The 144179-nt window shown below is 36.5% G+C and overlaps 1 protein-coding gene across 1 annotated transcript; it reads right to left on the bottom strand.

The window, feature by feature from the left end:
• Positions 1-48388: 48388 nt before the first annotated feature.
• LOC149558286 (FHA domain-containing protein PS1-like) lies at positions 48389-122194 on the bottom strand. Its single transcript, XM_089786115.1, has 9 exons — positions 121974-122194; positions 120906-121017; positions 119391-119522; positions 119044-119091; positions 117210-117302; positions 116710-116841; positions 49313-49472; positions 48925-49199; positions 48389-48788 (listed from the first exon to the last, which is right to left on the bottom strand). Exons 2-9 carry the CDS (start codon positions 120942-120944, stop codon positions 48495-48497), a joined length of 1173 nt encoding a protein of 390 aa, XP_089642241.1. The 5' UTR covers positions 120945-121017; positions 121974-122194; the 3' UTR covers positions 48389-48494.
• Positions 122195-144179: the final 21985 nt, after the last annotated feature.

Below are 144179 nucleotides of genomic sequence, written 5' to 3'. Positions count from 1 at the left end.
GTTGACCCAACCGGTCCTCCTATTGCAGATGATTTGAAGAAAAAGTAAGAATACAATCAGGCAATGTTGGAGATTGCCTCTACACTCAATTATGCCAAATTTGATGACATCAAGGGATGTGACACTACATTCAAGATGTGGAAATCCCTGTCAAATATATATGGAGGAGATTAGAATGTACAAAGAGCCAAAAGAGAAATTCTTAGAGGAAAGTTTGATGATATGAGGATGGAAGAAGGTGAGAATGTTGCCAAATATGCTGCTAGAATAAAGGAAGTGGTAAGTTCTATAAGAAGTTTAGGTGGTCAATTGGATGAAGATACTGTTAAGAGAAAATATTTAACAACTCTTCTCCCTATCTATTCCATTAGAGTTTCAGCCATCTAGGAGTTGAGATGTGTACCAGGGAATGCACTAACTTTTGAAGGAATAGTAGGAAGACTCACTGCATTTGAATTGTCCAACTTTGATAACTACAAACCTAAGAATATTGAATCTACTTTCAAGGGCAAGCTGACTTTGAGAGACACTGAAGAGGCAACATCAAAGAAGAGTAGAAGATGAAAGCATGTATCAAGTGACAGCAACACAGATCAAGAAGATGTGGAACAATTGAAAGCATTATTGGGGTATGTGCAGGATCATGGTGTGCCAAAAAGTGGCAATGTGAAAAAAATAGAGTTTGAACACATCTAAAAGCCCTTCAAAATTCGCTCTGACTTTTTTTCACCTATCCAAGTACCAAACCTGGAAAGTAAGGCCCAAGCCTTATCGGATATCAGATCTCATATCAAATATTCAATATGAGATCTGATATCCGATATGAGATTGGATATCTGATATGAGATCTGATATCCGATATCGGCGGCATAAAAATTGGAGGGAAAAGACACAAAAATTAGAGGGAAAAACAAATTTGTAAGTGATATAACTAATTTGAGTTATGAAATATGTAAAGATATAATATATAATCTATAAATATATAATATAATAACATAACTATTATATATAAAATAATATATAATCTATATATTATATAATAATATAATATAATATTTTATATATATATATATAACATAATGTAAAGATATAATATATAATCTATTAATATATTATGTTATTATTATTATTATTATCTATAAATATAATATATATTATTATAATATATTATTATTATTATTATCATATGTAAATTATAATATATAATACATTATGTTATTATTATTATTATTATCTATAAATTATATATATATATATATGATTGTTATACTATATTATTATTATTTTTACTATATTATTTCTAGTGGAGTCATTTATATTGGTCAAAAGGGCTCACAGGATGGCCTATGACCACTTTCGACACATTCCATGACGACATATGTCCCTAAGGGATCCTAGGACCCCTAGGGACATATTAGAATAGTTTATATGGGTCGAAGGGGGTCACAGGATGACCTATGAACCCTTTTGACATATTACAAGATGACATTTGTCCCTAAGGGTCCTAAGACCCTTAGGGACATATTAGAATCATTCATATGGGTCGAAGGGGGTCATAGGGTGACCAATGACCACCTTAGACACATTCCACGATGATATATGTCCTTAGGGGTCCTAAGACCCAGGGATATATTAGAATTATTCATATGGGTCGAAGGGGATCATAGGGTGACATATGACCCCCTTTGACACATTCCACAATGACATATGTCCCTAAGGGTCCTAAGACCCCTAGGGACATATTAGAATCTTTCATATGGTTTGAAGGGGGTCATAGGGTGAACTATGACCCCTTTGACACATTACATGATGACATATGTCCCTATGGGTCCTAGGATACCTAGGGACATATTAGAATGCTTCATATGGGTCAAAGGGGGTCATAGGTTGACCTATGACCCCCTTTGACCCATTAAATGATGACATATGTCTATAGGGATCCTAGGACCTCTAGAGACATATTAGAATCATTCTTATGGGTCAAAGGGGCTCATAGGGTGACCTATGACCCCCTTCGACCAATTAGATGATGACATATGTCCTTAGGGATCCTAGGACCCCTAGGGACATATTAGAATCATTCTTATGAGTCAAAGGGGATCATAGGTTGACTTATGACCCTCTTTGACACATTACATGATGACATATGTCCTTAGGGGTCCTAGGACACCTAGGGACATATTAGAATGCTTCATATGGGTCAAACAGCATCATAGGTTGACCTATGACCCCCTTCGACCCATTAAATGATGACCTATAGAGCTAGGGGTCCTAGGACCCCTAGGGACATATTACAATCGTTCTTATGGGTCAAAGGGGGTCATAGGTTGACCTATAACCCCCTCTGACCCATTACATGATGACATATGTCCCTAGGGGTCCTAGGACCCCTAGGGACATATTAGAATGTTTCATATGGGTCAAAGGGGGTCATAGGTTGACCTATGACCCCCTTCAACCCATTAAATGACAACATATATCCCTAGTGGTCCTAGAACCCCTAGGGACATATTAGAATCTTTGACCCATTACATGATGACATATGTCTCCAAGGGTCCTACAATCCTTAAGGACATATTAGAATCATTCATATGGGTTAAAGGGGGTCATAGATTGACCTATGACCCCATTCGACTCATTACATGATGACATATGTCACTAGGGGTCTTAGGATCCCTCGGGACATATTAGAATCGTTCATATGGATCAAAGGGGGTCATAGGTTTACCAATAACCCCCTTTGACCCATTAAATGATGACATATGTCCCTACCGGTCCTAGAACCCCTAGGGACATATTAGAACTATTCTTATGGATCAACGGTGGTCATAGGTTGACCCCCTTCAACCTATGACCACCTTTGACCCATAAGAATGATTTTAATATTTCCCTAGGGGTCCCAAGACCCCTAGGAACATATGTCATCATGTAATGTGTCGAAGGGGGTCATAGGTCAACCTATGACCCCCTTTGTCCCATAAGAATGATTCTCATATGTCCCTAGGGGTCGTAGGACCCCTAGGGACAAATGTTGTCATTTAATCGGTCGAAGGAGATCACAGGTCAACCTATGACCTCTTTCAACCCATATGAATGATTCTAATATGTCCCTCGGGGTCTTAGGACCCATAGGGACATATGTCATTATGTAATCTGTCGAAGAGGGTTGTAGATAAACTTGTGAAACCCTTTGACCCATAAGAACGATTCTCATATGTCCCTAGGGGCTCTAAGGACATATGTCATCATGTAATGGGTCAAAGTGGCTCATAGGTCAACCTATGACCCCCTTTGACCCATATGAACAATTCTAATATGTCCCTAGGGGTCCTATGACCCCCAGGGACATATGTCATCATTTAATGGGTCGAAAGGGGTCATAGGTCAACCTATGACCTCCTTTGATCCAAATGAATAATTCTAATATGTCCCTAGAGGTCTTAAGAGCCCTAGTGACATATGTCATCATTTAATGGATCGAATGGAGTCATAAGTCAACCTATGACCCCCTTTTACCCATATGAACAATTCTAATATGTCTTTAGGTGTCCTATGACCCGTCGGGGCATATGTCATCATGTAATGGGTCAAAGAGGGTCATAGGTTGACCTATGACCCCATTTGACCCATAAAAATGATTCTAATATGTCTCTATGGGTCCTAGGACCCCTAAAGACATATGTCGTCATGTAATGGGTTGAAGGTTGTCATAGGTCACCCTATGACCCCCTTTGACCTATAAGAATGATTCTAATATGTCCCTAGGGGTCCTAGGGACATATGTCATCATGTAAAAGGTCAAAGGAGGTCATAGGTCAACCTGTGACTCCTTTTGACCCTTAAGAACAATTCTAATATGTCCCTAGGGTTCCTAAGACCCCTTTGGACATATGTCATTATGTAATTTGTCGAAGGGGGTCATAGGTCAACCTATGACCCCCTTTAACCCATAAGAAGCATTCTAATATGTCCCTAGGGGTCCTAGGACTCCTAGGGACATATGTCATCATGTAATGGGTCAAAGGGGTTCATAGGTCAACCTATGACCCCCTTTGACCCATATGAACAATTCTAATATGTCCCTAAGTGTCCTATGACCTGTAGGGACATATGTCATCATGTAATAGGTCGAAGGGGGTCATAGGTTGACCTATGACCCTGTTTGACCCATAAGAATGATTCTAATATGCCTCTAGTGGTCTTAGGACACCTAGGGACATATGTCATCATGTAATGGGTTGAAAGGTGTCATAGTCACCCTATGACCACCTTTGACCTATAAGAACGATTCTAATATTTCCCTAGAGGTCCTAGGACCCATAGGAACATATGTCATCATGTAATGCATTGAAAGGGGTCATAGATCAACCTATGATCCTTTTTGACCCATAAGAATGATTCTCATATGTCCTTCGGGGTCGTAGGGACATATGTCATCATGTAATGGGTCAAAGGGGACCTATGACCCCCTTTGACCCATATGAACAATTCTAATATGTCCCTAGTGGTCCTAGGACTTCTAGGGACATATGTCATCATTTAATGGGTCTAAGGAGATCATAGGTCAACTTATGACCCCGTTTGACCCATATGAATGATTCTAATATGTCCCTAGGGGACCTAGGACCCCTAGAGACATATGCCATCATGTAATGTGTCGAAGGGGGTCATCGGTCAACCTATGACCCTCTTTGACACATAAGAATGATTCTCATATGTCCCTAGGGGTCCTTAGGACATATGTTGTCATGTAATGGGTCAAAGGGGGTCATAGGTTGACCTATGACCCCCTTTGACCCATATGAACAATTCTAATATGTCTCTAGGCATCCTAGGACCCCTAGGGACATATGTCATTATTTAATGGGTCGAAAGGGGTCATAGGTAAACCTATGACCCCTTTTGATCCATATGAACAATTCTAATATGTCCTTAGGGGTCTTAGGACCCCTAGGGACATATGTCATCATTTAATGGGTCGAAGGGGTTCATAGGTCAACCTATGATCTCCTTTGATCCATATGAACAATTCTAATATGTCTCTATGGTTCCTAGGACCCCTAGGGACATATGTCACATTTTAATGGGTCGAACGGGGTTATAGGTCACCCTATGACCCCCTTAGACCCATATGAACGATTCTAATATGTCCCTAGGGGTCCTAGGACCCCTAGGGACAAATGTCTTCATGTAATGGGTCGAAAGGTGTCATAGGTCAACCTATGACCCCCTTTGACCCATATGAACGATTATAATATGTTCCTAGGGGTCCAAAGACCCCTAGGGACATATGTCGTCATGTAATGTGTTGAAGGGGGTCATAGGTCAACCTATGACCCCCTTCAACCCATAAGAATGATTATAATATGTCCCTAGGGGTCCTAGGACCTCTAGGGACATATGTCATTATGTAATGGGTCGAAAGGGATCATAAGTCAACGTATGAGCCCCTTCGACCCATATGAATGATTCTAATATGGCCCTAGGGGTGCTAGGACTCCTAGGGACATATGTCACTATGTAATGGGTCAAAGGGGGTCATAGGTCAACCTATGATGCCCTTTGACCCATATGGATGATTCTAATATGTCCCTAGGGGTCCTAGGACCCCTAGGGACATATGTCATCATTTAATGGGTCGAAGGGGGTCATAGGTTAACCTATGACCCCCTTTGACCCATAAGAATGATTCTAATATGTCCCTATGGGTCCTAGACCCCTAGGGACATATGTCATCATTTAATGGGTTGAATGGGATCATAGGTCAACCTATGATCCCCTTTGACCCATAAGAATGATTCTAATATGTCCTTAGGGGTCCTATGACCCCTAGGGACATATGTCATCATGTAATGCATCGAAAAAGGTCATAGGTTAACCTATGACCTCCTTCGACCCATAAGAACGATTCTAATATGTCACTAGGGGTCTTGAGACCCCTAGGGACATATGTTGTTATGTAATGAGTCGAAGGGGGTCATAGGTCAACCTATGACCCCCTTTGACTCATATATATTAATAATATGCATATATATTAATAACGTACATATTGATATAATAATATATATTAATAACATATATATAATATATATATATAACGTTATTATATTTAGTAAAAATAATAATAATATAAATTATATTTATAGATTATAATTAGAATAACATAATATATTATTATATATTAATATATTATATGTTATATCTTTACATTACGTTATTATATATATATATAATATATTATAATACATATTTACATAGTAATATAACAAAAATAATTTATAAATCATAAGCTATAAGTCTTATATCCGATTTTCCCTCCAAAATGGGTTAGGATTTCAAAATTTCCACAAAAATTCACCAAGCCATATCCGATATCTGATTTCAAATCGGATATCCAATTTGAAATCCAATATCCGATTTAAAATTCAATATCCGATTAGGCTTGGTATTTACCAAGCCTACTAGGTCAACCCAAAAGACGTGTTTGAAGAGGGTTTTAGTGATACTCAAACTTCAGGTAGTCGTCTGACAATGTTATTTTAATTGAAATTGAATGAAATGAAAAGGGTTTTTTAATATTGCTCTCAAGATTCCATCAATATAATTTATGTCAAATTCTAAGATCGATAAGTATTTATTAGTTAATTATCAATAAAGATTATTATAAAGTGTTGATTGACATACTGATTGAAAAATAGCTATAATTTTCAAACGGTATAAAAAATTTTAAATCTAAAAGTTGCGTCACATTCTATGCTTCGCCTAGTATAAGAAAAACAAATTAAATTAAATTTGGTAAAATTTTCTATTAGTTAAGGTGGTCAGACACAGGACTTTTTTTTTTTCAAAAAAGTTTTGGTAGAAAATTCATATTTAATTATTTATTCGGAATAAAAATACCAAAAAATATGCGTCACATCCAGGCATGAGTCTAGTTTTCATATCTATAATTATATTAAAAAAATATTATCATTTAATTTTTATTAAGGTGGTCATACATACACCTACTTTTTATTTTTGCCCTGAAATTTTTGTAGTACTGCATTAAAATTCAAACTTTTGACCAATCAATTATTTTTTTCTCCTGATAAGGCCTAGTAGTTTAGAAACTACATTCAATTTCTTAAAGATTATTTTCTTACAAATTTTTGATATAAAGTCCATAACCACTTTAAAATTATGTGTCAAGTTGACATAACCCTAATTTTTTGATTTTTCACTGCCACTTAAGGCCATAGTTTGGTACACCATGATCCTGCACATACCCATTGGCTAGAAGATTCTATAGAGGCAAAGGTAAATTCAAAGGTAAGCTACCTATCATTTTTTTTAACTATAGTGAAATAGGTCATATTGTTGCTAGGTGTACACACAAGAAGAACTACAAAGAAGGAAACAAGTACAGGAACAAGAGAGAAGATGATAGCAAAGACTACAAGGAGAAAGGCAAGAGATGCTACATTGTTGAAGAAGATTCTGATGAGAATGATGATGAAGTAGTCTATGTGGCCATGAAGGATGAATCAAACAAAGATGAAGATGAAACAACAGCATTGGTTACCTATGTGAACAAGAATGACAAGTGGATCATAGATAGTGGATGCTCACATCACATGACAGGAGATCAAAGTAAGTTCATTACCTTTACTCAGTATAATGGAAATAGCATTAGATTTGGTAAGGATGCTCCATGTCAAATAAAAGGGAAAGGTTCTATCAAAATCAAAGAGAAAATTTCATGTGATAATGCATACTATGTCGAAGGATTGAACTACAATTTGTTGAGTGTATCACAGTTAGGCAATGTAGGTTGCAAAGTTGAATTTGAAAATAAAACTGCTAAGATCTATGACACTGATGGAAATTTGATAGAAAAAGGTGAAAAAACTAGAAGTAATTTATTTTACCTAGATATGGAAGATGCAACATGTCTTTTTGTTAGACTTGATGATGTGTGGTTATGGCATAAAAGGTTGTGTCATGTTAACTTTGATAATCTAATTAGCATCAGTAAAAAGAAGAAAGTTAGAGGATTGCCAAATCTGAAGAAACCTAAAAACACAATGTGCAAACAATGTCAACTAGGGAAGATGACTAAGTCTAGTTTCAAAATAAAAATAGACACTTTCAATGAAGTACTAGAGTTAGTCCATACAGACTTATGTGGTCCAATAGAAGTGCAAAGCTACCTAGGAGATAGATACATAATGCTATTTGTAGATGACTATTCCAGGATGATGACTGTTATGTTTTTAAAAAAAAAATCTGATGTTTTTCAAATGTTTAAGTGGTATTTGGCCAAAGTTGAGAAGGAAATAGGAAAGAACCTAAAATGTTTAAGGTCAGACAGAGGAGGCGAGTTCACATCAAAGAAGTTTGAAATATTCTGCAATGACAAATGTATCAAAAGGAAAACATCAACACCAAGAACTCCACCATAGAATGGTATTGATGAAAGAAGAAACTGGCCAGTGATAGACTGTGCAAGAACTTTAATGATGGAGAAAAATGTTGCACTAAAGTACTGGAGAGAAGCTGTAAGCACTGTTGTTTACACCCTGAATAGAGTCCAGGTCAAGAAAGGTACAAATGCAACACCTTTTGAATTATGGTATGGTCACTCACCTAATGTCAAACATTTCAAAGTATTTGTTTGTAAATGCTATATTCTTAAAGATACTAGAAATGGAAAGTTTGAAGCAAAAAGTGATGAAGGTATATTCTTTGGATAATCCACTAGAAGCAAAGCATATAAGTGTTTGAAAACTAACACTAACAAGATTGCAAAGAGTTCAAATGCAAATTTTGATGAGCATGCAGAAGTTTAGGTTGATGAAACTAAAAATTAGAGGATTATAGATCCTTTGTATACTTCTATGAAGGAATGACTATTGAAGACAATGTTGCAAATCAAGTTGGGAATCGGTAAAAAATTTCAGTATATGTCGAGTCACAGCTAGTGAATGTCGAGTTGCATTCAGAAGTCGAGCTACAGAATGTAAAAAATGCATATTTTGATTTTGAAAATAGTATACAAGAGAGGAATGATGAAGTGATGGATGAAGAAGAACAAAATGACTCTGAAGGTGAAGGATCAAACATGGAAAGAAGGGCATAACCAAGATTAGCCAATTATGTGAGAAGACACCATCCTATAGATCAAATCATTGGTGAAAAGGATGTCAGACCAATGACAAGGAATAGACTTAGGAATGAATCATGTCTGCTAAGCAAGGTTGAACCTAAGACAGTGAATGATGTACAACAAGATGATGACTGGTATAAAGCCATGGAAGAGGAGATAGAGCAAATTGAGAAGAAAAAAATATGGACCCTAGTTCCTAGACCAGTTGATAAGAATGTGATTGGTACCAAATGGGTGTTTAGAAACAAACTTGATGAGAATGGTGAGATGACAAGAAACAAAGTTAGACTAGTTTGCAAAGGCTATTCACAAGAAGAAGGATTAGATTATGGAGAAATATTTGCCCCTATTGCAAGAATGGAAGGAGTAAAAACATTACTTGCATATGCTACATACAAAGGTTTTAAGTGTACCAAATGGATGTTAAGTCTTCTTTTCTAAATGGTATACTAGAAGAGGAAGTCTACATAAAACAACCAGAGGAATTTGTTGATGAGAAGAACAAGAACATGGTCTGCAAACTACACAAGGCAATTTATGAATTGAAGCAAGCACCTAAAGCATGGTATGAGAGACTGCACAAATATCTTGTGAAGCTACGATTTGAGAAAACGGATGACAACAACAACTTGTACATCAAAGGTAAAAAAGGTAAAGACATTTTGATATCAGAAATCTTTGTTGATGATATAATATTTGGAGGAAAAGATATTCTATGCAAATATTTTGCTGATCAAATGAAGCATGAATTTGAGATGTCAATATTTGGAGAAATCAAATTCTTTGTTGGATTGCAAGTACATCAATTAAAACATGGCATATTTGTTATCCAATCCAAATACATCAAGGAAATACTCAAGACATTTGGGTTAGAAGACTCAAAACCAGTCAACACACCAATGGCAACTGGACATAAGTTATCCAAAAATGATGAATCTGTTGAAGTGAACCAGACAATGTATAGATCCATGATTGGAAAGTTGCAATATGTTGTACATAGTAGACTAGACATTGCATTAGCTGTTGGAATTGTGGCAAGATTTTTTGTAAATCCAAGAGAAAATCATTTGATGGCAGTAAAAAGAATACTAAGGTACCTAAAAGGAACTGATCACTTTGATTTTTACTACAAGAGGAGTGAAAATTTTGAACTAAGAGCCTACACTAATGCAAATTGGGGAGGTAACATTGATGATAGAAAAAGAACCAATGGAGGAGCAATTTTCTTTGGAAAAAGGTTGATTACATGGACTAGCAAAAAGCAAATCTATACCTCTCAGTCCACTACTAAAGCTAAATATGTTGCAGCTGCTATAAATTGCACCAATATTGTATGGATCAAACATTTGTTGCAAGGTATGAAGGAAGAGGTAAATGATCTTGTGATACTTTATTGTGATAATACAAGTGCTATCAACATATCAAAGAACCCTATAATGCATGCTAAAACCAAGCATATTGCAATCAAGTATCACTATGTAAGAGAGTTGGTGGAAGACAAACAAGTGAAGATGGAATATGTTAGTTCAAAGGAATAGATTGCTGATATCTTCACAAAAGCACTACCTAAATATGCTTTTGAATATCTTAGATGTAAGTTAGGGGTGATACTCCTAGCCAAGGCTACTTGAAGTAAAAGCTAGTATGCCCTACATCAAATGAGTCGATTGTTGAAGATTTTACACATTGATGCAGAGGATGTTTACTTTAGGATTCATGCCTAAAGTAGTAGAAGTGTTGAAGTTCCAAATCAGTCACAAGCAAGGTGATAGAGGGAAAAATTGAATGAACTTGTAAAAGCTACACTTGCATATTAAAATTCTAATATGTCTTTGGCATTATTGTCAAAGAGGGAGAAGTCGTGAGAAATTGATCAACATCATGTGATCAAATGAAGATAGAGGGAGAAGTTGATAGAAATAATCAAAGGTTTATTAGAACAATAGAAGATGAGCAATATAGAGGGAAGAGAAACAAAGAAAAAGGCTAGAACAGCTAAGAGGGAGAAGCATAAATGAAGCAATCAAGATAAGTAGAAGGAGATGTGAAAACTGATGGTAATACAATTACTTTTTGGCATTTGACTTACTATTCTAACCTAGTTAGCCTATGGTTGAATAGTTTAGTCTAATGGTTGATCAGTTTGGTTTGCCATCAATGCCAAAGAGGGAGATTGTTGGAAATCTGATTGAATAGCTCATTGTTGAAGATCAAAGAGGGAGATTGTTGCAAAGAAGGAAGATTGTTGTTTTCAATCATTTTTTTGTCATTGATTTCAAACCTACTATTTGTAGGAATGACATTTGCTTATAAGATTCAAGTACTATCACTTAGTTGATTGATGAAGAGGATTTGATCACCAAGATGTAACAAGAGTACCTAAGGGAAAGGTTGAGTTATGATGTTGTAATGAAGTGCAAGGATCAGTTAAGACAATGGTTAAATGATGCATTGATAACTTACTCAAAGATACAAAGGTTGGTCACACTTAGAAACATTGGAGGAAGAAGTTGTAACAAGGTTGATTACAAAGCTTAAACTAAGATCATTAGTGGGTGCCGAGAAACTTAGTTGAAGCCAAGCAAATTCTTAGTTGGAGCCGAGTAACAAGAAATCCTAGTGTGTGTCGAGTAATATTCAGGTGTTGAGTGAAGTTCAAGTGTTGAGCATCAGAAAAACTTAGTTGGTGTTGAGTGATCTTCAGGTGTCAAGCATCAGGAAAAACACAGTTGATGCCGAGTAACACAGTATGTGTCGAGCACCAATATTTTAATAGTGTCGAGCTGCTGCATTAATTTAAATGATGAAGATTCACCAAACCTGAGTCAAAAAAGTTGTTACCTAGAATTTTGTGAATCACATGGAGGACAAGGATGATGAACTGGTGGCATAGAATTCTATGTAAACCATTTTTGGGCGAATTCCAAAGGATTATTCAAGAAGTTTCTAGAGGAAAGAAAATATTGGTTAGATGCAATGAATCCTACCTAATCCATAGGAATTTAAATTAGAGGATGGAAGAATTGAGCAAGAAAGAGGATTCCAGACTTCTATTTAAGGAAGCACAGACCAAGAAGTGAAGGTTGCTGGCTAGAGTTACTGAAGTAATTGAAGGATTTCAAGGAGAAGGAAGAATAAAGTATAGAGACTCTGCTTCGATTAGTGTTCAGAGGAGAGATGAATGCACTAACATATTGAGCATGGAGACTCAAGAGACAAAGCTTGAAGGGTGGACAAGCTGTCAGTATTGCAGAGATTGAAGGCCAAGCAAAGATATGAGCTGAGAAGTGATTTGAGATCTACGAGATAAGTTATGAATTTGTAATCAAGTCAAAACCTCTTATTGTTACTCTCTAGCAATTGTATTAGTTAGGGTAAATGGAAATCCTATGGACTTAGGTCTTTTTAATAGCCATTTGTAAATCCTTTAATAGGATGACATTTCAAGTGAATGTTTCAAAGTCCTCTAACTAGGCTTATTTCTAACAGGGTGGTTAAATCCTCTAACAAGGTCACATTTGATGGTGTGTTGTAAGCCTTTAATAGGGCAGGCCTTTCATAGGCCATCATTTTAGAAGAATGAGAATTGAGTAGCATGTTACTGGTGGTTTTTTCCAAATTGGGTTTCCACGTAAATCACTATGTTATGTGTTGATTTCTTATGTGTTATGCTTGCATGCTGATTTGTAGTAACTTGCTGATTAGAAAAGTTAAAGCTTGGATGAATGAATGAATGAATGGGCTCACTATACTTAGTGAAAAGTTTGAATAGGACATTTAGATCTTGAATAACTGATTCACCCCCCCTCTCAATTATTCTAAAGCATTTCTAATAGAAACTCCTAATGAAAATGAACCATTATTTAGGCTCATTAATTTCCATGGATAAGTTAGTTAGCTAAAAAATTATGAGAATCAACATATTTATCATCCAATTTGCAAAAATGTAATATCTACCTCATTTCAAATTAATTGAATATCTCTTTAAAAAAATTCAAATATTAAATAATGAAAATACCAAGTACCTTAGAGATTCCCTTAGCATAAATTTAGATGGCTCATTTTAGTCAAGCATTCATAACTAGAAATATTTTAATAATGAATTTTCCTATCTTAGCAATGAAAATATTGGTGCTCAAAGATTATTAGCCCTTCCAATGTTGAAGCTTAAAACAAAAGAATTGAAGGATAAAATAAAATATTGAAACACCTTCAACATGAAATGGTAGTAATAATGTGCTTCTATATTCCTCAAATGAAAAAATAATTGTATGAAAGATAAATTACAATGTTCATAGTGATCAATAACTTTTTTATACGAAATAGTCTTAAAAATATGAAAATCTAACTTCAGAAAAAAATGGTAAACTAGATATATGCAATGCCTATCGCTAGTTTACTTTTCATGTTGGATTGTCTGATTCTTTTAGGCCAGTTTTATTATTATTTTTTATGATTAACGGTACTTGGTTACCAGATTTGATTGAATGTTATTTCAGACTCAGTCTATATATATGTGATGAGATACTTAGTTATTTCATGTGTTCATGATTATTTCAATGATGATATATTTACGTCCATATCGTGTTTTTAGTTATTTCATGATGATAGATAGATATATGATTTATATGCAGTTTCTATGGATACTTACCCCATACTTGCATGTGTATGGTGTACTTGTATGTTTTACTTTATTTTTGACATTTCTAATGTGGTTGAGGGAGGGAGTCATAGTCACCTGCTAGTCAAGATCTACATAATGCACCACTCCCTATCATTGCCTTTTTAGTTTAGATTATATGTATATGTGCATGCTCAAATATTATGTAGTTTACAGTTACTAGGCATCGACTTCCAAAACTTGCAGGGATGACCATGCCTTATCATAGTATCTCAATGGTAAAAGAGGGGAGATAATTCTTGAGTCCAAATCCTAACCTTAAGCCAATTTTCCTAGAATGTAGGACAAGTATCTGAGTTGTTTACCTTTCCAAAATCAAAAGGTGGTGTAAATTCATGATTTTGACCCTAGTGTTTGTATATGTGCTTTGTCTTTCAGTTGAGTTTTTGTATTTGGATTGTGGGTCTATTGTGGCTTTCAGTTGTAATTAAATCAAATTAAAAGGGTATTAAATGATTTAATTTAATGAAATTTTTATAAAGAAAAATTAATATTTAATGAATTGTAAAATTAATTAAATAAAATAATTAAATTTAAAATATTTAATTAAATTTCTAATTTTGGCATAATTATATTTATGTGTTTATGTAATTTAATAATAATTTATTTAAGAGTTTCATTTTTATAATAAACTCTAACAAAAAAATTTATCAGTAAAAGGCATTTGCCCATTTCATTATATTAAAAAATATTTTGAAATTTACAGCTACCCCATTCAAGTGCAGGCATTGGGGGAAAAGAATGGGGTCAAGAAAAAACCCCAAAATGGCCTAGGACTGTAGTCCTATATGCTTACATTACCCATTTATGGGATTTTTAGAAGGGCATTCGCTCCTTTACAATATGCCTTTTGTGTCATTGATAGAATGCAATATGCCTTACATTATCATTTATGGGATTTTTAGAAGGGCATTCCCTTCTTTACACTAATAGTGAAGATACAAAGACTTATTCTTTTACAAAAGTTGTCCATATGTATTTTAGAGAGGAGTGTATAAACAATCTGAAACTGCTTGTCCAAAGAAGTCTGCTATCTTTGAGGTCCTGGCATTCCTACAATTAGTTTAGTTTAGAGTATAAAAGCTTTCTTTTTAACTTTTGTTCCCTGTTCTAGAGTGCGATGAACCTGCCCTATGGGTTAGAGAAAACCAAGGAAACAAAACTAACAGAAGTGTAAATTTTTAGAACAATCAAGCTATCTTAAGTGAAGGGTTACTCTTATTATTAGCTTCAAAAAAGTATATTTAAAAGTTTGTCAGGGACACCATGGTAGTAAGCTAGAAAGTGTAGATTCCTCTCAAAGATGGGGCAAGTAGCGTAGAAGCCTTCTTCATCCTCTGTGAAAATGATGGGGTAGGTCATGACCTCCTCACCTCTAACATAGATCATTTTGTAATTGGCGGCTAAGGGAATGGTTAGCGAAGTGGATGTATAGCTCTATAGACATGATTGGCAATCGTTGCAAACATGGCAACTATGTCATAGTTTGATATTGAATGGTTAGGGAAGTGGATGTATAGCTCTCCTAAAACCCTCATTACTGCTCGGATTACCACCTTTTTTCCTTTTTTCATCATTAACCTAATTCTCTTGACCTTGATGGGTTCATTGAAGGCCATGCACCTAGAGTTATTTCTTCTAAAGATAGTATGTCTATAATGATGGTGAGACTGAGGTATGGGATGGGGGTTAATTAACCTAGGTGATACTTTATCCAAGGAAGGCTCTAGATCAGATGTTGGATCACATAGATCTAGATATCTTTTCAGAGAGAGATCAAGAAAAAGGATTAGGGTAGATGTCAAGTTTGGGAAAAGGGTAAAAGACAAAAAAAAAAGGTTAGAGTGTAGAGAAAATGATGGTAGGAGATGGAATAGTAATGATGGAGTCAAACTCAGGAGAGGTATAATTGACACTATAATATCTTTGGAGTTTATTGATGCCATCAACTCCTTGGTTGGCCAAAGAATCTGTCAAGGTGTTACCTTCCTGAAAGATATGGTTAAAAGTCATTGATTCAAGTGGACTAATTTGATCGAGAGAAAGGTTGAGAAGGTTGGAAAATTTCCAATTGGGGATGGAGTGGTTATGTAATACATTAATGAAAATGGATGAGTCCCCTTCTATTGCAACCTTATGGAATTTAAAGTGGATACATAGCCATAGACCCTCTGTAAGGGCTTTGAATTTTGCAATATTATTTGTATTATTTTCTATATGTTGGGAGAAATCAACTAATATTTTACCAAATTCATCTTGAAGTAGCATCCTATCCCAACAATACCTGGGTTGCCCCTAGATGCTCCATCAAAATTGAGTTTTACCCATCCTTCTTCTGGGGGGGCAGATTTAGTTTCTCTTGAGAGATTTATTAGATTTTTCTCCTTTACTCATAAAGGGAGAAATTTTAAGTCCAATCCATTTGTTTCACATGGATCCATCCCAGAATGACATTTTAGTATTTTTTTGATGTAATTTTCTATTTAGGGTTTCAATAATTGATGCTTCAATTTTTTGAGTAAGTTGTTCAAATAGTATTTCTTTATCTTTGAATATATGTTTATTTCTCTCCTTCCATATTTCCCAAATAATGATGGATAAGGAGATAGTTCATAGGCCCTTGAAGATATTTTCAAAGTGAAAGTTAGGTCAGGCTAGGACGTATAGCAAGATAGTTTTATGAGGTACCATGGATAAGTTCATCTTCTTATAGAACCATGTTTGAATTCTATTAGAGAACTGGCAATGTAAAAAGATGTGGTCAGGGGATTCTTCATCTGCCTGACACAATGGGCATCTTGATGTGCCCATATAGCCAATTCTTTTAAATCTGTTAGCAGTAAGGACTTTGTTTTGGATTACTAACCATATGAAGATATGGCTTTAGGTAGGCATAGTTGGTTCCAACAAAGGTTAATAGGTAGTGATTGCAGAGTTTGTATTCTATTTTGGGAAAGGTGGTTATATCCATCTTTGGTATTATATTCTCCTACTTTAGAACCAATCCATATGAGTTTTTCCTTGGCCAAGGAAAGGGAGAAGGATTTGGTGTATAAGATGTTTCCAATGATAGATAAGTCTACTTGGGGGATGTTAAATTTTTTAAGGCTTTTCCATTTCCACCCTTTGGATGTAGTAGAGTAAATTTTCTAGTAATCTATTAAAAAGGTTCCAATTTCTTTGGTTAAAATAGACATTGCAAGGGAAATCTTAGGTTTTTTTGCTAAGTTGGGGAAATCCTTCCCAGGAATCTATCCAGAATATTACTTCCTTACCATTAGCAACCTGCTAGGTGACTTTGTTGAAAATTATATATCTACATCTAAGAATGAAATTCCACACACCTGAGCCTTGAGGAGGAGATTTGGTTCTAAGGATGCTAAGTGGATCCAAGGTGTTAAGATATATATTAGAGAAGGTCCTTACCCAAGACAACTTAGGGTTATAGATCATTCTCCATATTAGTTTTGCACCTAGTGCAAGAGCTTGGAGTTTAATACTATGAATTCCCAAGACTCCATCTTCCTTAGGTTGGTAAATTTTGTCCAAAGCCATTAAATTGAGTTTTTTTGGGGGTGTGTGATCCTTACCAAAAGAAATCTTTGAGGATTTTGTTCAAGGAGTTCTCAAAAATTATGGGGATATTATGTAGACATATTTGGTAGATGGGCATACTTGTAAGGATAGATTTAAACATCATACTTCTACCTACTCCAAAAATCCATTTACCTTCCAATGAGTGAATTTTTTTCTTAATTCTAATAATAAGGGGATCCTAGATTTTTTTGGTGTTGATTGATCATTAAGATGGAATCCTAAATATTTTCTTGGTAGGGAGTCTAGTTTAATATTAAGGGTTTCTTAATCATCTTTTGAATTTTTGGATCTATATTAAAAAGATGACCTCAGATTTTCCTTTGTTAATTTCTTGGCCTGATACCTTCATATAATCTATGAGTGAGGAGTTTAAATTTTTTCTTCCTGAATATTTTCTTCACCATATACTAAGCTATCATCAACAAATTGTTGATGGGTTTCAGAATGATTATTATTAGATATCTTTAGACCCTTGAGGGGGAATTTTGACTTGAGATGCTTAAGGTATCTCCCTAAAGCCTCTGAGAGTAGAATAAAGAGAAAAGGAGAAATGGGGTCTCCTTGTCTAATCCCTTGAGAAGGGGAGCAAAAACATTTTGGTGTTCCATTAATTAGCACCAAAACTCTAGGTGTAGAGATTCATTCATAAATTAGGTTGATCCAAGATTTGGCAAAACCAAATGTTTGTAGGCATTTACATAGGAATCTACAATTTACTTTGTCATAGGCTTTGCTAATATCAAGTTTAATTGGCATCCCTAGTTGCTTATTAAGTTTTAAAGTGTGAATGGTTTCTTGGACTCTTATCATGTAATCATACATAGATCTCCCCATAAAAAATCTTTATTGTTCTTCGCTAATCAGAAGGGGTAGGAATTGTTGTAAACATGATGCCAAAGTTTTAGTAAAGAGTTTATAAATAGTATTGAACAGAGCTATAGACCTGTGGTCTTGAAACCCAGTGTAGGCATTTAATTTAGGGATAAGTACTAGGAAAGTATGGTTAAGTTCTTTTAGGATGCCTATAGAGTTTCACATACTCTCAAGGGAATTTATAATTTCATCTCCCATGAAGTGCCAACACTTTTAAAAGAAGAAATTTGGGAAGCCATCTAGCCCTAGGGCTTTGTCTAGGTTCATTTTGAATAGGATCTTAGTTACTTCTCCCTTAGAGAACTTTTAAAGAAGAATCTTATTATCAAGCTTAGATATAATCTTAGGGATATTTTCTAGAAACTTGGATTGGAATAGGCTAGAAGATCCCTCATTTAGGATAGTCTTAAAATATTCCAGGGCTTCCTAGGTGATATCCTAGTTCATTTCCAGAAATTGCCCTTCCCTTGAGTTAATCTTAGTTATACTATTGATTGATCTTTTGACCTCAGTGTTGTTGTGAAAGAGCTTTGTGTTCTTGTCTCCTTTCCTTAGCCATGATTATCTAGATTTTTGTCTCTAGTATATGTCTTCCTTTGCTAGGATATATTCTAATTTTAATCTTAGACTTTTTTCCTAATTATATATTTTTGCATTCATCCCTTTTGCTAAGATAATCTAGTTTATATTTGATAGGACTTCCTCAGTATCTCTTTTAAGGACAAAAATGTTGCCAAAGTGGTGTTTATTCCATTGAATTAGGTTAATCTTGATAAGTTTGAGTTTCTTAACTATTTTGTACATTTGAGATCCTTCCACTGCAAAGGAAGTCCACTAGTGTTCAATTAGGTCTATTGGGTTTGGGTCTTTGAACCACATTCGTTCCACTTTGAAGGGATTTCTCTTGGGTGGATTGACCATAACCACTATAAGAAGAATGAGGAAATGATCAGAGCCTGAGAAAGGGAGGGTTTCAGAATTTATATGAGAAACTAAAGAAGGAAGATTGCCTTGGGTGAAAAATCTAACTAGTTTTTCTGCTATCTGGGCAACACCTTGCCTTCTATTAAACCAGGTATATGAATTATCCTTGGAAGGGACTTCTTTAATTTAGAAGATTGTATCTAGTTATTAAAATCTATTGACACTTGTGGTAGCTTGGAGGATCCTCCCATTTTTTCATTAAGGGTTGTGAAGGCATTGAAGTCACCTCCAATATAGGAAAAGAGTTTAACTTACAATAGGTGTATTCTTATCTCTTCCCATATTATTTTTTTGTCTGAATTACTAATTGGGCCATAGGTGTTAATCAAGTTAAAGGTTAGGGAGTTATCCCAATCATCTACCTTCACACTCATCCAATATCTTTCCATTCTCATATATTCAACTTGGTATATTTTTGGGTTCCAGATGATAGCCAAACCTCTTGATGCCCCTTCTGCAGGGGCTACCAAAATTTTCCTAATTCCAATTTTATTGCTTAATTTGTCAATATCTAATTGGCTTAATTTAGTTTCTTGAATTAGTAGAAGTTCATGTTTATGTTTATTAATGCAACTTTTAAGGAGTTTCCACTTGTTAGAGGTGTTAAGACCCCTAACATTCAATGATAAGATCTTCATCTTATCTTGGGAAGGCCCTTCCCCTTCGTTGTATCATAGATATAAGTTAACTTTGTTTGACCTTCTACTTCGACCACTCTACTTCTTAATTCTTAATGGGACTTCCTACCTCTTTTTTTAAGTTTCCTTATTATATTTGGGGTAATTATGGCTTGTTTTGATTGTTCAATTCCTTCTGTCTTTGTTTCCTAATCAAAGGCTTCCACATCTCTTCTAAGGTCATCAAAGGTGTATCCATTCCCCCCAAGTTCCACTAATTTTAGGATCAACTCAGATCTGTGTTCCTCTACACCTTCCTTTATCATCTCTTTATTGAATATTTCATTCATTTCCTCTATTAATTTTTCTAAGTATTCTATTTTTTCTGCTGCTTCCTCTGGAATACCAATTTCCTTTAACAATTCTTCTGAATGGTTTTCCATCTACCCAATTTCTTGTTGGATACTATATGTTTTGTTATTATCCATGACTGCCATTTTAATTTTGTTGGAGTTAGCCAAAAAATTATTTACTAATTTTTTCCAATGATTTCCCTATTGATGTTGTATTAGTAAGATCCTTGATATGCATTGAGTTAGTAAAATATTTTTCTGTTGTCTTAGATTTTATTGTTGAGAATAACCATTCATTTTCTTTTTCCTCTAGGTTTTTGGGGGTTGTTGAATGGTTAGGATGGTCTCCCTAAGTCATTGAATTTAGGAGAGTAGAAACTTTTGATGGTTTCTGATACTCCTGGCTTTCCTCAGATACCCAGTTACTATCTTCTTCATATGTTCTAGCTAGATCTTTCACAATTTTTGGATTTTTTTGAACTTTACGACATCTATTTTTTGTCCTTTTGTAAATAGTTACATTACTCCAATGAGCTGAAGAAGCTAGAGGAATTTGTTCTAGGTGCTAAATATTGTTTGGAGCCCTAATTACTCTATTTTTCTAATACTCTATCTTTTCTTGTTTGTTCTAATTGTATCTACTTGCTACTAATTGGAGTATTGCTTCCATTATTTTTATTTGTTTCCTCTACCTTCCCTTGCTCTAATCCCTCATTATAATCTTTTGTCTGTAATTGCTCAAAAATAGCTATATGTTCTTCATGTGTTTGTTCTCCAATTGTGAATTGATCTTCAATGTCATTTTGTAAAAGCATGATGTTGTAGGATAACTGATTGAGCTTCTTCAAACTTGTTTCAATGTCATCAATGACAACTTTTTCTTTTTGGCATAATTCACAATATTTAAATTTTGTTAGCTTAATCTGGTTCTCATGTTCCTTTGTGTTTACCTTTTCTAATTCTTCCCCTTTCTTTACACTATCCTAATGTTTCTTTGGAGTTTTTGGTTTACCTTCTTCTGATTCATTCCCTTAATTTCATTTCTCCTTTCCTATTCTCCTTTTTGGTTTCTTATCTTGTTCAGTCTTTCCTTTGACTCATAGATAAAATATAGCTTCTCTTAATATTAGTGGTTAGGTATTCCAAACTAAGATTTGGGTTGACCATACCTTATATCTCTCCTTCATATTTAGTAAATTTTAGATTGTAAATTGATCTATTCATTATTATCTTTTTATTTTTTAGATCTTCTTGACCTAGGTCTGATTTTATTAGGAATTTGATGTTGCTTGACGTTTTAGAGTTTGATTCTACCTGTACTTATTTTCCTAGAGATTCACAAAGTTTATTAACAATAGAAATATGATTTAGTTTAGGTGGGAAATTATCACCTTCATACCAATTGAATCTATTTTTTTTTATTGTTTAGGTCATTAAAGTTAGGTTCTGATGCAATGAATTCAATTATATATCCTTTATATATACATCTAGTTATTGTAATCAATTCATCTCTTAATCTAATGTTTGAACAATTTAAATATAATATTATTTTGGAGAAAATTGTGATACTTACCTATCTTCCAAGGATTTTCTTCAGACTTCTTACCAAAAATTTTATTTGGGCTTCCAAACCATTCTAATGAGTGAAAACTCCTTGATCCGAGCATTTTTGTCATATCTCTTTAGATTATTTGTTGCTAATAATTAATATGTCAACTTGATGATTTTGTTTCCTTTTCGGGGTTTCATTTGAATGAAATTTCAAAGAAGTTTCAGTTGGCTTAATATCAACTTTGTTTTCAAACCCTTTCTTATGGGGAGGAATATAGGCTTTAGGTTTTTTTGACAGGGTTTCGAACTTTTTGGTATTAATTGTTGGGTTTGATATAGTAGTATCTATGATTTGTTCCTAGAGGGATATTATTGGCCTTTGAAATTTTAAAGGGTTTGTAGATATTTCTACCATCTGTATCTCCTTGTATTTCTATCTTTGTCTTGCTTCCATTTGAAAGTTTGTATTTCTGCTTGGATACTTTTAGATTTTCTATTGATTTCCTTGCATACCTTGTTTTATTAAAAGACCCTCTTTATCACTCGGCTTGCATGGTTTTTGTATTGTTTTGTCATGCTTTACACATCTCTCTGGTTTTGTGATTTCTCACTTGTTGCCATTCATTCGTATCATTCTCTAGAATATGAGGGTTTTTTATTTGGTTGTACTGTTCACAACATAGTTCCTTATCCCTTTCATCATGGAGTTTCACCAGGGATAAAATGATTTGTTCCTTTGTCCCGCTCTTTCTTCCTTGTTTGTTGAGAGGATATCGAATCTATTGCTGATTTTGATGGATGGAGGCTTTGTGTTCCTGTTCATCCATGCCACGAAGGTATTCAAAGTTTTTTGAGGGCCAAGGCTAATTTTCCTTGGGTGAAATTCATCTAGTTGATTGATGTGTTCACATTTTTTAGGGCATGAATCCTTGAATTCTGCATTTTTTCATTGTGTCTTCCTTTCTCGCTATTTTCATTGTCTTCCTTTTTCGCTATTCTTGCCATTTTTTTAGTAATTTCATAAACTCTAAATATTATTATTAGTTAAGTTAGTAAATATTTTATTTAAAAATGTCTTGTGATCTAATAAAAGAGAGAAAGAATAAATTTAATAAAGTTTATTTTAATTAAAATGCAAAAGTTTGCATGTGAAATTAAAATATAATAAAATAATTAAGAAAAAGGTTTCGCGTGATTGCAAAACTAAAACCCTAAAGGGAGAAAGCTCTTTATTAGGAAATTAGAGCTCATTTCTCCACACACAGGTTAGGAGAAGCCAATTTTTGGGAAGAGGGTTTTCAAAAGAAAATGGAATTCACTTGCGAGATCTGAGCATCTGTTCATTTAGCATCAAATCTAGGTAGGATCTTGTGAGTTTTGCATAGTAGTTTCTTTCTTTGAAATCTTTGTCTTCTCCGTGTCTAAATGGAATTATTTTCAAAATATATTCAAGTTGAAACCCTTATTGATAAATTTGTTTTTCTTTGTTATGGAAAACCTTGTTTGATAAATTGTAGAGATTCATAATTGGACTAATTACAATTTGGGTAGGATTTGGAAAAAGGAATAAAAAATGTTATATACAAAATTTGATTGGTTGTTCGTGAGTTTCCTATCAAATCTATTATGTAAATTCATTAAAAAAATTATATTACCATATATAAAAAAGGGAATTTGTGAAAAAAAAGGATTATTTTTAGTTCTAAAAAAAACTATATATATATATATATATATATATATATATATATATATATATAATGTTTTAAAGGGGGGCGAGGCCACCAACCCCATGACCACATGTACCGCATAGCAACTGTTGTTTCCATGCTAGCAAGTACTATTGTAAGGTAGTAGGTTGTTGCTGTTCAGTAGCAACACTGTCGTGGCAGTGCTTTATCAGTCGCCGGGCCTTAAACGTTGTTCAAAATGTATTCAATATTTGTTTTTTTAACTTCATTTATTAATTTTTTTAATTTAATAAACTTTTTAAATATAGTTTTTTAATTTATTATTATTATTATTAGATAATTTTTATTATAATAGTAATTTTAGTAATTATAGATTATTAATAAATTACTTAATATTATTTGTTAATAATTAAATCGTTATTACTATTAGTATTTAATAGTTATTATTTGATACTAATAATATTTATTTAGATAATTGATTTTATAGTTATAGTAATTATGCTATATTAATCAATTTTAAGATTTGAAGAAATTATTGGATGTTATTTATGAAAATTCATTTAAAATTTATTATATATAAAATTGGGGGTTTAAATTTAAAAGATTTTTAACGATTTGTTAAGTGTTGAGAGTCTTGTGGACTCAAGAACTTTAGCAAATCTATGACTTAAAACAAAATGAAAAAGCTTGAACCCTATTGCTTAATAAAACCCTTTATCGATTTGGATTAACTTTTGAAAAATGAAAACCTGAACCCCAATAGTGAAAATTGAACTTTATGTTTTCAAACCTAATGAATTATGAAAGCTACATTTTTAAGGTGCTTTATGTGATGTGTGGTTTATGGGTGTTGGTTTTGGGTTTTGACTTAATACGTTGACCATTCAGGATGTTTACCAGAGGCTTGGCGATTTTTTTCTGTGATGATGTTATGGTTATATTTTTAGTCATGATCTTTTATACCCAACCATGGTGATGTATTCACATATTTTGTATGATGAGTTTTGATGATTTTCAGTTGCTTGTATAGAACTGAGGTGATTATTGTGACTTCTTGTTGTAACCTTTGAGTTTCAAGCAGTTATCTTTTGGTGCTTTCCAATTGCTTGTATAGGACTGAGGTGATTATTGTGATTGGTCTTTTGGTGTTTTCTAGTTGCTTGTAAAGGATTGAGGTGAATATTGTGTTTTATCTTTAAGTGCTTTTTAGTTGCTTGTAAAGGACTGAGGTGAATACTGTGATTCTATGATTTGTACTTTTCATAAGCTTAGGATAGGTAATCTATGTGTACGTTGGGAAGTGGCTTACAATGGAGGTCAAAGCCCTAAAGAGGCTACCGAGGTAACCCATTGTAAGTTGTTTTAATAAGTGATAACATTTCATTAAATGAGAGTAAAATGAATTAATAAGAGTTGGTGGTTTCCTCACCCATGCCTCAAGTGCTAGTATAGGTTAGAATGAGAGTATAGAGGATGCTTGGTTGCGACCTTGAATCGTTAGTATGCCTTATCTGTACGAAAGGATATTGATGCCTCATAGAGGCACTAGGGGGTTGGAGTCTAGAGAGGCTGCCAGGGTAACCTTAGAGTTGGCTCATGTGATGACACTTTCCCACTTAAATAGTAGATTTCCTACGTGTCTTTGTTGCCTCTAGGTTTAGATGTTACTTGTGTCTTGGTACCATTGAGATAGTTTATTTTCAGGTGTTTCCTTGACCTAGATGTTGGTTATGACTTGTGGTTTGATATCAATTTGGGACTTGAGACTATCTCCTCAACACAGTTGGAGTGGACCATTTAGGTTCCACGAGGTTAGTGGTAGTGCAATTTTCTTATTTCATTGAGATCTGACTATTGGGTGTTGTTGTTGGATGTACCTGTGCAGTTGTTCCTCTCTTTCTGATCTTGCATTTACTGATGGATGGTTATACTCTATTGTACTATATTTGATTTTAGAGATCTTACGAGATGTTGTATTTTGTCCATGATGTATATTATTTGAGCTTTTCATACCATGTGACTTGTACAGCGGATAATTACGCATTCTGGCTATGTCATGTGGCATCTTATATAATTTTATATTATTTAATTGGATTCGCACTTGTAGTTATTCTATGATGTGGAATTATTGTGTATCAGATTTAGTATTAATAAAACTTATATAAATGTGATTCAACATCACAAAACCCTTTTAAGAGATGTAATCTATTTTGATGGTTCTATGTACGTGAGTTATTGCTTTCGCTATATATCTATTGTCGTTTAATTACTATCTTAAAAAAAAAAAATGTTTGATAAACTTAGTGAAACTTTCGATTATTTTCTTTTGAGTTCCCTAGCGGGGCGTTACAATATAGATATGCAAAGCAGGAGTGTATGATATGCACAATATACAAACTATAACCCAAGTAGACTAGACTATCCTAAAACTAGAGTCTACTAAGTGAAATTAAGCTAAAACATAAATATGTATAAATGTGTTTAATCATGCATGAGACTATTCCCTAACATGCATGCAATTATTTAAATTAATATATGCATGCTCTAATACGCCCCCCTCCCCCCCAAAGTAAACCCAGGGAGAAAATAAACTCTAAGAATAAAATTCATCAATGGTTCCTGGAAACTAGGATTTTTGAGGCACCAATATATAATGAAATCCTCTTTAAGTGGAGGAAAAGGAGGAAAACCACATGAGAAAAACCCCTCTATAAAACTGAGAGATTCAACTATATGAAATGAAAAAATATCCTTCAAAGATACAAGAAAATTATGGATACCTATTGAATGATAACATTCACAGTGATAAATGATGAACCTCTTATGAAACCAATATGATGGTCAATATCAATTTGTGTGAGTGCCAATAATGACCCAACTTGAATAATCAATAGGTAAAAAGAAAGAAAGAAACATTGACTTATCAAAGATAAAGAAGATGACAATTTGCATGAGTACCCCCAATGACACTAGAATATTGAATAGATTGAAAACAAATACAACAAATATTTTATTCAAAGCTATAAATTAGACATGAATTTGTATAAGTGACTATAATGAACCTTCTCAATCATGAAAGGACAAAATTATAGTTGAAAATATGAGTGCCAATAGTCTAAAAGATTGATTAAAATATAATCTATTACGCTAATGTATTGGACTTATCTATCCATCTATTTGTATTTAGTTATTGTCTTCCTAGATATAACCATTTGTCTAATGAGACTTGAGTAAAAGTATAAAAATTTGTCACCCTTTTACAAAGGAAAAGGATAACAACATAAAAATTGTTAAACATCAACGACATAAAAGTGATATTTGTGTTTTGAATTTTAAAATGGTGTAAACTAATGACATGTGTATAAATCGATGAAGTTTATGTCTATTATTTTTTATTTTTTTGTTAATGGTATTTTTTTTAATATTCAAAGCCCATTTTTGAGTTGTTGAAATATTTTGCAAATCAAGGGTTCTAGTTCCCACCACAAAAATATATGTAAATAAATATTTTTTCATCTAATTTTAAAATATATCATAGTTGACACATGTAGTTAGTGCTATCAAAAAGAAATATTCAATTTTGATAGATATTTTGCATGTCATAGCTATTCAAAGTTAGTCTTTCTAGAAATTAACTTTTTTTTTGTTCCCACCACATTTTCCCTAACAAATCAATGCCAATCAATAAATAGCTTATATATTCTTGAATGTTATTCTATCCTCTAGTACAATTGATCAGTTTTAAACTTTTATGGTATCATCTATTTTTTTTCATTTTCCAAATGCACAGCTTCTTGAGTGTTGAAATACCTGTAGAATTTTTACTATAACACAAATAACAGATCTAGCTAGAAAAAGAAGAAATCCATCTTTACAAAAATTCAGAAATAAAAGAACTCAGAATAAATAAAATTATATTATTCACAAATACATAAATTTGTAGATTACAATGAATATATAAAGAAGAGAGGGGAAATCACACAATAGATACATGAAATTCAAGAAGAGAAAGGAGTTAAAAATAAGAATCCCTTAGTTAGCTTACCATGCAACCACACTTTCATAAGGTGATTGCAATCTTATTGTAAATAAACAATTAACTACAAGTTACAAGTTGCGCTAACACCTCCTCTTATGTCTAACTAAGGAGAGAAATAATTAGTGCATGAGAAAGATACCATTAGAGTTTTAGTTAACCAAGAAGTTGGAATTAACGTACACTAACCACCCCTCTTAATTTCAACTAAGAATAAATGAAAAAACTAATGAAAAGATAGAGGAAAGAGGGAAAACCTAGTGGGAATAAAGTACTCCCTCAAAATCTATAAGAGAAAATCTTTTGTGACAAGAAAAATTATGGATATTTGGCAAATGGTAACACCATCATAGTGTTGAATGAATAACCTCCTTTGGAACCAAGGTGAAGACTAGGATCAATTTGTATGAGTTCCCCCAAAAATGAATAGATGGAAAATAAAGGCAAAATGTATGTCAATCAAATCTAAGATACAATAGACAATAATTTGCATAGCTTCCTCAAACAAAGAATAAATGGAAAACAAAGTGAAAAAATATATCATTCAAGGATGTAGATGACATATGAATCTATATGAGTGACCCTAACAACACTACTCAAACATGAAAGAACAAATTATTGATTCAAAATACAAGTGCCAAATGTCAAAAAAAGAAAACTAATCAAATATGGAACTAAAGAATCATTAGCACAAAGAGGAATTACATCTCCACTGAAATAGGTGTCACTAAAGAGGAAATGAAGGTAAGGCCCTATTAGATAAGTGGGTGGGGTGAGGAGGGGAGGAGGGGTGCATCAATTATCCTCAAGCTCTTTAAACAAATCACAATACTTTTAACAACTCAAGCTTATCAAAAAATTCACTCGGTAAACATATCTAACTTATTCAATTGAATCACAATAGTAAATAACAATTTTCACATGTAGACAGGAAACAACATGTAAACATTAACACTAGTATTTTCATGTGGAAACCATATATAGGTAAAAACCACCGTGAACTTGTCACCCAAAAAAACTCACCCTTATGAAGTTAGCTTGATTAAGAACCAACCTTGTCTGTAATGACCCTCACTATAAAGGCCACTGAAACCCTCAAACTGAACTTAGGAATTTTGTCAAACACTTGGCATGTAATGAATAATAACAGTAACAATATTCAGAATATGGCAATTTCAGATTTGATACTTTCAGAATATAATCGCAGAATTACAATATATATAAAGCCTTTGAACGATATTTCAATTACAATGCAATAAATTCTGAAATTGTTTTATTACCAATTCTGGACTGATTATTACAATGACTGTATGACAGCAAATTTACCCAAAAATGGACATATATTTCAGAATGCAAGAACCTGGTTTGAAGAACTATGGAAGAACACCACGTTCTGATGCAAATAGTTGATGAAGACCTCCAACCACACCCCCAAGCTATCCTTAATTTGCAGCTGCTGCCCAAACTAGCAGGGTCGTACCAGGCCGTACCTGTACCGCTGCTAGATAAAAATAATACCAGGGTTTTGGGACCCCCAAATGCAAGGAAAATGGGCGCCTAGGGTTAGGTAGTAACCCTGTAAAACCATAAAAAATAACTCCAAGATGTTGTGGAGATATGAGCAATTATGTGGTTCCGAACCCTGCTTTGCCAATTCTGAAAATGTACCTATTCTGTCTCCAAACTCTTGTCAAATGCTTCTCCAATGATAGGGAAAATCTGAAATCCTTATTCCAACCAAAACAAACCCTAACAACGAACTCTCAATAAGCTCCAATGAGATGGCTGAATACCAACTCCAATTATGCAACAATTCAGGTGATATTTCACACCCTCAAAGTCGCCAATCCAAGGGAGTGATTCGTTCCCAAAGATCGAATAATAATTTGCAGATCCAAAGTCCACAAATGTCTTCACAATGAAGAAGTAGAAGAGTTCTCAAATCCAAGCATGTCCAAATGAGAGGCCCAGCCCTCTATTTATTCACTTTTCTAAGAAGTTGCTAGAACTTCTAGAAACATCCTTTATAAATTCTCATTATAATGCACTTTTTTATAATAAAGCAATTTTATAAAATAAAAAGTGCAACTCAAATTAAAATTATAACATGTGGGCCCCAATATCACATAATGATAAAATATAACCTCTTAACACTTCTTCAAGAGCAAGATATGACTATCTGATCCGCAGAATTGACTCTCTTTCCACACCATTTGCCTACGAGAGTCTGGAATAGGCAAATCCATGATCAATGCCATGTCGAACTAAAGAGGGGACATTACAGTCCGCCCCTCCTGAAATTGCTTGGCCTCAAGAAATCTCAACGCTGGGTGCTGCAAAATAGCCTCCCCCTCCCAAGTAGCATCCTCAACAGGTAAATCTTTCCACTTAACCAAGTATTCTCTGATCACCCTTCTACGAAGCTGCTTTTCTCTGCTCTCCAGGATGGATTCTGGTACTAAAATCAATTTTCCCTCATCGTCTAAAGGAGGTAATACTGCAGAAGGCACCACATTCTGACCCAACGCCTTCTTGAGGCGTGACACATGAAACACATTGTGCACTCTGCTGTCTACGGGAAGCTCCAACTCATAAGCCACTTCACCAACTCGCCTGATAATCCTGAATGGTCCATAATAGCGTGGCTTAAGTTTCTCTGCACCACTCTTCTTAAGAGTAGATTGCCTGTATGGCTGCAACATGAGGTAAACCATATCATCTACCTCAAAACTACGCTCAGTTCTCTTCTGGTCTGCATACTGCTTCTGCTAGTTCTGAAATCTTGCAATATTGTCTTTGAGGGTAGCAACTATATCCTTACTCTCCTGTAATAATTCACCTGCACTGGGTACCCGGCTGTCGCTCAACAACAAATCCAAGAAACTAGGTGTTGCATAACCGTAAAGTGCCATGAAGGGTGTCATCTGTATAGTCATATGATATGTAGTATTGTAAAAATACTCGTAGAGATATATCCATCTGACCCAAGCTCGCTGTTGAGCTGCCACATAATTCCTTAAATACCCTTCCACCCATTTGTTCACAATTTCTGTCTGACCATCGGTTTGTGGGTGATAGCTAGTGCTGGGTGTAAGCTCCGTGCCACATAACCGGAATACCTCCTGCCAAAAGTGACTCATGAAACGGCTATCCCTATCACTCACAATGTTCTGAGGCAAGCTGTGCAATCTGAAAACCTCCCGAAAGAAAACCTCTGCCACCTGAGCTGCTGAATGTGTAGTGGTGATAGGAAAGAAATGAGCATATTTCGTTAATCTATCTACCACCACATAAATACAATCTCGTCCTTGTACCTTGGGAAAACTTGTGATAAAGTCCATGGAGATGCATTCCCACTTCCTGTCGGGAATCGGAAGTGGCTGTAGGAGCCCTGCCGAATAGCTGTGTTCTTGTTTGTTTTGCTGGCAAACATGACACTCTCGAACATACTGCAAAACATCAGCTTTCAGCCCCTTCCAAGTGAACCGCTCTCGAACCCACTTGTAAGTCTTGAAGTACCCAGGATGGCCTGCTGTCGGTGAGTCGTGAAGTGCTCTCATAATCAGTTGCTTAACCTTCGATCCTGGGACTAGGTAAATCCTGTTCTTGTAAATAATCAAATCATCTACAAGTGTGTATCTGGTATCAATCACTGTTCCCTCTACTATATCGGAGGCCCATGTATCCCTGGCATACTCTGCTATAATCAAGTGTCGCCAATCCTCTGATATCTGAACCATAAGAGTGAGGTGTGGCCTTCGAGATAGAGCATCTGCAACAACATTCTGAGTTCCCTTGACATATGAGATGTCAAAATCATATGCCTACAACTTACTTACCCACTTTTGTTGGCTGCTGTCCCAAGAAATGCCTCAGACTGTTATGATCAGTTTTAATACAAAACTTGCTACCCACAAGATATTGTCTGAATTTGGCCAAAGCATGCATGATGGCCAACATCTCCTTATCATATATACTGAATGAATGCTCAGGGCCTCTGAGCTTCCTGCTCTCATAAGCTATGGGGTGCTTATTCTGCATAAGTACAGCACCTACTCCCTCTCCAGATGCATCACATTGAAGCTCAAATGGCTTCGTGAAATCAGGTAATGCTAGAACTGGGCACGTAGTCATTATCTCCTTAAATCTCATAAAACAGTCCTGTGCCTTCTGAGTCCACACAAATTCCCCTTTTTTCAGTAAATCTGTCATGGGAGCTGCATGTCGTGAGTAGCCACTGACAAACCTGTGATAAAAACCACATAAACCAAGGAACCCCCTCAACTGTGTAAGGTTCTCTGGTGGAGGCCAATCAACAATAGCGCGAATCTTTTCAGGATCTATCCGCACTCCCTCTGCACTAATGATGTGTCCTAAATATAACAGCTCGGTCATCCCTAAGTCACATTTGGACTCCTTTGCATACAAGGACTCCTTCTGTAGAATGCTCAACACCATCTCCAAATGCTCTAGATGCTCCTGCCATGATCGGCTATAGATCAAAATGTCATCAAAAAACACCAGCACGAATTTCCTCAACTGATGGTGGAAAACTCTGTTCATAGTGGACTGGAAAGTGGCAGGTGCATTGGTCAGGCTGAAAGGCATGACTACAAACTCAAAGTGCCCACAATGACATCTGAAAGCAGTTTTCTCAATATCCTGTTCACGGACTCTGATCTGGTGATATCCTGATCTCAAATCAATTTTCGTGAAATAACAGGCCCCATGCAATTCATCTATCAACTCATCAATGCGAGGAATAGGATACCTATTCTTAATGGTTCTCTTATTTAATGCCCTGTAATCAATACACATCCGAAGCGTTCCATCCTTCTTTTTTACCAAAACAACAGAAGATGCAAAAGGTGACTTACTGGGTCGGATGTGCCCCATCGCTAGCAACTCCTCAATGGTCCTTTCAATCTCATCATTGAGTCGCTTTGGATGTCGATATGGTGTGACCATGATAGGTTTAGCACCTTCCTCCAGCTCAATAATATGCTCAATGCCTCTGTCCGGTGGCCTACCTGGTGGAATCTCACTGAATACCTTTTCGTACTTAATCCTCAACTTCTGAATATCAGGATGATATTCCGCCTTATGTTGCTCCTCCAGTGTAGGTATCAAAGTACAAACTGTTGCCCACTCTATATCATTATGCCTAGTTAATCTCTCCAGCCACCTAAATGAGATAGTCCTGATGTCTCCATTACAGATAGCCTTTAGCACATGAGTCCTACCATTCATTTCGAATTGTATCTCCATATCCTCTAATCTTAGGGTAACCACCTTCAATGAATGTAGCCACTGCATCCCAAGTACTATGTCCATGTCACCCATGTTGACCACATGATAGTCCGCCTTAAACTCATAGTTGTTCAAGCGCAAAGGTAAGTCTCGTACCATCCTGTCACAATGAAGAGTGTATCCATCAGCTACCTTGACTCTTAGTCCCTCGAATTCCTCAGTAATGAGTCCACGCTTCTCTACGAATCGTGCATCAATGAAATTATGCGTGGCACCTGTGTCCAACAATGTAATAACCTTCTGCCCAGCCAAGACCCCCCGAAGTCTGAAAGATCCCTCTCTCTGGATACTAGACAGTCATGCTTCCTGTAAATGTAGCTTTGTTTCCTGCTTTTTCCCTGCACTGTCTATCTCTTGCTCTCCCTCTGCTTCATCAGGATCCTCATCATGATGTTCTGAACCATCTAAATCTAAACCTTCGTAATAAGCCCACATTGCCCGGTTGGCCTTCCCTTTTGGCCTCATAGGACAGTCATGGCCGTACTCATATGAGCCTTTGCAATAGAAGCATAGCTTCTTCCCACACAAGTCATTAAGTGTCTCCTTGTCTAGCCTCTTACTTTCTTCCTTAGGTAGTTGTGCCTCTCTATGAAAGGGTTTCCTGTCCTTATCTTTTCCTGAAGGGAAACTCTTTGCCTGAAATTTGTTTTTTGAAGCTGAAGAGGAATCCATGTCACGAGCTTTCTTAATGGCTTCCTGCAAAGTGGGAGGGTTGAGAGCTTTAATCCACCCTCTCAACGGATCAACTAACCCATCCATAAATAAAACCAATAGCCTTCGTTCAGATACATCTGTTACTAACACTGCAAGTTTTTGAAACTCTGACATGTATGTTTCCAATGATCCCCACTATTTAAGCTGGGCTAATTCCTTGAAATGGAGTTCTGGATCTTTCTTATCAAAACCTTCAATCAGTCTCTCCGTAAACTCCACATATGAGGTAATGTGTGCATGACCCATAGTGATCATACCATGATGCCACCATTCGTGTGCTAACCCATCCAGGTGAATTGCTGCATACTTAATAGCTTCTTCCTCAGACATAGGGTTCAATTGAAAGTATGTGTCAAGCTTTTGAACCCAAGCTCTTGCTGTAGACTTCCCCGAGCCATCATAATATGGTAATTGTAGTTTTCCTACTTTCTTTCGTAGCTCATAGTTCTGAGTCTTGTCTTGTCCATAGGGCATATGCTTCATCCGCACATCCATATACTCTCTAAAGGTGATTGCAGCTGTAAAATCTGGACCTCCTGCTTCCCAATCTCTCCTTAGCTGATCCTGTATGTCAGTGATCTGGGGTTCTGGTACCGGATACTCTGGAGCTCTAGGAAGGAATGTAGGAATCATAGGCCTCGAACTCACTGTCCTAGCTTGCTGGGGGGCATGACCGAAATTGTTCCCAATTTGTTCGCCTCCATTATGTATCTCATCCTGATTATTCCCATTCTGATTGTGACCATTCTGATTATTTCCTCCACCTATGTTAGCGTTCAACCCCATTTGTCGAGCCATCATCTGCATCATAAGCTCCATTCTCTGGTTCTGTTCCTGTGCTCTCTGTTCTGCTAATCGTTGTCCCTGTGCCAAAGTGTCTAATAATTGTAAAAATCTCTCCTCTCGCTGATCTGGACCAATATTCCCACCTCTATCCATATTGTAGTCGTAGTCTTGATCAAAGAATACCTCCCCTGTGTCAGTATGACTGGATTCTATGTCCACCTGGATAGATGAGCTAGACTGTTCGCTCTGCAGGTCTGAAATCCTATCTTGTCTTGCTTTGGTATTGCGGAAATTATAAGACCTCTGTCGCATGCTCTGATTTTAGTGTTTTGACATTTCGTCAAACACTTCCCCAGCTGTTCCAAATTCCCTATAGGATGGCAGGACTTTGCCTCTGATACCACTGTAATGACCCTCACTATAAAGGCCACTGAAACCCTCAAACTGAACTTAGGAATTTTGTCAAACACTTGGCATGTAATGAATAATAACAGTAACAATATTCAGAATATGGCAATTTCAGATTTGATACTTTTAGAATATAATCGCAGAATTACAATATATATAAAGCCTTTGAACGATATTTCAATTACAATGCAATAAATTCTGAAATTGTTTTATTACCAATTTTGGACTGATTATTACAATGACTGTATGACAGCAAATTTACCCAAAAATTGACATATATTTCAGAATGCAAGAACCTGGTTTGAAGAACTATGGAAGAACACCACGTTCTGATGCAAATAGTTGATGAAGACCTCCAACCGCACCCCCAAGCTATCCTTAATTTGTAGCTGCTGCCCAAACTAGCAGGGCCGTACCAGGCCATACCTGTACGGCTGCTAGATAAAAATAATACCAGGGTTTTGGACCCCCAAATGCAAGGAAAATGGGCTCCTAAGGTTAGGTAGTAACCCTGTAAAACCATAAAAAATAACTCCAAGATGTTGAGGAGATATGAGCAATTATGTGGTTCCGAACCCTGCTTTGCCAATTCTGAAAATGCACCTATTCTGTCTCCAAACTCTTGTCAAATGCTTCTCCAATGATAGGGCAAATCTGAAATCCTTATTCCAACCAAAACAAACCCTAACAACGAACTCTCAATAAGCTCCAATGAGATGGCTGAATACCAACTCCAATTATGCAACAATTCAGGTGATATTTCACACCCTCAAAGTCGCCAATCCAAGGGAGTGATTCGTTCCCAAAGATCGAATAATAATTTGCAGATCCAAAGTCCACAAATGTCTTCACAATGAAGAAGTAGAAGAGTTCTCAAATCCAAGCATGTCCAAATGAGAGGCCCAGCCCTCTATTTATTCACTTTTCTAAGAAGTTGCTAGAACTTCTAGAAACATCCTTTATAAATTCTCATTATAATGCACTTTTTTATAATAAAGTAATTTTATAAAATAAAAAGTGCAACTCAAATTAAAATTATAACATGTGGGCCCCAATATCACATAATGATAAAATATAACCTCTTAACACTTCTTCAAGAGCAAGATATGACTATCTGATCCGCAGAATTGACTCTCTTTCCACACCATTTGCCTACGAGAGTCTGGAATAGGCAAATCCATGATCAATGCCATGTCGAACTAAAGAGGGGACATTACATTGTCATAGGTTACACACACATTTTCTAGATGTGATCTTGTTAGGGGATTTTCAGCAAAGATAATCTAGACCTTGTTCTCCCTCAATGAGTGTCCTATTGACGTTTTCCCAATTATGTATGGATGCTTGATGAAGAGGTAGAAGAATGAAGGATGATGTAGATCTCTTGTTTTGATGACCAATTTCTTTTTCTCCTATGAAGAAAGAAGCTAGATATGTAAAAGGAAATGCTTGCAAGATGGATAACAGATTAATGGAATTCAAATCTCTTCAATAAATTCTTACTTGCTTGAACTCCTTGAATGCACAATATCTTACTTGAAAGTGCATAATTTGTATGTTGTGTGTGTGAAAATGAAGGGAGAAGGCCTCCTTTTATAATGATTTTCAAGTCAATTTCTGCAAGGGTCAACTCCACTCAACTAGAAAAGACACATACTTTGCATCGAGCCCCAGAAATTAACAAATTTAAAACCCTAATGTATAGGTCTCCTATATCGATATAGGTTGCCTCATGTATGAACAATACCCGAAAGGGTTAACTTTGAGTAATGATGAAAGATTTGAGGAACATTTAAAATTTTGGGGAAAGAATAAAGGGTACGCAGGAAAATCAAGTGTAAATGCTAGAATTGGGTGAGAAGGGAAAGTGAATTGGGTAAATGGGTAGATAAATGAGGAAATGTGCATAGAAACTAGAGCCAACATAGAGTTTGAAACAAGATTAAAGGAAAAGGGATGATTTTGATTAAATTAATATATCCAATTAATTATAATGTGATATCCAAATATAAGAAACCCACTAAGGGCTAAATGGGTCTAAAAAAGAACACAAAATAAGTGCTTACTTTTTAACACTGTACAACACCATCAACAAAGTTGTCACCCCTAGATGACGAGGAGAAATTGAAATTGTTTCTAGAGGTGATCATTGATCTCAAGGAGAGGTCACTTTGAAAAAGGACAATTAAGGAATATTTGGTTTAGAGGAACCTACAAATTAGGATGCTACATGGGAGAGTGATAAATCTTGCAACATCTAGAATTTTTTATTTTTAGGACAAACAATTTTAGAGAGGGCGTATTGTAATGGCCCCTTTCTAGCGTTGATTATATGATGTTGTCATTAACCTTTTTTTTTCATTAATATAATTTATTATTTGTGAAAAAATTTAAATTAAATGATCTCATTTATTGTATAATACATCATTGACATAAGTTGTAAAAAAATATTATGTTTATCGATCCTAAGTGTGGGTGAGCTTTATTGAAGAATTCTCTTCAGCGTGTTTTTAGTCATGCATATAATTTATGAGATTATTAAATTCTTGTTCTCTTGATTATTTATAGATAGATATATATTTGTAATGTCTTTAAGACTAAACATATCCTACATAACAGGGGGACAAATTAAGCTAACTTAGATTGTAAGAGAATAAAATTCTATTTATTGCTACATCTATTGAATGAGTTCATGAAGCTTCTTGGGAGCTAATTCTAAAAAATTGTGATAGAAGCTAAGGAGAACAAACCCAATAGATGCCCAGGCTAACGTTTTGCCAAATTTTTCAGTGAACTTCCATAGGTGAATAAAGAGCTTAAAACTAAGGTTTAGGCATTTCCACATTTACAAAACTCTCTGTAGAAGTCATAGAGTGCAAAGTGGTTGAAAAGAGCCATTTCAAAATGTTCACTTAATACCCCTTATGTTCACCTTTGAATAATCGTTCACCAAAAATAATATTACTCTTTGAAAAAATGGACCAATCATCAACCACAAAAGCTAAATAATGATCAACTATTAGTATATGGATGATCAACTTTTATAACTACTAAGGCAGGGGTCCCATGGGAGGGGCTTGGACTCTATTTTTGTGAAGCATGTGGCTCCACCATAATTTTTAGGGGGGCTAAAGGTTTAACTGGAATCTTTTCTTACAAAATAGGACCCCAAATTTTTATTCTTCTCAATTTGAGCAGGTGAAAAAGGGGTGGGGTTCAGCTTAGGGAAGAATTCTGTCATTTTTCAACGATCTACACCACCAAAAAAAATTATGAATAAATTTAATGTTTATTTTTAAAATTCATTACACAAACAACTTCCTTGAATTTAGGAGCTAATTTTTTTGAAGCGGATTCACATATAAATCAATAGGATGACTTCCCTTTTCAAATATCCCTAAAAAATCTTAGCCCCATGGGACCCCAGCCTAAGTCTCTTCCCCTAAGTATCGTTGATGTAGTTGATCTTTATCATCCTAGTTTCCCTTATCAAATAGACGATACTGAGATATTTGCATTGGCAAGCTCAACACCGACTATAGTGCAACATATTTACACCGACCTAGTGTCATGCCCCCATGCCCATTGGATGGCATGCGACCTTTTTCTGACATATACTCTGATGTTAGCATTTCTCTAATACATAATACTATGTCCACAAAATATATTTGTCACCTCTTGAGAATATATTTGTCATCTTGCCAGAGCGCCTTTTTACTTGGTTATAATTGTAATTATATTATTATTATTATTAGATTTATTAGAATGTTTATGTTGTTGTTAAGTCTAAAATATTTATTATATATTTGGGATAAGTAAAAGTATAATTTTATTACAAATACAAATTGTTAATATAAAGTAATAAAATTATTATTGTTTTATTTTGATTGTAATTTATTTGAATTATCATGATGTTTACTTTGTTGAAAATTTAAAATTTAGTATATTTATTATTTATTTTGGATAAATAAAAATATAATTTTATTAAGTTTTTGAATATATTATTATTATTATAAATTATTAATACATAGTTAAATTAAATTTTAATTATTAGTACATAGTATAACTTTATGATAGTCTTACAGTCTCATCTTCATGATGGATCAGAGTATGATTTGAATCTTCATAATGCATCAAAGTATGATCCAAAACGTTGATGGTTAAAATTTTATACACAATCTTGGCCCAGAAAGACAATTGCATACTTCATCGATTGTGAAAATCTCTAACTTTTATTAGTAAAAGTTAGTAGTAATTAATTTAATTGATATGATTATATTGTTACTAAAATTTTGCACGTGTAAAATTTAAGTATGCATATGAGAAAACTACATAAGTGCCATTCATTTCACATAAAACAATAGAAACGTGCTTGTACTATTCATTTTCAAATATACATTAATGTTTTCAAAACAATGGAATGAAATGATATGCTCAATAGAAAAGATCTCACACAAGCCGTGAGTATAGCTAGCAATTTTCTTTTATAAGGGAATACACAAACAGATACACATGAATGAAAGAAATAGGAGTAGAGATAACCAGTCATTTCCTGTTACTTTGACTAGTTATGGATTCCCTACCATACTTGTCCAGCTCTGAGTTCCACGTTCTTCGGCAACTACAAGAAAACATGAAGGAAACTGATGTTAGATCCTAAAGGGATCTAAGCAATGACTGCATATCTCTATTCCTACACATGCTCTATCTGTTGATGCATTTCATTACAAAAGAAAGTAAGCTGACAGAAATAAAAGTCATTTGTGAGTGTCACAAGCCCGTGCTCGAACCTCACAGAATAATATGCTACAGGATTATAGTAAATAATGATTAAGAATGCAGATTGCAAATGTGTACTTACTGCAGGAAAGCATGAAAGATAAACAACAGGAAATACTTCAAGTCATACTGAAAATTGAGGAAAATTTTCATTGCAAATGGAAAACATGTTATGGAAAAAAATTTCAAGAATCAAAACAATGTTGGTTATATAAATGTTTGATTTCCCATGGTTTGTTTTTAGAAGATATGATCTGCCGCCAGTGGCTCTTACAATAAAAGCATCAAAGGTGTTAAATGCTCTTGAAAACATTAAAACATGTCTTACAGAATGGAACTTTTTGATGTAAGCATTCCAATTTTTTAAGAGCATAAGTTAAGTCAATTCATCTCTGGAAGTCAATCTCAGTGTAAGCAAGAAACATTTCAGAGCCAATTTGAAAGATTGTAAAAACATAAAGATGCAGAAGTAAAATCTGGGAAAACAGAGTGCTAAAACTTTCCTTTAGATTATGACTACAAAATTATTGCAATAGGAGCCAAGTCAAACCAAATTTAATGCTCCAAGGGTACTTGAGTACTGCCACTTTTATAGGGAAGTGGGGAATGTTTAAAGAAAATGTGGAAGTATATTGGATTGTTTGAGAAGGCAAGCCTGCATGTGCCAGCAAAGAAGAAAAAGAAAGGGATATGATGATATATATGCACTTGGTGGCTGTGAATAGACCAGAGAAAAATAATGGAAGATCACAGTGAAAGAAAATGTCGATCATCATTTTAAGAAAATCATAGTGATATCACAGGAACTTCAAGTAAAAGAATTGCATAGCAACCAAAAAATGTTGATTGCAAATTATTCGTGCCAAACCATATTTGAGTGTTTACAAAAATAAAAAATTCAATACCTATTATAGCGGCTTCATCTTATAGTACACAGCAAAGACATTACACAGCAAGAAAAATATTTTTTGTATGCATATAAGAACCAAAAGTTCCAGAAAAGTACCCTGTAGAGTCGCCAAATAATAAACCCATCTAGGTTTTCTTGTAAATTCATTCAAAAATGTATCTGGAAAGTCTTATATAGCAGTATACGAATTAGAAAATCAGCAAGGAGGAAAAGTGAAATGCTATCTACAGTAAAACCCATGTTCGGGTTTTGAAAAATAAACCCATGTAAGCTGGAGTGCATATATACGTCAATACAAGTTTTTGAGTTTTCCATGGCAGCTTCGAACCAACTAGATTCAACAATGGCAATCACAAAAAAAATCAAAATAACAAGTTCTAATCAGCAAGCTAAGCACGTATACTGAAATAACCAAATGATGTTCAAAATTAAAACCCAAACAACAGAAAGTGATGAATATTGTAAATATATTCTTCAGAGAACAAAAACAAGTCTTCCATGGCGGCTTTCAAACTCCAGATTGCTGCTATCAAATACATGGAAATGTGAAGAAGATTCCAACAACATTGAGCAAAACATAGAAACTCAAAACAACAAGCCCTTCGAAGTTCTTCAGCAAGTTCATCAATGGCAGCTAACAAATACCCACGGCTTATACTGGAGAAGACACAAAATTTGAGCTCTATCTCAGCAATAACAAGATTCGAAGCTCAAGTTCGACATGGCAGCATGAATATAAGACCCCGCAACAGCAAACCCTACAACCGCAGCCAATACAAAACTTGAAGTTTGTTTGAAAATACATCAGTAAAGTTTTTAAAAAACCCTCAGCATACATTTCATGGACAGCAGGTAAATGAAAAAAAAAAAAGTTGCTCTTAAAATTCAATCATTGCAAACGACAAGTGATATAATGTATTTCCAGCAAAATCCAGATATCCAATAAGAAAATACTCAAAAGATATGGATGCAAAATGTAAACTGGAAATACATGTTTTTTGCATGACGGCTTCAAGCAAAGATACCAGCAAATCTCCTTCACAATGACGACAAAAAACTAGTAAAACCCTTCAAGAAATAGTGAGCTCAACAATGGAGGCCATGAAATCTCTGCAAACCTTCATTTTTTTTGTTCGACCTTCCAGATTCCTCTATTCAAATGCAAATGTGAGAAATGAAAACCTTTAGGGCTTGTTTGGTTGCAGGAATACGAATTGAGGATTAGAATTGAAAATGTGAATAGGTACAGGAATGAGGAATGGGAATGGAAAATATGTATTCTAGTCTTGTTTGGTTCAACTAGAATTTATTTGAGAATATGTTTGTTTGATTGTGCAAAATTAGGAGAAAGCAATGAACATTTGAACTCCAACAGATAAAACTCATGCCCTCAGACTTAGCATTGATCAAATTTGGGAGCGAAGCTGTAGCTACGGAAACGACTATCAGCAACATCACCGCCAAGAAGTAACGAAACTTTTGTATTCATTATGTAAAATTGCAGGGATAGAGAAAGAGAACGGGAAAGATTTCCATACGCAATAATGGGGGATAGGAGGAAGCGCCATTCACAAGAGCAACAACCTATTTCGGATTCCACCAATGATCAGATTGTGAGGAGTCCATTCCATTTTTTTGTTTATAGTACTATTTACAAATCCACTGCTCAAGATAACATGAATACAATTTAGGTGCCCTCGTCTTATACTTATTCTCAATACTCTGAAATCATTACCGAGTAGCAGAGAAATGGCGGACAGAGACCCTAGACCCGACAGAATCATAAAATTTGATTAAGTGAGAATGAGAATAGGAAGGGGCATTCCAATTACAAGTATTTTTGGGATTAGATAAAAGCTCATTTTGGGCTATAATGGGAATACGTAATCCTATTCTCTATTCCAATTCCACCAACCAAACAAAGAATTAAAAACGTATTCTAATTTTCAAAACCTATTCCTGTGGTATTCCAGCAACCAAACAGGCCCTTAGGGTATTCAAAATATCTTGCCCCAAATTCTTTTTAATTGCCTTTGGAGTCCGTGGATTATATTATGGGGTTTTAATTTTTTCTTCATTTGTTTGTAATGAATATGGAGTGGGTATTTGCATTTTAAGGTCCTTTATATATAAGGGTTTGTTCTATTTGCATTTGGTTTTATTTAAGATAAAATATTAAAATGATTAATCATTTTAATATTTTTATTCATTTAAATGCAAATGAGGGGAATATTTGTTTTCTTTTTGCATTAGTTCTAATATTGCAAAGGAGAAATATTTTAATGATAATCTTTATAAATCATTTAAATATTTTTTCCTATTTTAAATGCAAAAAAGATGAGTCATTATTTTCTATGTCATGATCTTTTGGGCAACATATTTTGGAAACATGTGGAGAGAAAATAGGGGGTCGAATTTGACTTTGCCAGGTTAGTTTGTAGATATTTGTGATCAGTTGGAGTATTTGGGGGTAATTTCTGATGAGTCATAGGCCTCATTATAAGTTAGTAAAGTCTTAAGAGTTATGAGACTTGATTTTTGGAAGTTTCTAAGCCCTGACTTTGAGGCTTTTGTTTTGTATTCAACCCAAGGGTTTTTTGGTACTCATTTTGAAAGGAGTTCTGATTATGCAGGAGAGTATTTTGTGACTCCTTTCTAAGTCCTTGTTCTTTTTTGTAGAATTTGTAATTCATCTTGGAAAGTTCAATACATGTGACAAAATTGTGTTCATGTTATTTCGGTGTTACTTGTTAAGCCTTCTTTCTTCCTGCAGTTCTATGTGTGTATCAAAATGATTTGATGAAGTAATTTGTGAGCTTTTATTGTTCCTTATTAGTTTGTCTCATTTCAGCATCTAAGTGTAGGAAAGTAAGTTTATCTACAGGTTGTAGTTTGTGTTTTAAAACCTTATTACAAATTATTTATGCAGGTCTTTACAGAAAGATGTGTTTTTTGCATGTACTCCAAATAGTTGTTTGATCCTTCTCTATTAGGTGTGTTTAAGTTTTCCATATCATTTTGGTGTATCACCATCTCCTAGTTTAGGCTGTAGGTTTAGGTTCATTCTCAACAATCTCTTCTCTTTTCCCTAAAGTTTAGATTATGATCTTGGAAATATCACTGGATATCTAATAAGAGCCATCCTAAAATCCGGAGGTCTCGTTTCATTTGCATGTCCCACAAAGTGAAGTGATTCCCATGTTAAGTAAGGATTGTTGAACTCTTTCAGTTCAGAACTGGGTGCAAATCCTCAAACTTAACATATATTATAATTTTTATTATTATAGACTTTTTTTTTTTACATATGTTTATATTGAAATAAATTCTAAAATATTAGTATATAGTAATAAAATTAATATTATTTATTTTGACATTTATATTCATAAATCTAATCGAATAATTTTGTACATTATTAATTATATTTATAATATAATATAGTTACATTTTAGTTTATTTAAGATTTCTAATTATTATGACAAAATATTTTAAAAAGAAATTAATTGTAAAAACTAAAATAAAATAATTTAAAATTGATAATAATAAAAATATATGAATTTAATTTAATATTTTTATATAATATTATGAAAAATTTATGTATCATCCAAATTTAGTTTCTTGTTTTGTCTATTTATTTGATTGATATTTTCATATTATATACTATAGACATATTTTAGTCAAGTATGTTAACTTTGAAAGATGCAACCATAATGTTGGAAAATTTACATTTTATAACAAGTAAATCAAGAAAGAAGACCTATATCAAGTATTTTAGTTATTGAAAAATTTAACTCCAACTAAATACAACAAGAAAACTTACAAAAGAATTAAGTTATTTATGTATATCTTGTCAAATTAAAATAAAATAAAATAAAAGACAAAGTTAAACTTCAATTCTAATGCAACATATGCCCCCACTTTGTACAATACTCTTAGTTTCGTGGACAATTTAGTAACTATAGGTACAACTATGTGAATTGGCTATACAGCCGAGAGAATGGTTGTGTATGGTAATTAATTAATCATTTATAAATTATAATACAATGAAATTGCCAGTTTTAATTTCATATTAAGTAATAAATAAATAGACATTTTGACTGCTGCACAGACGCTTCCATGACTATGCATGTTGAGCATGACATCCGGCCAATGCAGATATGTTGCACCACTGGCAAGCTCTGGCAAGCTTTGTGCAAATATGTTGCACCACCGGCAAACTCTATGGTTACATTTAGGTTTATAATTTCTAAACTATTAATAAATTCTAATATACAGACATTTATTATTTAATATTAAATTAAAATTATATTATAACAGTTATATAATTTCTAAACTATTAATAAATTCTAATATACAAACATTTTGTCAGCTGGATAGCCAATTCGTGCACTTTAAAGGTAGCGTACAACAACCTAGAGGCTGTCAAGAGTGTCGTATATTAAAAAATAGAAAACAAATAAAATGGTGGCAGCAGAGAACAAGACTATTTTATTAATCTGACTGCACAATAATATAGATTAGATAGCCTCTATAAATAGAGGACTTCCAGCTGCAAACGAGGAGTCTAGATCGTACATGTGGATGGTGTAATGTGACAGCACTAACACTTAACAACCTTGACGTGTTTGAAGACATTCACTCATACACACACATGGTGGAGTTAACTGTAGTTTCAGTTGCAATAGGAGAACGACGTGGACTTGGTCTATTCCAATAACTTTGTCTATTCCAACACCCTCCCTTAATTTCTACCACTAAAGACTCTTTATGTGGAAAAAATTATGATAAGAAATTCAAATAGAATAGGTCCTGGCATTGAGCCTTGTTAGGTACCTATTTTACAACAAAACAAAATTAGTTTTTAACCGGTTGACCCATAACCATTTGGGATTTGGCCCAACTAATGCAGTTGATTTTCCTTTTGGGTTTCTCACCTAGACAAGTGGTTTTGGCTTACCACAAACCTTTCAAAAAAACTTATAAGTTTTGCACCCAAACAAGTGGTTTTAGCTTACCACAAACTCTTCAAGACTTTTAAGTTTTTCACCTAAACAAATGGTTTTGGCTTACCACAAACCATTATTCACCTAAACAACATTCTAACGATGGGGAAACCAGCTCTAAACTTTTCTCATGCACACTTATATTGAGTCCATATGAAAAATAATCCATCTACCAAGTCACATGGGTACCCAGCTGTTGTGCTCACTAGTTCTCTAGAAATATTTTTCAAATACATGGTTCATCAATATGTAAAACTTTTGAGGTGTCGGGCACAACCGATAATGCACCTCTTACAATAGATTAGGTACAATACTCACTTGAGGGATATTTGATTCAACAATCTTCCATTACATGACCAAAACTTGACAACATAGCCTTCACATTTAAATAGACATATCCACTTACCACCAATCCATACACTTACATCCCACATCATCATCATTGTGTGATAGAAAAAACAAACTTTAACTTACCAATCTCATTCGAAGACTTGAATCAACATGCCAGGCTGATTGTCAAGTATGTAGAGAGCGCCTGCTTATTCTTGGTGGGGATGGTTGTATTTCAAAGAATCAAAACAGTCATAACACCTCCTGCTGTTTACAACATAATGAAAATTGCTTTTATCCATCTTGGCATCCTTCAAATACTTCTCTACAGACTTCATGCATTTTTTTTGAAGAGATCTATATTGAGCTTCTCAAATCTAGCCCATTGCTCACTGCCCAAGGATCAGATTTGCTCTAATACCATATTAAAAAATAGAAAACAAAGAAAATGGTGACAGCAGATAACAAGACTATTTTATTAATCTGGCTGCACAATAATATAGATTAGATAGCCTCTATAAATATAGGACTTCCAGCTACAAATGAGGAGTCTAGAGCGTACATGTGGATGGTGTAATGTGACAGCACTAACACTTAACAACCTTGACATGTGTTTGAAGACATTCAATCACACACACACATGGTGGAGTTAACTGTAGTTTCAGTTGCAATAGGAGAATGACGTGGACTTGGTCTATTCCAATGACTTTGTCTATTCCAACACCGTACAGGTTACATGTGCCATATACAACTGCAGTTGTCATTAAGGGTGCTGTACCAAGGTTTAAATAACTGCTACAGGACCAAACATGGCTATGAATCATCAGGGACGACTTGTGTCAGTCAAGGAGACCGTACAGAATTGCTAAAATAGCACGCACCTAGCCACACATGTATGTCATCTGAAGCATCATGTTAGATCACAAATGAGGGCATCAACTCCTTGTATACAGATCTGAAATAGATACCAGATCTACACTGTCTGTATCAGTTTGTTATGCTAAGCAAACCGATAAAATCTGAATGTGGTAATATTGTGATCAGACTCTTCTTCTATAATATTGCATAAGTGCCATTTGCATATTATTGTGCAAGTATTTGTTATGCGTTGTTTCTTTATTGAATGAACTACTTAGCAAACAACGACACACATTTACATCAACAGATTGATAACAAATCAGAAATTCAGTATTCAGATTGCAAGCAAATTGTTTGACAAATTCCCAAGACAGAGATCTAAAAGAATTGATAAGATCAAGTGAGTATATTACACTCTAAAATTAGCAACCATAACAATTGTCTGCAGGAAACCACCATTGCTTGTGGGATTATCTCAAATAGAGCCCACACTAAAGACACCCTAGTCTGTAGAGATCAGCCAACTTCAAAGGAGTATTAGGTGGGTTAATGAAACCCTGTTTACCACACATCTACAGTTCACGTTGATCGTAGGAGCCAAATTCGCAAGTCTAAAGGTTGTCGAGTTAGTTATATAGATCTGCAGTGGTCACATCCCTGTGGATTGAACCAATATCTTATACCCACCTTCGTTTATGTTCATTTATACGGAATGGGAGTAGAAATAACTCCCTATCTGATCCTTTACCTGAAACTGAAATGTGAAGTTCCTGCCCAGCACCATGACAAAATATGCATGCTCAAAAGAAATACCAACAAAATTTCATAGCTTAAAAAGAGTATGAAGTAAATTACCACAAGAAGAAAGGTTCGTCCCAGCTATTGTAGACATTTATCACAGAATCAATTATGATAATTATCCCCGAAATCGTGATTATTATACCCAAAGTGGTTTTATGGAAATGCGTATTTTTTTCTGTATAAAATCAATTGTCTGAAAAGGAGAAAACACAATTACAATCAACCTTCTAAGGGAAAAACCGAAACATCAAAAGTGAAATTTGCAGAATCACTAATATTTTCGTTTAGAATTTGTACCTACGCTTTATTCAAAAAATGATTCTGAAGTCCAGACTTGAGTTTAATAATCATATTATACAAACAGATGAATTTTGATGCACGTGATCATATCTAACAAGCAACGATGGTTGCAAGAAAAGTAATCATGGCATAACTGCAGATGGTGTATTGTATGCTGATTATATATACATGGCTAGAACAAATCTTGATATGTATTGTCCTGAACTCTCTGAAATTAGCAGTCATAACAACTGTCTGCAGGTAACACTAACGCCTGTGAGATTTTCTGGAAAAGAACCCAAGCTTGAGACACTGTATTTTGAAGTGATCAGCTAAGTTCAAAGGAGTATTAAGTGGGTTGAATGAAACATTTGTAAGAGAATTTGTATTCTTCCAAATGATCATAATAGCCAAATTTGAAAGTCTGATAGTCCTTGAGATAGTTATATTTCCATAGCGGTAATATCCCTGTGAATTGGACCAAGGGCCACTTGCAGTAAGGTTCCATCTGCACAAGATTTATGAAAATAATCATGGACCACAGGAGAAATCTGCATGTTTAACAAAGCTATTTCTTTATAATCTCTGAAAAAGTAAAATTATCAAAATGTTGCCAAGGGCACTGTTTATACAGAAAATGAAATGGCAAAAAATCAAAGAAACAAAGCTTGAAAACTAAAAATACAAATGAATTCAACTTCAACATTTGTTTACTCCACTACCAAAAGTATACATCATTTTTTAATTTTTAGGAAAGACAGCCATTTTTCAAATACTGTTCATTTAATTATCAATCATCTTTCATATTCCATGGGAAGCTGAAGGGTCAAAATGAGGAGCCAGATCAGCTTTAATCCCTTTGCGTCCTCATTACTCTTCTTTCTTGGTTCTTCATGACGAAGCAAAGAGTTTCTCATCATGCTCAAACACGCCCACTTCCTTGTCAACCCAAAAGGTTTCCTGATTTTGCCGTTGTTTATGTCAGTCCAGTTGCAGCCATGTGCAGTGCTTTCTGACCACAAGAATCTCTCTGAATAAGGACTTAATAAACTTTGACAAAATTCCCTGGCATTTTCACATAACATCCCCTGTAATCAAACATTCATTTGTAGCTCAGAATAATCAAAGAAGTCACTTTTAAAAATTAAAATAGATCAATTCAAATGCTAATATTTCTTTCGTTCTTGGTTTGCATAAAAGAAATATATCTTTCATATGATTTACCTCAGCCATAGATTTGACTTTGAGAGCAACATCATTAGTCAAAAGAACAACATGCCCACCATTTGGTAATCTTCCATACATTAAAGCGCATTCAAGAATATGGTCTTCTGCAATAGGTGGCATAACATCTCCAGCTGAAAAACATTCTGCAGAGCTTTGCACGTGAACCCACCAACCCTTATTTCTCATGCACACTTCAATCCATCTCAAAATCTCCTGAGCCTCCTCCTGCTTTGACTTATTTTGGCATTTCAGACAATTTATTTCTTGTATAACTGCAAAAGAAGGATATCTAGAAATAATGAAGTATAACTAGACAAGTCTATTGCATTGACTAACAAATATTTGTGCATTTGTGCACATGGAATTAAAGAACAATGAAATTTACCAATTATAGGGATGATCAGATGAGTGCCTTTGATGCCTTCCAGTTGCTTTAAAGCCTGTAAAGATTCTTCATGAATAAGGCAGCCAGTATCCACCACCATATGCCATTTCTTCTTTGCGTCCACCAGATTTGGATGTTGAACTATTACAGGTATTTGAACCTAAATGAGACATCCAATGTCAATGAGTTTTTTTGAATTGAAGCAGGGTTCACACAACTTTACTCATTGAAACCATATAGTGACCATAGAATTTTATCTTGCGAAAGTTATCCGCTTGCTTATGTAAGCAAAAGTAATCTTCTCTCAAAGCACACACAAAGAGGTCTCATACAGATCGACAAATTCATTGGATCGTGTCTGAAATATAACTTGCAAAATTTTCAATGTCATCCTACAACAAATTCTATCTATGATAGAAAATATTGGTTATGTGCTTGAAAGAAGAACTCCACTGCAAAATAGGCAAACAATTATTTGGATGGTGAAGGTTTAACAAAATAACTCACTTGGCAAGTTACAAGCAGTTTCAATGCAGCTATGCAGTATGAATGTACTCTGTTTACCATATAGGGTAAAAGGATAATTAACACGTAGTATAGCACGATACAACATAGAACACAGAATAGATACTTTATTCACATATGCTATATGTACTCAATGCTTACAATCCGAATACAATGATTACAACGATCATAATGATGATTCCAAAGTCCATCTTGGACGGTATACATATACCTTTCCGAAGGGGTGACTCAAGCATCACGCGCCTGTTCGGATACTATTCTACTTGTCGACTACACTATACATTTTACCGACAACATCATCCCCCCAAAAGAAAAGTCGTCTCCGGACGACAATTAACAAAATGGAATACATTAACTGACTAACTATAGATCTATTTCCGTCACACCAGTTTCACATTCATCTTGTGCCTGCACCAAACTAGTCTCCACAACATGTTGCATCTGTAACCTCTGCTAACACAATACTATCACCTTAGCCAATCTAACCTTGATAGCTACCCGTGCCACCTTCTCTGCTTCCAACGCCTGGGTACGTTGAGCCAAGTGTCACTCTATTGCCTCCAACTAGATGATCAGCTCCTCCCGAGCTCTCTATGCATCCACCAAGACAGCCTCACGTCCAACACCTACTCCGAGTGCCTCAAAGCATAGCACCCTTCTCGAAAGGCTTGCTCCAGTGTTCTCTCTATCTCTGGTACACAGACACTCTATGCCTACAGCAACTCCAGGTCTCATCAACTGGTCACACATCCCATGACTGATAACTGCACCGACTGAGGGTCTAGGGGGCATCGTCCCCAGTGGGGTCAAGGGGTAGCACCCCCGCAGGGTCCTAGGATAGCGCCCCAGGCGCACTCCCTGTCGCAATACAGGGTGAGGTCGAGGGGTAGTGCCCCGCCACCAAGACCAAATTAGCACTCTCAAACCCACACAAAAGTCTATGGAACACACCATTTTTGTGATTTTCTTCCGATCCCACACTCTTTCTGGCATCTACCTATTTATGTCTTCCCTTGGACATCATGCATTATTCATTCTGATCATTTTTTATTTGTCGTCGTTTTCTTTTCTTCTTCTTTTTTACAACTCCTGTTTCTTGAAGAATACGGCTACTTCCTCTTGAATGCTCTGGTATGGCCTTCGTTATTACTGTACCTCTGTTAGTGCGGCTTCTTTAATCCCTTTTTTTATATCACAACCTAACTCCATATGGTGTACGGCCACTTGATGCAGTGCTTCTATAGTGTATGTGTTCTTTGTTTGTACGTCTTAATCACTTCCCAGTGAATACTAATTTACAATGTTTGGCCAAGTATTTTTTATGCTAGCTTTTCTCTATTGCCGTATAGTCCTTTATTCACAACTATACAGCCTTCTTAATTGACTAGGTGTATTCGTACAGCCGTACGTTAGCGTTTAAATGTCTTCTCCCTATATGTCTGTACAGACCGTACAACGTACGGTGTTTCTCTATCCAACCGTGATTCTTCCAAGCCGTACGATATTCCACTTGTTCGTACGATATATTGTTGTTTCCACAGTCTGCTTCCTACTCCAAGCAGTACAATATCTGCTTTAACCTTGTATGGTGTTCTTTGGACCCATAGGCCGTACGGCCATTAATGTTTCTCCTATTGTCTGTACGGTCATAGTATTCATAATGCTTTTGTGCTTGTTATTTCTTGCTGTACGGTATTATACTCCCATCTAGTTTCGTATGGTCACACGGTAGTGGATTTGTGCTTGGCTCCTCTTTCCCCATCAAGTGGCCGTGAAGAATTTATGCTTCCTCTGAGCCGTACGTCCCAGTATTTCTCCCTTTCGTGGCCGTACGGTTCCTTAATTGATTATAATCTCGTTCTTCATTTATGACTTCCTTTATTCCCTAATCCGATCTCTTATTACTTTGTACCTGCACTCAACATTTATGTTACTCTATATTTTATCTACATTTACTTATCTTACATATATACATTGTTTACAGTCGTTCTTCTTTCTCAGTTGTTTGTTGGCGGGGGAACATTTCTTTCATGATATATTTTTAACTTCGACCCATTCACCTCATCTGGTACTTCTTTCCCGTCCAGCGTCCCTAACTCGATTGCCCCATTATTGCCAACTTCTCGTATCTTATATGGCCTGACCTACTTTATTTTAAATCTGCCCGGTCTAATCTCGTTACACCCATTATACTTCAACACTAGTTGTCCCGATTGAAATCTGTTCAACTTCGAGTGCTTGTCATGCCATGCCTTTTGCCTATTTTTGTGTAACCTTTGTGGCCCATACCATGAATTCCGTTGGCTGCCACTCCTTGCCGTCAATAACTGTATTCTTGATTCTAGACTCTTCACTTCATACAACTACAGTTTTTATTAAGCCCTTCCTCTTTGTTTCCTATGTAGACCGTACGATGTGTTTTCCTTGTTGTCGGCACCTTTCTACTATATCTGAGGTGCGGTGTAACCTTTTCTCTCCGCGCGGTCCGTTCATCGTGTACCGTACGGTGGAATCTTTCCTTTTGCTGGGTTCGTACTGTATGTTCTTCCCTTCAACTTCAGCCACAACCGCCTTTCTTTCTTCCACTTCTCTGTATTCCTTTGGACATTCATTTTCCTCTCCTTTCTCACCTTCATCAACCCTTAACATATTACAGCTCGGAAAGAGCTCGTAATCTTCCATCTGCCAGTGTAGCAATCCGTTCACCAAATCTAGGTCGCCTTCAGTCGACCCTCCTCCTAATCTCAACACCCCTTCCTCATCTGGTTCCATCCTCTTTTTTACTTCGTCATCATTCTCGCCTTCGCCTTCTGAGTCTAACGACACTGCCTTTTCCCCTACCATTTGTGTATGCAAATCAATTATGAATCTTCTGCCTCCTCGCTCCATGGATACGGTGTTCCGTTTCTAATCATGTTTTACCTTTGCTTGCACCAACCACCCCCGTCCAAGGATGGCGTCATACCCTCTGTGCCATTAGGGTTCCCAATGACTTTATCCCATGCTGATCTGCTGTGAGTAACTGGAAAGTAGGTGCCATAGCGTGGGTTGTCCAAGCTTTTTCCAAATATCTTCCAGCAGCACGTTCACCCCCGACCTCCGTCTACAATTGTATTCATTAGCACAGTACCCAAAATGCCCATCTCCACTACTGCTGGGTGTCTTCCTGTCATAAGTGCCAGTAGCATCGGGTCTGCTGCTGCCGCTGTTGTTTCCTTATTATCCTTTGCTTCCTCTGTCACTCTCGAGGACGGCATCATATTTATAATAGCCGTATGCAACTGTGGCATGAGGTGGTCATTTAGTTTAATCCGCACTTATGTTTGCATTATCTGTTTCACCATGTTTTGTTCTGCCAAGTTTCTTTTCGAAGTTTTGGCAATATCTTTTATTTGTGACTTCTCTGCTTTCATCTATTTTTCTATCTCTACTCGTGCTTTTTGTAACCTTTCCTTCTCTTCTTCTGCATCCGGATATTTCTCTTTCCTCGCCTACTCCGGTGTAACTGCCAGTACTTCCTCATCACATGTTTCAATTCTTAATAGATTTACCCTTGTTTTGGACATTTTGCATCTTCGTGGTCCCCTAGACCACACCATCTGCATAGTAGTTGTGGCATCTCCTTCGTAGTACAGTCCCTCGCGAAGTGACCCCAAGATTGCATGCCCAACATTGTATCATCGGCTGTCCACTCACATCATACTGTATTCGACTCCGGCCTCCGTTGTTATTGTTGTTGTTTCCACCCCTTCCGCATCTATTATTGTTGCGATATCCACTCGAAGTTGCATCATTGCTCGTGTTATTGCTGTTGGACGCTTCCTACATTAGTAACACCTACTGGTGCCCCTTTGCTTTCATGTTAAACGGGCACTCTTTCAATGAATGTCCTGCCACCTGGCAGATGTCACAAAACTGCTTCTTCGGGCATGAAGCCTTCATATGGCCATCCTCTTTACAATCTGTGCACCACAGTTCTCCCTTCAATGTGTCCAGATTCTTTTTCAAATTCTTAAATTCTTTCATCATTCGAAGCATGTCTTTTTGTAATGCTCGAACCTTCTTGTTCGATTCCTCATCACTACTGCTACTTTCAGAGGATGAATCGTCTGAATCCGATGACTTATGCTTTTTCTTCTTACTTGTCTTCTGCTCGCTTTCCAGATCCATCACACGATTATACGCATCGACGTACGACACAGGTGGTACAATTTTCATCTTCTTTTTCAGAGTCGGCCATAACCCCTCCACAAACCATCGTTTCTTCAATCCGTTCGCCAGTTGACTTTCCATCTTCCCAACCAGCTCTTTCAGCCATCTGGCATAGGCTCGGATTGTTTCATTCTTTCCTTGTTTGGTGCTATATATCTCCGCTACTATTTCATTATTGTCCTGTAGTAATCGAAACTCTGCTATGAACTCCTTCCTAACATCCGCCCATGTAGTCAGTTTTTTAGGGTCGGCGTCCAAAAACCAATCAATTGCCACACCTCGCAGGGTTGTTGGGAACTGTCTGACCCAATCGTCCTCATCTGTCATGCCATTTGCCGTCCATATGGTTTCGCACGTTTTGCAATGTCGGATTGGATCTGTTGTACCATCACTGTTAAACTTGGGTAATTTTTCTTTAGGACCTGCCATCGCTACTTTCCTTTGATTCTGAGGTACTTGTGTACCCGCACTGTTCTAAACACCCGCATTGTTCTGCATACCCACGCTGCTTCGATTAATAGCCCTACTTCCAACAACTGGTGAAAGGTCTTCTTCAAGTGAAGTTGTTCAGTTCTCCGCCTGTATGTATTCGTCCGGTGTATCGGGAATGAAGAGTTCACTCCACGCTTGTGCTCCCTCAGCACTCCGAGCCGTGCGAGTTGCTTCTCTTCCATTCGGACACTCTCCCCTCGGCACTCCTCAGTCTACTAGGTGAGTGCACTCCCTCCGTCTGTGCCTCTTCACCCCTTCGGTACCCCTCGGCAATCTGCTGAAGTCTCTGCCTGCTGTGTTAAAATTAAAATTTCTTGTGTTGTACGTAGTTCATCCTTATCTTTCACCTTGTTCCTATCCTTATTAAGCAAATTCGCATTAATCTTCATATCATTCCTTCGTTCCAGGTACGTCTGGCAACGGCGTCAAATGTTTACCATACAGGGTAAAAGGATAATTAACACATGTAGTATAGCACGATACAACATAGAACACAGAATAGATACTTTATTCACATATGCTATATGTACTCAATGCTTACAATCCAAATACAATGATTACAATGATCATAATGATGATTCCAAAGTCCATCTCGGACGGTATACATATACCTTTCCGAAGGGGTGACTCAAGTATCACGCGCCCGTTCGGATACTATTCTACCCGTCGGCTACACTATATATTTTACCGACAACATACTCCAGAAAAGGATATGAATTGTAATTTGACCTCAATACCATCTTAAGAAAATTTAATTCAACACAGTTAGTCACTGAATGATATATTTCCTGTCAACTATAGAGAAAACATTTATAGCACTTGGTATTTGAAACATTCAACTTATATATTCATCTCTAGATGATGCAATAGGGGGAAGCATTTCTATCAAACTTTATGTTATTTATCTTCTGGTAAACCTTCAAGCTACATCACAATCTTGGGAGTAATGGCCTATTTTCTGAAGGAGAAAAACTTAGCCTAAGCATCCCATCCGTGCTTAAATAACTGAAGAAAGAAATATAATTTTTCTATGCTGACTAAAAAAATATTATAGCAGATCCCATTTTGGAGATAAACAGAAACATTTGTGTGTCAGCATCTGCGCAACAGTTGTGGATTACTTTATACAAATGCAACAGACTAATAAGACCCTATGTACAATAAAGGATATGCTTTAGGTTGATGTAGTGGTCTAGGATAATCTGTTCATGATATTAAGAGTAACCTCAGATTCTCTCCTCATTTTGATATAAGCAAACATACAAGTTCTATCAGAGCAAACACAAAACATGGATGTTTCAAAATGAAGTTCTGGTGAAACACTGCAATAAAAGAAATAGTTGATTCCAAAATTCCCAATCTCTTGGAAAATGTTTAATATTGGAACTAGCCCATAAAATTTTATCTTCAGATAAGGGAAAGGAAAATTACCTCAGATTGTAAGCCTTGGTGATTATCCATACTCGTTAGTATTCTCTAAGGAGGATCTTATGGCTGTTCTGTTCTTCAGCCTTGAATTCTGAGAGAGAGATTGAAATGACACCCTTCCTGTATCTGTTTGAAGAAAATGTGTATCTTGGTCTACCTCACCAATGTTCCTTGTACTTGTTTTTGATGTTTGGCAGGAAACTTTTGTCCAATTCTCCTTGTCAGATGGATAAAAGTCATTGTCCTGTGTGTTAAACCCAGTTGGAGAAAACCCATAAGCACCAATTTCTAGTGGCAATACTTGTAGAATACAGTCTCTGTTCTTTTCATCAAGAACCCTACTTTTCTTTTCACATCTCGCATTTTTTTCCTCAAGGATGATTTCAGTACTTGAATTCTCTTTTAGAATTCTCCTTTGCTTTGTCATCTCTACCTGGTTTTCCTTCACTTTCTTGGGATTTAAATTATTTTCCATACAAACAGTCTGTAAGCGATTATCATCTTTTTTCTTTCTTGACCAAAGATTTGAAGCTCCTATGCCTACATTTTTCTTCTTTGGAAGGCTCTGATTCTCCTGCACTAGTGTCATCTCAGCATCAGTTACCACAGTGAAGCAATCCAGATGAGATTGAGATCCCAAAAGCGGAGGTGCCGGTGGTTGTTCAGGCTTCCCTGGGACCGATTCAACTAGTTCCACATGCTCCTCTTCCAGTAAGAATTGTTTCTTATTTTCATCAAAAGTCTGTTTGTTGGGTTCCCAAATACCATCCGCCATTATTTGGTTCTGTAAAAAGGATAAAATTCAGTATAAACCAAAATGTACTGGAGAAATCTTTACAACTTCTGATGAACCAATGAATTTTATGTAAAGTATACCAGTGGTCCAGGCAAGGAAGATTTCTTCAAATAAAAAATAAGATGTTAACGGACATACCAGGTTCTTGGGGTCTGATTCAATGACTTTGACATCACCCTTTTTTTTCTTTCTTGATGAATAAGTGCCAACTTTATGATTCATAAAGAAATAATAGTATGCATATCAAGAAAAAGATGGGTGGGTAACTCTGACATCACCCTCTTTCATTGAGGTTTTTTCCATATTTTCTTCATCAAATTCACTCTCGTGCTTGTTAAGTTCCAAAACAGCATCAAATAAGAATGGAGCCTATAAAAATGGTCAAAGAGGTAATTTAGTTACAAATATAACAGGTTAGAAACATAAATATTGTACCACTAAATACTGCATCTAAGTAAAGCACTCTAAATCTGTCCCTCAATACAATTTTGTTTTCAATTCTATTAACAACTATTTCAACTCAATTGGCAAGTATTTTAAATCTCAGTTAAAAGTGCTAATTTCATAGATTCTCCAAATGTAAAACCTGCCCCAGTCACTACAATTTACAACTTAATCACCCAAACACTTTCTACCTAGATTAGAAGTGCAAATTTCAGAGCTTCTTCATACACCATGGTGGCGTCAACTTAACATCAGCACTCCTATGCTTACATATGGTGTCATCCCTAGATCAAGACCTAAACCCCGAGCAGATATTCATGATGGCCTTGCCTATGTACATGTTTTAGAATATGAGAACTTTGTAGTTTTCATGTCAATGTTAGAGGAAGTTCATTCTCCTCTTGCGTTGGATTTTCTAATCCGACCTTAAAACCACAACTATTCATTAATCACAATCAATTTACTTAGTCCAATTATAATATAACAAACATTACCAATTAGCAGTATACAAAAGTACACAAATACACAAGGATGATATCATTCCATAATCCCCATATTTCCATAGTGATCGACTCGTGTATACATCACATATGCACAAGGTGACTAGCTTCAACATACATTAGAAATCAAAGTTCCCAAACTGGGACTTGACTAGGATTCAACACGGCTGACCCGACTCATGACTCGAAAATGACTTAACAAAATGAAAAAACCCTTGAAAATTAGAGATGTTCAATGATTTAAAACTTGTTTCATGCACCCATTTTTTTATAAAGCTTAAAGATGCTATAACATCATCAAATAGAAGCTAATTTGATCACATACATAAACATACATCCAGCACATTAGTACAAACTTGAATTTTAGTTGAAGAAAATAGAAAACATAGATATAGAATTATAAATATTGTCAAATGTATATGAAATCCATGACATCAAATATTCCAAAACATGTGGAAATAAAAAATAAGTCTATGGCTCAAGCTCTAGCTCAACCTTTGCCTTAGAGTAGTTTGTCTGCCTCGTACAAAGGCATTTGAGGTAGGTCTTGGATGATTGACAAACCATAATCTCTACCAGTGAGGTGCAAATATTATGAACCTCAGTTGTACCTGATCATGCTCTAGCCTTATTTGCCATAGCCACATCATTAGCCTCTATATCTACCTAGTCATTCCACTCATATTCCTTCTTAGTGAAGACATGATTAGTAGACTCAGCGAGCCACTCAGATTCTTGATCGACCTTTGCTAGAGTGATTAGAGAAGAGTCAGTGTCCAAAATATGTTTGGTCTTAAGATAGAAGTTATAATGAACAAAGACAAGATCATTCAACCTCTCCAAAAACAATTTATTACACCTCTTCAAGCAGATGTGCTCGAACATGGACAAAATGCGCTCTTATTCGAAAGTGCTGCATGCCTAACTCAAAATATAAATGATAATTTTTTCAAGGTTTGGGGTTGTAGGCCCAAACATTTGCCACTATCTATTATGAAATAAGAAAAAGAAAAAAAATCAGTCTCATTAGTTTCCAACTTTAAGGCTAGATTATAAAATCAAAATGCATAAGCCAACAACTTAAGAATCTTAACATATATTTGTACCTGGCTACACTTTTGTCCAAGCGTCATTGTACATCTTGCTTGTGAAAATCATCCCTAATGCATTATTATATGCATCCATCTCATGCAATGTAGTTGTGCCATCACTAGACATCTTTTATCTCATTGTATATAGACCACTAAGAACCTCCTTATCCACCTTGAGAATTGCAGAAACGAAATGTTAGATCGAGGAAATAAGCTGCTGCAGCCTACATAGATGAGCTTGTGAAGTTAGTTTTTCCATATCCTATCAATTATCTTTCCAATGGGGTGATATTTACCCTCAACTCTCCTGCATATATAGATCTAATGGCCTCCTAGGTCCTATCCATGCCCTCCTCATATATGTAGCCCATAGAGGGCTTCTCCCCATCAACAGCTCGTAGGAGAACTACCAAGGGCTCAGTGACCTGCATATATCGTTAAACAAAATAATTAACACGTGTACATTAAAACTAGTAAAATTACAAAGTTGCAAACAAAACAAAAATATGCATGTAAAGTAATAAAAATTAATTACTAAATATTAAATAATTTGTAATATATTTACTTGCACGATCTTTGCATAAGGGGTTTAAAAACCCGTCCCATCAAAAATGCGATTTGTCACCCTTGCTATGGTCGTAGCGAAGGATAAGGAACTCCACTCCTCACCAACAAATATGCACCTCAAAACTACATTTGATTTTATCAAGGATTTTAATGTGGAAATTTGAGGCAAATCTCATGATACCAGAACGAGTCAAATCTTTTTGCCCCATGATTTGGCTCATAATGCTATGGGCCAATGCATGATTGTAGACAAGTTTGAAGATATCTTTGACCCTTTCAATGCATACTTTCACCCATTCAACCTTACCAATATCTTCCAACTTGAGGTCAAGGCAATGGGCCGCACATGAAGACCAAAATATTTTTGGGTGCCTATCCATCAAAAGTTTACCTACAACAATTTTAAATTAATTAGAATTTAGATTTGATGAGATAAGATAGATAAAAAATTTAATAGTCCAACAAGATACCAACAAGGGTCTAAGGAACTGGAAGATACAACAGGGATGAAAAACAACCCAATAGAAGCACCAAATGGTGACTGAGAAAAAACAACAAGAAAGCAAAGAAAGGGAGCAAAAACAGACAAGAGAAGGTCTAAATATCCTTTCTCAGTAAAAAGAAGTCCAATACCGAAGGATATGGCCCAGGGCGACCAAGGGTCTAGGTCCATCTTTGAGTAACACTGGAGGTCGAGTGCCGCTGTCTAGTGAATCCACGACGAGGTCTAACAAATCTAGTGTGCCCAAAGACAGATGTAGCAAGCGACCGCTTTATGCTGTTGGAGGGGGACATGGGTGGGAAAGAGGAAGTGATGAGCTGATCTGAGGCCTAGCTCTAAGGGAACTTATGTTGTAAAGTGAGATCACGGAGCTATGAAGTCTCTTGAAGGTATAACACAAGACACCATTGATCAGAATAACTAAAAAAGGCCAAATGGGATATGCAATCTCTGAATAAATAGTGGAACCTGCCTTAGATCTCATAATAAATGGGGCACTGGAAGATGAAATGCATCTCAGTCTCTTCCTTGGACAAAGTGCAAAAGCGGCAAATCCGGTCATCCCTGGTCAAATGATGATATGTTTGGCAACAAAACCAATGGGAACCGACTTTGAAAGACCCCATAGAGATGCAGAGGACATGGCTCCAGCACCAGCTCAGGTAGAAGGGATGCACAATAATCCTGTCATGTCTCTAAAAAGTGCTCAATATAGAAGGTCATCCACGGGTGCAGACCCCCCAAAGGGTTAATCCAGGTCGTGGTGATTACTATCTATATCTGTCAAGTCTAACGTGCCCATTCAAGTCCTACTGCGAGGGGATTAGATGGGCAGGAGTATCCAATGAGAACTAGTAAGGCGGGAGACGATCAATGTCAATCATGATCGAGCTCAATAAGGTAGTGGCCTGGGTATACCAACAATGAGTCTTGGTCCTCAAATTAGAGTTGGCAATATCAACTTGTAGACACCTAAATCTGATTACATCATTTAAGTAATCCTATTTAGTCATCTCCTAAGGCATCATTAATTAAGTATTTAATATTTAATTAATTCAATGGCATCCTCTAGTTAATTCATTTAATTGACTATAGTCCAATTAATAAACTTAAAAGACAATCAATAGTTAATTATCAATTAAATCCTTATTCTTCTATTAAATTAAATACTTGCATTATACCTATTTAATTTAATTCCAATGAAATGACCTTCTTATATTGGTCAAAAATATACCAATACTGGACTAGGATAATTAGTCAAATACTTGACATGTAACCATCAATTTATGTTAGCTCCAGCAAATATTCATCAAGTTATATAGATGTAACAAAGGGTAATAATACCAGCAATGTTCAAGAAAGGATTTTATTGCAATCAACTCTTTTCAATATTTAATAACAATTCACTAATCGGATAATAGAGCCCAAACATAATAAAAAATTAAGAACCTGAGTTCGCTGTCTCCGTTGATAGGATGTCGCCCGCCCACTGTTCAAGTCCGTGCACAAATGTTCTGATTCTTTTGCTGTCCAATTTGAGTCGGGAGAAGCTCTGTAAATCGTTACAGCCAATCAGGTAAATCATTCATTGCCAGATCGAGCCTCCATTTGCTCTCCACCAGGTCTGGACAAGGGTCGCGTTCATCTCTTTTCACCCACGACTTTGTTTAAGATCGCGATTTTTCTACACTCCAAACTGGTCGCTAATGAATTTAAAAATGTTCCCTAGGCCGCCTGCCAACACTGTGATCTCATGTGATTTTATATAACCTTCAGCGGTGCACAATCTCACACTGTGATTTAATCCAAATTTGCCATCGGAATACCACCCTTGGTGCGGACTGGGCCGTCTGGGTTCAAGCAAGACAAACCACGAAATCTGGGCTTTGAACAGTGACGAAAACACCAGTGGGAGGGTCGCCTGAATCCGGGAGACTCAAATCTGACTTGCCTGGAGATAAATTGCAACTTATAACCCCCTTAAAAAATTTAAAACTCTCTGACCTGTGATCTGAAACGAATGCTTGTCTGATACCAATTAAATTTTTTTTTTTTTTTTTTTTTTGTTTTCCTCCCTGGTTTCCTTTAGAATTTCTCTAATTCTGCAACAATTTGATGGATGGCAATCGATACTTCTCCGTAAATCAATAATGTAAGAATCTCCGGCTTGGCCTTAAGCCACAGATTTATGCCCCGGTGAAGTAACTGAAATATTACTTCCAATTTTGCAATAATTCGGGTGATATTCCACACCCTCAAAATTGCTTATCAATGGGAGTTGTCGTTCCCAAGCAGACCGATGACTACAAATTGCTCCAGTCGAAATAGAAGTCGAATCAACAAACAGCTTGCTTCAAATGGGTGCCCCCTGCCCTCTATTTATTTACTTTTTGAGAAGTCGTTGGAAGCTTCTAGAACAAATTGTTATAATAACTTATTATAATGTATTTTATTATTAATTAACTTTATAAAATTAAATAAATAACTTTATAAAGTTAAAAGTACAATCTCAATTCGTCATTAGAACAAGTAGGCCCCACTTACTGGATTATAACTTTCCGAGAGCAAGAATGTAATCATCTAGCAACAGAATGACTCTCTCTCCAAAATCATTTGCCTACGAGAGTCAATGATAGGCAAATCCCCGGTAGAAGTTATGTCGCTAGAAAGGGGACATGACATCCAAATCCCCTTTGATTTAATAAATACTTTTTATTAAATCCTAATCCCCATTACTAATCAAATCCAACCCATTCAACTAATTAAACCCACTTAAGTGGCTAGCCCACTTGCATCCCTCTAGCATGTCACTTTCCTCATAATCCCCTTCTAATCCAAGCCTAATCCTCACCCTAAACATATGCACAACTTTAATCCCAGATTAAGAATTCCTAAGCCAAACCAAAGTCAAACCCCCTCTTACACCCCCACCCACGTGCATTAAATGCTCTCACAAAGACTTAATGGCTTCTTACACATCTCTTACACGCTCTTACATTCCTCTTACACACTCCATCCTCCTAATAACTCCTTTGTCCCCCCACTTTCCCTACATTTTTCCCATCCTCTCTCCTTGTAACACTTTTCACAACACTATGGATTTGAGAAAGCACAATCCATATGCTTGCCTCTACTTGCATCTTAGCCATCCCTCATCCTTCCTCTACTTTGCATCTTGGCCCTCCATCCTCACGTCCTTTGGCCTATAAAATGAACCCCTCTCCTCTCACAAATCATCCACTCTTGAAGCTAAAGTCATAATGTCATTTTGAAGTACAAATTCATCCAATACATCCTTACCATGCCCAAATCCAGACCCATTTTACACCCCATCTCTCATCCATTGAAGGCTTGAAGCAAGCTTGGAGCACACATATCACCAATCTTGAATGCATCTACACATCAAGGGAAGCTTGGAGTGCTACTTGGTGGTTTGCATTCTCTTTTACATGCTTTTCTTAGTCTAATCTATATGTTGTTATTGTGTTAGTTTGTGAATGTTAGCCTAATGCTTGGTATTCTTTGTACACTAATCTAATAGCATACACAACTAGGGAGAAATATGCGAGGTAGGAGTATTTGTGGTGACCATCTGCAGAGTCTGCAAAGCCCCTGAGGCGATGAATGAACCAGATCAAATCCAAGATGGCGTTTAGTCTGAAAGGGTGAGCTCCGAACACGGCCAAGATGATACTGTGTAGAGTGTACCAGTGACATTTGATAATTTGACAAAGGAGAAGGGTTTGAACCCGCTCGATCGAGGCCCAATCCGAACTAAGAAGAGAAGGTCCCCAAACAACAGAGCCATATAGAATAGTCGGTCTGACCAATGAGTCCAAGAGAGATAACTTTAAATAAATTCATGGATGCTTCTCCATCAAAACATAAAAGTTTACTTGCAACAACATAACTTGTTGCATTATCTATCACCGCATGCATTACATTTTCTTCCCCACCTCGCATATGACTTACTCAATAGCCTCAGATAAGTACTTGACAATTGTCACGGTGAGGAAGCATCAAATGGACTTCAAGAAGATGGTGGATTCTAAAAATAAAGCAAAATAATTATCAATGATCATTGATCAATCAATAAATCATGATTTAAATTATCCAATGCATTTAGGGAAGTAGAATGATCAACACCTGTGTAGGAAATAGGAAAATTTAGGAGTTTTCTATTCTTCCTAGCCGTCCAATAAATTGTCATCATGGTGGAATCTTTTTCGCTCCAAGAGTGTTGGTGGTCCTGTAGCTCAATTTTGATATCATCAACCATTTCTAACAAGAGGGGGGCACTTAATTCAGTATCAATAGGGGTTTTAAACTCCGCCTTACATATGGTTACAAGAGGGGGGCACTTATACCATTTCTAACAAGAGGGGGGAAACTTGTCAAAAATAGATTATCATTAGACAAAGTAGAGTTCAACTTCAAACTATAAATTTTAAAATTTAATTTAAACTTAAAACAATCAAATAGAAAAATAGAATGTTGCAAAATACCAAAACTTGCAAATTTATTTTCTTGAAACTTCATAGACCTCCTTGTTCCAGCCTATGCTCTCAAGAAACGATTGTGCACCAGGAGAATTATGTGGCTACAACATAATTCTCCAACTTGGATCTCCAAACTCTAAATCCAAGGGTAACAATGTCACTAGGGGGAGAAAAATTAGAAGCACTAGCACTAGGAGAAGCGCTAGGATGAAAGGGAGGCATGGAAAAACCCTCTCCAACATAGCCTAGGGATGTGGATGCAACTACGTTTGTTGATGATTGAAACAAATAGCATTAACTCTTTCGATTGCCTCTTCTTAGTTTCATTTTCTTGTTCAAATGCTTCTAACTACACATAATAGAAACAAATAGGCTCGATAGTTGCTTTTTTACGTATGTCGGCAATATGGTATTTAAATTTATTGATGCCACAATGATTAAATTCTTTACAAAAATAACATTTGGTTTTAGTTTTTTGTCTACTAGGCAAGTCTTTTGTATATTTCCAAGCCTCGTCCATTTTTAGCCATTGGGAAAAGTTTATAGACATTGGGAAAAATTAATGTCTTTAAAACATGAAGCCTTCTGCAATAAGACAATTTTACGAACAAATTACCATTCGTGCATTTTATTTTTATCAAGTTATAAACTAATAGAAAAAATCATCAATCTCTACATTTTTGCGTTGTGTTTTTCCTAGAAAAATTTTCAAATTTCAAAGGAAGAATTCAGAGAAATCAGCAAAACCTACTTTTTTATTAGAAGAATTCGTAAACACATGTTTGTAATTTTTTCTTAAAAATTCCTAGGATTTGGTATTGTTCTACTTCTCTCATTGAGTACACAAATTATTATATTATAATGGAAAACATTCAAGATTTGGAGAGTTAAAAATTTTAACAAAAAAATAAGAAAAATCCATAACCATACGAAAAAAATTAACAATATCTACAAATTTTAACACTTACCTCTTTTAAATGAACTGAGAAGTCTTGGAATAGGTGCTATAGACTCCTCGATGCTCTCAAGGCAAGAATATCGATGTCCCAATGTGGTTTGTGGAAAAAAAATTGAGCTTCTTCCTTACTGGTTGCAAACCTATGGCCTCTTGTTTTTCTTCCTCTCTCTCTCTCACTTTTCCTCTCTTCTCCCTATAACAAGAAAATAGATCACCATTTAGAGCAAAATAGAAAACATATGTAAAAAAGAAGGCAATTTTTTTGTATATTTTTTGTTATTTGCAAGTCGAATGACTTGCTGCCACAATCAAGTTATTAGACTACAAACCTGACGGGTCATGACATGACCCACTGACTCATTGAGTCACGCAGGTCATGGGCCATGACCCATTAGGTCACCAAAACCTACCCAACCTAGCTGGACTTGTTGACCCACGTGACCCACCATGAGTCTAGGGACACTAATACAAATACACTAAGTAGCTCCAACATACTCACATATACACAAAGGATATCTCTACCATACATCACTAATACATAGTGAGGGGATCAATACACATATCATAGGTACAATGGTGATTGGCTCATCCATAAGGGCTAATGCACACCTATCCACGGAACATCCCAAATAGAAAATCAATATTAGAGCATTGTACACTACATCGCGGGTCTCATTTTTTTCTCCATTCTTCTACACAAGAAATCAATTAGGAAGAGAATTTGATGTATCTGATACTCCATTGGAGATATGTCCACAACCCAAAAGGATCAAGTATATCATTTGACAATTAAGAAAAGGATTCAGTGTATCCTATACTACAATGAGTATTTTTTACCTGTCCCAATGATTTCCACAAGTAAAGAACCAAATTAGCCTAGTTGATTTAACTTCAATTGCCTATAAGCCATTGACATACAACATATGGTGACTATAGTGGTATTGTCAACTATCTTCTTCACAATTTAAAGTATCATTTAGCATTAGTCATCCCCGTGCTGTAGATGGTTCTCTGATAACCCTCCCAATATAATGATTATCTTTAGTTACCATTACAAATTAGTAAACCTTCACCTCCATAAACCAGGTAGGTACTGACTAATCCCTTGTAGGTTTCTGGTAGCTAAATTATCAACCATTGACACGGTCCAATAATTGTTAATGACTTCTCAAATATCTCAAAGGTTTGCACTTGTAGGATAAGATAAGATAAGATAATATTATTAATGTCCAATGAGAAACCACCAAGGTTTATGGGACTGGGCATACAAACAGAAGAGTCAGTCAAAGCAAAAGCACCAAATGGTGACTGAGAAGAAAAAAACAAGAGAGAAGACAAGGTAAGGACTAAGGGTCCTTCCTTGTCACAAAGAAATTAGTAATAGAGGGGGTAAACCCGTGAACGATCCATAGTCCTAGAACATTGTGTAGAACTATTGTAGGACTGTTGCTACCTGGAGAGACTAGTACAGTGTATAACCGATCTGGAATGAGAAGTACTGGAAGGCCTTTTCAAATCCCGTGGAGGAGACAAGGGAGAGAAAAAGGCAGTGATGAGCTGGTTAGAAGTATGCCCCTTAGGTATAAAGATTGCAGGGTATTCTCCCGAAGATGGGTGGCCTCCTGAAGAAAAAGTGCAAGACACCGCTGATCAATATATCTGAAGAACATCGAAAGAGAAGAACAATCTTTGAAAAGGCAGTAAAATCTCCCTCTGATCTCATAGTAAAGAGGACATCGAAAAATGAAGTGGATCTCAGTCTCAACCTCTGCCAAAGTACACAACTAACATATCCGATCAACTCGATCCATATGGTGATCGGTCCGAGCCCTAAGGCGGTGAGAACCAACTCTAAAAGAGCCTAAATAAAACCGTAAGGCATGATTCCAGCGCCGATAGAGATAAGCAGCGCGAACAATAGTACCATCCTGAATCTCAAGAAAATGCTCAACATAGAAGGCCATCTTAGGTTGCAGACCCCCCAAGGTATTGCTCCAGGTAGTGGTAATGTACAGTCTATAAATATCCTATCTGACATGCTCATTCAACTCCTAACGTGAGGGGAGAAGATGAGCAGGAGCATCCAGTGGAAACTGGTATGGAGGAAGACGATCTATCTCAATCTCGATTGAACCCAACAAAGAGGTGGCCTGGGTGTACCAACAACAAGACCTAGTAGAAGTGTCAGATCTCATAATCTCAATAGAAGAATAGTATGCCAGATGAGAGTATCTTTGCCAATCAACACTTGTCTCCATAAAGCCACGAAGCCAATGAAGAAACCAAATCAAGTCAAAAATGGCAGCAAGTTTGAGAGGATGAGCTCCAAACTTAGCTAAGACAATACTGTGGGGGGTGAGTCTGTGACATCTTATGATACACTGTAACAGCAACGTCTGAACCCACTCAATAGAAGCCCAATCAGAAGCAATAAGAAAAGGCCCTCGAATAACCGAGCCATAATCAGAAGCAATAAGACAAGAGTAGGAGTCACATTTAATAGAGTCACAATATTGGTCATGTTGGGTGGATATTTTGCAACCGACAGTTTTGGGTAAAATCTAGTCTCAAAATAGGATGACCAGCCACAGGATGTGAGATAGAATCTCTCCTACCTTAAAGGGAAGGCTCCCCCTTCTCACCGTCCCTTGGATCAACTCAAGGTGAGCAAGAAGTTGAGAGATTTTGTAAGCGGCATTACCAATATTCTTTCCTCTTATCTTTCAGAAAAGAATCCACTTACCTGCGAAGTGAATAATGGGCAAGATGAAAACCTCAAACTACACTTTATCTAAAGTTGGAAATGGTGATACTGATAAACTAATACTAACTCAAAGGCTAGTTGAAAGCGTACTAGTTTGGCTCCAAGTCCTATTTTAACCTATTCTATAAGAATAACCTCTACCATTGGGGCACAAAGACTTCCAGAAGTAGGGAATTCTAATTATTTTTCGTGAACTTGAGATGGTAATACAAGCTACAGTCAAAGCTCCTAGTCTATGTATTGCCACAACCGCTCCCAATCAAAGCTTCGGCTCCGATTGCTTCTTAAATCACTATGCTCTATTATTGAACACACAATAATAACATGAATCAAAGACAATAGGCACGAATTACAGTCAAAGCTTCTAATTTGCTCTATCACAATTGCTTCCAGTTAAAGCTTCAAATTCACTTGCTTCTTTTATTCACTTTTCTCCCAAATTCATACTACACAATCAAAGCTATGCTTGCACAAATATGGCAAAGCTTTCTTGCATACAACAAAAGATGATTTTTACAAAGAGGGAGGTACTCCTTATATAGGCAAAGGAGTTGAGAAAAAGATAAAGGAAAAAGTGGGATCAACTCAACCAACTTTGACCCGGTCTAACTAAAAAGGGAAATGTTTGAATTACATGTCATTACACATGTAAGTCATATTACATATAATTACACATTTTCATGTAATACATCCTCTTCAATTACAAACATGAAAGAAAAAGAAGAAAGACAAAATAGAATTGAAATAATCCTAGGGATTGTTTTGAAGGGCCTTGTACTTGGCGATGCAATCCCAGATGATAACAGGATCGGGAGTTCCTATATGTTGTGCCACTGCATTCACCTTGATAACCATGGTGTTGCGTCTTTGATAGCCTTTGAATCTCTTTGATGAATTGTTCGTTGTCATTTGATAACTTGATCTGATCAAGCATTTCTCGCTCAAGTTGTCGTGAATTTTTCTTTGTAGATTGACTCATTATGGAGTCTCTGACACTTTGAAAACCTTCTTGATGGTGTCTGGAGGTAAACTCAGAACAATTTTCCAACAAGCATTTGCAATTTTATTTTTTTTGAAATAAAGTGCTTGGCGCATTCCCACACGAACTCGGGTTCTCGGACAACCATTGGAAAAATGGAGACCAAATGAATTAACGCTTCTTTGATTTGAAACACGCCTTCTTTATTGGATGTCTGTTGTCCTGCATTTTGTCACTACAAAATGTTGGTAGTAGCACGAAACTTTTTCAAGCTAGTTTCGCGTTTCTCTAAGCTTGAATTTGATTTTCAATCGCTTAATGTTGATCGATTGATCCATTTCAGTTCGAATATCAAATTATTTTTCTGAAGGCTTTCGTCAAGTCATTTTTGTTTTGCTTTTTATCAAGCCTTTGCTTGATTTTTGAAGCCTTCACAGTCCGTTCTTTGCTTTTGAGTTTGCGTTTGCTTGTTTTTGGTCATTTGGATTTGCTCATGTCATGCCTTTCATTTTTCCCTTTGATTCGGTCTACTCTAGAGGTCGATCAGAGTTGTCAATCAAGAAATATGGTCATTTTAGTGCCTCAAAAGTGGACATTTTAGGTGCAACAGCACGAATTAAAAAAATGATGTTATATTTTCATTTTGACATTCACTTTTTCAAAAATATAACATTTACTCACTTTTTGTTATGTTTTAAAGTTACTTTTCATTTAAATTTATCACTTAAAAAGACTATAGTGCACTTTATGTTATAATTTTAAGTTGAGTTACTTTTTAATTTTTCACTTAAAGTGACTATAGAACTATATAGTTATTTTTTTAAAAATTTATTTTTAAATCAAATACTTATATAAATGTCACTTTAACTTATGTTTATGAATTATATTGATTAATATGATGCATAAATGTTATTTTTGACCCATATTGATGACATTTTTATAAAAATAAGTGAAATACATAATTTAAAAGCCTTAAAGTGGACTTTTTATGTGCATATGCATGTAAAAAACTATGAAAAGTGAAAATTTTTCATGCTATTGCATATAAAAACTCACTTTGAAGACATTTTTCATGCCATTACATCAAAAGCTTGTAAAACTGGACCTTTTTGATGCAATGACATGAGAAGATGAGTTTTTGTGCTTGTGCATCAAAAAGGTGAGACATGTTTATAAAATATGTAAGTGACTCCAAAAAATGAGATTTTAGAGTCTTACACATTTTAAAATATGCAATGAGTCTCAAAAAGTGAAATTATGTCTCAAGACATATTTTAAAACATGTAGTGGACTCTAAAAGGTCCGATTTTGCCTTCCAACATGTTTTAAAATATGTAATGAACATAAAAATGTCCTATTGTGTGAAGAAAACATGTTCTTGCTCCAAAAACCTCTAATTTTTATCATAACTTTTGATTTTTTCCATCGATTTGGATGAAATCACTTGCATTCAAAACGTTTTGGAGTGGTGATCATATTGTCCTCATCAAAAATCACTTTATTGCACCCAAAAACGTGTTTAAAACCTCCAATCCAAGGCACGAGTTTGCATAAATATCCATAAATCTTCAAAGTTTGATCACATTTTTGTATGGAATCAAATCGTTTTGGCCCTATTTGTTGATTGCATCACATAGTGATCATCATTTTTGTGTTTAAACATCAAATTGTTTTGTTTGGAAGATCACAGTTTTTTTTTGCTTGGAAGAACATGTTTTTGAAAAAATGTCTCAAGGCATGAAATCTTCAAAACGTTGCAAGTTGGAGAAGATTTAGGGCACATTTTGGCATCTTGCAAACTAATCTCCTTGTTTGCTGCCCTTCATCATTCGAATTTACAAGATTTGAAAAGTTCTCACCATTTTTGAAGAAGATTTCAAACAAAAAGCATCTTTTCCTTCATTTTTGGCACATATTTTTCATATAAGTGGACCTCTTCTTTCTTGCATTTTAATTCATGCTTATCCTTACTGATTTTATGCATGAAATCGTTGAAATGATGCCATTTGTAAAAATCTTTGCATTAGAATGTGCATTTTTCCTTTAAATATGAATTTCTCCTTCATTTTGATGTTTTTGGTTCTTCCCCAAGTTCCAAATTCGAATTTCATCTTTGGAGTGCATTGCATCTTGGCATGTTTTGAGTTGTTTTCAAAGGTATTTTTTTCTTTGTTTTGGTTTTGTGTGCTTGTTTGCCGGTTTTTCTCCATTTGGAGAAGTTGCAAGTCCCAAAAACTTGTTTTTCCTTCATTACATGCGAAAGCATTATCATTTTTCACATTCCATTTCCATGTCATTACATCTCACATCTCATCCGACAAATGCGATTACATGTTTTTCATCTCATTCGCCATCCACACATGCATGTAATCCCATTTTCTGTTTCTATTTTCTTCCATCTCATTTTTCACTTCCATTCGCACGACACGATTACACAAAATGTCTTACGTGTAATTACACCCAAAAGGTCCAATTTTGATCAAAAGTCATATTTTGAAAAGACAAAAGGATGTCATTTTCGCTTTCCATGTACTTTGACTTTTTCCTTCCTCCAAAAGTGACTATATATTTCATTATCTCACCTCCATTGTTTCATTTCATCTTCAAATACGCATTCGCACTTACATGAATAGGTACATGTTTCCACCTCATAACATATTTTACATGTTACCCTCCACCCGCATATACACATAAAGTGTACCTTTCATTTGCACTTTCATTTCATTTCACTTTCCATTTTCCATTACATATTGCATTTACATGTATGCATGTTTCATTTAATAAAGCCTTGAAAACTTTAAGTCACTTTTGAAATCAGCAACTTTCACTTTGCACGCATTCCCATGCGTTTGACCCTAAGTTACACGGGTACCCCTCCCCCCCTCCGGACCTCGAACTGGTTCGAACCGGTTCGAGATTCTGGTCCGGTTTGACCAGGGTTCAATTTTCGAATCCTAGTTTGAACTAACCATGGTTCGAACTCGGGCGGACCAGGCTGGGAAAATCGAACCAGGTTCGAACCCAACCAAGAACCCGCCCACGGACACGGAAATAAAGTGACTTATTTCCATTTTTTTATAATTTTTGGAGTCCACGTACCCTAAAAAGGTGTTATGAATTGGTTTTTTGCTCTCTCATAGTCATTTGATGTTTCTAAATAGGTTGTTTTGCCTTGAAGGAGAGCATATAAGTTTTTGAGCAAGCATCCGGTTGTGCAAGGAGGAGTTTGAAGCAATACTTGTTGGTGTTCTTGAAGTGTTTGTGCATCATTTATACACATTTGCAAACTTGCAATGGCTGGAAAAGGACCAAGAGGTAAGATCTTATTCTATTTACTATTGTTTTGTTCTAGTTTTTCCAAAAAAATTTCATTTCTCTTTCAATCTTCATATGTTCTAAGTTCTTGAATCTTTTCCATTATTTCAAAATTCGTCATTTTCTTGCATATAGATTATGAACATATATCTAATTAGTAATTTCTTGCCATAGGGAAAGGTTCGAAATTAATGTCATCTACCTCTTCATCAATAGGCAACACCGAACAAAGAATGGAAACCAACTCCGATTCTCCTCTATGGAAGTATGTAGACATTATAAAACCCATTCCAGGAGGTGGTGCATTCCGTTGGAGATGTCGAGGATGTGATGTAGAAAGAAATAGTTCTTATTATCATGTGGTAGGCCATCTATGTGGTTATGCTGGAAGAGGAGTCAAGAAATGCCCTGGCAAAAATGGTGTCCCTATACCAAATCACACCGTGTTAAAATATATTGAAGAGCATGAGGCAGCAGAAGAGAGAGAAGGACGCAGGGCAATAGAACTCGGTAGTAGTAGCAATAAAAGTAAAAAAGCTAAGGGAATGCAGGCCCCCTCAGATGTTATTGTACAAGACCACCCCTTCTTCAATACTACAATGGACACTGACACTGAATCTATCCCCATTGTACACAAAAGAAAGGGGCCAATAGAAACTTCTTTTCAAAACAAGGCCCGGGAAATTGCTGACATTAAGGTGGGAAGATGCCTCTATACAAATGGGTTGTCTTTTAATGTTGTCCGCTCTCCGTTTTGGAAGGACATGTTGAGGGGTGCCAATGAAGCTCCAAAAGGGTATTGTGGCCCCGGGTATGAGAAAGTTCGCACCATCTTGTTGGATGATGAGGTCCAACAGGTTGAAAATCAATTGAAGCCCATAAGGGACTCATGGGTTGAGACAGGGGTGACAATTGTTTCAGATGGCTGGAAGGATTCTAGGAACCGTCCCTTGATCAATCTCCTTGCAGTGTCCCCTAAAGGGGCAATGTTTCTGAAAGCGGTGGATTGTGAGGGCAAAGTAAAAGATGGGCCATTTATTGCTGATATCTTAATTGAGGCCATTGAACAAGTGGGAGCAAGAAACGTTGTCCAAGTCATAACGGACAACGCAAAGAATTGTAGAGCAGCAGGTTTGTTGGTTGAATCACGATATCCACATATCTTTTGGACACCTTGTGCAGTCCATTCACTCAATCTTATGCTAAAAAAGATTGGGAACCAAATTGAGTGGATCAAAACAATGTATGAAGAGGCTGAGGACATACAAATGTTTGTCACAAACCACCACATGACTCAATCTCTTTTCAGGAACTACTCAAAATTGGAGCTATTGAAGGTAAATGAACTTGAACTCAAATTAGTAATTTAATTTTTAATATTTGACAATTTCTGATTTTTCATATTTTACTTGTGCAATTGCCAATGTGTATACTTTTCTTAGTTTTCTAAAATATGTATCTAATAGTTGTTTTTTGCTCTAATTTATGTCACAGGTTGCTGAGACCCGTTTTGCATCACATATAATTGTCTTAAGACGACTTGTGCAAGTGAAAGATGCACTTCAAGGTATGGTAATCAGCAACAATTGGGGTGTATGGAAGCAAAAGAACACTGAAAGGGCAAACAAAATAAAGGATAGGCTATTGGCTGACTCATGGTGGGAACGTGTGGAATATCTCCTTAAGATCACCGAGCCCATTATGAGCATGCTTAGGTACACTGACATGGATAGGCCTTGCCTTGGAGAGATCTATGATGGCATAGACTCAATGATTGAGAAGATCAGGCAAGTTATAAATGAGCAGGAGCAAGATCCGCAAGAGACCTTTTTCAAACAAGTGCAAAAAATTATTAATGAAAGATGGAACAAAATGACCACTCCATTACATTTGCTTGCCTATGCCTTGACCCCCAAATACTATAGCTCACAATATTGTGATCTACCAGGAAGGTTGCCACCATATAGAGATATGGAAGTGTCTGAGGGGTACCAGGCAGCATTTAGAAGAATATTTCCTGATGATGATATAAGAGATCTAACCATGGATGAGTTCATAGCATTTGTCAATGCTACAGGTCTAAGTAATGATGCTCTTCGTCATCGGTTCAAAAAGCATACTCATGGTTGGTGGTACCTCCATGGCCAAAAATTCCAAACATTGCAACCCCTTGCAATCAAAGTTATATCACAAGTAAGTTTTATTTTATTTTTTAATTAGCTCACTTTATCTTCAAAAGAATTTTTTAATAAGATTGAATTAATTCCTTTTTAATTGCCTACCTTATGTTGTCTTTATAGGTTGCTAGTTCTTCTGCATCAGAAAGAAATTGGAGCACCTATTCTTTCATCCACTCGGTGAAGCGCAATAGGTTGCAATCAAAAAGAGCCGAGAACCTGGTATTTGTGCATAACAACTTGCGCCTTCTTTCGCACAAGAGTCAAGAATACAAAGAAGGGGAGACAAAGAAGTGGGATGTAGATGCAAAGATTGCGGACTTGGATGCTTCCACTGCTGCGCTTACAATTGATGAATTTGATGACTTTGATGTCAATACCATTGTTGATTCTGCTGCTGATCCCATTGGCCTTGGTGCAAGTAATAGCATAGGCGAAGGAGGAGATGAAGAAGAAGATGAAGAAGAAGAAGATGAATATGAAGAAGATGAAGATGAAGAATGAAGAACTTAGAACTAGAAATTCAGAATTTTAATAGATTTTCATTCTATTAGTTACTGTTAAACATTGAACGTGAAACAATGACACCATTTTAAATGTTTTGAATCTTTCATCTTTGATGTTGAAGTTGATTGAACTATGTTACTATATGATGGTATGCTCACCATGATACATTGATATGTTATTGTTTATGCTGTTTTAAAGTTTTAAATGTGTTTATGGTACTATGCTACATTCTAATTTTAACTCATGCTTCATAAAAATGTGTATATATATATATATATTTTTAATTTTTACATGTTTTTGTACTAACGAACCCAAACGAACCCAAAGCCTTTTCCAAAATTTCGTCGAACCAGCGAACCGGTTCTCGAACCCGAACCCAGAACCGAACCACGAACCGGCAACCTAGGTTTGACCTTCACACATTTTCATTCCATTTCATTTCATTTTCCATATCCACACTTTCATTTCATTTCATTCCACATTCTGTTCGTTCCATTTCACTTTTCATTCCATTGCATTTGCATATGCTTTCTCTTCGAAAGTCATTTCTTTTCGAATATTCGCTGCTGCTCCAATTTTCACTTGTATGGAGATTCCTTCTGATGATGTATTTGTGTTTTGGGATTTTTGTGTTGCAGTACAAGCACAAGAAATGTCCTTGCCATCCAAATCCAAGGGCAAGATGAAATACCAATATGACAAAGAATTGGCTCATGTAGTTCCTTCTTCAGTTACATCTGTCTTGGATAACGTGCTAGACACCAAGATTGGTCACGTAGATGTGGCTGATTTTCTACAAAAGATTGAAGCTCCAGCTACACATGAGATGAAATGTATTAAAAGAAGCAACATCCATTTGGTTTCTACATTTCCCATGGCAGCCATAGAACCTGATTTTTTCTATGGATGCGCTCAACGGTTCACTCCTAAGACAAGGAATATCAAAGACACTGACGACAAGGTTATTATTAGCCTTGATCCTGAAGTAATTGAACAAATCTTCAAAGTTCCTCGAAAATCAGAATGTGCTGATTTGACCAAAGGATCATCATTGGCCAGTTGGAATAAGCAAAAGGACAGTTATCAAAAGTATGTCAACCTTTACTGGTTAGACAAGAAGAGAAACAATTTTTCCAAATGGCCAAAGACTCTTCATCGGTCAAATTTTAAACAAGAATACAAGGATCTCATCATCCTTCTTAGCAGAATCTATGGTCTTAAGGATTCTTCTAATTTTAAGCCATGGATGTACAAATTTATGTTTCAAATTATAGAAAACAAAGAACACATCTTTTGGGGAGAGCTTATCAGTACTATGCTCTGTCAGCAGATATGCAATGTAGGAAAATCAATACTTTTTTACATGAATTCTTATCTAGTTTACATTGCTGCTGCCATGGGGTCTTTTTCAGGTCTTTCCACTAAAGGTGATCGTCTTCAAGTACCTGTTTGGGAATACTATGACCAAATCACTTTGGCTAACAGTAAATACCATTACAAAAGAGTCCAAGATGCCTTCTTTGAACATTACAGGTGTTTGTTCGACAAACTGTAGTGTATCAAAAGAGTATCTGATGCAGCATGAGAAAAGGTAAACCAGTACGGCTACATTTTTCTTCAATTTCCCACTTTCACATATTTGAGAATTGGATATTTCAAAGGAGAGCCGTATACCTTACCTAGGTATGCTACAGATCAAATCATTCTAATAGAGTTAGCAAGACAACTCATGGACGTGCAGAGTGATCAACATGCGTCACATAGGCCCGGATTTGGCATCACCTCAGCTAGACCTTTGTCTATTGGTGTAATGACCCTTTCTATAAAGGCCACAGAAACCCTCAAACTGAACTTAGGAATTTTGTCAAACACTTGGCGTGTAACAGTAACAATATTCAGAATATGGTAATTTCAGATTTGATACTTTCAGAATATAATCACAGAATTACAATATATATAAAACCATTGAACTATATTTCAATTACAATGCAGTAAATTCTGAAATTATTTTATTACCAATTCTGGACTGATTATTACAATGACTGTATGACAGCAAATTTACCCAAAAATTGACATATATTTCAGAATGCAAGAACCTGGTTTGAAGAACTATGGAAGAACACCACGTTTTGCTGCAGATCGTTGATGAAGACCTCCAACCGCACCCCCAAACTGTCCTTAATTTGCTGCTGCTGCCCAAACCAGCAGGGCCGTACCAGGCCGTACCTGTACGGCTGCTGAAATAAAATAATATTAGGGTTTTTGGGATCCCCAAATGCAAGGAAAATGGGCGCCTAGGGTTAGGTAGTAACCCTGTAAAACCATAAAAAATAACTCCAAGGGGTTGAGGAGATATGAGCAATTATGTGGTTCCGAACCCTGCTTTGCCAATTCTGAAAATGCACTTATTCTGTCTTCAAACTCTTGTCAAATGCTTCTCCAATGATAGGGCAAATCTGAAATCCTTATTCCAACCAAAAACAAACCCTAACAACGAATTTTCAATAAGCTCCAATGAGATGGCTGAATACCAACTCCAATTATGCAACAATTCAGGTGATATTTCACACCCTCAAAGTCGCCAATCCAAGGGAGTGATTCGTTCCCAAAGATCGAATAATTTGCAGATCCAAAGTCCACAAATGTCTTCACAATGAAGAAGTAGAAGAGTTCTCCAATCCAAGCATGTCCAAATGAGAGGCCCAGCCCTCTATTTATTCACTTTTCTAAGAAGTTGCTAGAACTTCTAGAAACATCCTTTATAATTTCTCATTATAATGCACTTTTTTTATAATAAAGTAATTTTATAAAATAAAAAGTGCAACTCAAATTAAAATTATAACATGTGGGCCCCAATATCACATAATGATAAAATATAACCTCTTCACACTTCTTCAAGAGCAAGATATGACTATCTGATCCGCAGAATTGACTCTCTTTCCACACCATTTGCCTACGAGAGTCTGGAATAGGCAAATCCATGATCAATGCCATGTCGAACTAAAGAGGGGACATTACAGTCCGCCCCTCCTGAAATTGTTTGGCCTCAAGCAATCTCAACGTCGGGTGCTGCAAAATAGCGTCCCCCTCCCAAGTAGCATCCTCAACAGGTAAATCTTTCCACTTAACCAAGTATTCTCTGATCACCCTTCTACGAAGCTTTTTGTCTCTGCTCTCCAGGATGGATTCTGGTACTAAAATCAATTTTCCCTCATCGTCTAAAGGAGGTAATACTGCAGAAGGCACCACATTCTGATCCAACGCCTTCTTGAGGCGTGACACATGAAACACATTGTGCACTCTGCTGTCTGCGGGAAGCTCCAACTCATAAGCCACTTCACCAACTCGCCTGATAATCCTGAATGGTCCATAATAGCGTGGCTTAAGTTTCTCTGCCCCACTCTTCTTAAGAGTAGATTGCCTGAATGGCTGCAACATGAGGTAAACCATATCATCTACCTCAAAACTACGCTCAGTTCTCTTCTGGTTTGCATACTGCTTCTGCTGGTTCTGAGCTCTTGCAATATTGTCTTTGAGGGTAGCAACTATATCCTTACTCTCCCGTAATAATTCACCTGCACTGGGTACTCGGCTGTCGCTCAACAATAAATCCAGGAAACTAGGTGCTTCATAACCGTAAAGTGCCATGAAGGGTGTCATCTGTATAGTCATATGATATGTAGTATTGTAACAATACTCGCAGAGATATATCCATCTGACCCAAGCTCGCTGCTGAGCTGCCACATAATTCCTTAAATACCCTTCCACCTATTTGTTCACAATTTCTGTCTGACCATCGGTTTGTGGGTGATAGCTAGTGCTGGGTGTAAGCTTCGTGCCACATAACCGGAATACCTCCTGCCAAAAGTGACTCATGAAACGGCTATCCCTATCACTCACAATGTTCTGAGGCAAGCCGTGCAATCTGAAAACCTCCCGAAAGAAAACCTCTGCCACCTGAGCTGCTGAATGTGTAGTGGTGATAGGAAAGAAATGAGCATATTTCGTTAATCTATCTACCACCACATAAATACAATCTCGTCCTTGTACCTTGGGCAAACCTGTGATAAAGTCCATGGAGATGCATTCCCACTTCCTGTCGGGAATCGGAAGTGGCTGTAGGAGCCCTGCCGGATAGCTGTGTTCTTGTTTGTTTTGCTGGCAAACATGACACTCTCGAACATACTGCAAAACATCAGCTTTCAGCCCCTTCCAAGTGAAACGCTCACGAACCGACTTGTAAGTCTTGAAGTACCCGAGATGGCCTGCTGTCGGTGAGTCGTGAAGTGCTCTCATAATCAGTTGCTTAACCTTCGATCCTAGGACTAGGTAAATCCTGTTCTTGTAAATGATCAAATCATCTACAAGTGTGTATCTGGTATCAATCACTGTTCCCTCTACTATATCGGAGGCCCATGTATCCCTGGCATACTCTGCTATAATCAAGTGTCGCCAATCCTCTGATATCTGAACCATAAGAGTGAGGTGTGGCCTTCGAGATAGAGCATCTGCAACAACATTCTGAGTTCCCTTGACATATGAGATGTCAAAATCATATGCCCGCAACTTACTTACCCACTTTTGTTGGCGATCATTCAGGTCCTACTGTCCCAAGAAATGCCTCAGACTGTTATGATCAGTTTTAATACAAAACTTGCTACCCACAAGATATTGTCTGAATTTGGCCAAAGCATGCATGATGGCCAACATCTCCTTATCATATATACTGAATGAACGCTCAGGGCCTCTGAGCTTCCTGCTCTCATAAGCTATGGGGTGCTTATTCTGCATAAGTACAACACCTACTCCCTCTCCAGATGCATCACATTGAAGCTCAAATGGCTTCGTGAAATCAGGTAATGCTAGAACTGGGCACGTAGTCATTATCTCCTTAAATCTCATAAAACAGTCCTGTGCCTTCTGAGTCCACACAAATTCCCCTTTTTTCAGTAAATCTGTCATGGGAGCTGCATGTCGTGAGTAGCCACTGACAAACCTGCGATAAAAACCACATAAACCAAGGAACCCCCTCAACTGTGTAAGGTTCTCTGGTGGAGGCCAATCAACAATAGCGCGAATCTTTTCAGGATCCATCCGCACTCCCTCTGCACTAATGATGTGTCCTAAATATAACAGCTCGGTCATCCCTAAGTCACATTTGGACTCCTTTGCATACAAGGACTCCTTCTGTAGAATGCTCAACACCGTCTCCAAATGCTCTAGATGCTCCTGCCATGATCGGCTATAGATCAAAATGTCATCAAAAAACACCAGCACGAATTTCCTCAACTGATGGTGGAAAACTCTGTTCATAGTGGACTGGAAAGTGGCAGGTGCATTGGTCAGGCCGAAAGGCATGACTACAAACTCAAAGTGCCCACAATGACATCTGAAAGCAGTTTTCTCAATATCCTGTTCACGGACTCTGATCTGGTGATATCCTGATCTCAAATCAATTTTCGTGAAATAACAGGCCCCATGCAATTCATCTATCAACTCATCAATGCGAGGAATAGGATACCTGTTCTTAATGGTTCTCTTATTTAATGCCCTATAATCAATACACATCCGAAGCGTTCCATCCTTTTTTACCAAAACAACAGAAGATGCAAAAGGTGACTTACTAGGTCGGATGTGCCCCATAGCTAGCAACTCCTCAATGGTCCTTTCGATCTCATCCTTGAGTCGCTTTGGATGTCGATATGGTGTGATCATGATAGGTTTAGCACCTTCCTCCAGTTCAATAATATGCTCAATACCTCTGTCCGGTGGCCTGCCTGGTGGAATCTCACTGAATACCTTTTCGTACTTAATCCTCAACTTCTGAATATCAGGATGATATTCCACCTTATGTTGCTCCTCCTGTGTAGGTATCAAAGTACAAACTGCTGCCCACTCTATATCATTATGCCTAGTTAATCTCTCCAGCCGCCTAAATGAGATAGTCCTGATGTCTCCATTACGGATAGCCTTTAGCACATGAATCCTACCATTTATTTCGAATTGTATCTCCATATCCTCTAATCTCAGGGTAACCACCTTCAATGAATGTAGCCACTGCATCCCAAGTACTATGTCCATGTCACACATGTTGACCACATGATAATCTGCCTTAAACTCATAGTTGTTCAAGCGCAAAGGTAAGTCTCGTACCATCCTGTCACAACGAAGAGCGTATCCATCAGCTACCTTGACTCTTAGTCCTTCGAACTCCTTAGTAATGAGTCCACGCTTCTCTAGAAATCGTGCATCAATGAAATTATGCGTGGCACCTGTGTCCAACAATGTAATAACCTTCTGTCCAGCCAAGACTCCCCGAAGTCTGAAAGATCCCTCTCTCTGGATACTAGACAGTCGTGCTTCCTGTAAATGTAGCTTTGTTTCCTGCCTTTGCCCTGCACTGTCTATCTCCTGCTCTCCCTCTGCTTCATCAGGATCCTCATCATGATGTTCTGAACCATCTGAATCTGAGCCTTCGTAATAAGCCCACATTGCCCGGTTGGCCTTCCCTTTTGGCCTCATAGGACAGTCATGGCCGTACTCATACGGGCCTTCGCAATAGAAGCATAGCTTCTTCCTACGCAAGTCATTAAGTGTCTCCTTGTCCAGCCTCTTACTTTCTTCCTTAGGTAGCTGTGCCTCTCTATGAAAGGGTTTCCTGTCCTTATCTTTTCCTGAAGGGAAACTCTTTGCCTGAAATTTATTTTTAGAAGCTGAAGAGGAATCCATGTCACGAGCTTTCTTAATGGCTTCCTGCAAAGTGGGAGGGTTGAGAGCTTTAATCCACCCTCTCAACGGATCAACTAACCCATCCATAAATAAAACCAATAGCCTTCATTCAGATACATCTGTTACTAACACTGCAAGTTTCTGAAACTCTGAAATGTATGTTTCCAATGAGCCCCACTGTTTAAGCTGGGCTAATTCCTTGAAATGGAGTTCTGGATCTTTCTTATCAAAACGTTCAATCAGTCTCTCCGTAAACTCCACATATGAGGTAATGTGTGCATGACCCATAGTGATCATACCATGATGCCACCATTCGTGTGCCAACCCATCCAGGTGAATTGCTGCATACTTAATAGCTTCTTCCTCAGACATAGGATTCAATTGAAAGTATGTGTCAAGCTTTTGAACCCAAGCTCTTGCTGTAGACTTCCCCGAGCCATCATAATATGGTAACTGTAGTTTTCCTACCTTCTTTCGTAGCTCATAGTTCTGAGTCCTGTCTTGTCCACGGGGCATATGCTTCATCCGCACATCCATATACTCTCTAAAGGTGATTGCAGCTGTAAAATCTGGTCCTCCTGCTTCCCAATCTCTCCTCAGCTAATCCTGTATGTCAGTGATCTGGGGTTTTGGTACCGGCTGCTCTGGAGCTCTAGGAAGGAACGTAGGAATCATAGGCCTCGAACTTACTGTCCGAGCTTGCTGGGGGGCATGACCGAAATTGTTCCCAATTTGTTCGCCTCCATTATGTCTCTCATCCTGATTATTCCCATTCTAATTGTGACCATTCTGATTATTTCCTCCACCTATGTTAGCATTCAACCCCATTTGTCGAGCCATCATCTGCATCATAAGCTCCATTCTCTGATTCTGTTCTTGTGCTCTTTGTTCGGGCAATCGTTGTCCCTGTGCCAAGGTGTCTAATAACTGTAAAAATCTTTCCTCTTGTGGATCTGGACCGGCATTCCCGCCTCTATCCATATTGTAGTCGTAGTCTTGATCAAAAAATACCTCCCCTGTATCTGTATGACTGGATTCTATGTCCACCTGGATAGATGAGCTAGACTGTTCGCTCTGCAGGTCAGAAATCCTATCTTGTCTTGCTTTGGTATTGCGGAAATTATAAGGCCTTTGTCGCATGCTCTGATTTTAGTGTTTTGACATTTCGTCAAACACTTTCCCTCCTATCCAGCTGTTCCAAATTCCCTATAAGACCTCCACAGGATGGCAGGACTTATAGCTCTGATACCACTGTAATGACCCTTTCTATAAAGGCCACAGAAACCCTCAAACTGAACTTAGGAATTTTGTCAAACACTTGGCGTGTAACAGTAACAATATTCAGAATATGGTAATTTCAGATTTGATACTTTCAGAATATAATCACAGAATTACAATATATATAAAACCATTGAACTATATTTCAATTACAATGCAGTAAATTCTGAAATTATTTTATTACCAATTCTGGACTGATTATTACAATGACTGTATGACAGCAAATTTACCCAAAAATTGACATATATTTCAGAATGCAAGAACCTGGTTTGAAGAACTATGGAAGAACACCACGTTTTGCTGCAGATCGTTGATGAAGACCTCCAACCGCACCCCCAAACTGTCCTTAATTTGCTGCTGCTGCCCAAACCAGCAGGGCCGTACCAAGCCGTACCTGTACGGCTGCTGAAATAAAATAATATTAGGGTTTTTGGGACCCCCAAATGCAAGGAAAATGGGCGCCTAGGGTTAGGTAGTAACCCTGTAAAACCATAAAAAATAACTCCAAGGGGTTGAGGAGATATGAGCAATTATGTGGTTCCGAACCCTGCTTTGCCAATTCTGAAAATGCACTTATTCTGTCTTCAAACTCTTGTCAAATGCTTCTCCAATGATAGGGCAAATCTGAAATCCTTATTCCAACCAAAAACAAACCCTAACAACGAATTTTCAATAAGCTCCAATGAGATGGCTGAATACCAACTCCAATTATGCAACAATTCAGGTGATATTTCACACCCTCAAAGTCGCCAATCCAAGGGAGTGATTCGTTCCCAAAGATCGAATAATTTGCAGATCCAAAGTCCACAAATGTCTTCACAATGAAGAAGTAGAAGAGTTCTCCAATCCAAGCATGTCCAAATGAGAGGCCCAGCCCTCTATTTATTCACTTTTCTAAGAAGTTGCTAGAACTTCTAGAAACATCCTTTATAATTTCTCATTATAATGCACTTTTTTTATAATAAAGTAATTTTATAAAATAAAAAGTGCAACTCAAATTAAAATTATAACATGTGGGCCCCAATATCACATAATGATAAAATATAACCTCTTAACACTTCTTCAAGAGCAAGATATGACTATCTGATCCGCAGAATTGACTCTCTTTCCACACCATTTGCCTACGAGAGTCTGGAATAGGCAAATCCATGATCAATGCCATGTCGAACTAAAGAGGGGACATTACAATTGGCAATTATTCAATTGTTTTTGTGCCTAAAGCGAAGAATATGGAAGCAGAGTTGCAATTGATTACATTGAAAAGGTTCAAGGCTAGATTTGATTTTGATTATCGAGAGATGAACTCTCAGATAAAGAGGGCCTATACTCATGTTCATCGCATTGAAGATATTTGGATTGACATTAGAAAAAAGCTTGATATTATGAAGATGGATTATTGTAGGTTAACCTTGCAACAAATAATCAATCTTAATATGTTGGAAATCCCTCCAGATTTCCAAGTTGAAGATGACGGTGACATCCTTGATCCGAAATTTCATCAAGCCGGTTTGATAAAATGTGCCCTTTTCCTATTCAATGGCAACAAAAAGAAGGTACATCTATTATGGACAAGTTTCAATCCATCTTAGCAAACACTAACAAGTGGTTGAAAAGTAAAGGCCTAAAAAGAGTAAATCTTAAAATGGGTTTGGATTGTGGAAGCTTTGGTCCTCCTGGCAGGAAGTCACAACTTGAAATTACAGCGAAAGATGGTGCTTCATCTTCAAATGTCAAGAATACTCTCAAATTCAAATTAAAGGGTGGAAAAGGAACTAAATCATCTCAAGTTCCTGAACCAATTCAAGAATCAGTGACAGAATCAGAAGAAGAATTGGAAACAGAATCCGAGAAAGAAGATTCAGATAAAGAAGGAGAAGTTAGGATCACATCTCCTCCAAAGCCTGCACGAGCTTGCACGTCTTCTCCACATGAAGAGCCCTTTTTGCATGAGGTTGATGATGACGTAGATTCATTCTCTATTGTTTTCACTCACTCCATTCCAGTCTCGGAAGTTAACACCATGGCTCTTCTGATTTCATCTGCTACTCCTCATGTTCCTGCACATGATCAATATGAACACTTACCAAATGTGTTTTAAGATTTTTCGACTCTTACCAGTGGTCAAGTTTCCCAGCTTGATACATCTTTGACTGGATTTGAACTTTTCATGATAGAATCTTCACAACATATTCCTATGCCTACAGCAGTGCAAACTGAATCCTGTTCAGTCACTATAGATAAACAATCTAGATCAATGCCAATAGTCTCCACTGTGCCTGCTTCTATAGATGAAAGTTTCAGCCTACCTGCATGGTTGAGTAGAATAACAACAAAGAGAAGGAAGGTGGTTGTTCCTCCTGACAATCTTCCTGTGAAGAAGACTAAATCTAAATCTTTGAAAGATAAGATTGTTTCCAGAATTTTGGTTGATTCCGACAAAACCAAATATGTTGAAGTTGTTGAGCCCTTAGTAGATAAACCTATTGAAGAGCTTACCCATTCTGACTACAAGTTTACTAAGGTTGAAGTTGGAAAGCAATCTCGTTTGAGTTCTTTACAAGATGCTCATGATGCATTGGCAAATGTATCAAAAAGCAGTCATGAGCTTTGGGAAAAGAAGATCAGTTGAAACAGGAAATAGCTCGTTTGAATGAGGTCATCCAAAAGCAATCTTCTCAAAATATTATTGTTACATCACAAACATCTAAAGAGAGAAGGTTGATTGAAGCTACTAAGTCTTGGATACAGGAAATCATTGTTGAAGGAGTTTGAGCTATCACAGAAACACTTGCAATTCTAAAGCGTATCAAAGAGATGAACAAAATGGAACTAAGCTTAATTTCTTCTCTGACTCAAGAGGCAGATAACTTGAAGGAAATCCTTGAGGATTGGGATGAAATGATTAAGTTTGATCTGAATGCTATGGTTTCATGTGACGTTCTTCCGTCATGTGAAATGTTCTTCAGATTTCAAAGACTCATTGGTTACAAGGAAGAGACCTTAAGAAAGTTGATCACAAAATTGCAAGTGGCTCTTGAAGATTGTCAAGCAGTTGAAACAAGCCTTACTTGTGATTTGGAGCAATTGGGATGCCGTGTTACTGATAATCATGGTAATCTTTTGGCAGCAGAGAGAGTGAATTTAGAATATACGATCAGGATCAATGCTGATGTAGATTCCGAAGATTTTGGTTCGAACACAATGAACAAATTTGTTTTGTACAAATCCTTGACAAAACACTTGTTAGATAATACAACAGCAAATTCCAAAGTTGTGCAATCAGCATATGGAAATGTAGTGAGAATTGAAGCCATATCAAAGACTATGGAGATTGCTGATCTTTCCACAGTGCGTAACGTCATTGTGAAATTCAAGGCATTAAGAAGCAATCTTTAAGATTGTTGCATAGTTTCCATTTCGTAGTTGTTGCTTAAAATGCATTACATGAAGATGTGTAATTACATGTAATGTGAATTGCATGTATGCAAAAGATGTAATGCGAGTTGCATGTGTAGTTGCATGTAGCCCTTTAGTTTCTGTAGTTAGACTAGGTCAAAGTTGGTTGAGTTGCTCCCACTTTTTCCTCCACCTTTTTCTCAACTTCTTTGCCTATATAAAGAAGTGCCCCCCTCATTGGAAAATCATCATTATCTTTATGCAAGAGAGCTCTGGAGAAATTGTGCCAGCAGAACTTTGTTCATGAGCATTATTTTGAGAGAAAGTGAATACAAAGGAGCATTTGAGACTTAACTTTGATTAAGTGAAATTGTTGCTTGTATGAATTGTAAGCTTTGTCTATAATTCATTCAAGTTATCTTTGATTTGTACTATCTTTGTTATTGATATTGTATCTTGTGAATTGATAGAAAAGAGTTAAGAAACAATTGAAGTCTGAGCTTTGACTAGGAACAATTGTGAAAATCCATAGCTATAAGCTTTGTTTGTAGCTTGTATGTTCGTCTTAATTCGCAAAATAGTTAGATTGTTCTTACTTTTAGGAGTCTTTGTGCCCTAATTGTAAAAGCTTTTACCATATAGAAATACAACTGGACCTAGAGCCAAACTGGTACATTTTGGCTAGCCTTTGAGTTAGTTAAAGTTTATCAGTATCACTGTTTCCAGCTCTCGATTGAAGTGTAATTAGAGATTCACCTTGCCCATTATTCACTCTACGAGTAAGTGGATCCTTTCTTGAAAGTTAAGAAGAAAGGATAATATTAACACTTTGTTTATAAATCTCTCAATTTCTTGCTTACCTTGAGTTGATCTAAGGAACGGTGAGAAGGGGGAGCCTTCCCTTTTAGGTAGGAGAGACTTTGTCTCACACACTGTGGCTGGTCATCCTATTTTGCGACTAAATTTTTACCCAAAACTGTCGGTTGCAAATATCCACCCAACAATGTCTTCATTCTTTATAGAAATCTTGGCATATCTTTACTTGTTGCAACATGAAAATTTCAATGGGATTGAATTCATCATTGGAAGATATAGATTTTAACTCCATGAGAATATTGACAAAATGGATCTCTAAGGAACAAAATATATGGAGTATTGATTAGATACTCATGGAACATATGTAATGAATTGGATGTGATATGGAAAGTACATGCGGAAGACTAAAATGGGACTTAGGAAAATGGATGGCATGTAAATGCATATGGGAAAAGAACGAATTCTTGTAAAGATGCCTTGAGGAATGAAGGCTAGGCGCATGGGAATGCATGCAAATGAACACTTTTGACTTTTAAAAGTGTGACATTTAGTCAAAAACGGGTTCTCTGAATGTCATTATTACATGTAAAACGAACATGCATTTAGGTTCGGAAGATGGAAATACGCATAAATGGGAATGAAGGATGAGATTACATGTAAGTGTGGATGGAGGGTGAGATTACGTGTAATCGCATTGGAGAATGAGATGCAATGTGCTATGACATGGAAAGGTGAATATGGAATGAAACAATGCACTTGCAGGAAAAGATGGAAAGTGGAGTGAAGTGAAATGTGCTCAAATTCTTGGGAAAGAACTTGCAACTTCTTCCAAATGAATAAAAATGAAAAAGCAAGCAAACAAACAACAAAAACAAGTACAAAAGAAACACATGCGTTTGGTTTTAGACTCAAACATTTTAAGAAGAAAGTTGCTTTCATGTGCAAATTCAAAATTGGAATTTGGGAAAAATCCAAAAGTATGAAATTGAGAACTTTCATCATTTTTAAAGAAAAAATGCACTATTCATGGCATATATATGGACAAGTGCAACTTCAAACTAAAATATGTATGGAAATGGCAAGATAAGCATGAATTGATGAGCAAGTTTGAAAAAGTCCACTTACTTGGAGATCAAAGAGCCAAAATAGAAAGAATCATAAACTTTAAAGACCAATTCTCCTCCAAATCCGGATTCTCAAACAATAATTTGACTTTTTTCATACTTGCATTCAACAAATATTAATGAGCAATGAAGGGTCGAATTTGACATGAGAATGCCAAAAATGTGGTCTCCAAAGGCAATAGCATGTATTAAAATTTAGAACTTAAAATCAACCCCTGTAAATCCAAAGGTGTGGGCTGGAAATGCCATTTTTTGTGTTTTTTTAACAAACATGTCTTTTTCATGCCAAAATCTGGGTCGTTTTTGCAAAAATGTGGCTAAAAAATGCATATAAATTTAAGAATGCAACAATGTCTTCCCCAAATGATAATACATGGATCCAAATGCAAAAATGTGGCTTCAAATGCATAAAAGTGGATTGAAAACTCAATGTTCTAGGCGTTTTTAGCAAAAGCGTGATTCATAGAAGACATGAAATGAAGCATTTTTGACATCTAAAGACAAAAACGTGTTCTTCAATAGAATATATACGGATTGAAATGCCAAAAAGACTTCTATTGAGCCAAAAAATGATCAAAATTGCCTCAAATCTGGGCGTTTTTAACAAAAACGCGACTCAAAAATACAAAAGTACGAGTCATTTTTGTCTTGAATATGCAGAATCATGACCCCCAAATGCATATATATGCATTAAAACTCAAAAACGCCCCTCTTTTGATGGATTTCAAGCCATTATATGGGCAGATCTAAGCATTTTTTATGAAAAAACGTGTTCTTGGAGGAGGAAAACATCAAGTTTTTTTCCCTTGAATCTTCAAAAACAGGTTTTTAGGATGCAAATGCACATGTTATGAAAAAAATGCACTTCAAAGATGCATATACATGTTTTAAAAACATGTCTTGAGCTTCCTTTTACCCAAATGCACCTTTTGGGTGCATTGACCTGTTTTAAAAATATACATTTTGGTCAAAAACGAGTTTTCAAGATGCATATGCAAGTGTTCCAAGCAAAACGCACTCTTTTGGTGCCATTACACATTTAAAAAAATTCAAAAATAACTCCAAGGAAAAACACACCTTTTGGCATCATTGACATGTTTTAAAAATATTCATGTAATGGAAAAATGTACCTTTTTGATGCCTTTGCACATTTTTGCAATATACGTGTCTCACCTTTTTGGTGTGATTGCATGTTTTTGCAATATGCATTTGAATGTTTTTTATGCACTTACATGCATTTCCATTCAAAATCGTACCTTTTGGGTGCAATTGCATATTTTTGATGAAATGTGCTTGTAGACATTTGCAGAACTTAAGTGATGAATTAAGCGCATGTCAATTTAGTTTTTTATGAAATATTACTTAAATGGGTCATGAATAATATTTACACTATCATAATCAATATATAATGTGCAAATATCATTTTAAAAGTAATATTCACTAGAGCATTTGATTTTAAAATAAAAAATTAAATCAAACTATATAGTTAATAAATAATATAGTCACTTAAATGAAAAATAAAAAAGTAACTCAACTTAAAAATATAACATAAAGTGCACTATAGTTACTTTCAATTATATTTTTCAAAAAAGAGAATGTCAACTTAAAAATATAACATGATAGAAAATTAGGATAAAGTAACTTTAAAACATAACATAAAGTGAATTTATGTTATATTTTTCAAAAAGTGAATGTCAACTTAAAAATATAACATGATATTTTTAATTCGTGCAGTTGCACCTAAAAGGTCCACTTTTTGGGCACTAAAATGGTCATATCTTTTGATTGCCAACTCCGATTAAGCTCTAGTATAGATCAAATCGAAGGGAAAGCCAAAGGCAATGATTTGAGCAAAACTAAAGACCAAAAGCTAAAAAACACACTTAAAAATGCGAAAAGGGACGTTGAAGGCTTCAAAAATCAAGCATAAGCTCGACAAACAAACAAAACGAAAAAAGAATTGACGAAAGATTTCAGTAAAAGGATTCATTATATCAATTGGGGTCGATCAATTGATCCATACTAACCAATTAAATAATGAACTAAACTTAGAGAAATGTGAAACTAAGTTGGAAAGTTTTGTACCGTTACCTACATTTTGTGGTGACAAAATGCAGGACAACAGGTCAAATAATTTAGGTATATCTTAATCAAGCAATTTAGAAGCCTATACATAAAGCCCTGCATGTCTAGAGTTGAATTCCAAAAAACACATAACTTTGAACTACAGAAGGTGACCTCTACCCATCATTTACCCTTGAACAAATACCAACTGAAAGGTAGTCAACCTATATGCTTCATTTAGTTTACAATTTAAAAGCACTTGAGTTTAAATTATTAAGTTTTCTTAACCAAAATATTCCCATTCTAGTCTCATATTGAAGTTTATTGAAGAGCGAAGTTCAAACTAGTTTGGAACAACTTGAAACCTTGGGGATTTCCCCCTTCAAGCCCTCCCCTTATGGACTTGAGGTCACACGGGCATCCATTGCCCAAGGATTGCCTACATACCTAATTCCAAACGAGAACACATTGATTCTCGGTTTTGGAAAACCTAAATCGACATTTTCATCCAAGCATGTTGAGATCTCAAATCATACCTCACCACCATTGTTATTAATAATTCAACATAAGCATCCCAAAATATCCTATTGGTTCATCTCCTTTTAACAATGGTTGAATTTATTACTTAAAATCCTCTTTGTTTGCAATGACATGTGTTAACTATTTAGTATTTATCTTATAGCTCAGTCATAGTTATCAACGAGTCAAAGAGGAAGTAAATGTGACTCTATGTGTGACAACATAGGTATATTTGTGCCTCAGCCATGTGTAGCACTCTGATCACACCCCAAATTTCTAAAGAAGTCTTCATTTATGAAGTCAATCAAGGATATCACAATTAACCTACGCTACTAATAATTAAAGAAAATTCCATCCAACTACTCAATAGATATATGGGGGCAAAACCAAACATAGAATTATGCCCAAACTAGTGGAGATATCTAATTAAGTGCTATCAGATCAGTTCAAGTATCTTCAATTTGAATATATTTGATACAAGCCTTCTACTGAGGACCTTAAAGCAACTTTACACTAGGGTTTGAACTTTATTGGTTACTATAGTACAAGGTAGAATACTAACATCATTTTTGTGAAGTAAATAATCTTGTTTTTTATCTCATTCTACCTTCATAATCCTAAAACCTGGATCACAGCAATGATAATTTAGCACATTGTTCATATAAGGAATATAGCCAACAACATGAACACTTTCCCCTATTGCACAAGACTTCAATGAACAACAAGTTTATTCATAGCACAAAGTAAACCTTAACGCATAGGATATGGAGATGACATTTTTTTTTCCTACTTAACATTATTTGCAAAGACCATCCATTTGGGAGATTATGCCAACTCCGTTTGAGTTTTCTATAGAAGTCCCACAAGAAAGGTATTCTACAGTGTGGTTAGCAAATCTTACCACAATAGGTTAGATTTCATCTTAAAAACCTAAAGTCTACATCCTTTTTCCAAGCTAAAACTCAGGTTTATCAAACATTGCTTTGTAGTAGATTCATAACAGTTTTAGCAGTTTACAACATAATTACTAGGCTGTCATAAAATTGCCATCTTCTCATTTCTCATCAGAATTCAACACTTAAAAATGCTCTGGAACTAAGAAAGAGAAAACTAAAAGCCACATAACTAAACATCACTATGCAGTAGATTCGTAAAAGTTTAATGGTATCTGATACATTATTTATTCATTGAGACAATTTTAACAGTTTACAACATAATAAACCAGGCTGTCGGAAAATTGCCATAACTTGCTCATGTATCCTTAGAATCCGACACTTTAAATTTTTTTGGAAAGCTAAGAAAGAGAAAACTAAAAGCCACAAAGGAATTGGAAAAAATTAATCAAGACATGCAAACAGAACAGTTTCTGATAACAGACTCATGTTTAGGACAGCAGCCAAGATTGCAGGTGGTCTGCACATTCAAGACACCATCATACTTATGCCAATAATAAACCATCTCTCTCCATCTTAAAAATGGTTATCATGTCTCAATCAATTTACGATGCTTTCAACCATTGGGCTACCAAGGCAATCCCATCATTATAAAAACCTTTAACTATACCAGAAATCCAACAGAGACTGCGGCCTACAGCCATAAATCTTTTGAATACGCTTTCAATCTTGTTTATTGAAATAACCATAAATAGAGATCATTCTAGACTAATTATTGTCTAGCCACTGGAGTGGAGAATGCAAACTTAAATGTTCATCCAAATGTCTTCTTCAAAATTTGCAGTGCGCATACACTTAAAAGAAAGGCATGATAAGCATTTGGCAAATTGATGGGTAATCATCATAGTTTAAATTCATTCAAGAGAAAAACTATGCATAAACTCTTTGTAATTTTGTGAAGGCTATGGTGATAAGAAGTGGCGCTTGTCATTGAAATCTGACTGGAATAACTTTTTAGTCACATTTGGCTATTTCATTCAATTAACAAGTTGTTAAGGCCTTCTCAACAATCCATTTTGAACATACCCTGCCCTCTTGGCACCATGCAAGGTCACATTTCATGGAGGCATTTTATCAAACAACACACCTAGCTAGTATAGCTTCCATATTTTGCATTCAAAATTACCATATGGGTAGAGAAAGACAGTTATTTCATTACTTTGACCATCACTTATGATTCTTTTACTACCAATGGCTAACATATAAGTTTTTTGGGAAAAGAATGAGATTTTGTTATCTAAATTGTAACCTAGTATTCTCCCTTTGCAATTCTTGGACAAGCTTTGAGCCTTTAACCTACACATTCTTCAACCAGCTTGGAAATGTTGACTACAGAGATGGATAAAGGTTATTAAATGCAAAGGCAGCAACCATGTTTCATCCAGCAGATAACATTGTAATTTTACTACAGTAGCAGACATATAGCAGTGATAGGTACCTAAATGAGCATCTTCTTTTGCTTTCGTACTATGATCTTCAATCACCCTCAAAGATGCAACTCTCACGGCCTTCCTCCTCTTTTCCTTCCTTCCTTACTTCTTCCATGTCTTGGGAATAACTGGAGTTTTTCCTCTCTCAGCTGCATAATTTATATATGCATGGCTTCCATCTTAAATAGCCCCCCATTCTGGTTTCATGCCATCCCAATTTGAGAATTGACTTTGAAAATAAGCCATAAATATCCAGCTCCTCCTCGCTCTTCCTTCCACACCATCCAACCCCTCCTCCCTTCTCAATTTTTTCTTCCAGCAGTATGCACATCTCGAGTTAAGGGGTCAGGTAGCTCTTAATAGCTTTGTGGTTCCTTGTTTTCTATGCTCATAATCAAAGCCGTGCCTTCCACAAGCAGGGACACCATGCTACATTGATGGCATCGGCATATTTTCTCTTTGCCCCTTTCTTCATAGCAGGTTGTCTCCTGCATGTACAAGAAGAAAAGTGCCCTCTTCTCACCTTTTGTGTTCTTCACAACTTAGAAAAAATGCTTTAATTCATATTTCCTTCCCTTTGGTTTTGTTTTTGTCACACCCCTTTTATTTGACACTTCTATGTTTATGCCTTTATCAATGAATGACCTAAATGGTTTTGCTTACAATGATATTGTTGCCCTAAATGGTTTTTCTTATAATGGTATTGTTGCCCTAAATGGTTTTGGCTTACAATGGTATTGTTGCCCTAAATGGTTTTGTCAACAGTGATATAGTGGTATAGTTTTGTGCCCTAGGTGGTATATGTGGACTAATTGTGGTTTTGCAGACTGTGCCGTAGGTGGATTCTAGTTTCGGAATGTATGATCTCTCTAACTCAAAACTCATTATTTGCTTAAGAAAATTCATAACTTAAATAGGATCGAAGAAGTCTCTCGGTTATCATGTTGAGTAAAATGATGATTGTTAGCTAGAATGCTAATAGATATAATGGTGATTTTATATATATATATGAACATATATCCCTTTATAACTTGATAGCAAGGTTTAACCATCTAATTCTTTGCCATACAAGGTAAATGAATAGTTATTGCATTCAAAGACTAGAATATGACACAGAACAAGATAGTACTTTATTCATATAAGAAGAGTATATAATCACAAGTACAATAATGATGATCCATAGTTCAATCGGACAATATACATATATATCATGAAGGGGTGACTCAACCATTAGGCAACCTTTCAGATATTAACTAATCTCATTGGCTTGTGTTAGACTTTGCCAATAACATCATCCCCCCCCTGCCCCGCCCCAAAAGAAAAGTCATCTCCGGATGACAAAATAGAGACAACTAAGTACATCAAAACAAAACAAGACTAAGAAGAAGGGTGTGTCCCTGGTGGTGTAGGTGTAGTAGCCTTCAACTGTGCCCGTAACTCGTGCACCTGTTGGGTCTGAGTGTTCAAATCCACCTTAGGCAACATATGAATCTCTAAAGCTCTCTTCATCATCTCTGTTATATTCCTAAGCTCCACCTCTTTTGCATCTGACTCCATCTGTAGCTGACTATTTGCTTGCTTCTCTTCCTCAAGCTGAGATAAGAATGTTGCCTTCTCTAATTCTCTTTCATGTTTAACTTGCCTCCAACTCGGCAATGAGTGTTGCCCACTCTGACTCCCAAGTTGACTACTGCGTATCCAAACAGGCTTCTACAATCACTAATCAGGTAGTTGTCTCCTCCCGAGCCCTCTTTGCTGCTACCTGATCTACCTGACTCTTTCGTAGAGCATATTATGCATCCCGATACACCTATACTATCTCCTGCGTTAGGTTCTCCACTCAGCTCTCTACTACAGGCTCTCTAGCAATCCACTCCTGCCTCATCTCCAGAGTCTCTATATTAAGCCACCCTCATGCCTCAAAGTATACTGTAAGAGCAGTTGGGCAACCGACTTGCATGAAGGATAGAACCTGCTCCAACTTCTGCACCACTGCCTCCAAAGTGTGTGTCTGCGCAGAAATCACCACTTAGCAACCTCAAATCACCATGTCAGTCAAGTATGCCTCTACATCCTCCCCCCTGGTTGTGGATGGGCCTGATGTGGGTTGCTCACATGTGCCCTTCGCTGTCTCCACTGCCTCTAACATCCTCTCGACAATGCTATCCGTCAAAGGTGGAGGTGGTAGCTTAACTATACCAGTGGTGCGACTCTCCTCATTCCGCGGAGCTATAGGATCCACCTCTTGGGATACTTCTCTCATAGGCAAGAGAATACCGGATTCTGCACTACTAGTCTGATGTTAAACCTCCGACTCAAATACGCACTCAAGTGCTGCACACTACTCGCCCTACTAGTGCCCTCACTAGTAGCCAACAATGCAGCATCTATATTGACCACAACATTTGAACCAACTACATCCAATCGAACTTGTGGTGCCCTCGAACTCTCAAGTACCTCCTCCTGCACTGGTATCTCCATCACTTCTTTCGGTAAAGCTGGAGGTGGCAATGGATGATGCTCTGTCTGTAATGCAACCACTCCCTTCGAAATTGTTGCAGGCTCCGAGATCCTAGTAGGGACTGGCTGAGCTGCTACAATAATGGGAGTCATAACTATGGGTTGTCTAAACTGTCCAAAACCAGGAGTATGCGTACCTATAGGGGCCAAATGAGATGTCATTGAGAAGGCAGGCCGTTGGAATAGTAGCAGTGTTGCCGTGACTACTTCAACCTCCTCATCATCCTCCATGTCCTCTTTCTCTTCGTCCGTCTCACTAGTACCATCGGATGATGTCTCCTGCTAGCTGCTGTCTGTATTCCCATGTTCCGAGCCTGCATCCAACTCTTGTCTAGGTTACTTTTTCCCAATAGTGGCCTTCTATTCACCTGATGTGTCTAAATGCTTCCACTACATGATGGGGGGCTCACCTGGAGCGAGTGGGCCAGGCTTGACCTCTAGCCTATCAAGGGGGACCATCCTTGCCATAGCATCAAGGAACAATCCAATGGCGTAATGGGGCATATAGAATGTCCTGTACTGCAACGTCATGAATTTATACATGCGTTCCGCAAGTACTGTTGTCCAATTGTAAATATTCCTGTTCATGATCCCATTCATCATCCCTGCCTGTGGAAAGGAAATATCAGATGCGCGACATGATCCCATGAGACTGCTCTTAACCAAGTGCATCAGGCAGTGCCACTCTCCTCCTGAATGTTGGCCTTTTGCAATCCTCTGCCTTTAGAAGTGTCCATCAATGCTTCTTTTTCTGGCTAAGACAATTTATCGCACACGAGCTCTATCAAGCTCACCTTTTCCTCCTGACTCAATTTCTTTGGTATGACATCAATCTTCCTAACTCCCTGTGCATGGTCGAGTATGCCAAATACCCTAGTGAAGTTTGTTGCTCTGAAGGAAATTACCAAGTCTCTCCCTAGGTAGGAAAATGAGCTAGTTTGGGAAAACCTGTCATAAGTGTCAATCATGGTGCACAAAAAGCCCTCATACTCTTGAATGCAAAAGACTAGCATTCGGATTGCCCATTCTACCTATGCCTTTCTTATGCTATTCTTTACTGCATGATTATCGGGGGTTTCTTGCCACCTTTCCTGCACTCTAAACCATTCAAACCTTCAAAAGGTATGTTTTGAGGTGTGAGATGCACTGTTGTAGTCGCCATCTGTGCTTGTTGTTTGCCCTTCTTTTTACTCGTGCTTGTGCCTCTTGCAACGCGAACGCCTAAAGGCAATGTCTTCACATTCCTATTCATTCCCTTACTAGTAGTCGAATCCTCTTCCAACTTCTTCTAGGCTCTCTTCCCAGCTGACTCCATAATTGTCTCCTCTTTTGTCTTTTTGTGTGCAAGAATGCAGTTAGGGCTTTCGCTTTTCCTTTGAAATGGCTCCATAGGGTGCTTGTGTATTGGAATAGTGTGGACTCTTTGATTTCTAAGTTCGTATGGCTCCAACAAATTGAATGTTTACCAAGTACGGTGACTTATGTTGTTCTCAAAGTTCATACAATTATGCCAATGTAAATGGTCAACGATTCCTATGCCAATCGTACGATGAGTTATGTTGTTATACACCTTGGGGATAGCTGCCCACAATGTCATACAGGTGATCGTACAGTCGTACAGTATAAATTCTTGCAATTGTGTTTCCCTCGAGGCTGTGCGGTTTGCTTAGGAGTTGTACGGGTTGCTTTGCATCTTGCTCCCCAACTGATCGTACAGTGTTTGTATTGTGCTCCTATGTCCATATGGTGTTCCGGTGTTGTTCTCTCTATTTGTGTCGGTGTGCTCTTACATAAAGCCTTGAAGTTGCCTACTGACATCTTGTCAAATATGTGCAGGATGATCCTTTGAAATGTTGTCAAGGCGTTGCACAAACCGAAGGGCATCCAGTTGTAGGCATAAACTCCATCTTCCACTACACAGGTTGTTTTCTCCTCCTCTACGATGGATATCTGATTGTAGCCAGAGAATCCATCCATGAACAAGTATATTTCATGCCCGACAACTTCCTCCAAAACACTATCAATGAATGGTATTGGGAATAGATCCTTAATTGTTACTGCATTCAGACAACGAAAGTCCACACATTTTTATTTGTGTTGTATCCTTTTTTAGTGAGATTACGATTGGAGACACCGGCTCACTTGTCTGTACTCGAAAGATAATTCTTGTATCGAGCATTCGGTTAATCTCATCATTGACCTGTGCAACATAGTTTTTATTCATCCGGTATGGTCGCATCCGTATGGGCACGGCTTCTTGTATCAATGGGATCCAATGGACACATAATTCTGGTGGTACTCCATTTAGGTCTTTGTACGTCCATATGAAAACATCCTTGTACTCCATGAATATTTTGAATGCCGCTGCTTTCAATACAAGATTTCAGTCATCTCCTAGAAAAATGTTTTTAGGGTTGGCCCCGTCTTTGCAATCTTCACTGCGGGTTCTTCATATTTAATTGGTTTCTTGTCATTGAATGTATGCACGGGTGTTTCATCTATCAGTGCCTCCCCTTCCTTGACTTCTCTGTATTCTATCAAAAATTCGTTCTTTTCATCTTGCTTACTTCCTTCTTCCACCCCTAACATGTGACAACTTGGGAAGAGTTTGTAGTCCTCCATTTGCCAATTAAGTAGGCCATTCAATGAGTCCAAATCGTCTTCGGTCGGATCCCCCTTCTAGTTTCTAAATTCCTTCTTTTTTGGGTTCCATCATTTTCTTTCCTTTGTCGTCTCCTTTGCCTTTGGAGTTTGCCAAGGACACCATGTCTTCTCCCACCATCTGGGTATTTAGGTCAATTATGAATCTGCGACCCCCTTTTTCCATTGAAAGAGTGTTCATTTTCTAGTCGTGCTTCACCTTTGCGTGCACTAGCCAGCCCCTTCCAAGGATGGTGTTGTAACCTTTACTTTTCAACGAAATGACCACAAAGTCGAGTAGGAAGGGTTGTGTCCCGATTGTTACAGTCTACGCCATTAAAGTCCCAAGGGGTTTGATTCTATGTTGGTCAGCGCTAAGCAATTGGAATGTATGTGGCCATAGAGTTGGTTGTCCCAACTTCTTCCACTTCTCTTCAGTTAATACATTTACGCCAGACCCTTCGCCTACAATGGTGTTTGCTGGGATGGTTCCGAGGATACCCATCTCCACTACCGGAGGGTGTCTTCCTGTGTTTAGTACGAGTAGCATTGGATCTATTGTGGTAGCTTTGCTTCCACCATGGGTGTTCTTCCCTGGCTCATCCACCACCTTTGGAAATGGTGTCATATTTAAGATTCCTGTCTGTAACTGAGGCATTGCAAGAAGGTCATTTAATTTCATAGGAACCTCAGCTTGCGTTACCTGCCATATAATGTTTTGTTCTGCCTGGTTCTTTCTTGAGGTATCCACAGTGTCCCTCATTTGCGTTCTTTCGGCCACCATCTCTTTTTCTATTTTTGCTTTTGCCTGTTGCATCATTTTCTTCTCCTCTTCAGGATCTGGGTATGTCGCCTTTTTCACTTGTAGGCAAGTGACTATTAACATTTCTTCCTCACATCTCTCTATAGTCAATAGGTTCACCCCAGACTTAGGGCATTTCGAGTCATCGTGGTCTCCAAGACCACACCATCTGCACAATAGTTGTGTTCCCTTCATACTACAATCTCTGGCGAAGTGACCCCATAGATTGCACGAGCAACATTGTATCATTGGTCATTCGGTTGGATTGTACTGTATCTAGCTACAACCCCCATTATTGGCGTTGCCTCTTTCGCATCGATTGTTGTTTCGATACCATCCTGAAGTTATCGTGTCATTGTTTGTATTTGTTCCCATAGCTCCCGAGGTGGACACTTCTTGCGTCAATAGCACTTGTTGGTGACCTTTTGTTTTCATATTGAACAAGCATTCTTTGGTGGAATGTCCGACAATCTGGCAGATATCGCAAAACTAGTTCTTGGTGCTAGAGCCCTTTGTGTGGCCTTCCTCCTTGCAGTCCATACACCATAGTTCCCCTTCTCTGTTTTGGCCAGGGTTGTTCTTCATGTTTTTAAATTCTTTCATCATATGCAGCATATCTTTTTGTAATGCTCAGACCTTTTTATTCAATTCTTCATTGCTGCTTTCGAAGGATGAGTCTTCCGACTCTAAAGATTTGTCTTTCTTCTTTTCCCCAGTTTTGTGTTTGCTTTCTAAGTCCATTGCCCGATTATATGCATCAGTGTATGATGTCGGAGGTACTATTTTCATCTTCTTTCTGAAGTGTTGGTCGTAGCCCTTCGAGAAACCATCATTTCTTCAGCCCGTCAGCTGGTGAGCTTTCCATCTTTCCCACTAGCTCCTTCAATCTCCTTGCATATCCACAAACTATCTTGTTCTTCTCTTGCTTTGTGCTATAGATTTTCGCTATGATCTCATTGTCATCCCTTAGTAGTCAGAATTCTGCTGCAAATTCTTTCTTGAGTTTTGTCCATGTGTTTGGCTTCTTCTGGTTGATGTCTAAAGACCAATCGATTACTACGCCTCTTAGGGTAGCTAGAGACTGATGGATCCAATCACCTCCGTTTGTTATTGTGCTCCTAGTCCATATCGTTTCACACGTTTTACAATGTCGAATTGGGTCGACTGTCCTGTCGCCAGTAAATTTAGGCAATTTCTCTTTCAACCCTACGATTGTTAGCTTTTGTTTTGTTCAGCTAGATTTATGTACCTATTGCGCACCTACGTTGTTCTATGCACCCGCGTTGTTCTGTACAATCATGTTACTTTGTACAACCACGTTACTCTGTGTTGGTGTGATGAGTCCTAACAATCAAGTTGTTCGATTATCTAATTGTATCCGTTTGTCTGGTGTGTCAAAGAGGAAGAGTTCACCCCACACTCGTGCTCCTTTGGCACCTCAAGCCGTGTTGGTTCCTTCTATTCCGTTTGGATTCTTCACCCTTGGCGTATACAACTTCGAGAAGTCCTCCCTAGATTCTTCAATCAACCTCAGTCTTTGAAACTCTTCCCTTGTCTCTTCTATTGAGTCCTTTCGTGGACAGTTAGGCAAATGCATTCCGTCGGTTTGTGCTCCCGTGGCACCATGGTCACCTTCAGTGACACCCCCTCCGTACCCATCAACAAGCTATTGAAGTCTATACCTTCATTCTACTTTTTGTAAGCGAATTAATGCTTCATGTGTTGTGCATCCATCATCATTTTCTTTTCTTTTGTTTGGGTCCTTATTAAGTAAATTTGGCATCAATCTTCAAAACACATCTTTGATACCAGGTTCGACAGGCAACGGCACCAAATGTTTATTGTACACGGTAAATGGATAGTTATTGCATTCAGAGACCAGAATATGGCACAAAACAAGATAGTACTTGATTCATATAAGAAGAGTGTATAATCACGAGTACAATAATGACGATCCATAGTTCAATTGGACGATATACATATATATCCTGAAGGGGTGACTCAATTCACACAACCTTTCGGATATTAACTAATCTCGTTAGCTTGTGTTAAACTTTGCCGATAACACTAATTGGACTGGATGTAGGAAGAATGTGAGACAAACCCGAAGGGGGAGGAGGTTTCATCAAGAAAGGGGATGTGGGATGATCAAGTGCAAAACCTGGAATCTGTAAGACCTGACAATCACACCTAGATGGCCAAGTGATCAACACCTGAAGGTGTCACCATTTCATTATCTCGTTCAATGACTTCTATTAACTCAACCAAATCTTGATCATAAAGACATTGCAACCCTTATTAATTGGTAATTTATTGAATGACAAGGGCTTGATATTAATAAAATGTTAAATATACATCTCATACAATCATGTAAATTCAAAAGAGAAGGGATGTATTATAATTTTTAAGTAAAATATAATTAATTTAATCACTTTCAACTTTGTAAGGACCCCTTCTCTATCATTTCGCTAGTCTGGGATTATTTTCCATGAAATTACAAATATATTTCTCCTTCCATGTTATGGAAAAAACTCCCTTAAGGCGTAGAAATACGCTTTCTTAATTTATTTTTCTTGACCTTGCTCTTTTATAACAAGAGCCTTTGAGACCATTCTCGGGATGGCAAGGAAAACTTCAGAAAAATTTGAAGATTATTCCTCACCCAAACGATTGGAGAAGTTGACACAATTATGTGGTGTATCAATGGTAGAGATTTAGGGATGCCGCACGTGAGAAGGTGGTAGAATTAGGGTGTGGAAGGCTGGAGATGGGATATATCTCTCCAAAAATTGTTCTTTACCAACAGACGTGAGCAATTAGAAGGAAGGAGTAACAAATTCTTGAAACTAGAAGTCAATGAGCATAACCGCTCGGGGGTTGAAATAGGAAGGTCAACCAGATTTCACTATTGCAAACCCATTCTTCACCACCATTGGCAAATACTCCTTGCCAGGCAAGTGATTCGATGACCTGTACTTGAATGCTTGATTTGGGTTGCAAAAATTCATTTCTTTTCTCATTACGTGGAACCAAAGGAGCTCAATCTTGCTGAGAGTTGCTTAGTGATTGTGCCTAATTTCTCATGCTTTAGAAACTGAAACGTAGACAAGTTCATTCTACAGTAGATTTTTGTATTCACATATTCTTCATTGAAAAGGAAATCACATAGATATTTATTAGCTAAAGAAAATATGCTGCTCTTCTTGCCTTTCTTTGGAAACCATGAAACTACTACCTTCAAAGGGGTTAAGGAAGAACAGATAAAGATTTATGTGAGTATAACTAAATAATAGACTCCAAGATCTTGCTGACAAGAGTTAGGCAAAACCCAAAGCAGCTGAAATGCTTCTAGTTGCTCTAGAATTACCGCAGGAAGCTTATTCAAGTTAACAAGAAATTGACATTTAAATTGAAGTCTTTCATCTGTGGAGAATCAAACCAAATAGTAGAAAACGAGGTTGGTAATTCTATAAATGTTCGAGAATGATAGGATAACTCAGGAGAGGAAGAGTCCTTGTACTTCTTAAATTAATTGGATTTGAATTAGTTATGTTAAGCGGGTCAGCCAATTAAAATTACTTGTGAGGACTTGATAGTAAAATGTGCCATTTCCACTTACCTTCGTTGTAGGCAAAGGGATATGATACAGCCGTCTCGTGATTAATCCTGCCAAATAACAGGAGTGTTGATTTGTGATATGAATATCAGGATTTAACTGTGTGATTTTGAGTCAAACTCGATGACCCATGTTTCATGAGTAGTGATTCAACATGAATCCATCTCTCATGAGAATAAATGGAACTCATGAAACATGGGTCATCGAGTTTGACTCAAAATCACACAGTTAAATCCTGATATTCATATCACAATTTGACTAGCTGTGGAAATTATCTCCTACTTATCAATTGAGGAGTGTTGATCTCAAAACGGAACTCTTTCGTAATGACTTAACCCAAGGACTTATGAATGTAACACGTGAATAGTACAGAGTACTAACTCTTAACACAAACTTTATCATACTTTCCTAAAAGTGTCTTCCTTTAAAACAAACAAATCTCTCAGTGTATTCAAAATTGAGTAAAACAAAATCTATTCAAGAACAAGGTATTCGGGAAGGTGAGAGGTTGACTCCAATAATTTTTATCTTTTTAAATCCTTGGCCAAGGTAGAACTAATTGGATGTCAGAATAGAGCTATTAGATACATCCTTGACAGAGGTCATACTAGATTGCCAGGAGCTACAGAAGATGACTGATCACAATGTAAGTATCTCTACCACCAGATTCCCAAGAACTTGTTTGATCATCCATCATCCCTCGCGGAGGGCCAAATCTGCTTGGATCTCGAGCAGCCTAGGAGGGATCAATATTGATCCATGGTTGGGTGGTTAAATGCCTCGGTGGTGCTTTTTCCCCCTAGATAGTGATTCTAGCTGGAGACTCCGTGCCATGCTCATGCCACTTTTACTCTATCAGATCAACCCCTATGCACGTTATGTGAGTTCTCTATTTCCAGTTATCTGCATATTATTTTCAGATTATTACAGAAAAGAAGTATGTAATTAAATTAGTTGTATTTTGTTGAATTGAAATGGCAATGCAATTCTTTCCTGTTCATAGATGTAAATTTGAAATGTTAGATTACATCATATGTTTGATTCTAGTTAGTATAGATTTAGCATAGTAATTATTATACCATATATTCTTTATTATAAAAAAGTCATTACTTGTCTTCTTGTTCGTTTCCATAGTAAACGTAAACAAGTGAGTTCAACTTAAACAATAAGAAAACTTAGTTAAACTTTTGTTATCAACTTTTAGCTTGTTACATATGGTGTTAGAGCACTAGGTTCAACATTGGACCTGGACTCATCCACAAATAGTAGAAAAAAAACTGACATGGGCATTTTTTTGGAATGTTTTCCAAGATGCCCATCATTATTCACACCAAAAACAAGAGTGTTTGTGACCCAAGCAAGGTACAATTTTGTTGTACATGATTAATTTTGAAATACTTATATTTGCATTTCACCGTACTTTTCAAAAGATGAGAATAATAAAGCAATCAAGATTAAAATAAAATTGTCACAGATATTAACAGTAGCTTTGTTTCCTTCAGAATGGGAGATCATCAAGACGATGTGTCTAGCAATGATGATGCAAACCTAGGATTGGCTAGAAGATCTTGAGAATAAACTCAAGACCATAGAGGGGTCAAAAAACAAGGAAGCAAAATTTAGAAACCAAAGCAAACACTGCCACCTCACCCACTCAAACAGAGAAGAATGAGAAATGGAGCACTCTCACCACACCGAATCCCATAAGGGAAGACATTTTGACCATGAGATTCACAGCATGGGGGGAATCATGATTGATGACGTGAAAAAGGTCAAACCGCCCCAATTTGACGGAGTAGCCTCCAGGAATGCGACAACAGCTTGGCTAACAATGATGGAGAAGTACTTTGAAATCCGGGACTACACTAAGGTGCAGAAGGCAATATGGGGATCTTACCAATTGACGAGGGAGGTCGTTGGTTGGTGAGAGAGCAAGAAAGCAGAGTTAAGAATAACCAGAACGTTGGTTACCTGGACACGATTTGTTGAGCTCTTTGGGCAGAGGTGGCTACCACAGTTTTTCTATGAACAGAAGATGGCTAAATTCTAGGAGCTTAGGCAAGGGGACAAATCTGTGCACGAGTGCACCAAAAAATTTAACAGGATGTTGAAGTATATCCCCGAGTTGTAGGACAATGAGACTTACCAATTTAGAAAATACATCATAGGACTCAACAACAGAATAGGAGGACCCATGGATGTGCTCTACCCAACTCTACTGCAGAGGCATACGAGAGAGCGGTCCGACAAGAGCTAAAAATTAAAAAGGGATAATTCAATCAAGGATAAAAATCGAGGGAAGGAAAGATGGAGTCGAAATCAATAATTCCACAAACACAAAATAGAGGATGCAGAAGTAGATCCGGTTGACAAGGAGGGCAAGGGAAATGCTTATAAGAACCAGGATAACAAAAAGGAATCGGTGGGTGGCAAAAAGACTTTTTCTCCAACACCCAAGATGGGAGAGAAAATGGGGCCTCCTGGCGGATGTTTTACGTGTGGAGGCAAACATTACGCCAACTAGTGCCCCAAAAGGAACCAGAATGCCCCAACACCAAAAAACCCACTTCCAAGCTAACAGAATGCATTTCAGCAAAGGATTCACATGGCAGTGAATGACAGACAAGCAGATTTTCAAGTGGCACCAATAGAAGTGACAGGTACACTTTATGGAAACTCATTTTCCATTCTTATAGATATTGGAGCTACAAAAATTTCATTAGTCCTAAAACCTTAGGTCGATTTCCAAAATGGGTTGGGTTTATGGGGAAACCCTAGACCGTGGAATATGCAAACCAGTCCAAAGCTCAAGTAGATCAATGCTTGTTCGAGGCTAAGTTGGAACTTCTAGGGATTTCTACTGAAGTCAAATTGTATGTAGAACCCTTAGGCTCATACGACATTATTCTAGGGATCAAATGGTTGTGGCATCACAAGACTCAGGTGGATTGTTTTATGAAGAGGGTGCAATATTTTGATAACTAGGGTAACCCCGTAGTCATTCAAGGAGTTAAGTGAGATGTAAAACTCCAACAACTTTCAGCATCTCAACTCAAGCGAAGTGAAAAGAAGGGGTGCCAATTATTCATGGTCAAAGTGGAAGAGATGGTAGAACACATTGATGACAATCATTCAAAAAAATACATAATCTTTGACATGGGAAATGCGACAAATCAGGAGCAAAGGGACACATTCGAGAAGTGCCCCTATCTGAAAGATTTCAAAGATGTTTTCCCTGAAGATTTACTAGGGATGCCGCCAAAACAGGTATTTGACTTCTCTATTGACCTAATTCTCGAAGTTGAACCTATATCGAAGGCACTCTATAGAATGACTACAATGGAGTTAGTAGAGCTTAAGGAACAACTTCAGGAGTTACAAGATAAAGGTTTGGGCACTCTATAGAATGACTACAGTGGAGTTAGTAGAGCTTAAAGAACAACTTCAGGAGTTACTAGATAAAGGTTTGATCGGACCCAACATTTCACCCTAGGGAACACCATTAATCTTTGTTAAGAAGAAATACAAAACATTAAGACTCTGCATTAGTTACCGAATGCTTAATAAGGTTACCGCAAGGAATAAGTACACTTTACCTTGAATTGATGACCTCTTTGATCAAATGCGTGGAGCCACAGTCTTCTCCAAAATAGATTTGTGATCAGGGGACCATTAGTTGAGATTGAAAGATGAAGACATCCATAAAACATCGTTCAGAACTCGTTATGGTCGATACGAGTTTATTGTTCTCCCTTTTGGATTGACTAATGCACCAGCTACATTTATGAACCTGATGAATAACATTTTCCATGATTGCTTGGACAAGTTTGTTTTGGTATTTCTCGATGACATACTTATCTATTCAAGGGACAAGGAAGAACACCTACAACATCTGCACTTTGTCCTACAACATCCGCGAGAGCATAAGCTCTATGGAAAGTTATCAAAATGTGCATTCTTCCAACAAGAGATCCAATACCTTGGTCATATAATCTCTAGAGATAGAATAGTCATCGACCCTGCCAAGATTAAGGCTATAGCAGAATGGCCAACACCTAAGAATGTTTAGGAGGTCAGGAGTTTTATGGGCTTAGTTGATTACTACCACAAATTTGTCGTTACTTTCCCATGAATTTCCTTTCCGATTACTTCCCTTCAATGGAAGGGTAAGAGTTAAGAGGTTTGAATGGACAAGCAAATGTCAACAAGCATTTGAATTACTCAAGGAAAAACTAACGACTGCTCTGATTTTAAAGGTGCCAGACCCTAAAGGACATTTCTTGGTGGTTACAAATGCATTGGGTGATGTTCTTGGTGCAATACTCATGCAGGATGGGCATTTTATAGCATGAGTCACAAAAACTCAAAAATTATGAGGTCAATTATACACCTCATGATATAGAACTAGCTGCCATAGTTCATGCACTACAAAAATGGAGACATTATCTAATGGCAAAAACTTGACTTAAGATCAGACCATCAAGGATTGAAGTATATCTTTACACAACCAAATTTGAATGCACGGCAAAAGTGGTGGCTAGAACTGATCTCGGATTACAATTTTGAAATTAGTTATATTAAAGGAAAGGAAAACAAGGTAGCTGACGCCTTGAGCCGAAGGCATCATGTGTCCGCCATGACATTCATTCAATCAAATTTCAAACAACAAATTTAGCTGGTTATGGCAGGGATAAGTATTACCACCAAGTTAAAAGAGCACTACAAGAGAACCCTCAAGACCACCATTTTGATGGACACTCAGGTTTCAAGGGCATGTATATATTCCCGACTTTCCAAGACTAAGGAATCTAGTCATTCGGGAAGTTCATACGTCACCATACTACCCTGAGACAGATGGGCAAATAGAAGGGTAAATCAGATTTTGGAAGATTTGCTTAGAATGTATTGCATGGATCAGCAAAAGAAGCGGGAGGAATATTTGTTGCTTGTGGAATTTTCCTACAACAACACTTATCAATCATCGATCAAGATGGCTCCTTTCAAGGCACTCTATGGTAGAAAGTGCAGAACTCCTATCAACTAGCACAAGCTGGAAAATACGATTGTGCTTGGTCCAAAAATGCTATAAAAAATGGAAGGGCAGGTCAAATTGATTTGGCAAAGGTTGGCAAAAGCTACCGATCGACAGAAAAGTTATATCGATGCCAAATGAATGCCCCGTCACTTCATGGTCAGAGAGAAGGTGCTATTAAGAGTTAAACCTCAGAAAAGCACTATAACTTTTGGTAAATCATCCAAGTTAGCTCCAAGATACATTCGTCCTTCTGAAATCCTGTAAGTAATCGACGCAGTCGCATACAAAATTGCTCGACCTCCAACTTTGTTCGAGATGCACAATGTTTTTCATGTTTCTTATCTCAAAAAGTATGTTTAAGACTTTTCTCATATGATTGGTTGGGATTCCTTGCAGATTCGAGACCCCAAGGTGGTGATGGTTGAGCCCGTCAAGGTGCTCGAGGCAGGTAGGCCACGCCTACGTAATAAAGAGGTTAAATAGTGTAAGGTCCAGTGAGACCAATATTCGGATTCCAAAGACCGTACCACATGGGAAGATTACGATGAGATCCATCAATAATTTCCACGTTGTTTTAATGTATTTAATCAGATAGTTTAGAAAGAACATGAATTATATATATATATATAATTTTTGGTTTTACATGTCATCGAGGACGATGACTCGTAAGGGGGAGAGTATGTCACACCCATTTTATTTGACACTTCTATGCTTACGCCTTTATAAATGAATGAGCTAAATGGTTTTGCTAACAATGGTATTGTTGCCCTTAATGGTTTTTCTTACAATGGTATTGTTTCCCTAAATGGTTTTTGCTTACAATGGTATTGTTGCCCTAAATGATTTTTTCTACAATCATATAGTGGTATAGTTTTGTGCCCTAGGCAGTATATGTGGCCTAATCATGTTTTTGCAAATTGTGCCCTAGGTGGATTCCGGTTTCAAAATGTATCATCTCTCTAACTCAAAACTCATAATTTGCTTAAGAAAATTTATAACTTAAATTGGATCGAAGAAGTCTCTTGGTTATCATGTAGTGTAAATTGATGATTGTTAGCAAGAATGCTCATAGATATAATAGTGATATTATATATATATATATATATATATATGAATACATATCCCTTTTATAACTTGATAGCAAGGTTTAACCATCTAATCGTAATGGATGCAGGAAGAACATGACGCGGATCCGAAGGAGGAGGTATCACCGGGAAAGGGGATGTGGGATGATCAAGTGCAAAACTTGGAAGCTATAAGACCTGACAATCACACCTAGATGGCCAAGTGACCAACACCTAAAGGAGTCAACATTTTATTATCTCGTTCAATGACTTTTATTAACTCAAACAAATCTCGATCATAAAGACATTCCAACCCTTATTAATTGGTAATTTATTGAATGACAGGGCCTTGATATTAATAAATGTTAAATATACATCTTATATAATCACCTTAATTCAAAAGAGAAGGGACGTATTATAATTTTAAGTAAAATATAATTAATTTAGTCATTTTCAACTTGCTAAGGACCCCTTCTCTATAATTGAGCTAGTTGGGGATTATTCTCCATTAAATTACAAATATATTTCCCCTTCCACGTTATGGAAAAAACTCCCTTAAGGTGCAGAAATACGCTTTCTTAATTTATTTTTCTTGACCTTGCTCTTTTATAACAAGAGCCTTTGAGACCATTCTCGGGATGACAAGGAAAATTTTAGAAAAAATTGAAGATTATTCCTCACCCAAACGATTGGAGATATTGACACAATTACCTCGTGAAACAATGGTAGAGATTTAGGGATGTCGCTCATGAGAAGGTGGTCGAGTTAGGGTGTGGAAGGCTGGAGACAGATATATTTCTCCAAAAATTGTTATTTACCAACACACACGAGCAAGGAGAAGGAAGGAGTAACGAATTCTTGAAACCAGAACTCAATGAGCATAAGCACTCGGGGTTTGAACTAGGAATGTCAACCAGTTTTCATTATTGCAGACCCACTCGTCACCACCGTTGGGATATACTCTCTGCCAGGGAAGTGATTCGATGACCTATACTTGAATGCTTGATTTGGGTTGCAAGAATTCTTTTCTTTTCTCATTACTTGGAACCAAAGGAGCTCAATCTTGCTGAGAGTTGCTTAGTGATCGTGCCTAATTTCTCATGCTTTAAGAAACTAAACTGTAGACAATTTCGTTCTAAAGTTCATTTCTTTTGTTCACATCTTCTTCATTGAATAGGAAATCACATAGATATTTATTAGCTAAGGAAAATACGCTTCTCTTCTTGCCTTTCTGCAGAAACCATGAAACTACTACCTTCAAAGGGGTTAAAGAGGAACAAGAAATTATTTCTGTGAATATAACTGAATAATAGACCCTCCAAGATCTTGCAGATAGGAGTTAGGCAAAACTCAAAGTAGCCGAAATGCTTCCAATTGCTCTAGAATTACCGTAGGAAGCTTATTCAAGTTAACAAGAAATTGGCATTTAAATTAAAGTCTTCCATCAATGGAGAATCAAACCAAAAAGTTGAAAACAAGGTTGGTAATTCTATAAATGTTCAAGAATGACAGGATAAGTTAGGAGAGGAAGAGTCCTTGCACTTCTTAAATTAACTGGATTTGAATCAGTTCTGTTAAGCGGGTCAGCCAATCAAAATTACTTGTGAGAACTTAACTGTAAAACGTGCCATTTCTACTTACCTGTGTTAGCAGACAAAGGGATATGATACAATCATCTTGTGATTAATCCTACCAAATAACAGGAGTTTTGATCTCAAAATAGAACTCTTTATGTAATGACTTAACCCAAGGGCTTACGAATGTAACACATGAATAGTACAAACTCTTGACGCAAACTTTATCATATTTTCCTAAACGGGTCATCCTCTAAGACAGACAAATCACCCAATGTATTCAAAATTGAGTAAAACAAAATCTATTCAAGAACAAGGGTAAACTACCCCAAACCTTTGATCATTTGGGAAGGTGAGAAGTTGACTCCAGTAAAGTTTTTTTTTTAAATCCTTGGCCAAGGTAGAACCAATTGGATGTCAAAATAGAGCTCTTAATTACATCCTTGACAGAGGTCATACTAGATAGTCACGATGTAAGTATCTCTACCACCACATTCCCAGGAAGTTGTTTGATCATCAATCATCCCTCGTAGAGGGCTATGTTGGAATGAGTATATGGGAAACAAGATACTAAGAGGGGGGGTGAATCAGGATCTTAAACTTTTGACTTCAAAACCAATTTCATAATTTCATTCCTAATTCATCTCATATATTAGATCTAACATTAAAACTATAATGCTGAAATATAAATGAAATACACATGACATCCATAAAGAGTTCAACACATAACACAATGATTTTGGTAACCCAGAAACACTTCAAGATGAAGGTAAAACTGGGTTGGGGATGAAACCCACAAATCTTCATTGTTGCAACAATAAAGTTAACCTATTAAGGTTACAATGTTTGATCATAAGATATGATCTACCCTATGAAAGGTTTCTTAAAAGCTTAAGACATTATTACGTCTCACCTTGTTAAAGGATTTTACACTCACAATGAAGTAAGGACTCTCTTAGGAGGTTTACATAGATCTGTTAAGATCACTCTATCAAGAGACTCGGGGAGTTGAGATCACATATGGCCGATGTTGGAATAAGGTTGTCTTATGAGGGATACCGAGGCGAAGATACCAACAGGCTAAGCAAGGGTTTAGCATGGGTTGAACAGGGGTAAAGCTTGGAACTCGAGGATGCATGCATGAAGCAGCAAAGGATTAGAACCAAGGTGGTTCAGCATGCGCTTTTATTCCGTAGGAGTATACGTTTAGGCAGTGGAGTGTGTGGGCACTTGATGAAGATTGGAGGTAAGGCGTAGTCTAGGTGAACAAAAATGGCTAGACCAAATGGGGAGTCGGAAGTAGTGATCACCAGTGTCACGCACGGTTGGAGATTCTGAGGAAGAAGGCTTAACTTGAGCTAAATCCAGCCTCCTTACAATTGGATGAAACCCACAAATCTTCATTGTTGCAACAATAAATTTAACCTATTAAGATTACAATGTTTGATCATAAGATATGATCTACTGTGTGAAAGGTTTGCCCTGTTAAAAGCTTAAGAGACTATTAGGTCTCACCTTGTTAAAGGATTTTACACTCACAATGAAGTAAGAACTCTGTTAGGAGGTTTCTATAGATTTGTTAAGATCACTCTGTTAAGAGACTTAACCTGTCTCAATTAACAATAATTGATTCAGTACCTGACCCTCGGTTTGCTCTGCTAGCTGATCTTGGGTCTCCTCTTTGCTATATCTCTGATCTGATAACTCTATTCAGTCCTTCACTGCTCTAATTGCTCTCTGTCTGCTCTATCTTTGAAACTTCGTTTTACTCCTTCACATGCGCATACTCCTACGCATCTCAACAGCCACTGATTCTAGGGTTAGAATCCTCCTTAAATAGATGTTCTGTGAAGTTTCTAGATCTTGTCTATGGCTTACACTTCATCATCTTTTGCCATTTATATCCCATTTTCTAATTGGTTGAATTGTACGCCTTGGGATCATTACCTTTTGTAATGATGCATAATCAACTTTTTAGTTGGCTCTACAAATATTAAATATCATAAAAAAGTTGGCCAAAATGGTTTACATATGTGTTTGTGCCATTACAAACTTATATATCAAAATTGAACTACTCGGCACTTGAATGCTCTGACACTCGGTTATGTATAAGCCTTCATGCTATTACTTGGCTTCTATATACCTCTGTGCTCAGCTCTTGATAACTTGTCAATATGCTCGGTCTCAACTATATTGCTCAGCTCGTTCATCTGCTTGGTCTTTATTGAATACTCGGCAATCACTGTCCTGCTTAGTATTAGCATTGTATGCTCGGCCTTTATTAGATAACTCGGTCGCAATGATGACCTTGTAATTTTGCCTAGTGAATGACTAAGTATTTTAACACTAATAGACAACAAAGCGTAGAGATCAACAGGTTGGGTCTACTTGGATCTCAAGCAGACTAGGGATCGATATCGATCCATGGTTGGGTGGTTAAACACCCTGATGATGCCTTTTCCCCCCAAACAATGATTCTAGCTAGAGACTTAGTGCCATGCCCAGGCCACATCTACTCTATCAGATCAACCCTTGTGCACGTTATGTGGGTTCTCTGTTTCCAGTTAGCTGCATGTTATTTTCAGATTATTCCAGAAAAGAAGTGTGTAATTAAATTAGTTGTATTTTGTTAAATTGAAATGGCAATTGAATTCTATCCTGTTCATAAATGTAAATTTGAAATGTTAGATTACATCAGATGTTTGATTCTGGTTAGAATAGATTTGGCATAGTAATTATTATACCTTATATTCCTTTTAAAAAAATCATTACTTGTCCTGCTGTTCATTTCCATAGTAAACGTAAACAAGTCAGTTCATCTTAAACAATTAGAAAACTTAGTAAAACTTCTGTTATCAACTTTAAGCTTGTTACAGTTTTTAACGTTTCCTTTATGTTGTTTTTCTTTTGCCCTTTTATTCGAGTTCTACTCTTATCGTATTTCACTGCAATTTTTTATTGGTGCAATCCGTGATTGGAGAGACCTCAAAGAGATCAATCTGACAATGCAGCTAGAGTAAACACAACATAAACAACAAGAATATGAAGAGAATCGAGTGAAATCAGCATTTGTTCACAGAAAATTTAATGTACAAAGGTTTGGCAATTGGCCTTCTTACATGCCAAGCTCATAGATGCCTGCTTTCTTACAGTCTTCAATCAGAGACCTTAGATCCAATTCCAAAGATATCTATCCTCTAATCATGGACTCACTCATTAACTACTACTTTAAGAGATACATCTTGTTACAATATATAGGCATCAGGACATGCAGGTCGGTCTTAAAATCCGAAACATTCCCCAATAACAAAAAATTGTATCACGACAAATAGGTCCAGTCCCAATTTATAAGGAACGAGTGACATAACATGTTTGAAAGCTTGTGGTCCCAGATTTAGGTCCTCCAATGATTCAAGAACATTTCCAAATGTGCCACCAAAGATTCACAATTGTAGATTTACATTGCAATATCGAAATCCACCAATAGTCATGAAAGGGGGTAAGGATATGCTACCCGAGAGAGAACGAATGACAACCCGAATAACAAAAAGGCAAACGAGCTATAAACCTAGGAATAAGAACCATACTAGGTCGAGATCATACTCCAACATCCCAAATGCTGACTCGAACAAAACCATGGATCGCTGACAATCAACAGAATGGAAAAACTAACAAAACTAGAAAAAATTAAACACAATATTTTTGGTTGATGCAAAATTGCTCCAAACCAAAGATACTCCTACATCAGATGGTATCCCATGGTTATGTGACAGTCAGCTCCAAAATACATTTGTTTCTTTATGATCTATTCCTTGTTTTCACCAGAAAATGCAAATACCTGCTTTTGGCATTCTAAAACATTCTCCATTAATATTGCAATCTATACTGGAGTGCTTGGGACAGGTTCAGTAACTTCAGCTTGCCCATGTTCCTTTAAGACATTTTCCTTGTTTGTCACCTGGGTAAAGAACACTCCTCTCTGTTGCATTCAGACACACTCTCTAAGTCTAAATAGGTTGGAGTCTTTATTGTATAATTTGAGGCAGATTCAACAACTTCAACATGTCCCCCTGTTTTCACCAAAAGTATTGGGGTCTTTGCTTAAAAGCTTCGGCATGTCCATGTTCCTTTAATAGCCGTTTCATCAGATAATGTAACTGCCTGTATTTTGGGTTCAGATACATACTCCATAAAGATAGGTATTTTCTCTGGATTACCATGGACTATGGAATCTTGGACAGGTTCAATAACTTCAGTATGCCATGTTCATTTTGGACATCATCCTTCTTGTTACCATTCAAGGCACACTGCTGTTTGCTGTATCAGAAACACTCTACAACATGCTCCATATCCAGCACCAATATTTCCATTTCCTTTTAAGATTTGTTCCTCGTTTTCACTAGGAAATGAACCTTGCCTTTGTTGCATTCAAAAAATGTTCATCAAATAGACTGGGATATTTTTTGTATTATTTTGGACAGATTCAATAGTTTCAATGTGTTCATGTTCTCTAAGGCTTGTTCCTTGTTTATGATAAAAAATGCAGGCTCCTGTTTATTGGGATCAGAAACACTCTCCAAAAGGATTGGGGTCTCCATTTATGGATGCAAATAACTCATAAATAAATCAAGCACAAAAGAGAAAATGAAAGTGACGGACAATTTTCACAAAAAAAAAACACAGAGAAGATGAAAAGTGACAAAGAACAATTTTCACAAAACAAAAACACAAAAGAGAAAATGAAAAGTGACAAAGAACAATTTTCACAAAACAAAAACTGTAATAGTAGTACCCTAGCAGGATTTTACTGAATTCTTCGGGATGATGGACTCTAACAGTTTTAACATATTCATTTTCCTTTAAGGCTTGTTCCTTTCTTTTGCTGTTAAATCAACACGCTTGTTTTGTGGGTTTCAAAACAATGTCCCACAGGGCTGTGGTTTATACCTCAAAGAAAGGGAATATATAAGGACCAAGGATAACAATTTAACAAGAAGGCTTTTAGAAAGAAAATCATGTTAGAAGAGTATGTTGGAATCATTTACCGTTGCACCAAAAGCTCGAACTATCAATGCCTGATACGAATGCCAGATTTAACCCGATCCAAGTAGGTGCTGACCACTGAGTCAATAACAATTTCCCCCTCAACACTGATTGAGCCTTCACCACCCATTGAAGAGAGACTCAAACCCATGACCTAAGGTCCTGATAGCAATTGTTGGAAACTTGCACCAAAAGCTCGAACTATCAATGCCTGATACAAATGTCAGATTTAACCCGATCCATGGGAGGTGGTTAAGCCATGTCACAAATCTCCAAGAAGGTGCTGACCACCAAGTCAACAACAGAGTACCCTGGTGGCCTTCATCATCATGGGATCAGTTTTTGCAAAAGTTACAACAGAGGTATTAATGGTAGTATCATTGTATCATATTTTCAGAATTTGTTTCAATGGCTGATACATAACACTCTTCTTTTAAGGATTGTTCTTTGTTTTTATCTGTTTGAGAGATTCAGAAATATCATCCAGAAGAATTGGGTTGGATAGGAAAAAGGAATTTTTGGGACAATAATTTAACAAAAATTCAGAATATATGTGATGAAGAGAAAAAGCAGAAACGTCATAAAATTAAAAAAAGAGAATATCAGGTACACTTCATGTTCTAATAATGTTTAAGTGAAAACAGAGAAGCTCATGTTTTTAACAGAGATGATGGAATGTATTCTATAGCTTCATCAAATACCTCTGCCTTGCCCCTTGATTTTATAATTGAATCCACGCTTCTGTTTGTTGGTATCAAAAACAATGCCAGAGAAGATTGGGTTCTACTGAAAGGAAATATCAAAAGTTAATGTTTTCAATCAGTTAGTTAATTTTATTTTAACTGATATTAGAACGCACACAGGAGATGGCAAAGCATATTACAGATAATCCTTGTGGTCTTATGAGATAATAAATAGATAAAACACTTCAACACAATACTACAGGAATATTATAGCAAACAAACAGAGCTTTCTAGAGAGCATCTTTGTAGACTTTATGGCAGCAAACTATTTCATCATAGATTCACATTATTTTACCTGGTTGCTAAGAGCAATTGACTCATCAGCTTTGAAATATTCCTTTCGCTTTGGAGCTAGTTCCCTGTTTTCATTGATATGTCCACCCTCTTGATTGTCATTTTCAGAAACAATGTCTGACAAGGTTGGGGCCTACACGAAAGGCATGTGCAGACCAAATAGTTAATAGAACAGTTTAAATTTGTGCGCAGAAGCACAACACTTTAGAAAGTATCCTTGTATCCTATGAGATTATGTTTTAACAACACAAGTAATACTCATACGTGTTTCTAGAATTTGATTCAATTGATCTATCGCATTCCTCTTCCTTGATCCTTATATAAAGTCAAACATACTCCTATTTGTTGGGTTCAGAAACATAATTCACTAATATTTAGTGTAAAGAAAAGAAGATATTAGGCCATCAATATAAATGATTTTATAAACAAATTTGTAATAAAACAGAGGAGCTTGCAGAGCAGTTTTATGCAAAGAAAATATGTTACTGCTTATGGTTGTACCAGATTCCTGGAGATGAATTCAACAGCATTGGCACACCTTTCTTCGTCAACAGGTTGTTCTTTGCTTGCGTTATAATATCCACAGCCACATTCCTATTTGTTGGATTATATTACATATATGGTTAGTAATACAATTAAATGTTTAAATTTCTAACAAAAATGATAAAGGGAACAATTAGGATGGAAAGCATGTGAGAATATCATCGCAGTCTTTATATAATGTGAAATAAGTATTTTGAGAATAGTAATTGAGATGCCAATGGTTATACCCTATTCCAGGAATTTGATGGGTCCATAAACACTCTGCAAAAGTTTTAAGGTCTGTAAAACAAGGGCATTGAGAATGTACTCTTTTGAGATAAAACTTATGCATGCTGACAGAAGAATGTGGAATTAACAAGAAGTCACAATCAGAAATGAGATAAAATTAATAGAAAGAATGTGAGAAGAAAGATGTATTTTTTTTCATAAGTTATTAAAAAAATTAAAAATTAAAAATTAAAGCAAGTCAATGGGATTGTAAAGGATTTGGAAGGGGAGAAAATGACTGATAAGCCTAAAGTTTCTTCAATTAAAGTTCAATTGTCATGGAAGAGTGGCCATTGAGTCTTCAATAAAACAAAATGACCTGAACTACTGCTGTTTACCCACAAAGCATTGAATAATGTGCCAACAGCTATACAAAACATCCTGACAATTCAATCTGAGCAACCAAATCTAGTTGTGCCTCTAAAATAAAAATAAAGGTCTGCATGAGTTCCTCCAAACAAGCAGAGTGCACAATATATTACAGTTTACAACTAATACAATGTTGGAACCCATTGACTAGAAACCTTGTTAAAATGTCTAAAAATCAAAGGTCTGAATTCTCTACAAAAGCTTAGTCATCAAATTGTAATACATAGTATCAAAAGGCTCCAAGTTACAAGTTGGCAGGAAAAACAATAGAGCAGAATTTAACCGCCAAGAGCAGATGCTCCCTAAACATTGACAAAGAGGATCTTGCAAACACAGAATTTAATGACTGACAAAGCCAACCTTCAAAAACAATGCAGTTCATTAACAAAGGAAAAACGAATTTTATCTGAAAGTCCATGACTATTCTCCAGACTCTGAATCACCTAACTCAAAAAAAGGACTAGGGTAACCCTGATCAATTTGTGCCTCTATAATTTACGACAATTCCTAAAACAATTGAAATACACAAGAATATTACAATTTGCAACTCATAAAACGGAGAACCTCATTAAGCTAGAAACCTTGCTAAAAAATCTTACAAATCAAAGGTGTAATTGTCTAGCCATACTAAGTAATCAAATCGCAATCCAGGGTATCAGAATGTTCTAAATTACAAGTGAGCAGAATTAGAACAAAAAATCAGTTATGGTAGGACATAGCTAGAAACAAATAAAATAAATATTTCTTCAGAAAATGCAAGATTGAAGTCAGGAATTAAGAAACAATCATGATAAATCTAGTCAAGTAAATTTTTTATTCATTAAATCAGGAATTTCATGATGGATCTAGTTGAGTTAGGTTTTACTCAAATCTACAACAGCTATCTTCAAAGGAAATCAGAACCAAGCAGAATAAGATGCTGACTAAAGGTACAGAATTTTAATCAGCAAAGAAGATACTCCCCCATTGATATTTTGGGAAAATTATTTGACAAATCAACTTCAGAATACATGTAAATGATGAGGAGAGAAAGTAGAAATGCCATAAAACAGAAATAGCAGGTACACTTTATGAACTAATAATTTCAAAGTGAAAACAGAGAAGCTCGTGTTTTTGCCAGAGTCCAGGGCATGGATTCTATAGCTTCATCATATACCTCTTCCTTTGAAAATTGCCCATTGTCTTTGTAATTGGATCCACAGTTCTGTTTGTTGGGATCAGAAACAACGCACGAGAAGATTAGGGCACTCTTAAAACAACAAATCCAAAGTTAGTGTTTTCAATCTTTTTTCTTATTTATTTTAACTGATTTTAGAAAGTACACTGGAGAAAGCAGAGGCTATTGACAGAGAAACTTTGTGGTCTTATGAGATAAATAAATTGATCAAACACTTCAACACAATACTACAGGAAAATTATAACAAAGAAACAGAGCCTTCTAGAGAGCATCCTTGTAGACTTTACGACAGAAAATTATTTCATCGTAGGTTCACATGGTTTTACCAGGTTCCTGGGGATAATCAATTCATCAGCTTTGAAATATTCCTTTCCCCTTGAAGCTTGTTCCCTTTTTTCATTGTTATGTCCACACTCTTCTTTGTCATGTTCAGAAACAATGCCTGACAAGAATGGGGTCTACAGTAAAAGAACAGAATAAAAAATTAATACAACACTTTATAAATATATTGAATTTGTGAGGGAGTGCCAGTGAGATTTTTTTAAGTAACAACACAAGGATTGTTATTGTTTCTAGAATTTCCTCTTTTTAGATGTCAAACACACTCCTATTTGTTGGATTCAGAAACATAAACCAAAAATCTATAAGTGTGCAGAAAGGAGCACATATTTAAGCTTTTAATGTAAATGATTTAATAAACAAACTTTAAATATTACAAATAAAAGATAAGAGTACAATCACAATTGTCACTAAACAGCAGAGCTTGTAGAGTATTCTTATGCAAAGATAATACATTATTGCTTATGGTTGTACCGTTTTCCTGGAGATAGGTTCAACAGCATTGGCATGTCACTCTTCCATTAAGACTTGTTCCTCATTTCCACCATTAACTCCATACATCACTTCATGGGTAGAAATGATTCTAGACAGGGGTGGGGTCTAGATAAAAAAGGCATATGAAGAGTTAATAATTGAAAAATACTGCAAATTTCCAATATAATGACCTAAACTAATGCAGATCTGTTTACACACAAAGCACTGAATAATGTACCAACAGCTAAACAAAAAGTCAGGACAATTCAATTGAAGCAACCAAATCTAGTTGTCCCTCTATGGTTGGCAAATAGAATGCGTTAAATATTATAATTTACAACTCATACAATGTTGGACCACATTGAACTAGAAGCCTTTGTCAAAATGCCTTTAAAAGCTAAGCCATAAAATTGTAATCCAGAGTATCAAAGGTTTCCAAGTTACAAATGGGAAAGTTAAAAAAAAATACAGCACAATTTAGGAGGATACTCCCCAAACAATGACAGGATTTTCCCCAAACAGAATCTAATGATTGACAAATAGAACTTTCAAAAAGCAATGATGTTAGTCAACAAAGAAAAAACAAATTTAATCTAAACGTTCGACTATTCACCAGATTTAATCAGTCACCTAACTCAAAAAACAAGATAACCCAGATTTAGCCATGCCTCTAATTTACAAGAATTCCTACAAACAAGTGGAATACACAAAATATTACAATTTACAACTCATACAATAAAGGACCTAATTGAACTACAAACCTTGTTAAAAAGCCTCAAAATCAAATGTCCAAATATTCTACATAAACTAAGTTATCAAATCATAATCTAGGGTATCAGAAGGTTTCAAGTTACATGGGAGCAAAATTAAAGCCAAAAATGATTATGGTAGGTGATAGATAGATACAAATAAAAGAAGCATTTCTTCAGCAAAAGCAAGGATTAAATCAGAAATCAAGAAAATTAAACGGCACATAGACATGATCAGTTACGTATGATAACTATGTTTAAAGGAACAGGATAACATACCAGGCAATGAAACTTGTAAACCCGGGTGGAAGTTCCCATCGTAAATGTGTCACTCGTAGAGCTACAGCAAGATTGGGAGTGACTCTCTGTCCACTAACACATGTCCCATGTACTGCAAGCAAAAACAAAATCAGAACACATTTTCCAACATTATAACAATGAATTCAATTATCCGTGCCTATATCGTATGAGTTTTTAATTTTGAGTTGATAAGACTCGTGGCTTAAATGCTCCTCAAGAATATTACCTAGTTCCAGAGTCAAATATTGGTTATGCTGGGGATTTGTCTTATCGTAAGAGTATCACCCTACAGTTATCAGTATTCGATTGCCAAAACCTAGTCCAACGCAGCTTTTAGAGGCAAAGGGGGCAAATGAACCGGAATTACACTAATTCCTAGCCCAAGAAAGAATAGTTCCAATTTCCACCGACTCTAACCCCACAGAAGGGATCGCCCTATCTAATCATGGTTCATATGGGAATACCAGTAAATTCTCGTTAATCCTATGTTAAAAGCCTATTTAATCAAAATTGAATTCCGTCACCCTGTATTGTTTACTTTATTCAGAGCCAATGATTCCAGCTAAGAGAAATTCCTATCAAATAAAATGCCCTATTAGCGATTCAGGGTATTTAGGAATACAGCTCAGGAGCAATCTAATCACATTTATTAATTAAAATTTCATTTCCTTTCATAACCGACGATAAATCCTTGAGGACGAGCTCCTGAGATGACTTCTGAAGTTGGATTTCCAAATGCGATACGCCGATGATGGGATGGTCCAGAACAATATCACAAGCGGGAATTCTAGTACATTCTTTTCAATCCTATTTTAAAACCCTATTCAATTATATTGAACTCTGTCGCTCTGCATTGTTTAAATTTATTCAGAGCCGAAGATGCCCAATAATAAAATGTTAATGTACAAGCTTCAGAAAATCCAGGTTCAGAGCTAGGAGAAATTCCTTTCGAATCAAATACCCCATTAGCAATTCTGAGTATCTGGGCATTCATCTCAGGAGCGGTCTATTCATATTTATAAATTGGAATTTCATTTCCTTTCTCACCTGAGGATAAATCCGTGAGGACGAGCTCCAAAACACTTGTGGCGCAAAGGGCTGGCTAGAGCAGGCAGAATAGGAGCCGAGTTGTTATTTGAAAATTCGAATTCGTACATGACCGTTGGCTTACATGTAATTTATAGGCTGGATTAACAATAACGGGATTCTTCTGAGATTGAATGCTGCCAGTTTCATCCGCGTCAACGTCAGAAGAATCCCGTTGCTGTTAATCCGAGTGAACGTCAACTTGTTGAGTACGAGGAATATGCTAGGGTTTAAACATGAATTGTGTGATAAGTAGGAGATAATACATATAATTTATAGGCTGGATTAACAATAACGGGATTCTTCTGAGATTGAATGCTGCCAGTTTCATCCGCGTCAATGTCAGAAGAATCCCGTTGCTGTTAGTCCGAATCCCACTCTGCTCACCTTACTCCGTCAGCGAACGTCAACTTGTTGAGTACGAGGAATATGCTAGGGTTTAAACATGAATTGTGTGCTTACATTTTTATTTTTTATTTTTTTTAATGAATAGTCCCTTTTTTATTAATTAAATATTAATTGTGCTTATATTTTTAAAATTAACAATTTGAAAGAACATATCAGACAAAATCCAAACGAGCTTTCGCTCTGCTAGGGTTTCTTGCTTCATGCAAACTTTCAGTTTTCTTGTGTACGACTCTTCGTTTGAGCTTTCCTCCTGTAGGCACCACTTGTGAAACCGCAATTACTGCGGGAGCTTTTAGGTTAGGATATAATGGCTCCGACCAGTGGTGAACCTGTTGTTTCTGGTTCTCTCGCTGCTGCTTTGGACTGCCATGGTGTCGCCTCAGAACAAACGTTCCTGATCCCAGATGCCCCTTTTGTGGTCAACCTGAGTCCTTTTTGCATATTTTCTGATTTTGTAAGCGTGCTCAAAATTATTGGCACTGGATTCATGATTTTTTCAAGCCTTTTAGGCCCAAATCATTTTCATGGCACATGATCCTGTTGGGTGATTCCCCCAGAATTCCTCCAAAATTCACTTAGACTTGGCATACCTTTAAGATGGAAATTTTGTTTTCTCTGTGGAAAGATAGGAATGTTGTTCTGTTCACTCATAGCTTTTTGGATGTTAACATTGCTATGTACACTATGCATTTGTAACAATGTGGTTATGCAAATCCAGGTGCAAGCTAATAAAGTTGCCCTAGAAGTTGCTCACTTACAGGAATTGTTAAATCATTGGGGCAATGCTCCTTGTACCATTGTCAGAGTTCCTTCGGATGCCTCGATTGATGTCTCTACGCCTCGTGGCCATCATTCTCGCCGCTAGTCCTCAGGCCACCACTCGCACAGTCGTGCTCCCAAGCTTCCCACCACCGCTCTCTCAGTGGTGGTGATGGCGGATGGAGGCGTCGCTCTGCTTCCCCACCCCGCAGTGGTTCTAGTTGGTCCCCGGCTCCGCCTCCTGGGCCTCGGCGGGCGCATTCTAGGAAATTTCCTCGCCTAGCTTTGGCGATTTCTCCTTTGTGGCCAGAGGTTAAGGAAGCGGAGGCTGTCCCTAATCTTGCTGCTGTTGATGACGGCTGGACTGTTCCTAGTCTGCCCCTCAATCCCACTGATACGTGGGGATTTCCTGATAAAGATGATCCTCCTCCTTCGGCTGGCACTGCCTTGGCAGCCTGAGGTGGTTTATTCTTTTTTTTTTTAATGAATAGTTGTTGTTTCCTGCTGAGGCCGTGTTGTTAAGTCCGACTTCGGTCGTGTGAACTCTTTCGCGGGGTGGTCTTGTATCCCCTGGCCCCTTTTTCGTGAATTGTATTCATAGTATATTTTATTCATAGAAAAGGACTATTCATCAAAAAATTAACAATTTTGTTTCAAATGAGATTTAATTGTTTAAAGCTATATGCACTAGGAGTCATTATGTATGCAAGGTTATATGACTCTTAATTAAAAAAATATTCAATTATAAATTTGATGTGTCTTTTGAGTTCACTCACATTTTTCACTTTTGCATTAGGAAAGGGAGGTCGCTTAATTCTCTCACCTCCCATATGTGTCTATTATCGACTATGTACATGTCTTCTTTTGGACATATTGCTAAACATTGTGGAACCCTAAAAACCAAAGTTTCATCGCATTTAAGCTTTTCATTTAGCATCATCGTCTTCCCCCAAAGTTGGGTCTACAATTATTCGACTTTCGCCAATGCCTCTAACTAGGTAATACTTGTACATCATCAATTATGAAATCTACTTCATTATATTGCAATTTGCTTTCTTTATTTATCATCTTTGTTTATGATCTTGATGGTTTAGGAATTCATTAGATTGTGAAATGATTATCTCAATGATGTCAAGGATTTCATTTCATTGTAAAATGATTATCTTAATGTCTTTGAGGGTTTCATTAAAATAGTTTTTTTTAACTTATAATATGTGAATATGGATTTTATTTTTATATTAAATGAATATCTTCATAGCATTAAGGGCTACATTAAAATGATGAAATGTACTCTTTCATACCTTCAATTTGTTTTGTTTTTTGACATTTGTGTCCATGGCATTGAAGGTTCTTCTTCAATGATTTCATTATGCTCTAAAATGAATTTATATATGTCTTTGACAATGTCATTATCTCAAAGTCATTGAGGGTTTCTTTTGACTATAAAATGATTATTTCAATGGTGTCAAGGATTTCCTATTAAAAAAAATCATTTAATTAATTATGTCATCTACATGTTTATTATGTTGCCAAATGATTATCTCAATATCATCAAGGATTATATTTGACTCTGAAATGATTATCTCAATGTTAGCAAGAGTTTGATTTTACTTAAATTATTTTTAAAATGAAAAGCAATTCATTGTAATCATAAGTTGTAGCAAAACAAAATTTCAAAAATTGTCTATTACAAAATATGCATAGCTCATTTCATACCATTAAAAGAATTAATTTCCATATAACAAACGTAGCATTATTTGGTAAATCCAAATTTCCTTCATTACATGACAAGTTAAATTAGACAAAGGAGTGATAATAATTATTATTATTATTATTTGGTCGTAAAATGGAAGTGCTTTAACAAGATTGTAGACCTCCACTTTACAACACTAAGCCATTCAAATACAACTGTGAGGGAAAGAGGGAAGTTTCCAAATATGATTCTCCATGAAATCAAAATTAGATTAGCTAGAACCCAAAGGAAGAAGGGCGCCAATGCCAAATTTGATTTATAAATGAGAATGCAATACAAGGAAATACACTCTTTGGCCCGTAGGATAATGTGTGTGCCAAATTGAACCAATTACACAAATAATGTAGATCTAGATGTTAAGTGTATATAATCAGCCCAATTAAGATATAGATCTAAGATATGGATATGAAAGGAAATAAAATATAAAAGACTTACCTTGAAATGCATAGAGGAAGATGTGTTCCAACCTTGAAAGTCACATAACCAAGCTTGTCTTTGAATATTTGACAGTGAATTCTCAAATGAAACGACAAAAGGAACAAAACCCAAAAATTGTTCGTCTGGAAAAGACGAAAGGACTAGGTCGACCTGGAGAAGGATTGGGTTGACTCGGAAGGATTGATTCTTGCAAGTTGACGTAGTTTGACAACAATGTAACAAAATCAAACCAACTTCTCCAGAAAGCTTTCGAGCAATTATTTCCATATCTGCATGCGAAATTTTGTTATCTTGCCTGCACACATAAAAACTTGGTTATGGGGTTTTGATGGGGGGAGAGCTTTCCTTGGTCAAGTCCTAGATTGAGGAATCAACCTTGAATGTAAATGTATGTAAAGAAAACAAGGTAAATGTAAGTATTCACCTTGCTTGTAACAACCCTTGTCAATAAGGGTTTTTCCTTGTATATTGTAGATCTTGAATTTTGTGTGAAGGATGTAGGATATCTCCACAATTGCAATGGGTCTACCATAACCACATCATGGAGCCATGGATGTAAATGTGCATCAATGAAGCTGATGAATTCTGCAATGTAGATCTCCTCTTTTGATGGCCAACAAAATGCTAGATCTTGAAGAAGAGATGCTAACAAAAGATCCTTGAATGACAAGATTTTTTGTTGATTGATGGAGATATAAACATGATTAACAAGATATTAAGAGAGGGGTGAATCAGAATCTTTAACACTTTTCACTTTTCACCAATTCATTCACATCTATCAATAACTTGTGCATGTAAAACTTGTAATGATAACTTATTGTAACATATAAACCTAATCAATCACATGCATGAAAATAAAACACATAACACAATATTTGTTACCCAGAAACCCTCCAAGGTGAAAGTAAAATTGGGGTGGGGATGACACCCACAAATCTTCACTACTGCAATAATAAAGTTAACCAATTAAGGTTACAATGCTTGATCATAAGATATTATCTACCCTATGAGGAGTCTGCCCTGTTAAAGGCTTAAGAGACTATTAGGTCTTACCTTGTTAGAGGATTTAACACTTACAACAAAGTAAGGACTCTGTTAGGAGATTTACAAAGATCTATTAAGAGATTTTCCCTGATTCAAGTCGTTTAAAACTGATTTAGTACCTAACTCTTGATTTGGTCTGTAAGTTGATTTTGAGTCTTCTCCTTGCTAACTAATCCTCTCTGATATTACTTTTCTTTCCCTTTCACTTCACTGCTTATGAATAGGTTGCTCTATTAGATGATAAGAAAACCCTTCACTGACTTCTGATCTATTCTCAATCCTTCACTATATAATGCTCCATGTTTGCACATATACTCTTCTCATCTCCCTCTCTTTCACTTATGATAATTTGCACAATCTAGGGTAAGATCATTGCTATTTAAAGAGTTCTGTAAAGAGTTTTCTAGATGATTCCATGTTTCGCCTCTTCATCTTGATCGTTAAACACACAACATAGGGATATGTGATCCATGCCATGTAGATGTTCTGTAACAACCTCTACATGTATTAAATGTTTTGTGACAACCTCTACAAACTTTAAATGTTCCTTCCAAGTTGGCCTCATAATCATTTTTCCTCAAACTCTATTCCATTCCTAACATTTATGTAAACTCTACATTGCTTGGTTGTTACAATTTCCTGATGCTCAACATTGTCTTTGCTTGGCCTCTATTACCCTTCTGATGCTCGACACACGCTATGTAGCTCAACACTTGTATACTTGGAATTTTCTTAGTCGTTGATGAGCTCAACTCATATAGAAATTACTTGGTGACCATACACTTACTCAGCTCCTATAGAGCTAAATACATACTTTCTTAGGTACATGACTCGACCTATACATAGTAGCTCGGTCATAGTGATGAGCGTTTGACTCTGCCTTGTAAATGACTAAGTGGTTTACACTAATAGACAACAATGGTTAGAGATACCAAGAATTCCTTGAGTGCTCGATGATTTTTGAATGCTCGATGTGAAAATGAAGCCCTCGAGCCTTCTTATATATGAGTTTTTGGGCAAAAAAACAATACAAGCTGACTGTAAAGCACAATAAAACTAATTAAACCCCTTGAGGCCTTTCATGCCCTAAGGCCCAAAATTACTAGGGACCAAGTCAACCTGGGTCAACCTAGTCCATAACAGGTCCACCTAGGTCAACCTGGTCCTAGAGGTCAAGTTAGGGGAGCCACATAGAGGTTAGGCAATCACTAGAAGAAATAGAGGAGAAAGTGGATGAAAAATAGGGAAAAGAGGACATCAAGCATGGGTCCATCCATGGTCCAAGAATTCAGTAAAGGACGAGTGCTAAAAGGTCTTAAAAGGCAAGTGTGTCCATTTTGAGATGGTACAATTATTATTATTATTTTCAAATTCATTCGGGGTAGTGAATATTAGGCATGATTTGGTATTTCTTTTACATTGAGAGGTCAAAGGGAGGTTAGGGTATAGACTTCGTTATAAACTACTCAAAGATTAGGAAAATTGTACCTATAGAAATTTAAATAATTCTTAGGTAAAACTATTATATTTATTATATATATAGGCCTTGTCATAGCTCTATTAAGGTTTTATAATAGTTTTTTTATTATGAGCCCACAAATTAATCCATGTAAGTCAAAATGAACTAGAGTGGTGTTATGGACAAATGATTATTTCTATGGCATTAAATATTACATTAAAACAATGCTATTTTACTTATTTCAGAAGTTTATTGTAAAATAATTATATCTACGGTGTTGAAGGTTTCAATTTAATTTTAAATAAATATCTCTATGACATTAAGAGTTACATTTAAATTATGCAGTCATATCCACATGTATATGTAGATGAGTGCATGATTATATACACATGTATGTATAATAATATCTATGGCATTAATGGTTACATTAAAATAAATTTATTTCACTTAATTCATTTTACTATGAAATAATAATTATATTTATTCTATTGAGTATTTCATTTTGTTGTTAAATGATTATCATTGTGGGATCAAAGGTTACATTTAAATGATGTAGCCATGTATATTGTATATGTATACATGTCTATAAGTGCATGTGTTCATGGAATTGAGGGTCTTACACACACACACACACACACACACACACACACACACACACACACACACACACACACACACACACATATAGATGTGTTTGTATACATAATTATATACAGATACATATATGTTATATACATATTTACAAAATCCTCAGATGTGATGAAAACTTAAGATTTTAGGGGTCCATGGTGTTCAACAATATGTCCAAGAGAAGGTATGTACATGACTAATGATGGACGTAATGGGGTGGTGAGAGAATTAAATTTTTACTCTTGCCTAATACAAAAGTGGAAAAAGTGAGTGAGCTCATACACCTAAATGCTTGCAATTAGATTTTATTTAAATTGATAATTGGATACACATATACATATACATATGTATATACGTGTGTGTGTGTGTGTGTGTGTGTGTGTGTGTGTGTGTGTGTGTGCGCGTGCGTGCGTGTGCGCATGTCTACACACACACACACACACTCATGGTATGTTATATGAGCATTGTTGTCCTAAGGCTTTTGTATCATGCATGTTATGTTGTCATGTCCCCCATTAATGACCTTAAGGATATTATTCCCATTTGACATTAGAAAGAATTGAACAATAGGAAAATTTAATAATATTAAATATATACTACATTTTTTTTTAATGTATGAAACAATAAGGAGAAATATATGGGCATTTGAGAATAAATAATATAAGAACCAAAGGAAAAAAGGAGTAGAAAGCTATCATCATCAAAAAAAAGAGGGAGCATTAAATAAGATAAAAATGAAAGGTTCAACATAAGTCTTTAAAAGTGAAATTTGAAATATTATATATGATATAGGGAAATGGTTAAATCCAAGTAGCAAGTCAAATTATACACACACACACACACACTCATGGTATGTTGTATGAGCATTGTTGTCCTAAGGCTTTTGTATCATGCATGTTATGTTGTCATGTCCCCCATTGATGACCTTAAGGATATTATTCCCATTTGACATTAGAAAGAATTGAACAATGGGAAAATTTAATAATATTAAATATTTACTACATTTTTTTTTAATGTATGAAACAATAAGGAGAAATATATGGGCATTTGAGAATAAATAATATAAGAATCAAAGGAAAAAAGGAGTAGAAAGCTATCATCATCAAAAAAAAGAGGGAGCATTAAATAAGATAAAAAGGAAAGGTTCAACGTAAGTCTTAAAAAATGAAATTTGAAATATCATATATGATATAGGGAAATGGTTAAATCCAAGTAGCAAGTCAAATTAATATAATAAGGAATCTCCTTTTTATGAGAGATATGTATACAATTTACTTCGAGTTTAGTTTATTAAATATAATTTTTTTAGGGATAGAGATTAATAAATGCATTAATTGATATTAATAAGATTAATTATAAAATTTGAATTTATGAAGTATAATATTAAAATTATATATATATATATATATATATATATATATATATATATATATATATATATATATGACATTCAAAGATATGGTGGTATGTTCATTAAATATAAAGCGTGAATTAAAATATTATAAGAGATCAATATAACTTTTATGGGGAAGTGGTTGATCTAAAATAGTATCAATATAAAAGATTAAGAGTCTCCATATGACTGTAAGATTTGATGATGAACAAATCAGCAGACCTTGGATATCTTGCATGCAAATAGCATGTTACAAGGAAGAAAGAAAAGCAAAGAGATAGAAGGGTTTTCTCAACAAACAAGAAAATTGTATTTGCTTATGCAAAATAGAAAATGAATGAAATTACAATCAATCAATCCTTATGAAGGAGATCAAAACCTTAAAAGGGAAGCTCTAAGAGGTAAACAACATTTAATAATGACTAATTAATTAAATTAAATGCAAACGTAAGGTGCATAAAGTGAAATCTTAGGAAGGGAGAAAAGGTAATTTAATAAGTAAAATAAAATAAACCTTTTTCTCTAGCATCCCCCCTTAAGATGAGCAACAATGCAACTACAAACAATGTAGAAAAAGCAAGGAAACTACAAGGCAATGCGGAAAGCAAACTTGTGTCCCAACAACAAGGCCTGATGAGGTACCCAATCACAATCAAAACTCTATGAAATGGAGAAATAGAGAAAACCTAGTGGGAAAAACCCTACTGCAAAAAGAGATAGAAGAGGATGCACAAATGAAACATCTCAAGAGAATCTCTCGAGACCATAAGTACAATGAAAGCCTCCATGATAGAAGCTTGAGACTCCATAACCCCTCTAGAATGACAAAACTCCTATGTCGATGGATATACCAATATGGCTCCAATTTAAAGGAAACAAAGGTAGTGGAAAATGATGATAAAACCCATGTATATAAGGTGTAGCTAGAAGTCTTAGTTGATACTCAAAGGAGAAGGCATGAGAATCCTGAAATGAAATCTCTAATGGAGGTTGGATAACAGGTGTGATGAATCTGTCATTTGAGAGGAGATGTGTGTCCTCTGATATATCCTCAACAACTGTAGTAGGTGGCTCGATGACTGGAGCTGAAATTGTAGGCAATGTGGAAGAGTAATCATGTGCAAGAGATGGAATCTGAACAAGAGGTGGACGTGTAGAAGTCATAACACTAGTCTCAGGAAAAACACATAAGTTCAAGCGACTTGAATTCATCTCAATAGACTCTTGTGAAAAAACAGAGTGAGTCTTTGATAGTGGAGATGGTGGATCAAAATGTGAGAAGGAATATAGGTGGGAATCATGATCAACAGTCCCTGTAGCAATTGTATATGCTACTTTAGTATGTTAGAAACACTAAATTAAAACAATAAAAAGCATTTGCATACTAATTTAACATAACTTCATGAGAGACAAAGTGAAGTCCTCAAATGAGAATATGAGCCATGGATAGGCTCTCTCAATGAGGATGTTCACTTGATGTAAAGGTGTGTCTAATAGCTAAGATGGCTTGATTATGTATGTATGCTCAAATCCTCAAATGGGCTTCAATGGAGGATTTTTGATAGATTTTGGTGAATGGATTTGATGTAAAAATGGCTTCTCAAAATGGCATTATGGCTTTACTTTCTAGATTGTGTTAAAATGGCTTAAGAGAGGATTCCTTAAATAGGCAAAGGGCTTGAGGGATCAAGGACTAGGATGCAATGATGGGAGAAAGCTTATGGAAGGTTTAGATTGAATGAGAGGAGAGCACATGGATTGTGCTTCCTTACAGCCAATCAAGAAGTGACACATGTCATAGGGTCATCGATTAGAGCAAGAGGGGTTGAGGGGTCAACAAAGGAGGCTCAAAGCTCATAAAGACCCTCATAATGGCTTGTAAGAGCAATGAGTGGGCTTGTAAGAGTCATTTATGGCTTTGTGGGCTTCATAAAGTTTAATGGTTGGGATATTTGTGAGAGAGTTGAGATATTTTGACTTGGGTTGGATTAAGAAAGTCTTAAGCTTCACTTAGGAATGTGCAAATGATGAAGGCTTGGATTAGGCTTGGGTTAAGATTAGATTAGGCTTGTTAGAGATGGGCAAGTGGATGGCATTTAATGAGGGTGGGTGAAGGAGGAGATATTTGTTGGCTTTGGCTTGGGTTAGCAAGTCTTAACCCATGTTTAGAGAATGTGACAAGGTTGGGGGGAGATTAGGATTAAGGTCAAAGATAAGGATTGACATCTTCTAGAAGAGTCTAGGCTTTGGATGAGGATGAAGACTTTCTAGAAGAGTCTAGAACTTCCTAGGATGAGGATTAAAAAGGTTTTTAGGAAATAAATAAAGTTTTATTTATTTCAAGGGTTTGGGTTGAGGAGATATTTATTAAAATATTTTTAGTAAACATGAGGATTAATATTTAATCTTAATTAAATATTTTGAGTTGGGATTAGGGGTAGGAAATGATGGGATTAGCCTTTAATCAAAATTAAAGAAGGATTAGAAGATTTTGGAAGAGGTTAGTGGTCTTAAGGAAATTGGCCAAGTTTGGGCAAAAAATAAATAAATAATTTATTTTGAAATTTTTGGTCAATTTATTAATTAAATAATTAATAAATAAGAAAATAATGTTTAAATAAGATTTAAACATTTTTGGGAGGGATTCCTTAATTAAATATTTTTAATTAAGATAAAGGGATATATGGCATAAAAATAAATAAATAAATAAATAAATTAATAAATGATGATGTCATCAGGGACTTTTTCAAAAAATAAAAATACTTTATTTTCTAAAGAATTTTTAGGTGTCTACATTTTGCCCCTCTTTGACATAGTGTTGAAACAACACTATTTCAAAGAAGTTCAGATATAAACGACACGAGGAAGATGTTTTAGCAACAAAGTTGCCCTAGTCTTGGATAAGAAGGAGAGATTAGACTATGAGATGCCCCCTCAAGAAGGTAGCGGGGAGAGAAAATGAGGCTCGACAATTTTTTGAAAAATACAAGAATTCGGGATGAGCAAGGAGACTTAGATTGGCAAAGAGAAGGGGTTGAATTAGCTCAAACTCTCATTATGGGAGAATGATAAAGGGAGAATTAGAGGCACAAGAGGAAGCAAGCTTAAGACTTTAGGAAAGGTGGAGGATGAAGGAGCGGAGCACTATAAAAAGGAATCCAAGATAGGGAGAAGGATGAGGGGATTCTAAAGTTGATGCAACAGGATTTCAAAGAGTCAGATTGGCGGAAGATGGGTGTCAGAGATCCCTAGGACTAGGATTGTGGATCTCAAAAGATGAGGCTTGGTGGATTGATTGGATTGGTGGATCCCTAAGACTAGGATTGTGGATCCCTAAAGCTAAAAGTGAAGATTGATTCAAAGAGATACTGATGCATAAGCTGGGTAGGAGAGACAGATGCTTGATATGGATGGGGGATAATGGAGATGAAGGGATTCCATTGAAGCTTTTTGAGCAGGGGGATACTTCAAAGAGAAGTATCACCATGTAGTTGATCACTAGATTTGCTATAGGACAGTTGGTTAATGGCCAAGGTTACCAAGAACATCAAGGCCTTTTCACCAACTATCCAGAGGACTGACGGACTAACTCAAAACAAACATGCAAGGATTGTCCCAGTAGCACACATGAAACCCTGAGGAAATAGCGTGGAACCAACACTGGGTAACCCACAAGAAGAAAAGAAAAACAAACGAAAGACCTGATCAATACCTTATGCTCAGATTGCCCCATTTGCAACATACCATGATATGGAAGATCATGGCAACTGTGAGGAGGGAACAAGGAGATTGCTTGGAAAAGATACTTCAAGACCCAAAAGGGAAGATTCCAAATCAAAAGAAAGTGAAAATTCAAAAGAGAACCGTTTGCCAACGAGATGGGTAGGACGAGGTACTAACAGACCAAGATCAGACATGAAGAAAGCTATATTCTGCAAGGATCTATTGGAGAGCACCTAAGCTGGTGGATTTGGATTAGTGATGCACTTGGCAAGCTGAACTAAGAAGGATAACACTTTGGTGACATGAGATCTAGCTAAAGGATGCAATGGAATAGCTAACCAAGGGTTGTGCGATGTGTGCAAGATGCTGATCAAGGATGAACTGACACGAAAGTTGGATAGATACAATGGTACTAAGCTAAAGAGGATGTACAAGTTGACAGACCAAGATATGTTATAAATGTACAAGTTATTTTGGACAAGATTGGATATACAAGGTATGATACAAGCGTTGGATACAAGATTATTTACAAGCTGTACAGGAGCTCTGGATGATAAGATAGCGAGATGGCTCAAGTTGGTGCAAGATGTAGAAGCTAAGGATGAGGTGATAGCGAAAGACATGGATTTGGCAGGATGCATCCAATGATGATGATATATGTGCGACCAAGGATGGGGACAATGCTAAGGTTGGTGGTAGTTGAGCTGATAGATGGTGCTAGAGTGAATGGCTAATGAGAGGATGACATTGGATTTGCATGAGGATAGCCTAGAGTGAGATACCAATGACAAGGGAGGATGGACAATACAAGATCTCCAAGGAATATAGTGCCCCTATTCAGAAGATGACATGCGGAAGGAGGTCTTATGATGGATGTGATAGGATTGAAGCTAGGATGGAAAAGCTGAAGTTGCTAGGGAGATGGATGATAGCTAGGATGATGGGGTGAGGTTGCAGAAGATAAGTGGATAGTGATAGATAAAAGCTGGAGGATGAAAGATAGGTGGATAAATTGGAAGATGAAGCTGGATGGCAAGATGTAACCAAAAGCATGAGGATGATAAGACTAAGCTGGGGATGGCTGGATTATGCATGATGCTTGTTTGCCAAGTTTTCATCATGGTACTTGTCCACGGCACTTGAATTGCCAAGTTTTCACCAGTGGATGCTTTATTTTTCTTTTCTTTTTTAACTTTTTGACTTTGGACTTAACTGGAATGATTTTGGCTTTCTTCAGTTATTTTTGGTTTTTTTGGGATTTTTCACTGGCTGTTGGAATGTTTAATTTTGTTGCTAGCTGTTGGTACACTGGATGTGTGATTTATGCAATAGATCAGATTAGATGGGATTTATGGTAGGAGATGGAGGGATGAAAAGGTTGGAAAAGAGCATGAGATGGGGATGCTTGCAAGATCAACATTGGCACATGTTGGGAGGGGTGTGAAAAGAGCATATGGGGGATAGATGGTAGATGCGGGCTTGATGGAGGATTTGTGGAAGCGCGCTTGGGGATATAGGCACCCAAGATGGAGTTAGGAGATGGGGGACACGAGTCACTAGATGGGGGATGCCATTATGCATTGGGTTTCAGCTTTTTTCTTTGGGATCCACATGGTTTTGGATTTTCTTTTCATAGGCTTTTGCATTGTTTTGCATTCTTTGATTGGATTTTGCCTTTTTGGAGTATGTCTTTTAGAATAGACATATGATTGCCTAGGATGTGGATTTTTAGCTTTATGCATTTTGAAGTTGGCATTCACATTGTTGTGGTAAGCTTTGGGAAGATGGTTATGAGAAGCGTTGCAAGATGGAGAGCATATGGAAGAGCGTGTAGGGGAATGATGGTGGATGATGTGCCCTGATATGTGCCTTTGTTGATCTTGCGTAGGAATGGATGGAATAAGATTTTTATGATGGTTGATAGGAGGATGGAGGATGGTAGATTTTGGGACATAGGGACCCAAAATGGATATAGCGAATGAAGGGGGGATATGGTAGGTTTTTTCGGGTTGCAAAGATGGTGGAGGGGGGATGACATAAGATTTCTTGAAGGAGTGATGGGAGGCTAGCATGGTGGGCCTAAAGATAGGCTTGGTTTGGGGATGGCGTGTACCAACACTTTTAGATGGTGAACCTTTGGATACATATCCAAGACCATGAAATCCTGGATTCTTTTGTGCAATAATAGGCTTTCTGATTCCTTACTCTTGTGGTCCTAAACCTTGACCTTGATAATGCCATCGATTGAGCATTTGAATGAGCTGAGGAAACTCTTTTCTTGTAGAAAATGGTAGAAGTGCTTTATTAGATGTACTGCAATGGGAAGATACCGTTCTTAATTCTTCTACTGAGAGGGGGCCACCATGGATGAATGTAAGTGAACCAAGAGGGTAGATTATAGATGGTTGAATAGCTTGGATAGGTGGTAAGATGGAAGCATGGAGTGGAGGAGATGGTTAGATAGGATCTTGATTTAGCTGATGGGATGAAAAGATATCTTGCAGTAGAGGAGGTATGGCTTGAGGTTTTGGAGATGGAGGGGATGGTGACTGCACTATGGATGGAAGACATGGTATGATGATATCTTTGTTTACGCTTTGGGGGATGTCAACATGCTTTTGGTCAAGATCTTGATAGGATTGGATTGGAGTGGATGGTGTGATAGGAGGTGAAGGGATGGATTCTTCAAAGGCAGCGGATGGATAGATGGGAGATTCGGTGGTGGAGATGGGTGAGTAGAAGATGGATGCATAAGATTCATTATGGGAGATTTGGGAAATGCTTGGAGGTGATGTGGATAGGATTTGGAGGGATTTGACAGGCGGTGGAATTTTGATGCTTGCGGGAAGTGGAAGGATTTTAAGCAATTTGATGGATGGTATGGGGATGATAGCTATGGGAGATGGAGGTGATATTATAGATGGGGAAGCTTCATCACTGAATACTTCACATTGTTGGATTAGATGACATGGCTTATCGACTGTTGGAGGAAGCTTTTCTTGTATTTCCTCTAGGAGATTCTTGGGAGACTCGTGTGTCGGAGGTGGAGGCGCTGGATTGATAGGAATAGCTGGTGTGATGGGGGTGGAAGATTGGAAGCTTGGTTGATTGGGTGATGGAGGAGAAGCTACGATATGAGATGGCATGACTAGATAGTTTGGAGGAATGCTTGGATTTTGGGAGATGGTTGGCAGAAGGCATCTAAGGCTCTCAAGATACTGGTCATAGTCAACCAAATTTTCATCATCATTGAAATAGGATGTAGCGGGAGAAAGGAAAATGCGACCAAACTCATCATGATAGGGTTGGGATTTCATGTTTTGATGATGAGTTGGATGGGGATGGGGTCTTGCATATGGATGAACACGAAAGCTCATGGTTAGATTTGGATTAAGCGCAAATTTTGGATTGGCTGATGAAAGATTTCCTAGGGAGAGTCAAAGCTGCATGACAGACCTAAGGAGGATTGGCTGGAGATTTTTGGCTTTCTTGTGGATGGAAGACTTCAAGGGTATGCTATCAAAAAGTGAGAGTTTTGCTTTCCTATGTGCAGGATTGGTGGCTTTTGGTGTCAACTTGAGGATAGACAAATGATCCTATGGGCATGACACGAGATTGACCACTTGTGGATCACAACCTTTAGCTTAAGGTGATGAGGGATGACAAGTGACAAGGCTAGATTACCCGAGACAAAGTTCTGTCAAAGGGATAACCTTGGGGAGATTGAGGGATTTGGATAGATTGATTGGATAGCAAACTCTTGTAGAGTAACAAAAATTCCTTAAAGGCTTGGGTGATTTTGGATTGGGTTTCTAGCTGGCTGGGGGATGATTTGGATGGACTTTGGATTTGGGATTGTTCTAAAGCAAAGAACTAGATAGATTTGGTTGCGGCGGGGGAGCTTGGATGATTTTCTGATAAGGTAGTGACTGGGAGATTTATGCTTTTCTAGGATTTTGACCAAAGTTGGCAAACATTCATTCAAAAGCTATGAGCAAACAAGCAGATAAAAGTGTGGAGCAAGCACGTCAAACACAACAACATCCTAGGAAGCTTTCTACAAGGATGAAATTTTGTTTAGCTACGGAGTCCTCGATATATGCAAGGTATGTAAGGTCCAAATTTGTAGATGAAACCAAAAAGATGTCACACAGCCGAGAGGAGCGGTAACCCACTTCTCCTCTTTCACTTTTCAAGGGTATAAAGTTCCTTGAGGCTTAGCCTGAGTGACAGAATTTTGATCCCAAGAGAGGTGTCTTTGGATTCACCTCTCGATCTTTATACTCCGTCGGAATGCTAGAGTTGAGGTCGTCCCAAGGGGTGATGAAATCCTCGAGCAAGCCTCCTAAAAATTAAACAAGATTTTGGATCCTAATCTTATGCACCCAAGATGGCCTCAAAAGATGACAAGGAGAGAGAAGACTTGGATGATCTTGGGCTAAAAGATAGAGTTCTTTTCCAACTGACGCTTAAGTTTTTTGATCTAGACTTTTTGAAAACACATGATTAAGATGCAAAGGTTCAATTCCAATTTGAAATGTGCCAACAAAAGAGAAGTGATCGAAGAATGAATACACCAAGAAGATTTAGGGTCAACAAAAAGCAAACTTGCGTGCCTGGAGGCCCTCCATGTCAAGTATCGATTGATTTTCTTTAAGGCATTCAAGATTGAGTGTGAGTTTGTTTTAAGCCCAAAACAAAGATGTGTGTAAAGCTCAATTTCAAGCATGCGCTTAGAGGCCCTCCACATCAAGATTTTTTCAATTTTTATGCCCAAATGAAGTGTTAGTGAGACTAATGTGCATTCAAGAAACTTTCTATCTTAGAAAAACCAATAAAAACTCAAGTGAGTGGAATTTGATTTTTGTGGAGCACTTAACACCTTCTTAGGTAGACCCATCCCCATATATGGCACTGATATTGCAACCAATGGTTAGAATGATGGGTGATTAAAGAGGGTGATTCCAACAACAAATTCACTCAAAGTGTCTTTATTTGTTTTTATAACTTAGAAAGTTTCTAAAATATAGGTTCTTTTTATGCCCCAAAAGATGAAGTGTGAGATATTGTAATGATTAATTGACCTTTTGCATTCAAGATTGGATTTGTTGTTTTAATCATGCATTCATAAAAAAAAGAAAACTTGATTTTAATCCATGACACTCAAGAGTGATTTTAGCAACATGCATTCAAAGACAAGTAATTAAACATTCAAGTTTTTTTCCTTTGAGCATTCAAGATTGAGATTTTGCATGTTGTTTTAAGAACTTTGAAGTGCTTTGTTTTAACCTTAGATCATTCAAGATTGTTTTGGACTCAAAAGTGAAAATGACTCTTTGGACTTTGGTTTTCATTCAAGATTTTGTGTTTCAGTTTGCATGTTTTAAGCCTAAAAAAATGATATTCCTAGATTGTTTTGATGCATGAAAAACCTAGGAAAGATTCAAGATTTTGCAACAAGACATTTGTTTGGAACAAATAACAAAGCTTTTAGGACAATTTTGGCAACCATTTAGGACTCTTAGTTTTCATGAGATTTTTAAAAGAACTTTTAAAATATTTGCAAATGAGGTTCATTTTATCCTTGATTGATGCTTTGAGTTTGATTTAGATTTTAGTGTGCACTTAGTGTTGATTTTGAACCTTTTGAAATGGAAACTTGAAGTTCATTTTAAATTTTCAAAAATGAAGTGTTCCTAACTTTGCATGAATGCATCTAAAACCTTGATGTTGCAAGGATGCAAATGATTGGATTGGTTTAGTTTCACTTGTTAAAAGATTTTATTTTATTTTTTGAAAATTTTTGGTTTTTAATGGATTTAAGTATGATTTGGGGGTTCATTTTAAGCACTTAAAAAAAAAAGTGTTTATGATTTTGCTTCCTTAAAAAAAAAAGGCCAAGATCCCTCAAGAAGAAGAAGAAGAAGTAGACGGAATAGAAGAAGAATATAGACAAGAAGAGGAAGAAGAATTTCAAGTGCTCCGTCCACCTATAAGCTTGAAAAATCTGCAAACACTATGAGATAGACTATGAGTTCCTTTGACGGAATAGAAGAAGAATATAGACAAGAAGAGGAAGAAGAATTCCAAGTGCTCCGTCCACCTATAAGCTTGAAAAATCTGAAAACACTATGAGATAGACTATGAGTTCCTTTGTCTTCTTCATGCTCATGTGGACCTGCAAAACCAATTTATACAATCCTACCAATCACAAAAACAAGCAAAATTAGCCAAAATTAGCAAATGACATACAAAACTTGACTAAAAAAGCTAATGAAGATCACCCATGCGGGGTCCCATCGGGCGTGCCAAAATGTATATGCTACTTTAGTATGTTATAAACACTAAATTAAAACAATAAAAAACATTTGCATACTAATTTAACATAACTTCATGAGAGACAAAGTGAAGTCCTCAAATGAGAATATGAGCCATGGATAGACTCTCTCAATGAGGATGATCACTTAATGTGGAGGTGTGTCTAATAACTAAGATGGCTTGATTATGTATGTATGCTCAAATGCTCAAATGGGCTTCAATGGAGGATTTTTGATAGATTTTGGTGAATGGATTTGATGTAAAAATGGCTTCTCAAAATGGCATTATGGCTTTACTTTCTAGATTGTGTTAAAATGGCTTGGGAGAGGATTCTTTAAATAGGCAAAGGGCTTGAGGGATCAAGGGCTAGGATGCAAGGATGGGAGAAAGCTTATGGAAGGTTTAGATTGAATGAGAGGAGAGCACATAGATTGTGCTTCTTTACAACCAATCAGGGAGTGACACATGTCACAAGGTCATTGGTTAGAGCAAGAGGGGTTGAGGGGTCAAAAAAGGAGGCTCAAAGCTCATAAAGACCCTCATAATGGCTTGTAAGAGCAATGAATGGGCTTGTAAGAGTCATTTATGGCTTTGTGGGCTTCATAAAGTTTTATGGTTGGGATATTTGTGAGAGAGTTAAGATATTTTGACTTGGGTTGGATTAAGAAAGTCTTAAGCTTGACTTAGGAATGTGTAAATGATTAAGACTTGGATTAGTCTTGGGTTAAGATTAGATTAGGCTTGTTAGAGACGGGCAAGTGGATGGCATTTAATGAGGGTGGGTGAAGGAGGAGATATTTGTTGGCTTTGGCTTGGGTTAGCAAGTCTTAACCCATGTTTAGAGAATGTGAAACTAGTTGCACTGCATCTAAACAAGACCACATCCCTTTTGACCAAAGAAGTCATGTCATCAAGGTCTTTCATGTGTGATAGTTATGAGGGGTCATAATTTCTAGACAAGAAGAGGCCTCGACCATTTTTTTAGAAGGTGTTGGATTGTTTTTTAAAATAATTTTGGTTTATTGATGTAAATAACAAAAATAATAATACAAAACACCCCCCACAAAACAAAAACCGAACCCCAACTGCTAGAAGAAACGTGTAAACAAGAAGAGAGCAAAAAAAAATTTAGTTTATAATCACATGTACCTTTGAAGAATACTAATGAAAAATAGAACCTGAATAGGGCTCGTAAAGATCTTTTTGAAACTTTTTTCGGATCGAAAAATATAGCTATAACAAAGAAGTTACACCCCTCGAAAGATAGAAGTCATCAACAAACTTCAAGCACAAAAAGTAGGTATCAAACTAAAAAAAAATCCAAAAATTACCTTCATCATTATCTTTGTCTCTGGACCAGCTTTTTGGTCCTTCTTTCGAATAGAAAAAAGAACCCCCATATGCTCAAGATATCATGAAAAAACCACTAATAGGTTTTTAGAACAAATCAAATGAAACACATGACAACTTGAAGGCCATCAAATTTCAGCCCAAATTTCTAATGTCAGCACCTGCAACCTACTAACATCAACATTTGTGCAGGTCTGTCAGTACCTATGTACTTGCTGATGTAGGCATACTTTATGCTCTTTGTATTTTTATTTTTTTTGAAATTATAAAGTTTTTTAGAACTTTATTAAACTTTAATAAAAACAAGTTTTTTTCCTTTTTCAAAAAAACCCACCAATTTTTTTTTGATTTAAAAAAAAAATTCTGAAAAAATTGACTTAGGAAGCATGCATAGATCCATACAACCTTTTTGGGAAAATGTTTTTTTCCACAGAATGTAACATTGTCCAAATAGGACGTGCTTTATATGAAAATGGGAGTTTTGATGTCTTCTGAATCTAACTGTAACATCTGTTTGGGCTCAAAGTGCCCCTAATTTCAAAGACCCCCTAAATTTCACATAAAACAACAAAAAATCATAAGATTTGTCTGAAAAAACCATGTACCTTATGTACGTTAGACAAGAACCGACAGCCGCAAGAAAGGCTCTGATACCATGTAAGATTTGATGATGAACAAATCCACAGACACTGGATATCCTACATGCAAATAATTTGTTACAAGGAAGAAAAAAAGCAGAGAGGGAGAAAGAGAAGGGTTCTCTCAACAAACAATAAAATTGTATTTGCTTGTGCAAAACAGAAAATGAATGAAATTACAATCGATCAATCCTTATGAAGGAGATCAAAACCCTAAAAGGGAAGCCCTAAGAGGTAAATGACATTTAATAATTACTAATTAATTATTAAATGGAAATGCAAGGTGCATAGAGTGAAATCTTAAGAATGGAGAAAAAGGTAATTTAATAAATTAAATTAAATTAACCTTTTTCTCTAACAATGACTAACATGACCATTTTTCTATAGTCTTTATAATACCATTATGTGAGATTGGTACAATTCCACCTGACGAACATGTCTGGTATTAATGAATCTCTATAATATTGGCGTGTGAGATTTGTGTAATCTCCATCTAACTAACATGCTTGAGATTAATGAATATTTATAATGTCATTATGTGAGATTGATGATCCCATTATGATTGACACACCTAAAATTGAAGAATCTCTATAATGTTTGTATGTGAGATTAATAATTTCCATCTGACCAACATGCTTGAGATTAATATCATCTCTATAATAGCAGTATGTGAGATTGATATAAGATCTATCTAGATCTATCTGATTGACATTACCTAATATTATCATAATGATGTCAATATGTGAGAGTGGTCTCCATTTGACTGACGTAACCAAGATTGATGTGCCAGAATGTTCTGATGAGTCAACATATGCATATGTGATAATGACTTGGATAGTGGATATCCCTTCCAAGAAGAATCTTAGGGGTTTCACTCTAGAGAAGATGGTGAGATATCTAATGATAGTTCTAGAGTTAATATTGTATCATTCAAAACCTTTGAGATCCTTAGGAAGGTTAGGAATCTTGATTTGGAGATGTAATTAAAGTTTGAGGTTATAATTGGGGTAGCTTTTCTCTTAGAATGTTAGACTTAGAATGTTAGACTTTTTTAAAAATTATCAGTAAGAGGTGGAAGCCAAGATTAATTGTTATTATGTGTTTTTATTAATTATTATTATCATTATTTATTATTCTTGAGTATATTCAAACCCAAGACCTCCAAGATAAGAAGTTCATAGTTTTACCATTGTGTTGTAGGTTGCCTTCTTAGAATGTTAGAATTGTTATTATTTGATTTTCACATTCTTTTGCAAGTTTTTACTCATCTCAAGTTAACCCTAATAGAGGGGATGTTATTGTGGTATTAGAGAATGATCATGTCATTGTGCATGATAAAATATAGAGTAACAATATAGAGGAACCCAAATCTCTCTAATTAAAATATTTTTCTAAAGAGGAGAATAAATGTGCTTAAGTTTATTGACCATTCTAGTAAGCATGAGGAGAATAGTTGCTAGAGGACACACAAATTTTGGAGGGGTGGATTGTCATGTCCCCCATAGAAGACCTTAAGGATAATATTTCCATTTGGCATAAATGATTATTCAACAATAGATATTTTGATAATAATAAATATATGGTAATTATTTTTTAAAAAAGGATCCAATAAAAAGGAGAAATATATGGGCATTTGAGAATACATAATATAAGAACCAAAGGCAGGCAAGAGCCTACAACACAACGATAAATTGTGAGCCTCTTATGTGGGAGGTCTTGGGTTCAACTCTACACAAACTTAATTAATAATAATAATTAATCACATCACATAATAATGAATCTTGGCTTTGGCCTCTTACCGATCAAAAAATATATATATAACAACCAAAGGCAAAAATGAATATAATATTTTCATCATCAAACAAAAAATAATATATTTATTTTGACCATGGTTAAGGAGGCATTCATGATAAATATTACAAGGAATGAGAACATCATATAGGGAAGCTACAATATAACAATAATAATAACAATGGAACCAAAAAAATGAGGGAACATTAAATAAGACAAAAATGAAGACATTCACATTAATCTTAAAATATAAATCAGAAATATTATATTTGAGATAAAGAAAGGATTAGATTCAAGTAGCAAGTCAAATTAATATAATAAGGAATTTGTTTTTTATGGGAGGTGTGTATACCATCTACTTCAATTCTATTTTATTAAATATAGGATTTTTTAGGATAAAGATTAATAAGATGTATTAATTAATATTAACAAGATTAATTATAAAATTCGATTATATGAAGCA

Source organism: Cupressus sempervirens, chromosome 5 (assembly GCF_028749045.1).
Source record: "Cupressus sempervirens isolate cs-2001-9-10 chromosome 5, ASM2874904v1, whole genome shotgun sequence".
In the NCBI taxonomy this organism is placed as follows: domain Eukaryota; kingdom Viridiplantae; phylum Streptophyta; class Pinopsida; order Cupressales; family Cupressaceae; genus Cupressus; species Cupressus sempervirens.
This window is presented reverse-complemented; position numbering and strand designations above follow the sequence as displayed.

Bases quoted from the DNA above. Each gene is read 5' to 3' on its own strand.
- LOC149558286 (XM_089786115.1), bottom strand. From the start codon at position 120,944: ATGGGAACTTCCACCCGGGTTTACAAGTTTCATTGCCTG. The intron at 119,092-119,390 runs GTAAAACCATGT...CCCAACAAACAG, and splicing joins TGATTATCCCCAGGAACCTG to AACTGTGGATCCAATTACAA. The intron at 49,200-49,312 runs GTAAATTTCATT...CTTCTTTTGCAG, and splicing joins TCTGATCATCCCTATAATTG to TTATACAAGAAATAAATTGT.